Raw genomic sequence first — 112,132 nt, 5'->3', positions numbered from 1 at the left:
AGGATAAGTTGTTAGAGGAACCATCGCAGGCCCTTGTAAGTTTAAACCCTGACATAAGAGAGAACTGCTTAGTGCGTTTTAACAGTTTTCCCGCTAAGAAACACTTCAAGACTCCAACATCTATATGTGTATGGTAATTCCCAGGATGTCTTGATGTATTCTTTACCCAACCTTTTACATGTGCCTGCTGGTATATGTTGCAGGCAATATTGAAAATGGAAAATTGTAACAGGCAGAGTGATTGTTCCAATGTATAATCCATTCCATAACTGGCTTTTCAGCGACAGTAAATGGCAATCTTTCCAGTTTTTTAATGCTCAGCACCGTATTGTCTGCTCCCCTTTGTGCCAATTTGATCTGTTTATCAGTGAGATTGAATTCTGAAAACAGTGACGTAGTATTGATTAAAGGTCAAGGCACATAGCCTGAACAAAGGTTTTGCAACGTCCAGCCTAATAGCATGATAGAACGTAATTGCCACTGACCATGTTGCAACATGACCAAGTCCTGTTCCATGGGGTCTATGGAAGAAGACATTATGCTGTCCAAAGAATATATCCTAGACGACAGAGTCGTTAACCCATTGTCAACCACAGAGAGAGATTTCTCTAAATTAATACGATCAATTTCTCGTATTCGTTCTGCAGTCTCTGCTTGAGTTTTTCCATGCTTCATTGTAAGCAGTATAGATACCGGCATATATAAAATGTTTATGACGCGGTGTTCTTGGTCTTTGCAACAATTCCCTGAGATCAACGCCATCTTTAAGTAAAGATAAGTGTTGCTTTACATCCTTAAGTGTAGATCTAGGTAGCCAATCAGGGCAAAATTTACCTACACTGTATGTTGTTACTATTCCTGGTTGCTGACTTTGAACATATCTTGGTTCTGGCCTAATGAATGTGAACCCCTTTGTTTTATTCAGGAATCTATCTTGACAGTTGTTTGTGTCTGTGGGCCAGATCAACCATTTATTCCAATCTGGATCTGTTCTGTTGTGATGCAAAATAGTATGTACGTCGACCCCCCCACCCCCTCTGAAGTGTTATCACTAACAGGTGTAGGTGTAGGTATAGACGGATTGTTCAAGTCTTTTATCTTGGCTATCCCAAGACAAGACGTCTGTTGGACAGTGTCATTCAAAAACATAATTTGCTCAGGGATGATTCCCGCTCTCATAAATGAGGCCCAGAGTCTCTGGGCTTCCAGACTGAGGGGGAGAGACCTGCAGCAGGACGGCGTTCGATTGACTGAATCCAGTCAAGCGTGAACTAGAAAAAGATGAGATAAAGAATGTTGGCGGCATTTACACCGACACAAGATGTTTGGAAGAAAGAGCCAGACAACCCGTAGGATCATCAGACCACCATGAGTCAAGCCAGATTACCCCCCCACCCATAGGATCATGAGACCACCATGAACCAGACCACCCGTAGGATCCTGAGACCACCATAGCATTTGAGCAAGAAGCAACGGCTAAGACGCAGACATTCGCTGTATCAGAAGTCCACAGCGGCGGGTCGAGGAGATGCGGTCATGGAGTGACTCGCGTGTATGCTCTTCCTCAGCATTCTCTTTTTTGTGTTTTCTTTCCTTTAATTCTTCTCCTTCCTCTCTGTTTTTCTTCTTTCCCCATCCTGCCAGATTGCCCTAAATTCTTTTATTTATCAACCAAGAGGTAAGATGTTAATTAGATCTTAATTTGAGCCGGTGGTCGCAGGTGGGGCCCATCAGCACTCTCTTTTTGAGGGCCGGCACTTATTTTTCCTCATCAGACTTTGACACATAACAAGGGAGTGAAAAACACACAAGGGGAAGAAAGGGGAAGAGAAAGATGAAACAAAGTGACAAAGGGATAAAGCAGGGACCTACAGGAGTGAGATAATGGAGCCGGGAGTGTCTGGGGTGGATTAAAGAGCCACGGGGTGGAATCAAGAGTCAGATAAAGGAGCAGAGAGTGTCTGGGGGTGGAATAAAGAGTCATGAAGTGGAATCAAGATTGAGATAAAGAAGCCGGGAGTGGCTGGTGGTGGATTAAAGAGCCATGAGGAAGAATCAAGAGTGAGATAAAGGAGCCAAGAGTGTCTGGGGTGGATTAAAGAGCCATGAGGTGGAATTAAGAGTGAGATAAAGGAGCCGAGAGTGGCTGGTGGTGGATTAAAGAGCCATGAATCAAGAGTGAGATAAAGGAGCGACCCTTGACCCTGATCCAGGCACGTCGCTCCCCACGCCGCACAGCTCTACTTGTGTGTGCCAATGTCCCTGCTCCCTGATCTCGCTGCTTCCGCGAGTTCAAGTTCCTCCTCCACCCGCAGGCTCCCACCTGCGCCTCATCCCTGGTGGCCCAGTGGTGAGCCGTAAGTATCTGTGTGCTCGCTCTGTTCCTTTTTGCCTGTTATTTGTCTGCTGTTGTATTACTTTTTGCAGTATCTGTTACCCACTGCTGTATTACTACTTTGTATTCTGCTGCTGTATTATTTTGTGCCCACTGTTGTATTCCTTTTCTTTGTATTCTGTGCTTCCGTCCGTTATTCGCTCTATAGCCCTCCAGCATTCCAGCCTTCCTCTCCCCTTCCCGCTGCTGCGTCCCCTGCTCCTCCCTCCCACCTCCCCTTCTAATGGCGTCCGTACAAAAAGCGCACCAAATGCAATCCTGCCTGCACTCCTCCGTGTCTGAACCGCGCCCAGCGCCAGACCACCTGCCCCCCCCGAACGCCACTACGACGCCAGCACCCTTCACGCACTCAACGCCGGCCGATCATACACCTGCTCCCTGGCCACCCTGAAGCGCACCCAAGGACGCTTCTCCTGCCAGATCTGCAGCTTCACCAGCCTCCAAGCCGCCACCTCGCCCACCGGGGTAGGATGCCACCACCTCAGATGCATACTACTCAACACCCGCTCTGCCGGCAAGCACGCCATCGAACTCTGGAACCTACTCGACTCATCCTCCCCGGATGACGCCTTCCTGACGGAGACCTGGATGAACCCCTCCTCTGCACCCGACATCGCCATATCCATCCCGGAGGGCTACAAGATCACCCGCAGGGACCGTACCAACAGTGCAGGAGGAGGAATCACCATCAGCCACAGGAACACCCTCAGAATCTTGACCAGCACCGACGACACTCTCAGCGCGGCCGAACACCAGCACTTTAGATCCACATCGACCCCAATACCCCCCTCAGAGGAACCCTCATTTATAGACACCCCGGCCACAGTGCAGCGACTCCATCCACGGACTACATCCGCCTCGGAGACCTGAACTTCCACCTCAACATCAACTCTTCCACCCTGCTTGACAACCTCGGACTCAAACAGCTAGTCACGACTCCCACCCACTCCGCCAGACACATGCTCAACAGCATCTTTTCCGCCAGCAACTACGTCACCTTCAACCACACCACCGAACTCCACTGGACCGACCACCACTTCACCTTTGAGAAACCCACCATGCACCACCACACACTGCGGACCCCCCACTACAGCTGGAGCAAAAGTCACCGAAGACCAGCTAAGCGCCACCCTTGCCCGAAACCCACCAACTGACAGCGCCGACACCGACACTGCCGCACGCAACCTCAGGCATTGGATCGACGACTGTGCCAAGACTCTCGCCCGATAAAGAAACCCTCAAACAGACTCACCAACAGAAAAGCCATCTGGTTCACTGCCGACCTCCAGGCATCCAAGCAGACCTGTCGAAGGCTCGAGATGAAGTGGCACCACGAACAAACACCGGACAGCAATGCAGCCCAAAAGAGCGCAGACACCACCAACTCATCCAAACTGCCAAAAGGACTTCCTTCAAGGAACGCTTTACAACAACGCACACAACAGCAAAGAGCTCTTCAACATCATGAAGGAACTCTCCAACCCCAGCTCCAACTGATCCTCTCCCTCACCAAGGCCCCCACCACCGCCAAAACCATCCTCCACGAAGGAATGAAGGCTGTCGTCGAATGTATGAAGAACAGCTGTCTGAAACTGAACTTGGACAAGACGGCTGTACCCCGTCCACCTGGGACGACGCCTGATGGCCGGCCACACTGGGAGCTTCATCAACTTCCACCGACCACGCATGCAATCTGGGGTCCATCCTGGACTCATCGCTGTTAATGACCCAGCAAGTCAACACTGTATCCTCCTCCTGCTTCAACACCCTCTGCATGCTCCACAAGATCTACAGATGGATCCCCTCCGGAACCAGAAAGACAGTCACCCAGGCCCTCGTCACCAGCAGGCAGGAATACGCCAATGCCCTCTACGCAGGAACCTCGGCCAAACTCCAGAAAAGACTTCAACGCATACAGAATGCCTCTGCATTCCTCAGCCTCGACATCCCCTGCCACAGCCACATCACATCCCACCTGAGAGACCTGCACTGGCTCCCCGTCAACAAGAGGATCACCTTCAAGCTCCTCACCCATGCATACAATGCACTCCACAACACCGGACCAGCGTACCTCAACAGACGACTCAGCTTCTACACTCCGAACCGCCAGCTTAGCTCCGCTGACCTCACCCTCGCCACCATCCCTGTGTGGGTGAAATATCCCCTCCGTCCTCAGACCCCATCCGCTGAGTCAGAGACCCCTGTGTGGGTGAAATACCCCCTCCATCCTCAGACCCCGTCCACTGAGTAAGAGACCCCTGTGTGGGTGAAACATCCCCTCCGTCCTCAGACCCCATCCACTGAGTCAGAGACCCCTGTGTGGGTGAAACATCCCCTCCGTCCTCAGACCCCATCCACTGAGTGAGAGAACCCTGTGTGGGTTATACCTGATGGTCTGTGTTATGACTTTATTGTGACTACAACCTGCTTCTTTCCTTGTTTTATGAGTGAACCCTTGAAGGGGGAGGTGAACAAGAAAGCAGCAGAGAAATGCAAACCCTGATGTGGTGCAAAGCAACGGGAGAGTGTTGATTGTCAGAGGTAGTCATTGCGGCGAGGTCCGGACCGTACAATTGCTGCTGCTCGAGAGGTATCAGTCTTCTTCAAAGTGTACTTTATATTTTATTAAAAGCGCTAGCGCGCTGCTAGTGCTGCCGTTCCTAATACGTTCAGTGCCAGTTTGTGACCTGAGTTGTTTGTACTAAATAGTAAAAGGTTGTGATGCTTATTCACAGCGAAACCCTCTTCTATGCAGTCCCGGCTATGTTTTTGCTTACTGGAGTGGCATCGTTCAATAAGAATGGAAAATATCTTCAATTTGTAGCGTTCCTTAAAAAGTAAAAATTTCTTTAGTTGCAAATTGTCCTTGATTTATGTGTGGTACGACGTTCCCGTTGTGCGCTCTCCTTCATCATGTAACTAGCGTGTGTGACAGAGCTTTTTTTTTTACAAGACATGCGAATACATTGCAGGTGTCTTATTCCATTGTTGTAAAGACAGAGGCCTCATTTGTCACAAATGTCTAAGCTATTCAGCTAAGTTGTGCCAATGTAGCTTTGTTTTTAGACTGAATTATTCTATTTAGTAAACAGGTACTCTTGGTTTCTTCTAGCAAACTTAATTCAGCACAGCTCACGTGCTCAGTATCTATGTTGTAGCTCTCCTTGACAGCCACTTCTGAAAACAAATGTGTGTAGGGCCCTTCTGTTCATCTGGGCAGTGTGCGGGCTCTGCATTCACATCATAATGTTATGCAATTATTTCATAACCTGTTGCAGAGGCCTGCTTGGGAATTGTTTAGCAGTGATACGAGTGTATTTAACACCGAACCTCTCTTGTTTTGCACATACTCCGGTTCTTAGCTACATGACTGCGTTTTAGTCTAACGATTGCATTTTATTTTCCATGGGCTGTTTCTTTAGTACATTGTGGCGTCTCGAGGTCACCTAAAAGCGATCATGGGAGTTCTGTACTTCGTTTTCATGTTACACCTGACCTAGCGCTGTCATCCGTACTAGAGTGTGTACGTGCCTTGCTCTCCACATGCGGCCTAAGCAGAATATTGCTTGTAAGACCTGAACTCTTCTGTTTTTATAAATGCCAAAACAAAAACCTTTTTTGAAAAGCAGTATGAAGACGGACAAGGGAGAAGTTGTCCCTTAAAAAAAAACATGCTTGGACGAGTTACAGTTCACATTTAATGCTTCTAAAAATGATTTCTTAATTACCATGATTGATCATCTGTGTGCAATTTATATCCCATGAAGTTTTAAAACATATGCTCACAAAACGCCCTGGTGTAGCCACGCTCAGGGCGGAGCATAAGGGAAGGGGAAAAAATAATAAAATATTGAGAAATGACAAGACACAACACAAATGTAACAAACCAAGTGATAGAACAGTGAATATCACCCTGTGACTGGGAATGGTGATAAGACAAAGTGCAGTTTATGGGAAAGTGCTTTAAAACTGGTTTGTGGATACCAATAAAACCTTTATTTATAGGTTCCACAACCAGGCTTAAAAAGAATGAGGATGGGTCGTGTTAGAAGAGAAGACTAGGTTCTCAAAACATTATTAGTTTTTCCCCTTCCCTTATGCTCCGGCCTGAGTGTGGCTACACCAGGGCGTTTTGTAAGCAGACCCGATGATGAAGCATGTCACACACTTTTGTGTGTGGGTGAGGGCAGTTTTCAAAACAGATTTATTTTTTCTGTCTCGTGTTGTTACACGTGTACTCTAATCTCTCCACCCCTTCTTGTGTGTATACTTTGACTTAGGGGGTTCAGGGTGGTGGAGTTGTATAATTTCTTTCACCCTCTACCCTGTGAATAGTGAGTTTTAAAACATATGCCTTTTGTAGCAGGCCCCCTTCCAGTAACATTCATCTTAGAAAGGGGCTGTAGGTTAGTAAGTTTGCAATTCAGGGGCTATGTAGCAGCTTGAACGTCTTTCCAAAGCTTATTACTGCTTTAAAGGGCGTAGTAATTTCTGATATTTCGCTTTTTCCATGGACTTATGTGTTTGGTTTTATTTCAGGGGGAAAAATGTCTCTGTCTCTGAGAGCTGCAGTCATGCTGCTGTCTCCGGTTAGTGCCCTTCCTTCCCTTTCTGCTGCTTTGCTGCAGTTTTAAGACCTTGTTAGAGTTTCTTGTTGCTCAAATGGGGGTAATTTCTGATATTTATCTGTTTCCCTAATCTTCATTACTTGATTTTGCCCGCCGCAAGTCAGTGTCACTCATAGTCATTGAAATGTCACTCATAATTTCACTGAAATTATGAAAATGTCACACATAGCAATCTGAAACCTTGGCAGCTATGGTTTGAGGATTCGTGGCCCTGTCAAATATAAAGAATCACCCCCAGGAACAGGAACATTAGAAACGCTGCTCAGTCTCATTGCAGCAGCTGCGTCTACATTTCACACATTGAATGAAATACAAGTCCTCATTTAAATTCACTCCTGAATGTCATGTCTGTTCCTTTGCAGGCGCCAATGCTTGTTTCCCATACAAGACCCTGTCATGGACTGTGAGTGTCCACACCTCTGTGACATTTAAAAACCCAGGTCTTAACAGTCACCAAAGCTTGTTTCCCTGCTGGAGCCTGGAGGCGGTGGTACTGTCAGCGGCCACCAGAGGGCGCTCCTCGCCTGATGATGAAACCCACTGAGCTGCACATTGTATGGAAGGGAGAAGGGTTTCCTCTTCCGGGTCAGCGGTGGCAGAGACAGCACCAGCAGCAAATGCTGACATCACTTCCTGTCTGTCCTGGTGTGTGCAGCCTGCAGCAGAGGAGGAAGGAGTCCTGTCTGGTGGGCAGTTACCTCCATCTTCAGACCCCCACAGACCCCCCCCCCCCTCAGATCCCAGATCTGCCCCCCCCTCCCCAGGAGGAAGAGAGAGCCTGGACAGGTTTCTGATCAGGTAGGAGAGCTGCTAACTCACTTGGCTGCAATTTATTAACCCATTGATCAGATCTCCCCCTGGCATTTATGGTGAGGTCAGGAGAGCTCAGCTCTTTTTGGTGCCGAGGTCTGTCCAGGGGTCAGAGGAGGAGAGGCCTGTCCAGGGGTGAAGAGGAGGTGAGGCCTGTGTCCAGAGGTGCAGAGTAGGTGAGGCCTGTCCAGGGGGTGCAGAGGAGGTGAGGCCTGTCCAGGGGTGCAGAGGAGGTGAGGCCTGTCCAGGGGTGAAGATGAGGTGAGGCCTGTCCAGGGGTGCAGAGGAGGTGAGGCCTTCCCAGGGGAGCAAAGGAGGTGAGGCCTGTCCAGGGATGCAGAGGAGGTGAGGCTTGTCCAGGGGTGCAGAGGAGGTGAGGCCCGTCCAGGGGTGCAGAGGAGGTGAGGCCTGTCCAGGGGTGAAGATGAGGTGAGGCCTGTCCAGGGGTGCAGAGGAGGCGAGGCCTGTCCAGGGATGCAGAGGAGGTGAGGCCTGTCCAGGGGTGCAGAGGAGGTGAGGCCTGTCCAGGGAGGCAGAGGAGGTGAGGCCTGTCCAGGGGTGCAGTGGAGGTGAGGCCTGTCCTGGGGTGCAGAGGAGGAGAGGTCTGTCCAGGGGGGCAGAGGAGGTGAGGCCTGTCTGGGGGGGGCAGAGGAGGAGAGGCCTGTCTTGGGGTGCAGAGGAGGAGAGGCCTGTCCAGGGGTGCAGAGGAGGAGAGGCCTGTGTCCAGGGGTGCAGAGGAGGTGAGGCCTGTCCAGAGGTGTCCAGAGGTGCAGAGGAGGAGAGGCCTGTGTCCAGAGGTGCAGAGGAGGGGAGACCTGTCCAGGGACAGAGGATGCGAGGCCTGTCCAGGGGTGCAGAGGAAAAGATGCCTGTCCAGGGGTGCAGAGGAGGAAAGGCCTGTCCAGGGGTGTAGAGGAGGTGAGGCCTGTCCAGGGGGTGCAGAGGAGGTGAGGCCTGTCCAGGGGTGCAGAGGAGGTGAGGCCTGTCCAGGGGGTACCGAGGAGGTGAGGCCTGTCCAGAGGTGGAGAGGAGGTGAGGCCTGTCCAGGGGTGCAGAGGAGTTGAGGCCAGTCCAGGGGTGCAGAGGAGGTGAGGCTTGTCCAGGGGGGCAGAGGAGGTGAGGCCTGTCCAGGAGTGCAGAGGAGGTGAGGCCTGTCCAGGGGTGCAGAGGAGGAGAGGCCTGGGAGGTGTGGCCTGTCCAGGGGTGCAGAGGAGGTGAGGCCTGTCCAGGGGTGCAGAGGAGGTGAGGCCTGTCCAGAGAAGTGCAGAGGAGGCGAGGCTAGTCCAGGGGTGCAGTGGAGGTGAGGCCTGTCCAGAGGTGCATAGGTCGCGAGGCCTGTCCAGGGGTGCAGAGGATGCGAGGCCTGTCCAGGGGTGCAGAGGAGAAGATGCCTGTCCAGGGGTGCAGAGGAGGAAAGGCCTGTCCAGGGGTACAGAGGAGGAAAGGCCTGTCCAGGGGTGTAGAGGAGGTGAGGCCTCTCCAGGGATGCAGAGGAGGTGAGGCCTGTCCGGGGGGTGCAGAGGAGGTGAGGCCTGTCCAGGGGGTGCAGAGGAGGAGAGGCCTGTCCAGGGGGGCAGAGGAGGTGAGGCTTGTCCAGGGGGGCAGAGGAGGTGAGGCCTGTCCAGGGGTGAAGCAGAGGGGAGGCCTGCCCAGGGGTACAGAGGAGGAGAGGCCTGTCCAAAGGAGGGGCAGAAGTGGAGAGGCCTGTCCAGGGGCAGATGAGGAGAGGCCTGTCCAGAGGAGGGGCAGAGAAGGAGAGGCCTGTCCAGGGGCAGAGGAGGTGAGGCCTGTCCTGGGGTGCAGAGGAGGAGAGGCCTGTCCAGGGGTGCAGAGGAGGAGAGGCCTGTCCAGGGGATGCAGAGGAGTTGAGGCCTGTCCAGGGGGTGCAGAGGAGGTGAGGCCTGTCCAGGGGTGCAGAGGAGGTGAGGCCTGTCCAGAGGAGTGCAGAGGAGGCGAGGCCTGTCCAGGGGTGCAGAGGAGGGGAGGCCTGTCCAGGGGCAGAGGAGGTGAGGCCAGTCCAGGGGTGCAGTGGAGGTGAGGCCTGTCCAGGGGTGCATAGGATGGGAGGCCTGTCCAGGGGTGCAGAGGAGAAGATGCCTGTCCAGGGGTGCAGAGAAGGAAAGGGCTGTCCAGGGGTACAGAGGAGGAGAGGCCTATCCAGGGGTGTAGAGGAGGTGAGGCCTGTCGAGGAGGTGCAGAGGAGGGGAGGCATGCCCAGGGGTACAGAGGAGGAGAGGCCTGTCCAAAGGAGGGGCAGAAGTGGAGAGGCCTGTCCAGGGGCAGATGAGGAGAGGCCTGTCCAGAGGAGGGGCAGAGAAGGAGAGGCCTGTCCAGGGGCAGAGGAGGTGAGGCCTGTCCTGGGGTGCAGAGGAGGAGAGGCCTGTCCAGGGGTGCATAGGAGGAGAGGCCTGTCCAGGGGATGCAGAGGAGGTGAGGCCTGTCCAGGGGGTGCAGAGGAGGTGAGGCCTGTCCAGGGGTGCAGAGGAGGTGAGGCCTGCCCAGAGGAGTGCAGAGGAGGCGAGGCCTGTCCAGGCGTGCAGAGGAGGGGAGGCCTGTCCAGGGGCAGAGGAGGTGAGGCCAGTCCAGGGGTGCAGTGGAGGTGAGGCCTGTGCAGGGGTGCATAGGATGGGAGGCCTGTCCAGGGGTGCAGAGGAGGCGAGGCCTGTCCAGGGGTGCAGAAGAGAAGATGCCTGTCCAGGGGTGCAGAGAAGGAAAGGCCTGTCCAGGGGTACAGAGGAGGAGAGGCCTATCCAGGGGTGTAGAGGAGGTGAGGCCTGTTGAGGGGGTGCAGAGGAGGTGAGGCCTGTCCAGGGGGTGCAGAGGAGGAGAGGCCTGTCCAGAGGAGTGCAGAGGAGGCGAGGCCAGTCCATGGGTGCAGAGGAGGTGAGGCCTGTCCAGGGGTGCAGAGAACGTGATGCCAGTCCAGGGGAGCAGAGGAGGAGAGGCCTGTCCAGGGGTGCAGAGGAGCTGAGGCCTGTCCAGGGGTGCAGAGGAGGAGAGGCCTGTCAAGGGGTGCAGAGGAGGAGAGGCCTGTCCAGGGGTGCAGAGGAGGAGAGGCATGTCCAGTGGTACAGAGGAGATGAGGCCTATCCAGGGGAGCAGTGTCTCTCATCGGGTGACTGGGCATAGCACCTCGAGGCTCAGGGCGGAGTGAGAGGCACTGTATGGGATGGGATGAAGTCTGGGCTCCTCTGACCTTAATGAGAATCTGTCACCGAGAGCTCCCGAGAGAAGCACTGAGAGGCCTGTCCAGGGGTGCAGAGGAGGTGAGGCCTGTCCAGGGGTGCAGAGGAGGTGAGGCCAGTCCAGGGGTGCAGAGGAGGTAAGGCCTGTCCAGGGGTGCAGAGGATGTGAGGCCTGTCCAGGGGTCCAGAGGAGGTGAGGTCTGTCCAGGGGTGCAGAGGAGGTGAGTCCTGTCCAGGGGTGCAGAGGAGGCGAGGCCTGTCCAGGGGTGCAGATGAGGCGAGGCCTGTCCCGGGGTGCAGAGAAGGTGAGGCTTGTCCAGGGGTGCAGAGGAGGTGAGGCTTGTCCGGGGTGCAGACGAGGTGAGGCCTGTCCAGGGGGATACAGCAGAGGTGAGGCTTGTCTAAAGGGTGCAAAGGAGGTGAGGAATGTCCTTTTCAGGGGAGTTGCAAAGATGGTGATGCCTGTAAAGAGGTACAGAGGAGGTGAAGCCTCCCCAGGGGGAGGAGAGGAGGTGGCCTGTCCAGAGGGAGTAGAGGAGGTGAGGCCTGTCCAGGGTTGCAGAGGAGGAAGGGCCTGTCCAGGGGTGCAGAGGAGGTGAGGCCTGTCCAGGGGTGCAGAGGAGGTGAGGCCTGTCCAGGGGTGGAGAGGAGGAGGGGCCTGTCCAGGGGTGCAGAGGAGGTGAGGCCTGTCCAGGGGTGGAGAGGAGTAGAGGCCTGTCCATGGGGTGAAGAGGAGACGAGGCCTGCCCAGGGGTGGAGAGGAGGAGAGGTGTCCAGGGGTGAAGCAGAGGGGAGGCCTGCCCAGGGGTACAGAGGAGCAGAGACCTTTCCAGGGGTGCAGAGGAGTTGAGGCCTGTCCAGGGGTGCAGAGGAGGAGAGGCCTGTCCAGGGGGTGAAGAGGAGGTGAGGCCTGTCCAGGGTGCAGAGGAGGAGAGGCCTGTCCAGAGGTGCAGAGGAGGTGAGGCCTGTCCAGGGTGCAGAGGAGGAGAGGCCTGTCCAGAGGTGCAGAGGAGGTGAGGCCTGTCCAGGGGTGCAGAGGAGGTGAGGCCTGTCCAGGGGTGCAGAGGAGGTGAGGCCTGTCCAGGGATGCAGAGGAGGAGAGGCCTGTCCAGAGGTGCAGAGGAGGAGAGACCTGTCCAGGGACAGAGGATGCGAGGCCTGTTCAGGGTTGCAGAGGAAAATATGCCTGCCCAGGGGTGCAGAGGAGGAAAGGCCTGTCCAGGGGTCTAGAGGAGGTAAGGCCTGTCCAGGGGGTGCAGAGGAGGTGAGGCCTGTCCAGGGGTGCAGAGGAGGTGAGGCCTGTCCAGGGGGTGCAGAGGAGGTGAGGCCTGTCCAGGGGGTGCAGAGGAGGAGAGGCCTGTCCAGGGGGGCAGAGGAGGTGAGGCTTGTCCAGGGGGGCAGAGGAGGTGAGGCCTGTCCAGGAGTGCAGAGGAGGTGAGGCCTGTCCAGGGGTGCAGAGGAGGAGAGGCCTGTCCAGGGGGTGCAGAGGAGGTGAGGCCTGTCCAGGGGTGCAGAGGAGGTGAGGCCTGTCCAGGGGTGCAGAGGAGGTGTTGCCTGTCCAGGGGTGCAGAGGAGGTGAGGCCTGTCCAGGGGTGCAGAGGAGGAGAGGCCTGTCGAGGGGGTGCAGAGGAGGAGAGGCCTGTCCAGGAGTGCAGAGGAGGAGAGGCCTGTCCAGGGGATGCAGGGGAGGTGAGGCCTGTCCAGGGGTGCTGGGAGGTGGGGGTACAGAGGAGGTAAGGCCTGTCCAGGGGTGCAGAGGAGGTGAGGCCTGTCCAGAGAAGTGCAGAGGAGGCGAGGCTAGTCCAGGGGTGCAGTGGAGGTGAGGCCTGCCCAGAGGTGCATAGGTCGCGAGGCCTGTCCAGGGGTGCAGAGGATGCGAGGCCTGTCCAGGGGTGCAGAGGAGAAGATGCCTGTCCAGGGGTGCAGAGGAGGAAAGGCCTGTCCAGGGGTACAGAGGAGGAAAGGCCTGTCCAGGGGTGTAGAGGAGGTGAGGCCTCTCCAGGGATGCAGAGGAGGTGAGGCCTGTCCGGGGGGTGCAGAGGAGGTGAGGCCTGTCCAGGGGGTGCAGAGGAGGAGAGGCCTGTCCAGGGGCTGAGGAGGTGAGGCCTGTCCAGGGGTGCAGAGGAGGTGAGGCCTGTCCAGGGGTGCAGAGGAGGAGAGGCCTGTTCAGGGGGGTAGAGGAGGAAAGGCCTGTCCAGTGGTGCAGAAGAGGTGAGGCCTGTCCAGGGGTGCATAGGAAGTGAGGCCTGTCCAGGGGTGAAGCAGAGGGGAGGCCTGCCCAGGGGTACAGAGGAGGAGAGGCCTGTCCAAAGGAGGGGCTGAAGTGGAGAGGCCTGTCCAGGGGCAGATGAGGAGAGGCCTGTCCAGAGGAGGGGCAGAGAAGGAGAGGCCTGTCCAGGGGCAGAGGAGGTGAGGCCTGTCCTGGGGTGCAGAGGAGGAGAGGCCTGTCCAGGGGTGCAGAGGAGGAGAGGCCTGTCCAGGGGTGCAGAGGAGGAGAGGCCTGTCCAGGGGTGCAGAGGAGGTGAGGCCTGTCCAGGGGATGCAGAGGAGGTGAGGCCTGTCCAGGGGGTGCAGAGGAGGTGAGGCCTGTCCAGGGGTGCAGAGGAGGTGAGGCCTGTCCAGAGGAGTGCAGAGGAGGCGAGGCCAGTCCAGGGGTGCAGTGGAGGTGAGGTCTGTCCAGGGGTGCATAGGATGCGAGGCCTGTCCAGGGGTGCAGAGGAGGCGAGGCCTGTCCAGGGGTGCAGAGGAGAATATGCCTGTCCAGGAGTGCAGAGAAGGAAAGGCCTGTCCAGGGGTACAGAGGAGGAGAGGCCTATCCAGGGGTGTAGAGGAGGTGAGGCCTCTCCAGGGATGCAGAAGAGGTGAGGCCTGTCGAGGGGGTGCAGAGGAGGTGAGGCCTGTCGAGGGGGTGCAGAGGAGGAGAGGCCTGTCCAGAGGAGTGCAGAGGAGGCGAGGCCAGTCCATGGGTGCAGAGGAGGTGAGGCCTGTCCAGGGGTGCAGAGGAGGAGAGGCCTGTCCAGGGGTGCAGAGGAGGAGAGGCCTGTCCAGGGTGCAGAGGAGGAGAGGCCTGTCTGGGGTGCAGAGGAGGTGAGGCCAGTCCAGTGGTACAGAGGAGATGAGGCCTATCCAGGGGAGCAGTGTCTCTCATCGGGTGACTGGGCATAGCACCTCGAGGCTCAGGGCGGAGTGAGAGGCACTGTATGGGATGGAATGAAGTCTGGGCTCCTCTGACCTTAATGAGAATCCTTCACCGAGAGCTCCTGAGAGAAGCACCGAGAGGCCTGTCCAGGGGTGCAGAGGAGGTGAGGCCTGTCCAGGGGTGCAGAGGAGGTGAGGCCAGTCCAGGGGTGCAGAGGAGGTGAGGTCTGTCCAGGGGTGCAGAGGAGGTGAGGCCTGTCCAGGGGTGCATTGGAGGTGAGGCCTGTCCTCGGGGTACAGAGGAGGTGAGGCCTGTCCAGGGGTGCAGAGGAGGAAAGGCCTGTCCAGGGGTACAGAGGAGGAGAGGCCTGTCCAGGGGTGTAGAGGAGGTAAGGCCTCTCCAGGGGTGCAGAGGAGGTGAGGCCTGTCCAGGGGGTGCAGAGGAGGTGAGTCCTGTCTAGGGGTGCAGAGGAGGCGAGGCCTGTCCAGGGGTGCAGAGGAGGCGAGGCCTGTCCTGGGGTGCAGAGAAGGTGAGGCCTGTCCAGGGGTGCAGAGGAGGTGAGGCTTGTCCGGGGTGCAGACGAGGTGAGGCCTGTCCAGGGGGATACAGCAGAGGTGAGGCTTGTCTAAAGGGTGCAAAGGAGGTGAGGAATGTCCTTTTCAGGGGAGTTGCAAAGATGGTGATGCCTGTAAAGAGGTACAGAGGAGGTGAAGCCTCCCCAGGGGGAGGAGAGGAGGTGGCCTGTCCAGAGGGAGTAGAGGAGGTGAGGCCTGTCCAGGGGTGCAGAGGTGATGAGGCCTGCGAAGCTGATGCAGAAGAGTTGAGGCCTGTTCCGCCGGGGTGCAGAGGAGGTATGGCCTGTCCTGAGGGTTGCAGAGGAGATGCCTGTCCAGGGGGAGCAGAAGTGGTGAGGCCTGTCCCGGGTGTGCAGTGGAGGTGAGGCCCGTCCCGGGGTGCAGAGGAGGTGAGGCCTGTCCTGAGGGTTGCAGGGGAGATGCCTGTCCATGGGGAGCAGAGGAGGCGAGGACTGTCCGGGGTGTAGAGGAGGTGAAGCATGTCCTGTCCAGGGAGTTAAGCGCAGGTGAGGCCCGTCCAGGGGTGCAGAGCAGGTGAGGCCTGTGCAGGGGAGGTGAGGCCAGTCCTGATGGGGTGCAGGGGAGATGCCTGTCCGGGGTGAAGAGGAGGTGAAGCATGTCCTGTCAAGGGGGTTAAGCGCAGGTGAGGCCTGTCCAGGGGTGCAGAGGAGGTGGTACCTGTTCCTGGCTGGGGGTGCAGAGGAGGTGAGGCGTATCCGCGAGGGGTGCAGAGTGGTTCAGGCCTGTCCAGGACGATGCAGAGGAGTGGAGGCGTGTCGTCTGCTGGGATGAAACCTGTCCTGTAGGGGTAGGAGGTGAGGCCTGTCCTGTTCTCTTGGTATGAAGAATGTGGACCACCTCAGCCGCTGCTCGCACCGCCCAGAGATGCTCCTTTCCAGGCATATCATTTTATTTTAAGAGTTCATAATCCGAATTTTTGAAAAGTATCTGGAGTTACCTTAGAGCCTCAGATGGCTCCTGACAAAGGCAAACTGGCTAATTTCTCTTTCGTGAGTGCCCTGCCTTGTTTTAAGATGTTTATGTGTCGAATTCTGCTAGTTTGGGTGCTCCTTTGGTAACGCCTCCTGTCCTGGTGACGCAGAATGTCTAAAAGCTTTAATTGTGCTTCCAATTAGTAATTGGGTGCATCCCATAGGGCACACTTACATGGTTCCAGTATAGGATTCCACTAATAAGCAAAATTAAACCAATTTTGCAAAAATAGTTCCAAAAGAATAATGTTTATTCCACCAGGTGTTTAGTCTGGCCTCTCTAAGGGAGCGAGAGCTGGCTCAGTATCCTGGTCCATCAAGTCCCGTCACCCGTCCTTGTCCTCACAAGGCCTCGACTCACGTCCTGGTCCTCCCAAGGACCTGGTTCACGTCCTGGTCCTCAGAAGGCCCGGCTCATTTCCTGATCCTCACAAGGCCCCGCGGCTCACATCCTGATCCTCACAAGGCACCGGCTCACGTCCTGGTCCTCAGAAGGCCCCAGTTCACGTCTTGGTCCTCACAAGGTCCTGGCTCACGTCCTGGTCCTCACAAGGCCCTGGGTCATGTCTTGGTCCACCAGACCCTGGCTCACGTCCGGGTCTACCAGGCCCACGCTTACGTCCTGGTCCTCACAAGGCCCTGGCTCACGTCCTGGTCCACCAGGCTCCAGCTCACATCCTGTTCCACCAGGCCCCGGCTCATGTCCTGGTCCACACAAGGCCCCGTCTCACATCCTGGTCCTCACAAAGCCCTGGCTCACGTCCTGGTCCTCACAAGGCCCCGTCTCATGTCCTGGTTCACACAAGGCCCCGGCTCACGGCCTGGTCCTCACCAGGCCCTAGCTCACTTCCTGGTCCTCACAAGGCCCCGGCTCACGTCCTGGTCCTCACAAGGCCTCAGCTCACGTCCTGGTCCTCACAAGGCCCCGGCTCACGTCCTGGTCCTCACAAGGCCACAGTTTACTTCCTGGTCCTCACAAGGCCCCGGCTCACGTCCTGGTCCTCACAAGGCCCTGGCTCAAGTCCTGGTCTTCACAAGCCCCTGACTCACGTCCTGGTCCTCAACAGGCCCTGATCACATCCTCTTCCTCACTAGACTCCGGCTTATGTCCAGGTCCTCACCAGGCCAAGCCGGAGAGGGAGATCAATTGGTTGTTGGCCCACAATGCCACCTTAAACAGGAAGCAGACATATGCAAATCAGCTTTAGACTTCTTCCATTAGGGCAGTCCAGCCTGAAGATCCAATCCAGATCCTTTCTGAACCGGAACACAATCAACCCAAGACCGGTTTCAGCCTATCTGGGCGTTGACTGTAGGGTGCCGCTTATTCCAGTGGTGCAGCGAGCACGGGACCCACATCTGGGCACTGACTGCAGGGTGAGACTTCATTCCAGCGGTGCAGTGAGCACGGGACCCACACATGGGCACACCTGGCGTATTTATCAACAAGAAAAATGATGGGTGGAACGTTTGAGTTCATCTCTGCCACTGGTAATTACTCTGGGACACATCCCAGCCCAACCTTCTTGTTCTTGCGCTCCGTTACACCTCAGCATACAGCCAATCAGAGAGCTTTAGCTAACATTACTTCCATTGTTGTCTGCTTCAGTAGTCACAGAAGTTCTAACTCTAAGGATCGGCCTGTCTCTCTGCTCCTGATGTTCACCAAACTAACTGAGGCCACGGTGAACAAGCAGCTCACCAAATACCTTGAGTCCGACCAACTTTTGCACAAAGTCCATCCAGGGCTCCAAAAGAGCTAAAGCCACGTGGGATATTAGAGACATTATGTATGGGGGTAGGGAGGTGGGGCTCTGATCTGATTAGATCTATCAGAAACCTTTGACACCATCTCCCACTCCACATTACTACAGAGATTGGAGATGGTAGGTCTTTGGGGAAAGTGCCTGCTTTGTTCTTATCCTTTTTCAGATCTGACCCAAGCGGTGGCCTCAGCTAACTTCAGATCAACCCCTAAGACAATTACCCCTCCCCCGGCTGGTTTTGAGCCACAATCTTTTCAATCTATACATGGCCCACTTGGCCAGCCTGATCGAGTCATTCGACATCCCCTCTACTCGATGATACACAGATCATTAGATTCGAAGAAAATACACCTGATTGAGTCATTCGATAATCGATATCACCTCTACTCGATAATACAGAAATCATTAGATTAGAAGAAAATACGTCTGATCGAGCCATTCAATATCACCTCTACTCAAATGTACACAAACATTCAGATCGCCTGGGCACTGGGCTGGGACGCCCCCTGTCACCCGTTCTTTTTACCAGGAATGACCCCTTAGGGCCGTGAACTCCAGGAGAGGCATACCCTACCCACACTGGGCTGACACCTTTTCGAAACTGAAACCAAAAAGAAAACATGTCTTTATAAATTGACAGGTTTATAGTCACAGTGGCCAGGCCTGGATGTGCGTTGAGAGTTGTGAAGGTCAGACGACGGAACTTCAAAGTTCAATTGTTCGAAATCTTTAAAGTTAAAGGTTTTCTGGACAGGTCCGCAGTCCTCTGGAGATCTGATCTTTATTGAAGAGTAGAAAATAAAATGTCCTCTTGGAGTCAAAAATATCACCAAATAGGTATAGCCACCATTCAATCCACTCTACTCAATCACATCTACACAAGATCCGTTAATTACACATATATACCACCAAGAAACAAATTCCACATAATAGCTTTAATATAAAAAAATACAACTCATGTTATTGTGTTTTTACTTAAAAAGTAGATTATATATGTGACTCCCTATAAACAGTTCTAATTTTAATCCCCCAGTACAAAATATAATTTGGCGCACTAAAACACTTCAGATAAAAATACATGAGGTACTGGCATCAGTGCGGGTTTAATGTGCTGAGAAGTTTGATACCAAACTTCCCAGGTTTCAGTGTAGCCATTATGGTGTGGAGTTCGTAATGACAATCTCCCAGCACCATATACTCTTAATGTCAGCACTGTAATTTCAATGCCTAAGAATGGACTTGGCCACTGTAGGGGTACAGGGCTCATTCACCTGTACCCTCACCACTGGCATAGTACACCTAGCTGGAGGGGTGCAGGGCTCATTGACCTGTACCCTCACCACTGGCATAGTACACCTAGCTGGAGGGGTGCAGGGCTCATTCACCTGTACCCTGACCACTGGCATAGTACACCTAGCTGGAGGGGTGCAGGGCTCATTCACCTGTACCCTGACCACTGGCATAGTACACCTAGCTGGAGGGGTGCAGGGCTCATTCACCTGTACCCTCACCACTGGCATAGTACACCTAGCTGGAGGGGTGCAGGGCTCATTCACCTGTACCCTCACCACTGGCATAGTACACCTAGCTGGAGGGGTGCAGGGCTCATTCACCTGTACCCTCACCACTGGCATAGTACACCTAGCTGGAGGGGTGCAGGGCTCATTCACCTGTACCCTCACCACTGGCATAGTACACCTAGCTGGAGGGGTGCAGGGCTCATTCACCTGTACCCTCACCACTGGTACAGTACACCTAGCTGGAGGGGTGCAGGGCTCATTCACCTGTACCCTCACCACTGGTACAGTACACCTAGCTGGAGGGGTGCAGGGCTCATTCACCTGTACCCTCACCACTGGTACAGTACACCTAGCTGGAGGGGTGCAGGGCTCATTCACCTGTACCCTCACCACTGGCATAGTACACCTAGCTGGAGGGGTGCAGGGCTCATTCACCTGTACCCTCACCACTGGTATAGTACACCTAGCTGGAGGGGTGCAGGGCTCATTCACCTGTACCCTCACCACTGGCATAGTACACCTAGCTGGAGGGGTACAGGGCTCATTCACCTGTACCCTCACCACTGGTACAGTACACCTAGCTGGAGGGGTGCAGGGCTCATTCACCTGTACCCTCGCCACTGGCATAGTACACCTAGCTGGAGGGGTGCAGGGCTCATTCACCTGTACCCTCACCACTGGCACAGTACACCTAGCTGGAGGGGTGCAGGGCTCATTCACCTGTACCCTCACCACTGGTATAGTACACCTAGCTGGAGGGGTGCAGGGCTCATTCACCTGTACCCTCACCACTGGTATAGTACACCTAGCTGGAGGGGTGCAGGGCTCATTCACCTGTACCCTCACCACTGGTATAGTACACCTAGCTGAAGGGGTGCAGGGCTCATTCACCTGTACCCTCACCACTGGTACAGTACACCTAGCTGGAGGGGTGCAGGGCTCATTCACCTGTACCCTCACCACTGGCATAGTACACCTAGCTGGAGGGGTGCAGGGCTCATTCACCTGTACCCTCACCACTGGTACAGTACACCTATCTGGAGGGGTACAGGGCTCATTCACCTGTACCCTCACCACTGGCATAGTACACCTAGCTGGAGGGGTGCAGGGCTCATTCACCTGTACCCTCACCACTGGTACAGTACACCTAGCTGGAGGGGTGCAGGGCTCATTCACCTGTACCCTCACCACTGGTACAGTACACCTAGCTGGAGGGGTGCAGGGCTCATTCACCTGTACCCTCACCACTGGTATAGTACACCTAGCTGGAGGGGTGCAGGGCTCATTCACCTGTACCCTCACCACTGGTACAGTACACCTAGCTGGAGGGGTACAGGGCTCATTCACCTGTACCCTCACCACTGGTATAGTACACCTAGCTGGAGGGGTGCAGGGCTCATTCACCTGTACTCTCACCACTGGCACAGTACACCTAGCTGGAGGGGTGCAGGGCTCATTCACCTGTACCCTCACCACTGGCATAGTACACCTAGCTGGAGGGGTGCAGGGCTCATTCACCTGTACCCTCACCACTGGTATAGTACACCTAGCTGGAGGGGTGCAGGGCTCATTCACCTGTACCCTCACCACTGGCATAGTACACCTAGCTGGAGGGGTGCAGGGCTCATTCACCTGTACCCTCACCACTGGCATAGTACACCTAGCTGGAGGGGTGCAGGGCTCATTCACCTGTACCCTCACCACTGATACAGTACACCTAGCTGGAGGGGTGCAGGGCTCATTTACCTGTACCCTCACCACTGGTATAGTACACCTAGCTGGAGGGGTGCAGGGCTCATTCACCTGTACCCTCACCACTGGTACAGTACACCTAGCTGGAGGGGTGCAGGGCTCATTCACCTGTACCCTCACCACTGGTACAGTACACCTAGCTGGAGGGGTGCAGGGCTCATTCACCTGTACCCTCACCACTGGTATAGTACACCTAGCTGGAGGGGTGCAGGGCTCATTCACCTGTACCCTCACCACTGGTATAGTACACCTAGCTGGAGGGGTGCAGGGCTCATTCACCTGTACCCTCACCACTGGTACAGTACACCTAGCTGGAGGGGTGCAGGGCTCATTCACCTGTATCCTCACCACTGGTACAGTACACCTAGCTGGAGGGGTGCAGGGCTCATTCACCTGTACCCTCACCACTGGTACAGTACACCTAGCTGGAGGGGTGCAGGGCTCATTCACCTGTACCCTCACCACTGGTACAGTACACCTAGCTGGAGGGGTACAGGGCCCATTCACCTGTACCCTCACCACTGGTATAGTACACCTAGCTGGAGGGGTGCAGGGCCCATTCACCTGTACCCTCACCACTGGCATAGTACACCTAGCTGGAGGGGTGCAGGGCTCATTCACCTGTACCCTCACCACTGGCATAGTACACCTAGCTGGAGGGGTGCAGGGCTCATTCACCTGTACCCTCACCACTGGTATAGTACACCTAGCTGGAGGGGTGCAGGGCTCATTCACCTGTACCCTCACCACTGGTACAGTACACCTAGCTGGAGGGGTGCAGGGCTCATTCACCTGTACCCTCACCACTGGCATAGTACACCTAGCTGGAGGGGTGCAGGGCTCATTCACCTGTACCCTCACCACTGGTATAGTACACCTAGCTGGAGGGGTACAGGGCCCATTCACCTGTACCCTCACCACTGGTACAGTACACCTAGCTGGAGGGGTGCAGGGCTCATTCACCTGTACCCTCACCACTGGTACAGTACACCTAGCTGGAGGGGTGCAGGGCTCATTCACCTGTACCCTCACCACTGGCATAGTACACCTAGCTGGAGGGGTGCAGGGCTCATTCACCTGTACCCTCACCACTGGTACAGTACACCTAGCTGGAGGGGTGCAGGGCTCATTCACCTGTACCCTCACCACTGGCATAGTACACCTAGCTGGAGGGGTGCAGGGCTCATTCACCTGTACCCTCACCACTGGCATAGTACACCTAGCTGGAGGGGTGCAGGGCTCATTCACCTGTACCCTCACCACTGGTACAGTACACCTAGCTGGAGGGGTGCAGGGCTCATTCACCTGTACCCTCACCACTGGTACAGTACACCTAGCTGGAGGGGTGCAGGGCTCATTCACCTGTACCCTCACCACTGGTACAGTACACCTAGCTGGAGGGGTGCAGGGCTCATTCACCTGTACCCTCACCACTGGCATAGTACACCTAGCTGGAGGGGTGCAGGGCTCATTCACCTGTACCCTCACCACTGGTATAGTACACCTAGCTGGAGGGGTGCAGGGCTCATTCACCTGTACCCTCACCACTGGTACAGTACACCTAGCTGGAGGGGTGCAGGGCTCATTCACCTGTACCCTCACCACTGGTATAGTACACCTAGCTGGAGGGGTGCAGGGCTCATTCACCTGTACCCTCACCACTGGTATAGTACACCTAGCTGGAGGGGTGCAGGGCCCATTCACCTGTACCCTCACCACTGGTATAGTACACCTAGCTGGAGGGGTACAGGGCTCATTCACCTGTACCCTCACCACTGGCATAGTGTACCTAGCTGGAGGGGTGCAGGGCTCATTCACCTGTACCCTCACCACTGGTACAGTACACCTAGCTGGAGGGGTGCAGGGCTCATTCACCTGTACCCTCACCACTGGTACAGTACACCTAGCTGGAGGGGTGCAGGGCTCATTCACCTGTACCCTCACCACTGGTACAGTACACCTAGCTGGAGGGGTGCAGGGCTCATTCACCTGTACCCTCGCCACTGGTACAGTACACCTAGCTGGAGGGGTGCAAGGCTCATTCACCTGTACCCTCGCCACTGGTATAGTACACCTAGCTGGAGGGGTGCAGGGCTCATTCACCTGTACCCTCGCCACTGGTATAGTACACCTAGCTGGAGGGGTGCAGGGCTCATTCACCTGTACCCGCGCCACTGGTATAGTACACCTAGCTGGAGGGGTACAGGGCTCATTCACCTGTACCCTCGCCACTGGTACAGTACACCTAGCTGGAGGGGTACAGGGCTCATTCACCCGTACCCTCGCCACTGGCACAGTACACCTAGCTGGAGGGGTGCAGGGCTCATTCACCTGTACCCTCACCACTGGTATAGTACACCTAGCTGGAGGGGTGCAGGGCTCATTCACCTGTACCCTCACCACTGGTATAGTACACCTAGCTGGAGGGGTGCAGGGCTCATTCACCAGTACCCTCACCACTGGTATAGTACACCTAGCTGGAGGGGTACAGGGCCCATTCACCTGTACCCTCACCACTGGTATAGTACACCTAGCTGGAGGGGTGCAGGGCTCATTCACCTGTACCCTCACCACTGGCATAGTACACCTAGCTGGAGGGGTGCAGGGCTCATTCACCTGTACCCTCACCACTGGTACAGTACACCTAGCTGGAGGGGTGCAGGGCTCATTCACCTGTACCCTCACCACTGGCATAGTACACCTAGCTGGAGGGGTGCAGGGCTCATTCACCTGTACCCTCACCACTGGTATAGTACACCTAGCTGGAGGGGTGCAGGGCTCATTCACCTGTACCCTCACCACTGGCACAGTACACCTAGCTGGAGGGGTGCAGGGCTCATTCACCTGTACCCTCACCACTGGTATAGTACACCTAGCTGGAGGGGTGCAGGGCTCATTCACCTGTACCCTCACCACTGGTATAGTACACCTAGCTGGAGGGGTACAGGGCCCATTCACCTGTACCCTCACCACTGGTATAGTACACCTAGCTGGAGGGGTGCAGGGCTCATTCACCTGTACCCTCACCACTGGTACAGTACACCTAGCTGGAGGGGTGCAGGGCTCATTCACCTGTACCCTCACCACTGGCATAGTACACCTAGCTGGAGGGGTGCAGGGCTCATTCACCTGTACCCTCACCACTGGTACAGTACACCTAGCTGGAGGGGTGCAGGGCTCATTCACCTGTACCCTCACCACTGGTACAGTACACCTAGCTGGAGGGGTGCAGGGCTCATTCACCTGTACCCTCACCACTGGTATAGTACACCTAGCTGGAGGGGTGCAGGGCTCATTCACCTGTACCCTCACCACTGGCATAGTACACCTAGCTGGAGGGGTGCAGGGCTCATTCACCTGTACCCTCACCACTGGTAAAGTACACCTAGGTGGAGGGGTACAGGGCCCATTCACCTGTACCCTCACCACTGGTATAGTACACCTAGCTGGAGGGGTGCAGGGCTCATTCACCTGTACCCTCACCACTGGTATAGTACACCTAGCTGGAGGGGTGCAGGGCTCATTCACCTGTACCCTCACCACTGGTATAGTACACCTAGCTGGAGGGGTGCAGGGCTCATTCACCTGTACCCTCACCACTGGTACAGTACACCTAGCTGGAGGGGTGCAGGGCTCATTCACCTGTACCCTCACCACTGGCATAGTACACCTAGCTGGAGGGGTGCAGGGCTCATTCACCTGTACCCTCACCACTGGTATAGTACACCTAGCTGGAGGGGTGCAGGGCCCATTCACCTGTACCCTCACCACTGGTACAGTACACCTAGCTGGAGGGGTGCAGGGCTCATTCACCTGTACCCTCACTACTGGCATAGTACACCTAGCTGGAGGGGTGCAGGGCTCATTCACCTGTACCCTCACCACTGGCATAGTACACCTAGCGGGAGGGGTGCAGGGCTCATTCACCTGTACCCTCACCACTGGTACAGTACACCTAGCTGGAGGGGTGCAGGTCTCATTCACCTGTACCCTCACCACTGGCATAGTACACCTAGCTGGAGGGGTGCAGGGCTCATTCACCTGTACCCTCACCACTGGCATAGTACACCTAGCTGGAGGGGTGCAGGGCTCATTCACCTGTACCCTCACCACTGGTACAGTACACCTAGCTGGAGGGGTGCAGGGCTCATTCACCTGTACCCTCACCACTGGTACAGTGCACCTAGCTGGAGGGGTGCAGGGCTCATTCACCTGTACCCTCACCACTGGTACAGTACACCTAGCTGGAGGGGTGTAGGGCTCATTCACCTGTACCCTCACCACTGGCATAGTGTACCTAGCTGGAGGGGTGCAGGGCTCATTCACCTGTACCCTCACCACTGGTACAGTACACCTAGCTGGAGGGGTGCAGGGCTCATTCACCTGTACCCTCACCACTGGTACAGTACACCTAGCTGGAGGGGTGCAGGGCTCATTCACCTGTACCCTCGCCACTGGTACAGTACACCTAGCTGGAGGGGTGCAAGGCTCATTCACCTGTACCCTCGCCACTGGTATAGTACACCTAGCTGGAGGGGTGCAGGGCTCATTCACCTGTACCCTCGCCACTGGTATAGTACACCTAGCTGGAGGGGTGCAGGGCTCATTCACCTGTACCCGCGCCACTGGTATAGTACACCTAGCTGGAGGGGTACAGGGCTCATTCACCTGTACCCTCGCCACTGGTACAGTACACCTAGCTGGAGGGGTACAGGGCTCATTCACCCGTACCCTCGCCACTGGCACAGTACACCTAGCTGGAGGGGTGCAGGGCTCATTCACCTGTACCCTCACCACTGGTATAGTACACCTAGCTGGAGGGGTGCAGGGCTCATTCACCTGTACCCTCACCACTGGTATAGTACACCTAGCTGGAGGGGTGCAGGGCTCATTCACCAGTACCCTCACCACTGGTATAGTACACCTAGCTGGAGGGGTACAGGGCCCATTCACCTGTACCCTCACCACTGGTATAGTACACCTAGCTGGAGGGGTGCAGGGCTCATTCACCTGTACCCTCACCACTGGCATAGTACACCTAGCTGGAGGGGTGCAGGGCTCATTCACCTGTACCCTCACCACTGGTACAGTACACCTAGCTGGAGGGGTGCAGGGCTCATTCACCTGTACCCTCACCACTGGCATAGTACACCTAGCTGGAGGGGTGCAGGGCTCATTCACCTGTACCCTCACCACTGGTATAGTACACCTAGCTGGAGGGGTGCAGGGCTCATTCACCTGTACCCTCACCACTGGCACAGTACACCTAGCTGGAGGGGTGCAGGGCTCATTCACCTGTACCCTCACCACTGGTATAGTACACCTAGCTGGAGGGGTGCAGGGCTCATTCACCTGTACCCTCACCACTGGTATAGTACACCTAGCTGGAGGGGTACAGGGCCCATTCACCTGTACCCTCACCACTGGTATAGTACACCTAGCTGGAGGGGTGCAGGGCTCATTCACCTGTACCCTCACCACTGGTACAGTACACCTAGCTGGAGGGGTGCAGGGCTCATTCACCTGTACCCTCACCACTGGCATAGTACACCTAGCTGGAGGGGTGCAGGGCTCATTCACCTGTACCCTCACCACTGGTACAGTACACCTAGCTGGAGGGGTGCAGGGCTCATTCACCTGTACCCTCACCACTGGTACAGTACACCTAGCTGGAGGGGTGCAGGGCTCATTCACCTGTACCCTCACCACTGGTATAGTACACCTAGCTGGAGGGGTGCAGGGCTCATTCACCTGTACCCTCACCACTGGCATAGTACACCTAGCTGGAGGGGTGCAGGGCTCATTCACCTGTACCCTCACCACTGGTAAAGTACACCTAGGTGGAGGGGTACAGGGCCCATTCACCTGTACCCTCACCACTGGTATAGTACACCTAGCTGGAGGGGTGCAGGGCTCATTCACCTGTACCCTCACCACTGGTATAGTACACCTAGCTGGAGGGGTACAGGGCCCATTCACCTGTACCCTCACCACTGGTATAGTACACCTAGCTGGAGGGGTGCAGGGCTCATTCACCTGTACCCTCACCACTGGCATAGTACACCTAGCTGGAGGGGTGCAGGGCTCATTCACCTGTACCCTCACCACGGGTATAGTACACCTAGCTGGAGGGGTGCAGGGCTCATTCACCTGTACCCTCACCACTGGTACAGTACACCTAGCTGGAGGGGTGCAGGGCTCATTCACCTGTACCCTCACCACTGGCATAGTACACCTAGCTGGAGGGGTGCAGGCCTCATTCACCTGTACCCTGGCCACTGGTACAGTACACCTAGCTGGAGGGGTGCAGGGCTCATTCACCTGTACCCTCACCACTGGTACAGTACACCTAGCTGGAGGGGTACAGGGCTCATTCACCTGTACCCTCACCACTGGTACAGTACACCTAGCTGGAGGGGTGCAGGGCTCATTCACCTGTACCCTCACCACTGGTATAGTACACCTAGCTGGAGGGGTGCAGGGCTCATTCACCTGTACCCTCACCACTGGTATAGTACACCTAGCTGGAGGGGTGCAGGGCTCATTCACCTGTACCCTCGCCACTGGTATAGTACACCTAGCTGGAGGGGTACAGGGCTCATTCACCTGTACCCTCGCCACTGGTATAGTACACCTAGCTGGAGGGGTGCAGGGCTCATTCACCCGTACCCTCGCCACTGGCATAGTACACCTAGCTGGAGGGGTGCAGGGCTCATTCACCCGTACCCTCACCACTGGTATAGTACACCTAGCTGGAGGGGTGCAGGGCTCATTCACCTGTACCCTCACCACTGGCATAGTACACCTAGCTGGAGGGGTGCAGGGCTCATTCACCTGTACCCTCACCACTGGCATAGTACACCTAGCTGGAGGGGTGCAGGGTTCATTCACCTGTACCCTCACCACTGGCATAGTACACCTAGCTGGAGGGGTGCAGGGCTCATTCACCTGTACCCTCACCACTGATATAGTACACCTAGCTGGAGGGGTGCAGGGCTCATTCACCTGTACCCTCACCACTGGTATAGTACACCTAGCTGGAGGGGTACAGGGCCCATTCACCTGTACCCTCACCACTGGTATAGTACACCTAGCTGGAGGGGTGCAGGGCTCATTCACCTGTACCCTCACCACTGGTACAGTACACCTAGCTGGAGGGGTGCAGGGCTCATTCACCTGTAACCTCACCACTGGCACAGTACACCTAGCTGGAGGGGTGCAGGGCTCATTCACCTGTACCCTCACCACTGGTACAGTACACCTAGCTGGAAGGGTGCAGGGCTCATTCACCTGTACCCTCACCACTTGTACTGTACACCTAGCTGGAGGGGTCCAGGGCTCATTCACCTGTACCCTCACCACTGGTACAGTACACCTAGCTGGAGGGGTGCAGGGCTCATTCACCTGTACCCTCACCACTGGTACAGTACACCTAGCTGGAGGGGTGCAGGGCTCATTCACCTGTACCCTCACCACTGGCATAGTACACCTAGCTGGAGGGGTGCAGGGTTCATTCACCTGTACCCTCACCACTGGCATAGTACACCTAGCTGGAGGGGTGCAGGGCTCATTCACCTGTACCCTCACCACTGATATAGTACACCTAGCTGGAGGGATGCAGGGCTCATTCACCTGTACCCTCACCACTGGTATAGTACACCTAGCTGGAGGGGTACAGGGCCCATTCACCTGTACCCTCACCACTGGTATAGTACACCTAGCTGGAGGGGTGCAGGGCTCATTCACCTGTACCCTCACCACTGGTACAGTACACCTAGCTGGAGGGGTGCAGGGCTCATTCACCTGTACCCTCACCACTTGTACAGTACACCTAGCTGGAGGGGTGCAGGGCTCATTCACCTGTACCCTCACCACTGGTACAGTACACCTAGCTGGAGGGGTGCAGGGCTCATTCACCTGTACCCTCACCACTGGTACAGTACACCTAGCTGGAGGGGTGCAGGGCTCATTCACCTGTACCCTCACCACTGGTACAGTACACCTAGCTGGAGGGGTGCAGGGCTCATTCACCTGTACCCTCACCACTGGTACAGTACACCTATCTGGAGGGGTGCAGGGCTCATTCACCTGTACCCTCACCACTGGTACAGTACACCTAGCTGGAGGGGTGCAGGGCTCATTCACCTGTACCCTGGCCACTGGTACAGTACACCTATCTGGAGGGGTGCAGGGCTCATTCACCTGTACCCTCACCACTGGTATAGTACACCTAGCTGGAGGGGTGCAGGGCTCATTCACCTGTACCCTGGCCACTGGTACAGTACACCTAGCTGGAGGGGTGCAGGGCTCATTCACCTGTACCCTCACCACTGGTACAGTACACCTAGCTGGAGGGGTGCAGGGCTCATTCACCTGTACCCTCACCACTGGTACAGTACACCTAGCTGGAGGGGTGCAGGGCTCATTCACCTGTACCCTCACCACTGGCATAGTACACCTAGCTGGAGGGGTGCAGGGCTCATTCACCTGTACCCTCACCACTGGTACAGTACACCTAGCTGGAGGGGTGCAGGGCTCATTCACCTGTACCCTCACCACTGGTATAGTACACCTAGCTGGAGGGGTGCAGGGCTCATTCACCTGTACCCTCACCACTGGCATAGTACACCTAGCTGGAGGGGTGCAGGGCTCATTCACCTGTACCCTCACCACTGGTAAAGTACACCTAGGTGGAGGGGTACAGGGCCCATTCACCTGTACCCTCACCACTGGTATAGTACACCTAGCTGGAGGGGTGCAGGGCTCATTCACCTGTACCCTCACCACTGGTATAGTACACCTAGCTGGAGGGGTACAGGGCCCATTCACCTGTACCCTCACCACTGGTATAGTACACCTAGCTGGAGGGGTGCAGGGCTCATTCACCTGTACCCTCACCACTGACATAGTACACCTAGCTGGAGGGGTGCAGGGCTCATTCACCTGTACCCTCACCACGGGTATAGTACACCTAGCTGGAGGGGTGCAGGGCTCATTCACCTGTACCCTCACCACTGGTACAGTACACCTAGCTGGAGGGGTGCAGGGCTCATTCACCTGTACCCTCACCACTGGCATAGTACACCTAGCTGGAGGGGTGCAGGGCTCATTCACCTGTACCCTCGCCACTGGTATAGTACACCTAGCTGGAGGGGTGCAGGGCTCATTCACCTGTACCCTCGCCACTGGTATAGTACACCTAGCTGGAGGGGTGCAGGGCTCATTCACCTGTACCCTCGCCACTGGTATAGTACACCTAGCTGGAGGGGTGCAGGGCTCATTCACCTGTACCCTCGCCACTGGTATAGTACACCTAGCTGGAGGGGTACAGGGCTCATTCACCTGTACCCTCGCCACTGGTATAGTACACCTAGCTGGAGGGGTGCAGGGCTCATTCACCCGTACCCTCGCCACTGGCATAGTACACCTAGCTGGAGGGGTGCAGGGCTCATTCACCTGTACCCTCACCACTGGTATAGTACACCTAGCTGGAGGGGTGCAGGGCTCATTCACCTGTACCCTCACCACTGGCATAGTACACCTAGCTGGAGGGGTGCAGGGCTCATTCACCTGTACCCTCACCACTGGTATAGTACACCTAGCTGGAGGGGTGCAGGGTTCATTCACCTGTACCCTCACCACTGGCATAGTACACCTAGCTGGAGGGGTGCAGGGCTCATTCACCTGTACCCTCACCACTGATATAGTACACCTAGCTGGAGGGGTGCAGGGCTCATTCACCTGTACCCTCACCACTGGTATAGTACACCTAGCTGGAGGGGTACAGGGCCCATTCACCTGTACCCTCACCACTGGTATAGTACACCTAGCTGGAGGGGTGCAGGGCTCATTCACCTGTACCCTCACCACTGGTACAGTACACCTAGCTGGAGGGGTGCAGGGCTCATTCACCTGTAACCTCACCACTGGCATAGTACACCTAGCTGGAGGGGTGCAGGGCTCATTCACCTGTACCCTCACCACTGGTACAGTACACCTAGCTGGAGGGGTGCAGGGCTCATTCACCTGTACCCTCACCACTTGTACAGTACACCTAGCTGGAGGGGTGCAGGGCTCATTCACCTGTACCCTCACCACTGGTACAGTACACCTAGCTGGAGGGGTGCAGGGCTCATTCACCTGTACCCTCACCACTGGTACAGTACACCTAGCTGGAGGGGTGCAGGGCTCATTCACCTGTACCCTCACCACTGGTACAGTACACCTATCTGGAGGGGTGCAGGGCTCATTCACCTGTACCCTCACCACTGGCATAGTACACCTAGCTGGAGGGGTGCAGGGCTCATTCACCTGTACCCTCACCACTGGTATAGTACACCTAGCTGGAGGGGTGCAGGGCTCATTCACCTGTACCCTCACCACTGGCATAGTACACCTAGCTGGAGGGGTGCAGGGCTCATTCACCTGTACCCTCACCACTGGTACAGTACACCTAGCTGGAGGGGTGCAGGGCTCATTCACCTGTACTCTCACCACTGGTACAGTACACCTAGCTGGAGGGGTGCAGGGCTCATTCACCTGTACCCTCACCACAGGTATAGTACACCTAGCTGGAGGGGTGCAGGGCTCATTCACCTGTACCCTCACCACTGGTACAGTACACCTAGCTGGAGGGGTGCAGGGCTCATTCACCTGTACCCTGGCCACTGGTATAGTACACCTAGCTGGAGGGGTGCAGGGCTCATTCACCTGTACCCTCACCACTGGTACAGTACACCTAGCTGGAGGGGTACAGGGCTCATTCACCTGTACCCTCACCACTGGTACAGTACACCTAGCTGGAGGGGTGCAGGGCTCATTCACCTGTACCCTCACCACTGGCATAGTACACCTAGCTGGAGGGGTACAGGGCTCATTCACCTGTACCCTCACCACTGGTACAGTACACCTAGCTGGAGGGGTGCAGGGCTCATTCACCTGTACCCTCACCACTGGTATAGTACACCTAGCTGGAGGGGTGCAGGGCTCATTCACCTGTACCCTCACCACTGGCATAGTACACCTAGCTGGAGGGGTGCAGGGCTCATTCACCTGTACCCTCACCACTGGTATAGTACACCTAGCTGGAGGGGTACAGGGCTCATTCACCTGTACCCTCACCACTGGTATAGTACACCTAGCTGGAGGGGTGCAGGGCTCTTTCACCTGTACCCTCACCACTGGTATAGTACACCTAGCTGGAGGGGTGCAGGGCCCATTCACCTGTACCCTCACCACTGGTATAGTACACCTAGCTGGAGGGGTGCAGGGCTCATTTACCTGTACCCTCACCACTGGTATAGTACACCTAGCTGGAGGGGTGCAGGGCTCATTCACCTGTACCCTCACCACTGGTATAGTACACCTAGCTGGAGGGGTGCAGGGCCCATTCACCTGTACCCTCACCACTGGTATAGTACACCTAGCTGGAGGGGTGCAGGGCTCTTTCACCTGTACCCTCACCACTGGTATAGTACACCTAGCTGGAGGGGTGCAGGGCCCATTCACCTGTACCCTCACCACTGGTATAGTACACCTAGCTGGAGGGGTGCAGGGCTCATTTACCTGTACCCTCACCACTGGTATAGTACACCTAGCTGGAGGGGTGCAGGGCTCATTCACCTGTACCCTCACCACTGGCATAGTACACCTAGCTGGAGGGGTGCAGGGCTCATTCACCTGTACCCTCACCACGGGTATAGTACACCTAGCTGGAGGGGTACAGGGCTCATTCACCTGTACCCTCACCACTGGCACAGTACACCTAGCTGGAGGGGTGCAGGGCTCATTCACCTGTACCCTCACCACTGGTACAGTACACCTAGCTGGAGGGGTGCAGGGCTCATTCACCTGTACCCTCACCACTGGCATAGTACACCTAGCTGGAGGGGTGCAGGGCTCATTCACCTGTACCCTCACCACTGGTATAGTACACCTAGCTGGAGGGGTGCAGGGCTCATTCACCTGTACCCTCACCACTGGTATAGTACACCTAGCTGGAGGGGTGCAGGGCTCATTCACCTGTACCCTCACCACTGGTATAGTACACCTAGCTGGAGGGGTGCAGGGCTCATTCACCTGTACCCTCACCACTGGCATAGTACACCTAGCTGGAGGGGTGCAGGGCCTATTCACCTGTACCCTCACCACTGGTATAGTACACCTAGCTGGAGGGGTGCAGGGCTCATTCACCTGTACCCTCACCACTGGTATAGTACACCTAGCTGGAGGGGTGCAGGGCTCATTCACCTGTACCCTCACTACTGGCATAGTACACCTAGCTGGAGGGGTGCAGGGCTCATTCACCTGTACCCTCACCACTGGTATTGTACACCTAGCTGGAGGGGTGCAGGGCTCATTCACCCGTACCCTCACCACTGGTACAGTACACCTAGCTGGAGGGGTGCAGGGCTCATTCACCTGTACCCTCACCACTGGTATAGTACACCTAGCTGGAGGGGTGCAGGGCTCATTCACCTGTACCCTCACCACTGGTATAGTACACCTAGCTGGAGGGGTGCAGGGCTCATTCACCTGTACCCTCACCACTGGTATAGTACACCTAGCTGGAGGGGTGCAGGGCTCATTCACCCGTACCCTCACCACTGGTATAGTACACCTAACTGGAGGGGTGCAGGGCTCATTCACCTGTACCCTCACCACTGGTATAGTACACCTAGCTGGAGGGGTGCAGGGCTCATTCACCTGTACCCTCACCACTGGTACAGTACACCTAGCTGGAGGGGTGCAGGGCTCATTCACCTGTACCCTCACCACTTGTACAGTACACCTAGCTGGAGGGGTGCAGGGCTCATTCACCTGTACCCTCACCACTGGTACAGTACACCTAGCTGGAGGGGTGCAGGGCTCATTCACCTGTACCCTCACCACTGGTACAGTACACCTAGCTGGAGGGGTGCAGGGCTCATTCACCTGTACCCTCACCACTGGTACAGTACACCTATCTGGAGGGGTGCAGGGCTCATTCACCTGTACCCTCACCACTGGCATAGTACACCTAGCTGGAGGGGTGCAGGGCTCATTCACCTGTACCCTCACCACTGGTATAGTACACCTAGCTGGAGGGGTGCAGGGCTCATTCACCTGTACCCTCACCACTGGCATAGTACACCTAGCTGGAGGGGTGCAGGGCTCATTCACCTGTACCCTCACCACTGGTACAGTACACCTAGCTGGAGGGGTGCAGGGCTCATTCACCTGTACTCTCACCACTGGTACAGTACACCTAGCTGGAGGGGTGCAGGGCTCATTCACCTGTACCCTCACCACAGGTATAGTACACCTAGCTGGAGGGGTGCAGGGCTCATTCACCTGTACCCTCACCACTGGTACAGTACACCTAGCTGGAGGGGTGCAGGGCTCATTCACCTGTACCCTGGCCACTGGTATAGTACACCTAGCTGGAGGGGTGCAGGGCTCATTCACCTGTACCCTCACCACTGGTACAGTACACCTAGCTGGAGGGGTACAGGGCTCATTCACCTGTACCCTCACCACTGGTACAGTACACCTAGCTGGAGGGGTGCAGGGCTCATTCACCTGTACCCTCACCACTGGCATAGTACACCTAGCTGGAGGGGTACAGGGCTCATTCACCTGTACCCTCACCACTGGTACAGTACACCTAGCTGGAGGGGTGCAGGGCTCATTCACCTGTACCCTCACCACTGGTATAGTACACCTAGCTGGAGGGGTGCAGGGCTCATTCACCTGTACCCTCACCACTGGCATAGTACACCTAGCTGGAGGGGTGCAGGGCTCATTCACCTGTACCCTCACCACTGGTATAGTACACCTAGCTGGAGGGGTGCAGGGCTCTTTCACCTGTACCCTCACCACTGGTATAGTACACCTAGCTGGAGGGGTGCAGGGCCCATTCACCTGTACCCTCACCACTGGTATAGTACACCTAGCTGGAGGGGTGCAGGGCTCATTTACCTGTACCCTCACCACTGGTATAGTACACCTAGCTGGAGGGGTGCAGGGCTCATTCACCTGTACCCTCACCACTGGTATAGTACACCTAGCTGGAGGGGTGCAGGGCCCATTCACCTGTACCCTCACCACTGGTATAGTACACCTAGCTGGAGGGGTGCAGGGCTCTTTCACCTGTACCCTCACCACTGGTATAGTACACCTAGCTGGAGGGGTGCAGGGCCCATTCACCTGTACCCTCACCACTGGTATAGTACACCTAGCTGGAGGGGTGCAGGGCTCATTTACCTGTACCCTCACCACTGGTATAGTACACCTAGCTGGAGGGGTGCAGGGCTCATTCACCTGTACCCTCACCACTGGCATAGTACACCTAGCTGGAGGGGTGCAGGGCTCATTCACCTGTACCCTCACCACGGGTATAGTACACCTAGCTGGAGGGGTACAGGGCTCATTCACCTGTACCCTCACCACTGGCACAGTACACCTAGCTGGAGGGGTGCAGGGCTCATTCACCTGTACCCTCACCACTGGTACAGTACACCTAGCTGGAGGGGTGCAGGGCTCATTCACCTGTACCCTCACCACTGGCATAGTACACCTAGCTGGAGGGGTGCAGGGCTCATTCACCTGTACCCTCACCACTGGTATAGTACACCTAGCTGGAGGGGTGCAGGGCTCATTCACCTGTACCCTCACCACTGGTATAGTACACCTAGCTGGAGGGGTGCAGGGCTCATTCACCTGTACCCTCACCACTGGTATAGTACACCTAGCTGGAGGGGTGCAGGGCTCATTCACCTGTACCCTCACCACTGGCATAGTACACCTAGCTGGAGGGGTGCAGGGCCTATTCACCTGTACCCTCACCACTGGTATAGTACACCTAGCTGGAGGGGTGCAGGGCTCATTCACCTGTACCCTCACCACTGGTATAGTACACCTAGCTGGAGGGGTGCAGGGCTCATTCACCTGTACCCTCACTACTGGCATAGTACACCTAGCTGGAGGGGTGCAGGGCTCATTCACCTGTACCCTCACCACTGGTATTGTACACCTAGCTGGAGGGGTGCAGGGCTCATTCACCCGTACCCTCACCACTGGTACAGTACACCTAGCTGGAGGGGTGCAGGGCTCATTCACCTGTACCCTCACCACTGGTATAGTACACCTAGCTGGAGGGGTGCAGGGCTCATTCACCTGTACCCTCACCACTGGTATAGTACACCTAGCTGGAGGGGTGCAGGGCTCATTCACCTGTACCCTCACCACTGGTATAGTACACCTAGCTGGAGGGGTGCAGGGCTCATTCACCCGTACCCTCACCACTGGTATAGTACACCTAGCTGGAGGGGTGCAGGGCTCATTCACCTGTACCCTCACCACTGGTATTGTACACCTAGCTGGAGGGGTGCAGGGCTCATTCACCCGTACCCTCACCACTGGTACAGTACACCTAGCTGGAGGGGTGCAGGGCTCATTCACCTGTACCCTCACCACTGGTATAGTACACCTAGCTGGAGGGGTGCAGGGCTCTTTCACCTGTACCCTCACCACTGGTATAGTACACCTAGCTGGAGGGGTGCAGGGCTCATTCACCTGTACCCTCACCACTGGTATAGTACACCTAGCTGGAGGGGTGCAGGGCTCATTCACCTGTACCCTCACCACTGGTATAGTACACCTAGCTGGAGGGGTGCAGGGCTCTTTCACCTGTACCCTCACCACTGGTATAGTACACCTAGCTGGAGGGGTACAGGGCCCATTCACCTGTACCCTCACCACTGGTATAGTACACCTAGCTGGAGGGGTGCAGGGCTCATTCACCTGTACCCTCACCACTGGTATAGTACACCTAGCTGGAGGGGTGCAGGGCTCATTCACCTGTACCCTCACCACTGGCATAGTACACCTAGCTGGAGGGGTGCAGGGCTCATTCACCTGTACCCTCACTACGGGTATAGTACACCTAGCTGGAGGGGTGCAGGGCTCATTCACCTGTACCCTCACCACTGGTACAGTACACCTAGCTGGAGGGGTGCAGGGCTCATTCACCTGTACCCTCACCACTGGTACAGTACACCTAGCTGGAGGGGTGCAGGGCTCATTCACCTGTACCCTCACCACTGGCATAGTACACCTAGCTGGAGGGGTGCAGGGCTCATTCACCTGTACCCTCACCACTGGTATAGTACACCTAACTGGAGGGGTGCAGGGCTCATTCACCTGTACCCTCACCACTGGTATAGTACACCTAGCTGGAGGGGTACAGGGCTCATTCACCTGTACCCTCACCACTGGCATAGTACACCTAGCTGGAGGGGTACAGGGCCTATTCACCTGTACCCTCACCACTGGTATAGTACACCTAGCTGGAGGGGTGCAGGGCTCATTCACCTGTACCCTCACCACTGGCATAGTACACCTAGCTGGAGGGGTGCAGGGCTCATTCACCTGTACCCTCACTACTGGCATAGTACACCTAGCTGGAGGGGTGCAGGGCTCATTCACCTGTACCCTCACCACTGGTATAGTACACCTAGCTGGAGGGGTGCAGGGCTCATTCACCCGTACCCTCACCACTGGTACAGTACACCTAGCTGGAGGGGTGCAGGGCTCATTCACCTGTACCCTCACCACTGGTATAGTACACCTAGCTGGAGGGGTACAGGGCCCATTCACCTGTACCCTCACCACTGGTACAGTACACCTAGCTGGAGGGGTGCAGGGCTCATTCACCTGTACCCTCACCACTGGCATAGTACACCTAGCTGGAGGGGTACAGGGCCCATTCACCTGTACCCTCACCACTGGTATAGTACACCTAGCTGGAGGGGTACAGGGCTCATTCACCTGTACCCTCACCACTGGCATAGTACACCTAGCTGGAGGGGTGCAGGGCTCATTCACCTGTACCCTCACCACTGGTACAGTACACCTAGCTGGAGGGGTACAGGGCCCATTCACCTGTACCCTCACCACTGGTATAGTACACCTAGCTGGAGGGGTGCAGGGCTCATTCACCTGTACCCTCACCACTGGTATAGTACACCTAGCTGGAGGGGTGCAGGGCTCATTCACCTGTACCCTCACCACTGGTATAGTACACCTAGCTGGAGGGGTGCAGGGCTCATTCACCTGTACCCTCACCACTGGCATAGTACACCTAGCTGGAGGGGTGCAGGGCTCATTCACCTGTACCCTCACCACTGGCATAGTACACCTAGCTGGAGGGGTGCAGGGCTCATTCACCTGTACCCTCACCATTGGTATAGTACACCTAGCTGGAGGGATGCAGGGCTCATTCACCTGTACCCTCACCACTGGCATAGTACACCTAGCTGGAGGGGTGCAGGGCTCATTCACCTGTACCCTCACCACTGGTACAGTACACCTAGCTGGAGGGGTGCAGGGCTCATTCACCTGTACCCTCACCACTGGTACAGTACACCTAGCTGGAGGGGTGCAGGGCTCATTCACCTGTACCCTCACCACTGGCACAGTACACCTAGCTGGAGGGGTGCAGGGCTCATTCACCTGTACCCTCACCACTGGTACAGTACACCTAGCTGGAGGGGTGCAGGGCTCATTCACCTGTACCCTCACCACTGGTATAGTACACCTAGCTGGAGGGGTGCAGGGCTCATTCACCTGTACCCTCACCACTGGTATAGTACACCTAGCTGGAGCGGTGCCGGGCTCATTCACCTGTACCCTCACCACTGGCATAGTACACCTAGCTGGAGGGGTGCAGGGCTCATTCACCTGTACCCTCACCACTGGTACAGTACACCTAGCTGGAGGGGTGCAGGGCTCATTCACCTGTACCCTCACCACTGGCATAGTACACCTAGCTGGAGGGGTGCAGGGCGCATTCACCTGTACCCTCACCACTGGTACAGTACACCTAGCTGGAGGGGTGCAGGGCTCATTCACCTGTACCCTCACCACTGGTACAGTACACCTAGCTGGAGGGGTGCAGGGCTCATTCACCTGTACCCTCACCACTGGCATAGTACACCTAGCTGGAGGGGTGTAGGGCTCATTCACCTGTACCCTCACCACTGGTATAGTACACCTAGCTGGAGGGGTGCAGGGCTCATTCACCTGTACCCTCACCACTGGCATAGTACACCTAGCTGGAGGGGTGCAGGGCTCATTCACCTGTACCCTCACCACTGGTATAGTACACCTAGCTGGAGGGGTGCAGGGCTCATTCACCTGTACCCTCACCACTGGTATAGTACACCTAGCTGGAGGGGTGCAGGGCTCATTCACCTGTACCCTCACCACTGGTATAGTACACCTAGCTGGAGGGGTGCAGGGCTCATTCACCTCTACCCTCACCACTGGCATAGTACACCTAGCTGGAGGGGTGCAGGGCTCATTAACCTGTACCCTCACCACTGGTACAGTACACCTAGCTGGAGGGGTGCAGGGCTCATTCACCTCTACCCTCACCACTGGCATAGTACACCTAGCTGGAGGGGTGCAGGGCTCATTCACCTTTACCCTCACCACTGGTACAGTACACCTAGCTGGGGGGGTGCAGGGCTCATTCACCTGTACCCTCACCACTGGTATAGTACACCTAGCTGGAGGGGTGCAGGGCTCATTCACCTGTACCCTCACCACTGGTATAGTACACCTAGCTGGAGGGGTGCAGGGCTCATTCACCTGTACCCTCACCACTGGCATAGTACACCTAGCTGGAGGGGTGCAGGGCTCATTCACCTGTACCCTCACCACTGGTACAGTACACCTAGCTGGAGGGGTGCAGGGCTCATTCACCTGTACTCTCACCACTGGTACAGTACACCTAGCTGGAGGGGTGCAGGGCTCATTCACCTGTACCCTCACCACAGGTATAGTACACCTAGCTGGAGGGGTGCAGGGCTCATTCACCTGTACCCTCACCACTGGTACAGTACACCTAGCTGGAGGGGTGCAGGGCTCATTCACCTGTACCCTGGCCACTGGTATAGTACACCTAGCTGGAGGGGTGCAGGGCTCATTCACCTGTACCCTCACCACTGGTACAGTACACCTAGCTGGAGGGGTACAGGGCTCATTCACCTGTACCCTCACCACTGGTACAGTACACCTAGCTGGAGGGGTGCAGGGCTCATTCACCTGTACCCTCACCACTGGCATAGTACACCTAGCTGGAGGGGTGCAGGGCTCATTCACCTGTACCCTCACCACTGGTACAGTACACCTAGCTGGAGGGGTGCAGGGCTCATTCACCTGTACCCTCACCACTGGTATAGTACACCTAGCTGGAGGGGTGCAGGGCTCATTCACCTGTACCCTCACCACTGGCATAGTACACCTAGCTGGAGGGGTGCAGGGCTCATTCACCTGTACCCTCACCACTGGCATAGTACACCTAGCTGGAGGGGTGCAGGGCTCATTCACCTGTACCCTCACCACTGGTACAGTACACCTAGCTGGAGGGGTGCAGGGCTCATTCACCTGTACCCTCACCACTGGTATAGTACACCTAGCTGGAGGGGTGCAGGGCTCATTCACCTGTACCCTCACCACTGGCATAGTACACCTAGCTGGAGGGGTGCAGGGCTCATTCACCTGTACCCTCACCACTGGTATAGTACACCTAGCTGGAGGGGTACAGGGCTCATTCACCTGTACCCTCACCACTGGTATAGTACACCTAGCTGGAGGGGTGCAGGGCTCTTTCACCTGTACCCTCACCACTGGTATAGTACACCTAGCTGGAGGGGTACAGGGCCCATTCACCTATACCCTCACCACTGGTATAGTACACCTAGCTGGAGGGGTGCAGGGCTCATTTACCTGTACCCTCACCACTGGTATAGTACACCTAGCTGGAGGGGTGCAGGGCTCATTCACCTGTACCCTCACCACTGGTATAGTACACCTAGCTGGAGGGGTACAGGGCCCATTCACCTGTACCCTCACCACTGGTATAGTACACCTAGCTGGAGGGGTGCAGGGCTCTTTCACCTGTACCCTCACCACTGGTATAGTACACCTAGCTGGAGGGGTACAGGGCCCATTCACCTGTACCCTCACCACTGGTATAGTACACCTAGCTGGAGGGGTGCAGGGCTCATTTACCTGTACCCTCACCACTGGTATAGTACACCTAGCTGGAGGGGTCAGGGCCCATTCACCTGTACCCTCACCACTGGTATAGTACACCTAGCTGGAGGGGTGCAGGGCTCATTTACCTGTACCCTCACCACTGGTATAGTACACCTAGCTGGAGGGGTGCAGGGCTCATTCACCTGTACCCTCACCACTGGCATAGTACACCTAGCTGGAGGGGTGCAGGGCTCATTCACCTGTACCCTCACCACTGGCATAGTACACCTAGCTGGAGGGGTGCAGGGCTCATTCACCTGTACCCTCACCACTGGTATAGTACACCTAGCTGGAGGGGTGCAGGGCTCATTCACCTGTACCCTCACTACTGGCATAGTACACCTAGCTGGAGGGGTGCAGGGCTCATTCACCTGTACCCTCACCACTGGTATAGTACACCTAGCTGGAGGGGTGCAGGGCTCATTCACCTGTACCCTCACCACTGGTATAGTACACCTAGCTGGAGGGGTGCAGGGCTCATTCACCTGTACCCTCACCACTGGTATTGTACACCTAGCTGGAGGGGTGCAGGGCTCATTCACCCGTACCCTCACCACTGGTACAGTACACCTAGCTGGAGGGGTGCAGGGCTCATTCACCTGTACCCTCACCACTGGTATAGTACACCTAGCTGGAGGGGTGCAGGGCTCATTCACCTGTACCCTCACCACTGGTATAGTACACCTAGCTGGAGGGGTGCAGGGCTCTTTCACCTGTACCCTCACCACTGGTATAGTACACCTAGCTGGAGGGGTGCAGGGCTCATTCACCTGTACCCTCACCACTGGTATAGTACACCTAGCTGGAGGGGTGCAGGGCTCATTCACCTGTACCCTCACCACTGGTATAGTACACCTAGCTGGAGGGGTGCAGGGCTCATTCACCCGTACCCTCACCACTGGTACAGTACACCTAGCTGGAGGGGTGCAGGGCTCTTTCACCTGTACCCTCACCACTGGTATAGTACACCTAGCTGGAGGGGTACAGGGCCCATTCACCCGTACCCTCACCACTGGTATAGTACACCTAGCTGGAGGGGTGCAGGGCTCATTCACCTGTACCCTCACCACTGGTACAGTACACCTAGCTGGAGGGGTGCAGGGCTCATTCACCTGTACCCTCACCACTGGTATAGTACACCTAGCTGGAGGGGTGCAGGGCTCATTCACCTGTACCCTCACCACTGGCATAGTACACCTAGCTGGAGGGGTGCAGGGCTCATTCACCTGTACCCTCACCACTGGTACAGTACACCTAGCTGGAGGGGTGCAGGGCTCATTCACCTGTACTCTCACCACTGGTACAGTACACCTAGCTGGAGGGGTGCAGGGCTCATTCACCTGTACCCTCACCACAGGTATAGTACACCTAGCTGGAGGGGTGCAGGGCTCATTCACCTGTACCCTCACCACTGGTACAGTACACCTAGCTGGAGGGGTGCAGGGCTCATTCACCTGTACCCTGGCCACTGGTATAGTACACCTAGCTGGAGGGGTGCAGGGCTCATTCACCTGTACCCTCACCACTGGTACAGTACACCTAGCTGGAGGGGTACAGGGCTCATTCACCTATACCCTCACCACTGGTACAGTACACCTAGCTGGAGGGGTGCAGGGCTCATTCACCTGTACCCTCACCACTGGCATAGTACACCTAGCTGGAGGGGTGCAGGGCTCATTCACCTGTACCCTCACCACTGGTACAGTACACCTAGCTGGAGGGGTGCAGGGCTCATTCACCTGTACTCTCACCACTGGTACAGTACACCTAGCTGGAGGGGTGCAGGGCTCATTCACCTGTACCCTCACCACAGGTATAGTACACCTAGCTGGAGGGGTGCAGGGCTCATTCACCTGTACCCTCACCACTGGTACAGTACACCTAGCTGGAGGGGTGCAGGGCTCATTCACCTGTACCCTGGCCACTGGTATAGTACACCTAGCTGGAGGGGTGCAGGGCTCATTCACCTGTACCCTCACCACTGGTACAGTACACCTAGCTGGAGGGGTACAGGGCTCATTCACCTGTACCCTCACCACTGGTACAGTACACCTAGCTGGAGGGGTGCAGGGCTCATTCACCTGTACCCTCACCACTGGCATAGTACACCTAGCTGGAGGGGTGCAGGGCTCATTCACCTGTACCCTCACCACTGGTACAGTACACCTAGCTGGAGGGGTGCAGGGCTCATTCACCTGTACCCTCACCACTGGCATAGTACACCTAGCTGGAGGGGTGCAGGGCTCATTCACCTGTACCCTCACCACTGGCATAGTACACCTAGCTGGAGGGGTGCAGGGCTCATTCACCTGTACCCTCACCACTGGTATAGTACACCTAGCTGGAGGGGTACAGGGCTCATTCACCTGTACCCTCACCACTGGTATAGTACACCTAGCTGGAGGGGTGCAGGGCTCTTTCACCTGTACCCTCACCACTGGTATAGTACACCTAGCTGGAGGGGTACAGGGCCCATTCACCTGTACCCTCACCACTGGTATAGTACACCTAGCTGGAGGGGTGCAGGGCTCATTTACCTGTACCCTCACCACTGGTATAGTACACCTAGCTGGAGGGGTGCAGGGCTCATTCACCTGTACCCTCACCACTGGTATAGTACACCTAGCTGGAGGGGTACAGGGCCCATTCACCTGTACCCTCACCACTGGTATAGTACACCTAGCTGGAGGGGTGCAGGGCTCTTTCACCTGTACCCTCACCACTGGTATAGTACACCTAGCTGGAGGGGTACAGGGCCCATTCACCTGTACCCTCACCACTGGTATAGTACACCTAGCTGGAGGGGTGCAGGGCTCATTTACCTGTACCCTCACCACTGGTATAGTACACCTAGCTGGAGGGGTGCAGGGCTCATTCACCTGTACCCTCACCACTGGCATAGTACACCTAGCTGGAGGGGTGCAGGGCTCATTCACCTGTACCCTCACCACGGGTATAGTACACCTAGCTGGAGGGGTACAGGGCTCATTCACCTGTACCCTCACCACTGGTACAGTACACCTAGCTGGAGGGGTGCAGGGCTCATTCACCTGTACCCTGGCCACTGGTATAGTACACCTAGCTGGAGGGGTGCAGGGCTCATTCACCTGTACCCTCACCACTGGTACAGTACACCTAGCTGGAGGGGTGCAGGGCTCATTCACCTGTACCCTGGCCACTGGTACAGTACACCTAGCTGGAGGGGTGCAGGGCTCATTCACCTGTACCCTCACCACTGGCATAGTACACCTAGCTGGAGGGGTGCAGGGCTCATTCACCTGTACCCTCACCACTGGTACAGTACACCTAGCTGGAGGGGTGCAGGGCTCATTCACCTGTACCCTCACCACTGGTATAGTACACCTAGCTGGAGGGGTGCAGGGCTCATTCACCTGTACCCTCACCACTGGCATAGTACACCTAGCTGGAGGGGTGCAGGGCTCATTCACCTGTACCCTCACCACTGGTAAAGTACACCTAGGTGGAGGGGTACAGGGCCCATTCACCTGTACCCTCACCACTGGTATAGTACACCTAGCTGGAGGGGTGCAGGGCTCATTCACCTGTACCCTCACCACTGGTATAGTACACCTAGCTGGAGGGGTACAGGGCCCATTCACCTGTACCCTCACCACTGGTATAGTACACCTAGCTGGAGGGGTGCAGGGCTCATTCACCTGTACCCTCACCACTGGTACAGTACACCTAGCTGGAGGGGTGCAGGGCTCATTCACCTGTAACCTCACCACTGGCATAGTACACCTAGCTGGAGGGGTGCAGGGCTCATTCACCTGTACCCTCACCACTGGTACAGTACACCTAGCTGGAGGGGTGCAGGGCTCATTCACCTGTACCCTCACCACTTGTACAGTACACCTAGCTGGAGGGGTGCAGGGCTCATTCACCTGTACCCTCGCCACTGGTACAGTACACCTAGCTGGAGGGGTGCAGGGCTCATTCACCTGTACCCTCGCCACTGGCATAGTACACCTAGCTGGAGGGGTGCAGGGCTCATTCACCTGTACCCTCGCCACTGGTATAGTACACCTAGCTGGAGGGGTGCAGGGCTCATTCACCTGTACCCTCGCCACTGGCATAGTACACCTAGCTGGAGGGGTGCAGGGCTCATTCACCTGTACCCTCACCACTGGTATAGTACACCTAGCTGGAGGGGTGCAGGGCTCATTCACCTGTACCCTCACCACTGGCATAGTACACCTAGCTGGAGGGGTGCAGGGCTCATTCACCTGTACCCTCACCACTGGTATAGTACACCTAGCTGGAGGGGTGCAGGGTTCATTCACCTGTACCCTCACCACTGGCATAGTACACCTAGCTGGAGGGGTGCAGGGCTCATTCACCTGTACCCTCACCACTGATATAGTACACCTAGCTGGAGGGGTGCAGGGCTCATTCACCTGTACCCTCACCACTGGTATAGTACACCTAGCTGGAGGGGTGCAGGGCCCATTCACCTGTACCCTCACCACTGGTATAGTACACCTAGCTGGAGGGGTGCAGGGCTCATTCACCTGTACCCTCACCACTGGTACAGTACACCTAGCTGGAGGGGTGCAGGGCTCATTCACCTGTAACCTCACCACTGGCATAGTACACCTAGCTGGAGGGGTGCAGGGCTCATTCACCTGTACCCTCACCACTGGTACAGTACACCTAGCTGGAGGGGTGCAGGGCTCATTCACCTGTACCCTCACCACTGGTACAGTACACCTAGCTGGAGGGGTGCAGGGCTCATTCACCTGTACCCTCACCACTGGTACAGTACACCTATCTGGAGGGGTGCAGGGCTCATTCACCTGTACCCTCACCACTGGTATAGTACACCTAGCTGGAGGGGTGCAGGGCTCATTCACCTGTACCCTCACCACTGGTATAGTACACCTAGCTGGAGGGGTGCAGGGCTCATTCACCTGTACCCTCACCACTGGCATAGTACACCTAGCTGGAGGGGTGCAGGGCTCATTCACCTGTACCCTCACCACTGGTACAGTACACCTAGCTGGAGGGGTGCAGGGCTCATTCACCTGTACTCTCACCACTGGTACAGTACACCTAGCTGTAGGGGTGCAGGGCTCATTCACCTGTACCCTCACCACAGGTATAGTACACCTAGCTGGAGGGGTGCAGGGCTCATTCACCTGTACCCTCACCACTGGTACAGTACACCTAGCTGGAGGGGTGCAGGGCTCATTCACCTGTACCCTCACCACTGGTACAGTACACCTATCTGGAGGGGTGCAGGGCTCATTCACCTGTACCCTCACCACTGGTATAGTACACCTAGCTGGAGGGGTGCAGGGCTCATTCACCTGTACCCTCACCACTGGTATAGTACACCTAGCTGGAGGGGTGCAGGGCTCATTCACCTGTACCCTCACCACTGGCATAGTACACCTAGCTGGAGGGGTGCAGGGCTCATTCACCTGTACCCTCACCACTGGTACAGTACACCTAGCTGGAGGGGTGCAGGGCTAATTCACCTGTACTCTCACCACTGGTACAGTACACCTAGCTGGAGGGGTGCAGGGCTCATTCACCTGTACCCTCACCACAGGTATAGTACACCTAGCTGGAGGGGTGCAGGGCTCATTCACCTGTACCCTCACCACTGGTACAGTACACCTAGCTGGAGGGGTGCAGGGCTCATTCACCTGTACCCTGGCCACTGGTATAGTACACCTAGCTGGAGCGGTGCAGGGCTCATTCACCTGTACCCTCACCACTGGTACAGTACACCTAGCTGGAGGGGTACAGGGCTCATTCACCTGTACCCTCACCACTGGTACAGTACACCTAGCTGGAGGGGTGCAGGGCTCATTCACCTGTACCCTCACCACTGGCATAGTACACCTAGCTGGAGGGGTACAGGGCTCATTCACCTGTACCCTCACCACTGGTACAGTACAACTAGCTGGAGGGGTGCAGGGCTCATTCACCCGTACCCTCACCACTGGTATAGTACACCTAGCTGGAGGGGTGCAGGGCTCATTCACCTGTACCCTCACCACTGGTATAGTACACCTAGCTGGAGGGGTGCAGGGCTCATTCACCTGTACCCTCACCACTGGCATAGTACACCTAGCTGGAGGGGTGCAGGGCTCATTCACCTGTACCCTGGCCACTGGTATAGTACACCTAGCTGGAGGGGTGCAGGGCTCATTCACCTGTACCCTCACCACTGGTACAGTACACCTAGCTGGAGGGGTACAGGGCTCATTCACCTGTACCCTCACCACTGGTACAGTACACCTAGCTGGAGGGGTGCAGGGCTCATTCACCTGTACCCTCACCACTGGCATAGTACACCTAGCTGGAGGGGTGCAGGGCTCATTCACCTGTACCCTCACCACTGGTACAGTACACCTAGCTGGAGGGGTGCAGGGCTCATTCACCTGTACCCTCACCACTGGTATAGTACACCTAGCTGGAGGGGTGCAGGGCTCATTCACCTGTACCCTCACCACTGGCATAGTACACCTAGCTGGAGGGGTGCAGGGCTCATTCACCTGTACCCTCACCACTGGCATAGTACACCTAGCTGGAGGGGTGCAGGGCTCATTCACCTGTACCCTCACCACTGGTACAGTACACCTAGCTGGAGGGGTGCAGGGCTCATTCACCTGTACCCTCACCACTGGTATAGTACACCTAGCTGGAGGGGTGCAGGGCTCATTCACCTGTACCCTCACCACTGGCATAGTACACCTAGCTGGAGGGGTGCAGGGCTCATTCACCTGTACCCTCACCACTGGTATAGTACACCTAGCTGGAGGGGTACAGGGCTCATTCACCTGTACCCTCACCACTGGTATAGTACACCTAGCTGGAGGGGTGCAGGGCTCTTTCACCTGTACCCTCACCACTGGTATAGTACACCTAGCTGGAGGGGTACAGGGCCCATTCACCTATACCCTCACCACTGGTATAGTACACCTAGCTGGAGGGGTGCAGGGCTCATTTACCTGTACCCTCACCACTGGTATAGTACACCTAGCTGGAGGGGTGCAGGGCTCATTCACCTGTACCCTCACCACTGGTATAGTACACCTAGCTGGAGGGGTACAGGGCCCATTCACCTGTACCCTCACCACTGGTATAGTACACCTAGCTGGAGGGGTGCAGGGCTCTTTCACCTGTACCCTCACCACTGGTATAGTACACCTAGCTGGAGGGGTACAGGGCCCATTCACCTGTACCCTCACCACTGGTATAGTACACCTAGCTGGAGGGGTGCAGGGCTCATTTACCTGTACCCTCACCACTGGTATAGTACACCTAGCTGGAGGGGTCAGGGCCCATTCACCTGTACCCTCACCACTGGTATAGTACACCTAGCTGGAGGGGTGCAGGGCTCATTTACCTGTACCCTCACCACTGGTATAGTACACCTAGCTGGAGGGGTGCAGGGCTCATTCACCTGTACCCTCACCACTGGCATAGTACACCTAGCTGGAGGGGTGCAGGGCTCATTCACCTGTACCCTCACCACTGGCATAGTACACCTAGCTGGAGGGGTGCAGGGCTCATTCACCTGTACCCTCACCACTGGTATAGTACACCTAGCTGGAGGGGTGCAGGGCTCATTCACCTGTACCCTCACTACTGGCATAGTACACCTAGCTGGAGGGGTGCAGGGCTCATTCACCTGTACCCTCACCACTGGTATAGTACACCTAGCTGGAGGGGTGCAGGGCTCATTCACCTGTACCCTCACCACTGGTATAGTACACCTAGCTGGAGGGGTGCAGGGCTCATTCACCTGTACCCTCACCACTGGTATTGTACACCTAGCTGGAGGGGTGCAGGGCTCATTCACCCGTACCCTCACCACTGGTACAGTACACCTAGCTGGAGGGGTGCAGGGCTCATTCACCTGTACCCTCACCACTGGTATAGTACACCTAGCTGGAGGGGTGCAGGGCTCATTCACCTGTACCCTCACCACTGGTATAGTACACCTAGCTGGAGGGGTGCAGGGCTCTTTCACCTGTACCCTCACCACTGGTATAGTACACCTAGCTGGAGGGGTGCAGGGCTCATTCACCTGTACCCTCACCACTGGTATAGTACACCTAGCTGGAGGGGTGCAGGGCTCATTCACCTGTACCCTCACCACTGGTATAGTACACCTAGCTGGAGGGGTGCAGGGCTCATTCACCCGTACCCTCACCACTGGTACAGTACACCTAGCTGGAGGGGTGCAGGGCTCTTTCACCTGTACCCTCACCACTGGTATAGTACACCTAGCTGGAGGGGTACAGGGCCCATTCACCCGTACCCTCACCACTGGTATAGTACACCTAGCTGGAGGGGTGCAGGGCTCATTCACCTGTACCCTCACCACTGGTACAGTACACCTAGCTGGAGGGGTGCAGGGCTCATTCACCTGTACCCTCACCACTGGTATAGTACACCTAGCTGGAGGGGTGCAGGGCTCATTCACCTGTACCCTCACCACTGGCATAGTACACCTAGCTGGAGGGGTGCAGGGCTCATTCACCTGTACCCTCACCACTGGTACAGTACACCTAGCTGGAGGGGTGCAGGGCTCATTCACCTGTACTCTCACCACTGGTACAGTACACCTAGCTGGAGGGGTGCAGGGCTCATTCACCTGTACCCTCACCACAGGTATAGTACACCTAGCTGGAGGGGTGCAGGGCTCATTCACCTGTACCCTCACCACTGGTACAGTACACCTAGCTGGAGGGGTGCAGGGCTCATTCACCTGTACCCTGGCCACTGGTATAGTACACCTAGCTGGAGGGGTGCAGGGCTCATTCACCTGTACCCTCACCACTGGTACAGTACACCTAGCTGGAGGGGTACAGGGCTCATTCACCTATACCCTCACCACTGGTACAGTACACCTAGCTGGAGGGGTGCAGGGCTCATTCACCTGTACCCTCACCACTGGCATAGTACACCTAGCTGGAGGGGTGCAGGGCTCATTCACCTGTACCCTCACCACTGGTACAGTACACCTAGCTGGAGGGGTGCAGGGCTCATTCACCTGTACTCTCACCACTGGTACAGTACACCTAGCTGGAGGGGTGCAGGGCTCATTCACCTGTACCCTCACCACAGGTATAGTACACCTAGCTGGAGGGGTGCAGGGCTCATTCACCTGTACCCTCACCACTGGTACAGTACACCTAGCTGGAGGGGTGCAGGGCTCATTCACCTGTACCCTGGCCACTGGTATAGTACACCTAGCTGGAGGGGTGCAGGGCTCATTCACCTGTACCCTCACCACTGGTACAGTACACCTAGCTGGAGGGGTACAGGGCTCATTCACCTGTACCCTCACCACTGGTACAGTACACCTAGCTGGAGGGGTGCAGGGCTCATTCACCTGTACCCTCACCACTGGCATAGTACACCTAGCTGGAGGGGTGCAGGGCTCATTCACCTGTACCCTCACCACTGGTACAGTACACCTAGCTGGAGGGGTGCAGGGCTCATTCACCTGTACCCTCACCACTGGCATAGTACACCTAGCTGGAGGGGTGCAGGGCTCATTCACCTGTACCCTCACCACTGGCATAGTACACCTAGCTGGAGGGGTGCAGGGCTCATTCACCTGTACCCTCACCACTGGTATAGTACACCTAGCTGGAGGGGTACAGGGCTCATTCACCTGTACCCTCACCACTGGTATAGTACACCTAGCTGGAGGGGTGCAGGGCTCTTTCACCTGTACCCTCACCACTGGTATAGTACACCTAGCTGGAGGGGTACAGGGCCCATTCACCTGTACCCTCACCACTGGTATAGTACACCTAGCTGGAGGGGTGCAGGGCTCATTTACCTGTACCCTCACCACTGGTATAGTACACCTAGCTGGAGGGGTGCAGGGCTCATTCACCTGTACCCTCACCACTGGTATAGTACACCTAGCTGGAGGGGTACAGGGCCCATTCACCTGTACCCTCACCACTGGTATAGTACACCTAGCTGGAGGGGTGCAGGGCTCTTTCACCTGTACCCTCACCACTGGTATAGTACACCTAGCTGGAGGGGTACAGGGCCCATTCACCTGTACCCTCACCACTGGTATAGTACACCTAGCTGGAGGGGTGCAGGGCTCATTTACCTGTACCCTCACCACTGGTATAGTACACCTAGCTGGAGGGGTGCAGGGCTCATTCACCTGTACCCTCACCACTGGCATAGTACACCTAGCTGGAGGGGTGCAGGGCTCATTCACCTGTACCCTCACCACGGGTATAGTACACCTAGCTGGAGGGGTACAGGGCTCATTCACCTGTACCCTCACCACTGGTACAGTACACCTAGCTGGAGGGGTGCAGGGCTCATTCACCTGTACCCTGGCCACTGGTATAGTACACCTAGCTGGAGGGGTGCAGGGCTCATTCACCTGTACCCTCACCACTGGTACAGTACACCTAGCTGGAGGGGTGCAGGGCTCATTCACCTGTACCCTGGCCACTGGTACAGTACACCTAGCTGGAGGGGTGCAGGGCTCATTCACCTGTACCCTCACCACTGGCATAGTACACCTAGCTGGAGGGGTGCAGGGCTCATTCACCTGTACCCTCACCACTGGTACAGTACACCTAGCTGGAGGGGTGCAGGGCTCATTCACCTGTACCCTCACCACTGGTATAGTACACCTAGCTGGAGGGGTGCAGGGCTCATTCACCTGTACCCTCACCACTGGCATAGTACACCTAGCTGGAGGGGTGCAGGGCTCATTCACCTGTACCCTCACCACTGGTAAAGTACACCTAGGTGGAGGGGTACAGGGCCCATTCACCTGTACCCTCACCACTGGTATAGTACACCTAGCTGGAGGGGTGCAGGGCTCATTCACCTGTACCCTCACCACTGGTATAGTACACCTAGCTGGAGGGGTACAGGGCCCATTCACCTGTACCCTCACCACTGGTATAGTACACCTAGCTGGAGGGGTGCAGGGCTCATTCACCTGTACCCTCACCACTGGTACAGTACACCTAGCTGGAGGGGTGCAGGGCTCATTCACCTGTAACCTCACCACTGGCATAGTACACCTAGCTGGAGGGGTGCAGGGCTCATTCACCTGTACCCTCACCACTGGTACAGTACACCTAGCTGGAGGGGTGCAGGGCTCATTCACCTGTACCCTCACCACTTGTACAGTACACCTAGCTGGAGGGGTGCAGGGCTCATTCACCTGTACCCTCGCCACTGGTACAGTACACCTAGCTGGAGGGGTGCAGGGCTCATTCACCTGTACCCTCGCCACTGGCATAGTACACCTAGCTGGAGGGGTGCAGGGCTCATTCACCTGTACCCTCGCCACTGGTATAGTACACCTAGCTGGAGGGGTGCAGGGCTCATTCACCTGTACCCTCGCCACTGGCATAGTACACCTAGCTGGAGGGGTGCAGGGCTCATTCACCTGTACCCTCACCACTGGTATAGTACACCTAGCTGGAGGGGTGCAGGGCTCATTCACCTGTACCCTCACCACTGGCATAGTACACCTAGCTGGAGGGGTGCAGGGCTCATTCACCTGTACCCTCACCACTGGTATAGTACACCTAGCTGGAGGGGTGCAGGGTTCATTCACCTGTACCCTCACCACTGGCATAGTACACCTAGCTGGAGGGGTGCAGGGCTCATTCACCTGTACCCTCACCACTGATATAGTACACCTAGCTGGAGGGGTGCAGGGCTCATTCACCTGTACCCTCACCACTGGTATAGTACACCTAGCTGGAGGGGTGCAGGGCCCATTCACCTGTACCCTCACCACTGGTATAGTACACCTAGCTGGAGGGGTGCAGGGCTCATTCACCTGTACCCTCACCACTGGTACAGTACACCTAGCTGGAGGGGTGCAGGGCTCATTCACCTGTAACCTCACCACTGGCATAGTACACCTAGCTGGAGGGGTGCAGGGCTCATTCACCTGTACCCTCACCACTGGTACAGTACACCTAGCTGGAGGGGTGCAGGGCTCATTCACCTGTACCCTCACCACTGGTACAGTACACCTAGCTGGAGGGGTGCAGGGCTCATTCACCTGTACCCTCACCACTGGTACAGTACACCTATCTGGAGGGGTGCAGGGCTCATTCACCTGTACCCTCACCACTGGTATAGTACACCTAGCTGGAGGGGTGCAGGGCTCATTCACCTGTACCCTCACCACTGGTATAGTACACCTAGCTGGAGGGGTGCAGGGCTCATTCACCTGTACCCTCACCACTGGCATAGTACACCTAGCTGGAGGGGTGCAGGGCTCATTCACCTGTACCCTCACCACTGGTACAGTACACCTAGCTGGAGGGGTGCAGGGCTCATTCACCTGTACTCTCACCACTGGTACAGTACACCTAGCTGTAGGGGTGCAGGGCTCATTCACCTGTACCCTCACCACAGGTATAGTACACCTAGCTGGAGGGGTGCAGGGCTCATTCACCTGTACCCTCACCACTGGTACAGTACACCTAGCTGGAGGGGTGCAGGGCTCATTCACCTGTACCCTCACCACTGGTACAGTACACCTATCTGGAGGGGTGCAGGGCTCATTCACCTGTACCCTCACCACTGGTATAGTACACCTAGCTGGAGGGGTGCAGGGCTCATTCACCTGTACCCTCACCACTGGTATAGTACACCTAGCTGGAGGGGTGCAGGGCTCATTCACCTGTACCCTCACCACTGGCATAGTACACCTAGCTGGAGGGGTGCAGGGCTCATTCACCTGTACCCTCACCACTGGTACAGTACACCTAGCTGGAGGGGTGCAGGGCTAATTCACCTGTACTCTCACCACTGGTACAGTACACCTAGCTGGAGGGGTGCAGGGCTCATTCACCTGTACCCTCACCACAGGTATAGTACACCTAGCTGGAGGGGTGCAGGGCTCATTCACCTGTACCCTCACCACTGGTACAGTACACCTAGCTGGAGGGGTGCAGGGCTCATTCACCTGTACCCTGGCCACTGGTATAGTACACCTAGCTGGAGCGGTGCAGGGCTCATTCACCTGTACCCTCACCACTGGTACAGTACACCTAGCTGGAGGGGTACAGGGCTCATTCACCTGTACCCTCACCACTGGTACAGTACACCTAGCTGGAGGGGTGCAGGGCTCATTCACCTGTACCCTCACCACTGGCATAGTACACCTAGCTGGAGGGGTACAGGGCTCATTCACCTGTACCCTCACCACTGGTACAGTACAACTAGCTGGAGGGGTGCAGGGCTCATTCACCCGTACCCTCACCACTGGTATAGTACACCTAGCTGGAGGGGTGCAGGGCTCATTCACCTGTACCCTCACCACTGGCATAGTACACCTAGCTGGAGGGGTGCAGGGCTCATTCACCTGTACCCTCACCACTGGTATAGTACACCTAGCTGGAGGGGTACAGGGCTCATTCACCTGTACCCTCACCACTGGTATAGTACACCTAGCTGGAGGGGTGCAGGGCTCTTTCACCTGTACCCTCACCACTGGTATAGTACACCTAGCTGGAGGGGTACAGGGCCCATTCACCTATACCCTCACCACTGGTATAGTACACCTAGCTGGAGGGGTGCAGGGCTCATTTACCTGTACCCTCACCACTGGTATAGTACACCTAGCTGGAGGGGTGCAGGGCTCATTCACCTGTACCCTCACCACTGGTATAGTACACCTAGCTGGAGGGGTACAGGGCCCATTCACCTGTACCCTCACCACTGGTATAGTACACCTAGCTGGAGGGGTGCAGGGCTCTTTCACCTGTACCCTCACCACTGGTATAGTACACCTAGCTGGAGGGGTGCAGGGCCCATTCACCTGTACCCTCACCACTGGTATAGTACACCTAGCTGGAGGGGTGCAGGGCTCATTTACCTGTACCCTCACCACTGGTATAGTACACCTAGCTGGAGGGGTGCAGGGCTCATTCACCTGTACCCTCACCACTGGCATAGTACACCTAGCTGGAGGGGTGCAGGGCTCATTCACCTGTACCCTCACCACGGGTATAGTACACCTAGCTGGAGGGGTACAGGGCTCATTCACCTGTACCCTCACCACTGGTACAGTACACCTAGCTGGAGGGGTGCAGGGTTCATTCACCTGTACCCTCACCACTGGTACAGTACACCTAGCTGGAGGGGTGCAGGGCTCATTCACCTGTACTCTCACCACTGGCATAGTACACCTAGCTGGAGGGGTGCAGGGCTCATTCACCTGTACCCTCACCACTGGTATAGTACACCTAGCTGGAGGGGTGCAGGGCTCATTCACCTGTACCCTCACCACTGGTATAGTACACCTAGCTGGAGGGGTGCAGGGCTCATTCACCTGTACCCTCACCACTGGTATAGTACACCTAGCTGGAGGGGTGCAGGGCTCATTCACCTGTACCCTCACCACTGGCATAGTACACCTAGCTGGAGGGGTACAGGGCCTATTCACCTGTACCCTCACCACTGGTATAGTACACCTAGCTGGAGGGGTGCAGGGCTCATTCACCTGTACCCTCACCACTGGTATAGTACACCTAGCTGGAGGGGTGCAGGGCTCATTCACCTGTACCCTCACTACTGGCATAGTACACCTAGCTGGAGGGGTGCAGGGCTCATTCACCTGTACCCTCACCACTGGTATTGTACACCTAGCTGGAGGGGTGCAGGGCTCATTCACCCGTACCCTCACCACTGGTACAGTACACCTAGCTGGAGGGGTGCAGGGCTCATTCACCTGTACCCTCACCACTGGTATAGTACACCTAGCTGGAGGGGTGCAGGGCTCATTCACCTGTACCCTCACCACTGGTATAGTACACCTAGCTGGAGGGGTGCAGGGCTCATTCACCTGTACCCTCACCACTGGTATAGTACACCTAGCTGGAGGGGTGCAGGGCTCATTCACCCGTACCCTCACCACTGGTATAGTACACCTAGCTGGAGGGGTGCAGGGCTCATTCACCTGTACCCTCACCACTGGTATTGTACACCTAGCTGGAGGGGTGCAGGGCTCATTCACCCGTACCCTCACCACTGGTACAGTACACCTAGCTGGAGGGGTGCAGGGCTCATTCACCTGTACCCTCACCACTGGTATAGTACACCTAGCTGGAGGGGTGCAGGGCTCTTTCACCTGTACCCTCACCACTGGTATAGTACACCTAGCTGGAGGGGTACAGGGCCCATTCACCTGTACCCTCACCACTGGTATAGTACACCTAGCTGGAGGGGTGCAGGGCTCATTCACCTGTACCCTCACCACTGGTATAGTACACCTAGCTGGAGGGGTGCAGGGCTCATTCACCTGTACCCTCACCACTGGCATAGTACACCTAGCTGGAGGGGTGCAGGGCTCATTCACCTGTACCCTCACTACGGGTATAGTACACCTAGCTGGAGGGGTACAGGGCTCATTCACTGTTGGACTTTGGCCCTTAGGGCAGGTTCACCCCTAGACTTTTTGCTTGAAATGGTGACCTGGAGATGGTGATTTTGGGATTCTGCGCACTTTCACTGTGTCCCAGTGGAAAGTGCGTGCGCACTCTGAGTGCATGTGCTGAGCTAGGCCTGCCCGCCCATAGGAATGCATGGGGAATGTATGTGTCCCTGGTAGTTCCTGATGCGTGGGGTGTACAGGCTTGAGTCTGGTATGTGTGAACTCGTGTGAGTGAATGCTGCGCAACGGTGTATGCAGCATGTATGTGTCTAGTAGCGAAGCGCCATTTCTAGACATGGCTGTACGTGTGCTGTGAGGGTGCTGGCGTGTGATTGGCTGGAGCTGGCTGGCATGCCAGGCTCCAGGAAGTCTGGATGGGTCTGCCCGGTGGTGAGTGGGAGATTAGCATGAGTGATGTGTGGGAGGAGTGTACCTGTGTCCTGGATGGGCTGGGTTTTCCCCACACAATGCTGGCTCCGCCCCCCTGTGGTGTGTCTAATGACCCAAGCCCTGCCAGTGAATAGAGAGGGTGGTTGAGGTAAACAGAGTACTCAAGAACCAGCTGCGACTGGTTCCGCCCCCACTCTGCACCCTCAAACAAAGGAATGCACTGTATAAAAATGGGGCTGTGTCCCCACTGAAGTTGTTCTCTTCCAGGATCCTGAGGGGGCTGTTGCTGCTGCTGCTGGGCCAGAGGACCGCCACTTGGGGTGTCTCCCTGCCTGGAGACCCAGTGTGCTGGCTCTGGGCCCAGCCTTGCCCCCTGCCCCTTGAAAGGACTTTTGCTGGACTTTGGGCTGTCCTCTAGCGCTGGGAGCGCTGGAATTGCCTCTTAGCGCTTGGAAGCGCTTGCAGATCCCTCCTAGCGCCTGGGAGCGCTTTATTTCGTCCTAGCGCTGGGAGCGCTGTAGTTTGTGCCCCCCTAGCGCTTGAGAGCGCTTGATTTTGTCCAGCAGCGCCTGGGAGCGCTTCTGTAAGGCAGGTGCCCACCCTGCACTTCGCGGCTCGAGCGGCTGCCCACGCCGCATATTTGTTTGATTTATTGGATTCACGAGGGAGCCCACTCCTCGGATCCTGGGAAGCCGCCTGCCTGCCTAAAAAGCGAGCCGCCGCGCTGCCCGCGGCGACCCGGAAGCACTGGGCCGGCTGACCAATCGCAGCGCGGCCCGAGACAGGCAACCCGGAAGTCCCACCCCCCGCAGCAGAGAAGCTGCCGGCCGGGTTCCCGAGGCTCCCCGAGTGGAGAGGAGAGCCCCGGGACAAGAGGAGAGCACCACGACTCAAGACGAGTCCCGCCGGTGGAGAGAGGAGCCGGTGAGAGGAACCGCCGCCCCAGAAGCTGACCGGGGAGCGGAGAGAGCGTCTAAGAAGCAGCCGGTGAGTGCTGGTGCTTGGGAAAGGAGAGGGGGGCGTCGGGACACATTGCCGGTGTCCGCCCCGCCCCCTCTCATTAGCGCGACCTCGCTCTTTGTTCTCTGAGCCCAGAGGAGGCTCACGGGGGCCTCTGTCTTGCTTCAAGAGCCCAGAAAGGCTCATAACGGCGGCATTTGTTTGTTGGAGCCTGCGAGGCTCAGGGGCATTTTTCTTGGAGCCACGAGGTGCCCCGGGGGCACCAGTTGTTTTGCAGAGCCCAGAGAGGCTCGTGAGCCCCCCCCCCCCTTTGTGTTTTGAGCCCAGAGAGGCTCAAGAAGGGCATTTAGTGTTCGATGAGCCTAAGAGAGGCTTGAGGCACTACCAGTGTTCCGGGTCCCCCGTGAGGGACCCCCACAGCCCAGTGAGGCTGCATCTGTGATTCCTTTTGAGCCCAGAGAGGTTCTAGGGGAAATTCTATTTGCCAGAGCCTACGAGGCTCAAGTGGGTGGCCACATCCTCCTCAATTGCACCAGTTGCCCAGCACTTTGTGGGCAACTGCTACGTTTAGGACCCTGACTTTGGACACAGGGCGTCCTAGCCCCAGAGAGGCCAGTTGGCCTAGGGACAGTCACAGGTGGTGACTTACGTGAGTTTGGCGCAGTTGGTATTTGTTCTGCACCTCTGAATGTATTGATTATGCGTCATGTGCCTTACACCTCTGAATGTATTGTGATGCATCATGTGTTTTCCCTTTTACACCTCTGAATGAATGTTATGCATTGCATCATGTGTTTTCCTCTTACACCCCTACAGGTATTGTAATACATAGGTGGTTGTTTTCTCCCTAGTACAGGTGGTGCTAGTGAGGTCCTGGTTACCAGTGATTACTGGTTGTGTGCTATTTTGTGCTATATTCTATGTACTAAGTGCTATTTCTGAAAGTGCTACTTCTGATTCCTGACAGTGGTCCAGGTGGCCCTGTCTTGTAAATATCCCCTTGTAAATTCTGCCCGTGCCTCTGGCACATTGTAAAGTGTGTGTTTTATCTAATGTGTTTTGGTGTAATACAAAGGCTATTTTTATATAACCTTGTGTGGAGTTTCCTTTGTGGTGGGCCTTTGGTTGTTGTTGCTGGGGTGCGTGCGCAAATACTTAGCCTACATCGCCTCCAAGTTTAGCCTTGCTGCTCGCGCCACGTTACCTAGAGGGTGAGTAGGGGTTATCTTGGCGTGTAACTCCCTTGCCCTGACTTGGGTGTGGTGGTCTCTGACTGACTTTGGCGAAAGCCCTGGCCAGCCGGGGATCCCATTTCCAACATTCACCTGTACCCTCACCACTGGTACAGTACACCTAGCTGGAGGGGTGCAGGGCTCATTCACCTGTACCCTCACCACTGGTACAGTACACCTAGCTGGAGGGGTGCAGGGCTCATTCACCTGTACCCTCACCACTTGCATAGTACACCTAGCTGGAGGGGTGCAGGGCTCATTCACCTGTACCCTCACCACTGGTATAGTACACCTAACTGGAGGGGTGCAGGGCTCATTCACCTGTACCCTCACCACTGGTATAGTACACCTAGCTGGAGGGGTGCAGGGCTCATTCACCTGTACCCTCACCACTGGTATAGTACACCTAGCTGGAGGGGTGCAGGGCTCATTCACCTGTACCCTCACCACTGGCATAGTACACCTAGCTGGAGGGGTGCAGGGCTCATTCACCTGTACCCTCACTACTGGCATAGTACACCTAGCTGGAGGGGTGCAGGGCTCATTCACCTGTACCCTCACCACTGGTATAGTACACCTAGCTGGAGGGGTGCAGGGCTCATTCACCCGTACCCTCACCACTGGTACAGTACACCTAGCTGGAGGGGTGCAGGGCTCATTCACCTGTACCCTCACCACTGGTATAGTACACCTAGCTGGAGGGGTACAGGGCCCATTCACCTGTACCCTCACCACTGGTACAGTACACCTAGCTGGAGGGGTGCAGGGCTCATTCACCTGTACCCTCACCACTGGCATAGTACACCTAGCTGGAGGGGTGCAGGGCTCATTCACCTGTACCCTCACCACTGGTACAGTACACCTAGCTGGAGGGGTGCAGGGCCCATTCACCTGTACCCTCACCACTGGTATAGTACACCTAGCTGGAGGGGTGCAGGGCTCATTCACCTGTACCCTCACCACTGGTATAGTACACCTAGCTGGAGGGGTGCAGGGCTCATTCACCTGTACCCTCACCACTGGCATAGTACACCTAGCTGGAGGGGTGCAGGGCTCATTCACCTGTACCCTCACCATTGGTATAGTACACCTAGCTGGAGGGGTGCAGGGCTCATTCACCTGTACCCTCACCACTGGCATAGTACACCTAGCTGGAGGGGTGCAGGGCTCATTCACCTGTACCCTCACCACTGGTACAGTACACCTAGCTGGAGGGGTGCAGGGCTCATTCACCTGTACCCTCACCACTGGTACAGTACACCTAGCTGGAGGGGTGCAGGGCTCATTCACCTGTACCCTCACCACTGGCACAGTACACCTAGCTGGAGGGGTGCAGGGCTCATTCACCTGTACCCTCACCACTGGTACAGTATACCTAGCTGGAGGGGTGCAGGGCTCATTCACCTGTACCCTCACCACTGGTATAGTACACCTAGCTGGAGGGGTGCAGGGCTCATTCACCTGTACCCTCACCACTGGTACAGTACACCTAGCTGGAGGGGTGCAGGGCTCATTCACCTGTACCCTCACCACTGGTACAGTACACCTAGCTGGAGGGGTGCAGGGCTCATTCACCTGTACCCTCACCACTGGCATAGTACACCTAGCTGGAGGGGTGCAGGGCTCATTCACCTGTACCCTCACCACTGGTATAGTACACCTAGCTGGAGGGGTGCAGGGCTCATTCACCTGTACCCTCACCACTGGTATAGTACACCTAGCTGGAGGGGTACAGGGCCCATTCACCTATACCCTCACCACTGGTATAGTACACCTAGCTGGAGGGGTGCAGGGCTCATTTACCTGTACCCTCACCACTGGTATAGTACACCTAGCTGGAGGGGTGCAGGGCTCATTCACCTGTACCCTCACCACTGGTATAGTACACCTAGCTGGAGGGGTGCAGGGCCCATTCACCTGTACCCTCACCACTGGTATAGTACACCTAGCTGGAGGGGTGCAGGGCTCTTTCACCTGTACCCTCACCACTGGTATAGTACACCTAGCTGGAGGGGTGCAGGGCCCATTCACCTGTACCCTCACCACTGGTATAGTACACCTAGCTGGAGGGGTGCAGGGCTCATTTACCTGTACCCTCACCACTGGTATAGTACACCTAGCTGGAGGGGTGCAGGGCTCATTCACCTGTACCCTCACCACTGGCATAGTACACCTAGCTGGAGGGGTGCAGGGCTCATTCACCTGTACCCTCACCACGGGTATAGTACACCTAGCTGGAGGGGTGCAGGGCTCATTCACCTGTACCCTCACCACTGGTACAGTACACCTAGCTGGAGGGGTGCAGGGCTCATTCACCTGTACCCTGGCCACTGGTATAGTACACCTAGCTGGAGGGGTGCAGGGCTCATTCACCTGTACCCTCACCACTGGTACAGTACACCTAGCTGGAGGGGTACAGGGCTCATTCACCTGTACCCTCACCACTGGTACAGTACACCTAGCTGGAGGGGTGCAGGGCTCATTCACCTGTACCCTCACCACTGGCATAGTACACCTAGCTGGAGGGGTGCAGGGCTCATTCACCTGTACCCTCACCACTGGTACAGTACACCTAGCTGGAGGGGTGCAGGGCTCATTCACCTGTACCCTCACCACTGGTATAGTACACCTAGCTGGAGGGGTGCAGGGCTCATTCACCTGTACCCTCACCACTGGCATAGTACACCTAGCTGGAGGGGTGCAGGGCTCATTCACCTGTACCCTCACCACTGGTAAAGTACACCTAGGTGGAGGGGTACAGGGCCCATTAACCTGTACCCTCACCACTGGTATAGTACACCTAGCTGGAGGGGTGCAGGGCTCATTCACCTGTACCCTCACCACTGGTACAGTACACCTAGCTGGAGGGGTGCAGGGCCCATTCACCTGTACCCTCACCACTGGTATAGTACACCTAGCTGGAGGGGTGCAGGGCTCATTCACCTGTACCCTCACCACTGGCATAGTACACCTAGCTGGAGGGGTGCAGGGCTCATTCACCTGTACCCTCACCACGGGTATAGTACACCTAGCTGGAGGGGTGCAGGGCTCATTCACCTGTACCCTCACCACTGGTACAGTACACCTAGCTGGAGGGGTGCAGGGCTCATTCACCTGTACCCTCACCACTGGCATAGTACACCTAGCTGGAGGGGTGCAGGGCTCATTCACCTGTACCCTCACCACTGGTATAGTACACCTAGCTGGAGGGGTGCAGGGCTCATTCACCTGTACCCTCACCACTGGTATAGTACACCTAGCTGGAGGGGTGCAGGGCTCATTCACCTGTACCCTCACCACTGGTACAGTACACCTAGCTGGAGGGGTGCAGGGCTCATTCACCTGTACCCTCACCACTGGTATAGTACACCTAGCTGGAGGGGTGCAGGGCTCATTCACCTGTACCCTCACCACTGGTACAGTACACCTAGCTGGAGGGGTGCAGGGCTCATTCACCTGTACCCTCGCCACTGGTATAGTACACCTAGCTGGAGGGGTGCAGGGCTCATTCACCTGTACCCTCGCCACTGGTATAGTACACCTAGCTGGAGGGGTGCAGGGCTCATTCACCTGTACCCTCGCCACTGGTATAGTACACCTAGCTGGAGGGGTGCAGGGCTCATTCACCTGTACCCTCGCCACTGGTATAGTACACCTAGCTGGAGGGGTGCAGGGCTCATTCACCTGTACCCTCGCCACTGGTATAGTACACCTAGCTGGAGGGGTGCAGGGCTCATTCACCTGTACCCTCGCCACTGGTATAGTACACCTAGCTGGAGGGGTGCAGGGCTCATTCACCTGTACCCTCGCCACTGGTATAGTACACCTAGCTGGAGGGGTGCAGGGCTCATTCACCCGTACCCTCGCCACTGGCATAGTACACCTAGCTGGAGGGGTGCAGGGCTCATTCACCTGTACCCTCACCACTGGTATAGTACACCTAGCTGGAGGGGTGCAGGGCTCATTCACCTGTACCCTCACCACTGGCATAGTACACCTAGCTGGAGGGGTGCAGGGCTCATTCACCTGTACCCTCACCACTGGTATAGTACACCTAGCTGGAGGGGTGCAGGGTTCATTCACCTGTACCCTCACCACTGGCATAGTACACCTAGCTGGAGGGGTGCAGGGCTCATTCACCTGTACCCTCACCACTGGTATAGTACACCTAGCTGGAGGGGTGCAGGGCTCATTCACCTGTACCCTCACCACTGGTATAGTACACCTAGCTGGAGGGGTGCAGGGCCCATTCACCTGTACCCTCACCACTGGTATAGTACACCTAGCTGGAGGGGTGCAGGGCTCATTCACCTGTACCCTCACCACTGGTACAGTACACCTAGCTGGAGGGGTGCAGGGCTCATTCACCTGTAACCTCACCACTGGCATAGTACACCTAGCTGGAGGGGTGCAGGGCTCATTCACCTGTACCCTCACCACTGGTATAGTACACCTAGCTGGAGGGGTGCAGGGCTCATTCACCTGTACCCTCACCACTGGTATAGTACACCTAGCTGGAGGGGTGCAGGGCCCATTCACCTGTACCCTCACCACTGGTATAGTACACCTAGCTGGAGGGGTGCAGGGCTCATTCACCTGTACCCTCACCACTGGTACAGTACACCTAGCTGGAGGGGTGCAGGGCTCATTCACCTGTAACCTCACCACTGGCATAGTACACCTAGCTGGAGGGGTGCAGGGCTCATTCACCTGTACCCTCACCACTGGTACAGTACACCTAGCTGGAGGGGTGCAGGGCTCATTCACCTGTACCCTCACCACTTGTACAGTACACCTAGCTGGAGGGGTGCAGGGCTCATTCACCTGTACCCTCACCACTGGTACAGTACACCTAGCTGGAGGGGTGCAGGGCTCATTCACCTGTACCCTCACCACTGGTACAGTACACCTAGCTGGAGGGGTGCAGGGCTCATTCACCTGTACCCTCACCACTGGTACAGTACACCTATCTGGAGGGGTGCAGGGCTCATTCACCTGTACCCTCACCACTGGTATAGTACACCTAGCTGGAGGGGTGCAGGGCTCATTCACCTGTACCCTCACCACTGGTATAGTACACCTAGCTGGAGGGGTGCAGGGCTCATTCACCTGTACCCTCACCACTGGCATAGTACACCTAGCTGGAGGGGTGCAGGGCTCATTCACCTGTACCCTCACCACTGGTACAGTACACCTAGCTGGAGGGGTGCAGGGCTCATTCACCTGTACTCTCACCACTGGTACAGTACACCTAGCTGGAGGGGTGCAGGGCTCATTCACCTGTACCCTCACCACAGGTATAGTACACCTAGCTGGAGGGGTGCAGGGCTCATTCACCTGTACCCTCACCACTGGTACAGTACACCTAGCTGGAGGGGTGCAGGGCTCATTCACCTGTACCCTGGCCACTGGTATAGTACACCTAGCTGGAGGGGTGCAGGGCTCATTCACCTGTACCCTCACCACTGGTACAGTACACCTAGCTGGAGGGGTACAGGGCTCATTCACCTGTACCCTCACCACTGGTACAGTACACCTAGCTGGAGGGGTGCAGGGCTCATTCACCTGTACCCTCACCACTGGCATAGTACACCTAGCTGGAGGGGTACAGGGCTCATTCACCTGTACCCTCACCACTGGTACAGTACACCTAGCTGGAGGGGTGCAGGGCTCATTCACCTGTACCCTCACCACTGGTATAGTACACCTAGCTGGAGGGGTGCAGGGCTCATTCACCTGTACCCTCACCACTGGCATAGTACACCTAGCTGGAGGGGTGCAGGGCTCTTTCACCTGTACCCTCACCACTGGTATAGTACACCTAGCTGGAGGGGTACAGGGCCCATTCACCTGTACCCTCACCACTGGTATAGTACACCTAGCTGGAGGGGTGCAGGGCTCATTTACCTGTACCCTCACCACTGGTATAGTACACCTAGCTGGAGGGGTGCAGGGCTCATTCACCTGTACCCTCACCACTGGTATAGTACACCTAGCTGGAGGGGTGCAGGGCCCATTCACCTGTACCCTCACCACTGGTATAGTACACCTAGCTGGAGGGGTGCAGGGCTCTTTCACCTGTACCCTCACCACTGGTATAGTACACCTAGCTGGAGGGGTGCAGGGCCCATTCACCTGTACCCTCACCACTGGTATAGTACACCTAGCTGGAGGGGTGCAGGGCTCATTTACCTGTACCCTCACCACTGGTATAGTACACCTAGCTGGAGGGGTGCAGGGCTCCTTCACCTGTACCCTCACCACTGGCATAGTACACCTAGCTGGAGGGGTGCAGGGCTCATTCACCTGTACCCTCACCACGGGTATAGTACACCTAGCTGGAGGGGTGCAGGGCTCATTCACCTGTACCCTCACCACTGGTACAGTACACCTAGCTGGAGGGGTGCAGGGCTCATTCACCTGTACCCTCACCACTGGCATAGTACACCTAGCTGGAGGGGTGCAGGGCTCATTCACCTGTACCCTCACCACTGGTATAGTACACCTAGCTGGAGGGGTGCAGGGCTCATTCACCTGTACCCTCACCACTGGTATAGTACACCTAGCTGGAGGGGTGCAGGGCTCATTCACCTGTACCCTCACCACTGGTATAGTACACCTAGCTGGAGGGGTGCAGGGCTCATTCACCTGTACCCTCACCACTGGCATAGTACACCTAGCTGGAGGGGTACAGGGCCTATTCACCTGTACCCTCACCACTGGTATAGTACACCTAGCTGGAGGGGTGCAGGGCTCATTCACCTGTACCCTCACCACTGGTATAGTACACCTAGCTGGAGGGGTGCAGGGCTCATTCACCTGTACCCTCACTACTGGCATAGTACACCTAGCTGGAGGGGTGCAGGGCTCATTCACCTGTACCCTCACCACTGGTATTGTACACCTAGCTGGAGGGGTGCAGGGCTCATTCACCCGTACCCTCACCACTGGTACAGTACACCTAGCTGGAGGGGTGCAGGGCTCATTCACCTGTACCCTCACCACTGGTATAGTACACCTAGCTGGAGGGGTGCAGGGCTCATTCACCTGTACCCTCACCACTGGTATAGTACACCTAGCTGGAGGGGTGCAGGGCTCATTCACCTGTACCCTCACCACTGGTATAGTACACCTAGCTGGAGGGGTGCAGGGCTCATTCACCCGTACCCTCACCACTGGTATAGTACACCTAGCTGGAGGGGTGCAGGGCTCATTCACCTGTACCCTCACCACTGGTATTGTACACCTAGCTGGAGGGGTGCAGGGCTCATTCACCCGTACCCTCACCACTGGTACAGTACACCTAGCTGGAGGGGTGCAGGGCTCATTCACCTGTACCCTCACCACTGGTATAGTACACCTAGCTGGAGGGGTGCAGGGCTCTTTCACCTGTACCCTCACCATTGGTATAGTACACCTAGCTGGAGGGGTGCAGGGCCCATTCACCTGTACCCTCACCACTGGTATAGTACACCTAGCTGGAGGGGTGCAGGGCTCATTCACCTGTACCCTCACCACTGGTATAGTACACCTAGCTGGAGGGGTGCAGGGCTCATTCACCTGTACCCTCACCACTGGTATTGTACACCTAGCTGGAGGGGTGCAGGGCTCATTCACCCGTACCCTCACCACTGGTACAGTACACCTAGCTGGAGGGGTGCAGGGCTCATTCACCTGTACCCTCACCACTGGTATAGTACACCTAGCTGGAGGGGTGCAGGGCTCTTTCACCTGTACCCTCACCATTGGTATAGTACACCTAGCTGGAGGGGTGCAGGGCCCATTCACCTGTACCCTCACCACTGGTATAGTACACCTAGCTGGAGGGGTGCAGGGCTCATTCACCTGTACCCTCACCACTGGTATAGTACACCTAGCTGGAGGGGTGCAGGGCTCATTCACCTGTACCCTCACCACTGGCATAGTACACCTAGCTGGAGGGGTGCAGGGCTCATTCACCTGTACCCTCACTACGGGTATAGTACACCTAGCTGGAGGGGTGCAGGGCTCATTCACCTGTACCCTCACCACTGGTACAGTACACCTAGCTGGAGGGGTGCAGGGCTCATTCACCTGTACCCTCACCACTGGCATAGTACACCTAGCTGGAGGGGTGCAGGGCTCATTCACCTGTACCCTCACCACTGGTATAGTACACCTAACTGGAGGGGTGCAGGGCTCATTCACCTGTACCCTCACCACTGGTATAGTACACCTAGCTGGAGGGGTGCAGGGCTCATTCACCTGTACCCTCACCACTGGTATAGTACACCTAGCTGGAGGGGTGCAGGGCTCATTCACCTGTACCCTCACCACTGGCATAGTACACCTAGCTGGAGGGGTACAGGGCCTATTCACCTGTACCCTCACCACTGGTATAGTAGACCTAGCTGGAGGGGTGCAGGGCTCATTCACCTGTACCCTCACCACTGGCATAGTACACCTAGCTGGAGGGGTGCAGGGCTCATTCACCTGTACCCTCACTACTGGCATAGTACACCTAGCTGGAGGGGTGCAGGGCTCATTCACCTGTACCCTCACCACTGGTATAGTACACCTAGCTGGAGGGGTGCAGGGCTCATTCACCCGTACCCTCACCACTGGTACAGTACACCTAGCTGGAGGGGTGCAGGGCTCATTCACCTGTACCCTCACCACTGGTATAGTACACCTAGCTGGAGGGGTACAGGGCCCATTCACCTGTACCCTCACCACTGGTACAGTACACCTAGCTGGAGGGGTGCAGGGCTCATTCACCTGTACCCTCACCACTGGCATAGTACACCTAGCTGGAGGGGTACAGGGCCCATTCACCTGTACCCTCACCACTGGTATAGTACACCTAGCTGGAGGGGTACAGGGCTCATTCACCTGTACCCTCACCACTGGTATAGTACACCTAGCTGGAGGGGTGCAGGGCTCATTCACTGGTATAGTACACCTAGCTGGAGGGGTGCAGGGCTCATTCACCTGTACCCTCACCACTGGCATAGTACACCTAGCTGGAGGGGTGCAGGGCTCATTCACCTGTACCCTCACCACTGGCATAGTACACCTAGCTGGAGGGGTGCAGGGCTCATTCACCTGTACCCTCACCATTGGTATAGTACACCTAGCTGGAGGGGTGCAGGGCTCATTCACCTGTACCCTCACCACTGGCATAGTACACCTAGCTGGAGGGGTGCAGGGCTCATTCACCTGTACCCTCACCATTGGTATAGTACACCTAGCTGGAGGGGTGCAGGGCTCATTCACCTGTACCCTCACCACTGGCATAGTACACCTAGCTGGAGGGGTGCAGGGCTCATTCACCTGTACCCTCACCACTGGTACAGTACACCTAGCTGGAGGGGTGCAGGGCTCATTCACCTGTACCCTCACCACTGGTACAGTACACCTAGCTGGAGGGGTGCAGGGCTCATTCACCTGTACCCTCACCACTGGCACAGTACACCTAGCTGGAGGGGTGCAGGGCTCATTCACCTGTACCCTCACCACTGGTACAGTACACCTAGCTGGAGGGGTGCAGGGCTCATTCACCTGTACCCTCACCACTGGTATAGTACACCTAGCTGGAGGGGTGCAGGGCTCATTCACCTGTACCCTCACCACTGGTATAGTACACCTAGCTGGAGCGGTGCCGGGCTCATTCACCTGTACCCTCACCACTGGCATAGTACACCTAGCTGGAGGGGTGCAGGGCTCATTCACCTGTACCCTCACCACTGGTACAGTACACCTAGCTGGAGGGGTGCAGGGCTCATTCACCTGTACCCTCACCACTGGCATAGTACACCTAGCTGGAGGGGTGCAGGGCTCATTCACCTGTACCCTCACCACTGGTACAGTACACCTAGCTGGAGGGGTGCAGGGCTCATTCACCTGTACCCTCACCACTGGTACAGTACACCTAGCTGGAGGGGTGCAGGGCTCATTCACCTGTACCCTCACCACTGGCATAGTACACCTAGCTGGAGGGGTGTAGGGCTCATTCACCTGTACCCTCACCACTGGTATAGTACACCTAGCTGGAGGGGTGCAGGGCTCATTCACCTGTACCCTCACCACTGGCATAGTACACCTAGCTGGAGGGGTGCAGGGCTCATTCACCTGTACCCTCACCACTGGTATAGTACACCTAGCTGGAGGGGTGCAGGGCTCATTCACCTGTACCCTCACCACTGGCATAGTACACCTAGCTGGAGGGGTGCAGGGCTCATTCACCTGTACCCTCACCACTGGTATAGTACACCTAGCTGGAGGGGTGCAGGGCTCATTCACCTGTACCCTCACCACTGGTATAGTACACCTAGCTGGAGGGGTGCAGGGCTCATTCACCTGTACCCTCACCACTGGTATAGTACACCTAGCTGGAGGGGTGCAGGGCTCATTCACCTCTACCCTCACCACTGGCATAGTACACCTAGCTGGAGGGGTGCAGGGCTCATTAACCTGTACCCTCACCACTGGTACAGTACACCTAGCTGGAGGGGTGCAGGGCTCATTCACCTCTACCCTCACCACTGGCATAGTACACCTAGCTGGAGGGGTGCAGGGCTCATTCACCTTTACCCTCACCACTGGTACAGTACACCTAGCTGGAGGGGTGCAGGGCTCATTCACCTGTACCCTCACCACTGGTATAGTACACCTAGCTGGAGGGGTGCAGGGCTCATTCACCTGTACCCTCACCACTGGTATAGTACACCTAGCTGGAGGGGTGCAGGGCTCATTCACCTGTACCCTCACCACTGGTATAGTACACCTAGCTGGAGGGGTGCAGGGCTCATTCACCTGTACCCTCACCACTGGCATAGTACACCTAGCTGGAGGGGTGCAGGGCTCATTCACCTGTACCCTCACCACTGGCATAGTACACCTAGCTGGAGGGGTGCAGGGCTCATTCACCTGTACCCTCACCACTGGTACAGTACACCTAGCTGGAGGGGTGCAGGGCTCATTCACCTGTACCCTCACCACAGGTATAGTACACCTAGCTGGAGGGGTGCAGGGCTCATTCACCTGTACCCTCACCACTGGTACAGTACACCTAGCTGGAGGGGTGCAGGGCTCATTCACCTGTACCCTGGCCACTGGTATAGTACACCTAGCTGGAGGGGTGCAGGGCTCATTCACCTGTACCCTCACCACTGGTACAGTACACCTAGCTGGAGGGGTACAGGGCTCATTCACCTGTACCCTGGCCACTGGTACAGTACACCTAGCTGGAGGGGTGCAGGGCTCATTCACCTGTACCCTCACCACTGGCATAGTACACCTAGCTGGAGGGGTGCAGGGCTCATTCACCTGTACCCTCACCACTGGTACAGTACACCTAGCTGGAGGGGTGCAGGGCTCATTCACCTGTACCCTCACCACTGGTATAGTACACCTAGCTGGAGGGGTGCAGGGCTCATTCACCTGTACCCTCACCACTGGCATAGTACACCTAGCTGGAGGGGTGCAGGGCTCATTCACCTGTACCCTCACCACTGGTATAGTACACCTAGCTGGAGGGGTGCAGGGCCCATTCACCTGTACCCTCACCACTGGTATAGTACACCTAGCTGGAGGGGTGCAGGGCTCTTTCACCTGTACCCTCACCACTGGTATAGTACACCTAGCTGGAGGGGTACAGGGCCCATTCACCTGTACCCTCACCACTGGTATAGTACACCTAGCTGGAGGGGTACAGGGCCCATTCACCTGTACCCTCACCACTGGTATAGTACACCTAGCTGGAGGGGTGCAGGGCTCATTCACCTGTACCCTCACCACTGGTATAGTACACCTAGCTGGAGGGGTGCAGGGCCCATTCACCTGTACCCTCACCACTGGTATAGTACACCTAGCTGGAGGGGTGCAGGGCTCTTTCACCTGTACCCTCACCACTGGTATAGTACACCTAGCTGGAGGGGTGCAGGGCCCATTCACCTGTACCCTCACCACTGGTATAGTACACCTAGCTGGAGGGGTGCAGGGCTCATTTACCTGTACCCTCACCACTGGTATAGTACACCTAGCTGGAGGGGTGCAGGGCTCATTCACCTGTACCCTCACCACTGGCATAGTACACCTAGCTGGAGGGGTGCAGGGCTCATTCACCTGTACCCTCACCACGGGTATAGTACACCTAGCTGGAGGGGTACATGGCTCATTCACCTGTACCCTCACCACTGGTACAGTACACCTAGCTGGAGGGGTGCAGGGCTCATTCACCTGTACCCTCACCACTGGTACAGTACACCTAGCTGGAGGGGTGCAGGGCTCATTCACCTGTACCCTCACCACTGGCATAGTACACCTAGCTGGAGGGGTGCAGGGCTCATTCACCTGTACCCTCACCACTGGTATAGTACACCTAGCTGGAGGGGTGCAGGGCTCATTCACCTGTACCCTCACCACTGGCATAGTACACCTAGCTGGAGGGGTGCAGGGCTCATTCACCTGTACCCTCACCACTGGTATAGTACACCTAGCTGGAGGGGTGCAGGGCTCATTCACCTGTACCCTCACCACTGGCATAGTACACCTAGCTGGAGGGGTACAGGGCCTATTCACCTGTACCCTCACCACTGGTATAGTACACCTAGCTGGAGGGGTGCAGGGCTCATTCACCTGTACCCTCACCACTGGTATAGTACACCTAGCTGGAGGGGTGCAGGGCTCATTCACCTGTACCCTCACTACTGGCATAGTACACCTAGCTGGAGGGGTGCAGGGCTCATTCACCTGTACCCTCACCACTGGTATTGTACACCTAGCTGGAGGGGTGCAGGGCTCATTCACCCGTACCCTCACCACTGGTACAGTACACCTAGCTGGAGGGGTGCAGGGCTCATTCACCTGTACCCTCACCACTGGTATAGTACACCTAGCTGGAGGGGTGCAGGGCTCATTCACCTGTACCCTCACCACTGGTATAGTACACCTAGCTGGAGGGGTGCAGGGCTCATTCACCCGTACCCTCACCACTGGTATAGTACACCTAGCTGGAGGGGTGCAGGGCTCATTCACCCGTACCCTCACCACTGGTATTGTACACCTAGCTGGAGGGGTGCAGGGCTCATTCACCCGTACCCTCACCACTGGTACAGTACACCTAGCTGGAGGGGTGCAGGGCTCATTCACCCGTACCCTCACCACTGGTACAGTACACCTAGCTGGAGGGGTGCAGGGCTCTTTCACCTGTACCCTCACCACTGGTATAGTACACCTAGCTGGAGGGGTGCAGGGCTCTTTCACCTGTACCCTCACCACTGGTATAGTACACCTAGCTGGAGGGGTACAGGGCCCATTCACCTGTACCCTCACCACTGGTATAGTACACCTAGCTGGAGGGGTGCAGGGCTCATTCACCTGTACCCTCACCACTGGTATAGTACACCTAGCTGGAGGGGTGCAGGGCTCATTCACCTGTACCCTCACCACTGGCATAGTACACCTAGCTGGAGGGGTGCAGGGCTCATTCACCTGTACCCTCACTACGGGTATAGTACACCTAGCTGGAGGGGTGCAGGGCTCATTCACCTGTACCCTCACCACTGGTACAGTACACCTAGCTGGAGGGGTGCAGGGCTCATTCACCTGTACCCTCACCACTGGTACAGTACACCTAGCTGGAGGGGTGCAGGGCTCATTCACCTGTACCCTCACCACTGGCATAGTACACCTAGCTGGAGGGGTGCAGGGCTCATTCACCTGTACCCTCACCACTGGTATAGTACACCTAACTGGAGGGGTGCAGGGCTCATTCACCTGTACCCTCACCACTGGTATAGTACACCTAGCTGGAGGGGTGCAGGGCTCATTCACCTGTACCCTCACCACTGGTATAGTACACCTAGCTGGAGGGGTACAGGGCTCATTCACCTGTACCCTCACCACTGGCATAGTACACCTAGCTGGAGGGGTACAGGGCCTATTCACCTGTACCCTCACCACTGGTATAGTACACCTAGCTGGAGGGGTGCAGGGCTCATTCACCTGTACCCTCACCACTGGCATAGTACACCTAGCTGGAGGGGTGCAGGGCTCATTCACCTGTACCCTCACTACTGGCATAGTACACCTAGCTGGAGGGGTGCAGGGCTCATTCACCTGTACCCTCACCACTGGTATAGTACACCTAGCTGGAGGGGTGCAGGGCTCATTCACCCGTACCCTCACCACTGGTACAGTACACCTAGCTGGAGGGGTGCAGGGCTCATTCACCTGTACCCTCACCACTGGTATAGTACACCTAGCTGGAGGGGTACAGGGCCCATTCACCTGTACCCTCACCACTGGTACAGTACACCTAGCTGGAGGGGTGCAGGGCTCATTCACCTGTACCCTCACCACTGGCATAGTACACCTAGCTGGAGGGGTGCAGGGCTCATTCACCTGTACCCTCACCACTGGCATAGTACACCTAGCTGGAGGGGTGCAGGGCTCATTCACCTGTACCCTCACCACTGGTATAGTACACCTAGCTGGAGGGGTGCAGGGCTCATTCACCTGTACCCTCACCACTGGCATAGTACACCTAGCTGGAGGGGTGCAGGGCTCATTCACCTGTACCCTCACCACTGGTATAGTACACCTAGCTGGAGGGGTGCAGGGCTCATTCACCTGTACCCTCACCACTGGTATAGTACACCTAGCTGGAGGGGTGCAGGGCTCATTCACCTCTACCCTCACCACTGGTATAGTACACCTAGCTGGAGGGGTGCAGGGCTCATTCACCTGTACCCTCACCACTGGCTTAGTACACCTAGCTGGAGGGGTGCAGGGCTCATTCACCTCTACCCTCACCACTGGTACAGTACACCTAGCTGGAGGGGTGCAGGGCTCATTCACCTCTACCCTCACCACTGGCATAGTACACCTAGCTGGAGGGGTGCAGGGCTCATTCACCTTTACCCTCGCCACTGGTACAGTACACCTAGCTGGAGGGGTGCAGGGCTCATTCACCTGTACCCTCGCCACTGGTATAGTACACCTAGCTGGAGGGGTGCAGGGCTCATTCACCTGTACCCTCGCCACTGGTATAGTACACCTAGCTGGAGGGGTGCAGGGCTCATTCACCTGTACCCTCGCCACTGGTATAGTACACCTAGCTGGAGGGGTGCAGGGCTCATTCACCTGTACCCTCGCCACTGGTATAGTACACCTAGCTGGAGGGGTACAGGGCTCATTCACCTGTACCCTCGCCACTGGTATAGTACACCTAGCTGGAGGGGTGCAGGGCTCATTCACCCGTACCCTCGCCACTGGCATAGTACACCTAGCTGGAGGGGTGCAGGGCTCATTCACCTGTACCCTCACCACTGGTATAGTACACCTAGCTGGAGGGGTGCAGGGCTCATTCACCTGTACCCTCACCACTGGCATAGTACACCTAGCTGGAGGGGTGCAGGGCTCATTCACCTGTACCCTCACCACTGATATAGTACACCTAGCTGGAGGGGTGCAGGGCTCATTCACCTGTACCCTCACCACTGGTATAGTACACCTAGCTGGAGGGGTACAGGGCCCATTCACCTGTACCCTCACCACTGGTATAGTACACCTAGCTGGAGGGGTGCAGGGCTCATTCACCTGTACCCTCACCACTGGTACAGTACACCTAGCTGGAGGGGTGCAGGGCTCATTCACCTGTAACCTCACCACTGGCATAGTACACCTAGCTGGAGGGGTGCAGGGCTCATTCACCTGTACCCTCACCACTGGTACAGTACACCTAGCTGGAGGGGTGCAGGGCTCATTCACCTGTACCCTCACCACTTGTACAGTACACCTAGCTGGAGGGGTGCAGGGCTCATTCACCTGTACCCTCACCACTGGTACAGTACACCTAGCTGGAGGGGTGCAGGGCTCATTCACCTGTACCCTCACCACTGGTACAGTACACCTAGCTGGAGGGGTGCAGGGCTCATTCACCTGTACCCTCACCACTGGTACAGTACACCTATCTGGAGGGGTGCAGGGCTCATTCACCTGTACCCTCACCACTGGTATAGTACACCTAGCTGGAGGGGTGCAGGGCTCATTCACCTGTACCCTCACCACTGGTATAGTACACCTAGCTGGAGGGGTGCAGGGCTCATTCACCTGTACCCTCACCACTGGCATAGTACACCTAGCTGGAGGGGTGCAGGGCTCATTCACCTGTACCCTCACCACTGGTACAGTACACCTAGCTGGAGGGGTGCAGGGCTCATTCACCTGTACTCTCACCACTGGTACAGTACACCTAGCTGGAGGGGTGCAGGGCTCATTCACCTGTACCCTCACCACAGGTATAGTACACCTAGCTGGAGGGGTGCAGGGCTCATTCACCTGTACCCTCACCACTGGTACAGTACACCTAGCTGGAGGGGTGCAGGGCTCATTCACCTGTACCCTGGCCACTGGTATAGTACACCTAGCTGGAGGGGTGCAGGGCTCATTCACCTGTACCCTCACCACTGGTACAGTACACCTAGCTGGAGGGGTACAGGGCTCATTCACCTGTACCCTCACCACTGGTACAGTACACCTAGCTGGAGGGGTGCAGGGCTCATTCACCTGTACCCTCACCACTGGCACAGTACACCTAGCTGGAGGGGTACAGGGCTCATTCACCTGTACCCTCACCACTGGTACAGTACACCTAGCTGGAGGGGTGCAGGGCTCATTCACCTGTACCCTCACCACTGGTATAGTACACCTAGCTGGAGGGGTGCAGGGCTCATTCACCTGTACCCTCACCACTGGCATAGTACACCTAGCTGGAGGGGTGCAGGGCTCATTCACCTGTACCCTCACCACTGGTATAGTACACCTAGCTGGAGGGGTACAGGGCTCATTCACCTGTACCCTCACCACTGGTATAGTACACCTAGCTGGAGGGGTGCAGGGCTCTTTCACCTGTACCCTCACCACTGGTATAGTACACCTAGCTGGAGGGGTACAGGGCCCATTCACCTGTACCCTCACCACTGGTATAGTACACCTAGCTGGAGGGGTGCAGGGCTCATTTACCTGTACCCTCACCACTGGTATAGTACACCTAGCTGGAGGGGTGCAGGGCTCATTCACCTGTACCCTCACCACTGGTATAGTACACCTAGCTGGAGGGGTACAGGGCCCATTCACCTGTACCCTCACCACTGGTATAGTACACCTAGCTGGAGGGGTGCAGGGCTCTTTCACCTGTACCCTCACCACTGGTATAGTACACCTAGCTGGAGGGGTACAGGGCCCATTCACCTGTACCCTCACCACTGGTATAGTACACCTAGCTGGAGGGGTGCAGGGCTCATTTACCTGTACCCTCACCACTGGTATAGTACACCTAGCTGGAGGGGTGCAGGGCTCATTCACCTGTACCCTCACCACTGGCATAGTACACCTAGCTGGAGGGGTGCAGGGCTCATTCACCTGTACCCTCACCACGGGTATAGTACACCTAGCTGGAGGGGTACAGGGCTCATTCACCTGTACCCTCACCACTGGTACAGTACACCTAGCTGGAGGGGTGCAGGGCTCATTCACCTGTACCCTCACCACTGGTACAGTACACCTAGCTGGAGGGGTGCAGGGCTCATTCACCTGTACCCTCACCACTGGTACAGTACACCTAGCTGGAGGGGTGCAGGGCTCATTCACCTGTACCCTCACCACTGGTATAGTACACCTAGCTGGAGGGGTACAGGGCTCATTCACCTGTACCCTCACCACTGGCATAGTACACCTAGCTGGAGGGGTGCAGTGCCTATTCACCTGTACCCTCACCACTGGTATAGTACACCTAGCTGGAGGGGTGCAGGGCTCATTCACCTGTACCCTCACCACTGGTATAGTACACCTAGCTGGAGGGGTGCAGGGCTCATTCACCTGTACCCTCACTACTGGCATAGTACACCTAGCTGGAGGGGTGCAGGGCTCATTCACCTGTACCCTCACCACTGGTATTGTACACCTAGCTGGAGGGGTGCAGGGCTCATTCACCCGTACCCTCACCACTGGTACAGTACACCTAGCTGGAGGGGTGCAGGGCTCATTCACCTGTACCCTCACCACTGGTACAGTACACCTAGCTGGAGGGGTGCAGGGCTCATTCACCTGTACCCTCACCACTGGTATAGTACACCTAGCTGGAGGGGTGCAGGGCTCATTCACCTGTACCCTCACCACTGGTATAGTACACCTAGCTGGAGGGGTGCAGGGCTCATTTACCTGTACCCTCACCACTGGTATAGTACACCTAGCTGGAGGGGTGCAGGGCTCATTCACCCGTACCCTCACCACTGGTATAGTACACCTAGCTGGAGGGGTGCAGGGCTCATTCACCTGTACCCTCACCACTGGTATTGTACACCTAGCTGGAGGGGTGCAGGGCTCATTCACCCGTACCCTCACCACTGGTACAGTACACCTAGCTGGAGGGGTGCAGGGCTCATTCGCCTGTACCCTCACCACTGGTATAGTACACCTAGCTGGAGGGGTGCAGGGCTCTTTCACCTGTACCCTCACCACTGGTATAGTACACCTAGCTGGAGGGGTACAGGGCCCATTCACCTGTACCCTCACCACTGGTATAGTACACCTAGCTGGAGGGGTGCAGGGCTCATTCACCTGTACCCTCACCACTGGTATAGTACACCTAGCTGGAGGGGTGCAGGGCTCATTCACCTGTACCCTCACCACTGGCATAGTACACCTAGCTGGAGGGGTGCAGGGCTCATTCACCTGTACCCTCACTACGGGTACAGTACACCTAGCTGGAGGGGTACAGGGCTCATTCACCTGTACCCTCACCACTGGTATAGTACACCTAGCTGGAGGGGTGCAGGGCTCATTCACCTGTACCCTCACCACTGGCATAGTACACCTAGCTGGAGGGGTGTAGGGCTCATTCACCTGTACCCTCACCACTGGTATAGTACACCTAGCTGGAGGGGTGCAGGGCTCATTCACCTGTACCCTCACCACTGGTATAGTACACCTAGCTGGAGGGGTGCAGGGCTCATTCACCTGTACCCTCACCACTGGTACAGTACACCTAGCTGGAGGGGTGCAGGGCTCATTCACCTGTACCCTCACCACTGGTATAGTACACCTAGCTGGAGGGGTGCAGGGCTCATTCACCTGTACCCTCACCACTGGTATAGTACACCTAGCTGGAGCGGTGCCGGGCTCATTCACCTGTACCCTCACCACTGGCATAGTACACCTAGCTGGAGGGGTGCAGGGCTCATTCACCTGTACCCTCACCACTGGTACAGTACACCTAGCTGGAGGGGTGCAGGGCTCATTCACCTGTACCCTCACCACTGGCATAGTACACCTAGCTGGAGGGGTGCAGGGCTCATTCACCTGTACCCTCACCACTGGTACAGTACACCTAGCTGGAGGGGTGCAGGGCTCATTCACCTGTACCCTCACCACTGGTACAGTACACCTAGCTGGAGGGGTGCAGGGCTCATTCACCTGTACCCTCACCACTGGCATAGTACACCTAGCTGGAGGGGTGTAGGGCTCATTCACCTGTACCCTCACCACTGGTATAGTACACCTAGCTGGAGGGGTGCAGGGCTCATTCACCTGTACCCTCACCACTGGCATAGTACACCTAGCTGGAGGGGTGCAGGGCTCATTCACCTGTACCCTCACCACTGGTATAGTACACCTAGCTGGAGGGGTGCAGGGCTCATTCACCTGTACCCTCACCACTGGCATAGTACACCTAGCTGGAGGGGTGCAGGGCTCATTCACCTGTACCCTCACCACTGGTATAGTACACCTAGCTGGAGGGGTGCAGGGCTCATTCACCTGTACCCTCACCACTGGTATAGTACACCTAGCTGGAGGGGTGCAGGGCTCATTCACCTGTACCCTCACCACTGGTATAGTACACCTAGCTGGAGGGGTGCAGGGCTCATTCACCTCTACCCTCACCACTGGCATAGTACACCTAGCTGGAGGGGTGCAGGGCTCATTAACCTGTACCCTCACCACTGGTACAGTACACCTAGCTGGAGGGGTGCAGGGCTCATTCACCTCTACCCTCACCACTGGCATAGTACACCTAGCTGGAGGGGTGCAGGGCTCATTCACCTTTACCCTCACCACTGGTACAGTACACCTAGCTGGAGGGGTGCAGGGCTCATTCACCTGTACCCTCACCACTGGTATAGTACACCTAGCTGGAGGGGTGCAGGGCTCATTCACCTGTACCCTCACCACTGGTATAGTACACCTAGCTGGAGGGGTGCAGGGCTCATTCACCTGTACCCTCACCACTGGTATAGTACACCTAGCTGGAGGGGTGCAGGGCTCATTCACCTGTACCCTCACCACTGGCATAGTACACCTAGCTGGAGGGGTGCAGGGCTCATTCACCTGTACCCTCACCACTGGCATAGTACACCTAGCTGGAGGGGTGCAGGGCTCATTCACCTGTACCCTCACCACTGGTACAGTACACCTAGCTGGAGGGGTGCAGGGCTCATTCACCTGTACCCTCACCACAGGTATAGTACACCTAGCTGGAGGGGTGCAGGGCTCATTCACCTGTACCCTCACCACTGGTACAGTACACCTAGCTGGAGGGGTGCAGGGCTCATTCACCTGTACCCTGGCCACTGGTATAGTACACCTAGCTGGAGGGGTGCAGGGCTCATTCACCTGTACCCTCACCACTGGTACAGTACACCTAGCTGGAGGGGTACAGGGCTCATTCACCTGTACCCTGGCCACTGGTACAGTACACCTAGCTGGAGGGGTGCAGGGCTCATTCACCTGTACCCTCACCACTGGCATAGTACACCTAGCTGGAGGGGTGCAGGGCTCATTCACCTGTACCCTCACCACTGGTACAGTACACCTAGCTGGAGGGGTGCAGGGCTCATTCACCTGTACCCTCACCACTGGTATAGTACACCTAGCTGGAGGGGTGCAGGGCTCATTCACCTGTACCCTCACCACTGGCATAGTACACCTAGCTGGAGGGGTGCAGGGCTCATTCACCTGTACCCTCACCACTGGTATAGTACACCTAGCTGGAGGGGTGCAGGGCCCATTCACCTGTACCCTCACCACTGGTATAGTACACCTAGCTGGAGGGGTGCAGGGCTCTTTCACCTGTACCCTCACCACTGGTATAGTACACCTAGCTGGAGGGGTACAGGGCCCATTCACCTGTACCCTCACCACTGGTATAGTACACCTAGCTGGAGGGGTACAGGGCCCATTCACCTGTACCCTCACCACTGGTATAGTACACCTAGCTGGAGGGGTGCAGGGCTCATTCACCTGTACCCTCACCACTGGTATAGTACACCTAGCTGGAGGGGTGCAGGGCCCATTCACCTGTACCCTCACCACTGGTATAGTACACCTAGCTGGAGGGGTGCAGGGCTCTTTCACCTGTACCCTCACCACTGGTATAGTACACCTAGCTGGAGGGGTGCAGGGCCCATTCACCTGTACCCTCACCACTGGTATAGTACACCTAGCTGGAGGGGTGCAGGGCTCATTTACCTGTACCCTCACCACTGGTATAGTACACCTAGCTGGAGGGGTGCAGGGCTCATTCACCTGTACCCTCACCACTGGCATAGTACACCTAGCTGGAGGGGTGCAGGGCTCATTCACCTGTACCCTCACCACGGGTATAGTACACCTAGCTGGAGGGGTACATGGCTCATTCACCTGTACCCTCACCACTGGTACAGTACACCTAGCTGGAGGGGTGCAGGGCTCATTCACCTGTACCCTCACCACTGGTACAGTACACCTAGCTGGAGGGGTGCAGGGCTCATTCACCTGTACCCTCACCACTGGCATAGTACACCTAGCTGGAGGGGTGCAGGGCTCATTCACCTGTACCCTCACCACTGGTATAGTACACCTAGCTGGAGGGGTGCAGGGCTCATTCACCTGTACCCTCACCACTGGCATAGTACACCTAGCTGGAGGGGTGCAGGGCTCATTCACCTGTACCCTCACCACTGGTATAGTACACCTAGCTGGAGGGGTGCAGGGCTCATTCACCTGTACCCTCACCACTGGCATAGTACACCTAGCTGGAGGGGTACAGGGCCTATTCACCTGTACCCTCACCACTGGTATAGTACACCTAGCTGGAGGGGTGCAGGGCTCATTCACCTGTACCCTCACCACTGGTATAGTACACCTAGCTGGAGGGGTGCAGGGCTCATTCACCTGTACCCTCACTACTGGCATAGTACACCTAGCTGGAGGGGTGCAGGGCTCATTCACCTGTACCCTCACCACTGGTATTGTACACCTAGCTGGAGGGGTGCAGGGCTCATTCACCCGTACCCTCACCACTGGTACAGTACACCTAGCTGGAGGGGTGCAGGGCTCATTCACCTGTACCCTCACCACTGGTATAGTACACCTAGCTGGAGGGGTGCAGGGCTCATTCACCTGTACCCTCACCACTGGTATAGTACACCTAGCTGGAGGGGTGCAGGGCTCATTCACCCGTACCCTCACCACTGGTATAGTACACCTAGCTGGAGGGGTGCAGGGCTCATTCACCCGTACCCTCACCACTGGTATTGTACACCTAGCTGGAGGGGTGCAGGGCTCATTCACCCGTACCCTCACCACTGGTACAGTACACCTAGCTGGAGGGGTGCAGGGCTCATTCACCCGTACCCTCACCACTGGTACAGTACACCTAGCTGGAGGGGTGCAGGGCTCTTTCACCTGTACCCTCACCACTGGTATAGTACACCTAGCTGGAGGGGTGCAGGGCTCTTTCACCTGTACCCTCACCACTGGTATAGTACACCTAGCTGGAGGGGTACAGGGCCCATTCACCTGTACCCTCACCACTGGTATAGTACACCTAGCTGGAGGGGTGCAGGGCTCATTCACCTGTACCCTCACCACTGGTATAGTACACCTAGCTGGAGGGGTGCAGGGCTCATTCACCTGTACCCTCACCACTGGCATAGTACACCTAGCTGGAGGGGTGCAGGGCTCATTCACCTGTACCCTCACTACGGGTATAGTACACCTAGCTGGAGGGGTGCAGGGCTCATTCACCTGTACCCTCACCACTGGTACAGTACACCTAGCTGGAGGGGTGCAGGGCTCATTCACCTGTACCCTCACCACTGGTACAGTACACCTAGCTGGAGGGGTGCAGGGCTCATTCACCTGTACCCTCACCACTGGCATAGTACACCTAGCTGGAGGGGTGCAGGGCTCATTCACCTGTACCCTCACCACTGGTATAGTACACCTAACTGGAGGGGTGCAGGGCTCATTCACCTGTACCCTCACCACTGGTATAGTACACCTAGCTGGAGGGGTGCAGGGCTCATTCACCTGTACCCTCACCACTGGTATAGTACACCTAGCTGGAGGGGTACAGGGCTCATTCACCTGTACCCTCACCACTGGCATAGTACACCTAGCTGGAGGGGTACAGGGCCTATTCACCTGTACCCTCACCACTGGTATAGTACACCTAGCTGGAGGGGTGCAGGGCTCATTCACCTGTACCCTCACCACTGGCATAGTACACCTAGCTGGAGGGGTGCAGGGCTCATTCACCTGTACCCTCACTACTGGCATAGTACACCTAGCTGGAGGGGTGCAGGGCTCATTCACCTGTACCCTCACCACTGGTATAGTACACCTAGCTGGAGGGGTGCAGGGCTCATTCACCCGTACCCTCACCACTGGTACAGTACACCTAGCTGGAGGGGTGCAGGGCTCATTCACCTGTACCCTCACCACTGGTATAGTACACCTAGCTGGAGGGGTACAGGGCCCATTCACCTGTACCCTCACCACTGGTACAGTACACCTAGCTGGAGGGGTGCAGGGCTCATTCACCTGTACCCTCACCACTGGCATAGTACACCTAGCTGGAGGGGTGCAGGGCTCATTCACCTGTACCCTCACCACTGGCATAGTACACCTAGCTGGAGGGGTGCAGGGCTCATTCACCTGTACCCTCACCACTGGTATAGTACACCTAGCTGGAGGGGTGCAGGGCTCATTCACCTGTACCCTCACCACTGGCATAGTACACCTAGCTGGAGGGGTGCAGGGCTCATTCACCTGTACCCTCACCACTGGTATAGTACACCTAGCTGGAGGGGTGCAGGGCTCATTCACCTGTACCCTCACCACTGGTATAGTACACCTAGCTGGAGGGGTGCAGGGCTCATTCACCTCTACCCTCACCACTGGTATAGTACACCTAGCTGGAGGGGTGCAGGGCTCATTCACCTGTACCCTCACCACTGGCTTAGTACACCTAGCTGGAGGGGTGCAGGGCTCATTCACCTCTACCCTCACCACTGGTACAGTACACCTAGCTGGAGGGGTGCAGGGCTCATTCACCTCTACCCTCACCACTGGCATAGTACACCTAGCTGGAGGGGTGCAGGGCTCATTCACCTTTACCCTCGCCACTGGTACAGTACACCTAGCTGGAGGGGTGCAGGGCTCATTCACCTGTACCCTCGCCACTGGTATAGTACACCTAGCTGGAGGGGTGCAGGGCTCATTCACCTGTACCCTCGCCACTGGTATAGTACACCTAGCTGGAGGGGTGCAGGGCTCATTCACCTGTACCCTCGCCACTGGTATAGTACACCTAGCTGGAGGGGTGCAGGGCTCATTCACCTGTACCCTCGCCACTGGTATAGTACACCTAGCTGGAGGGGTACAGGGCTCATTCACCTGTACCCTCGCCACTGGTATAGTACACCTAGCTGGAGGGGTGCAGGGCTCATTCACCCGTACCCTCGCCACTGGCATAGTACACCTAGCTGGAGGGGTGCAGGGCTCATTCACCTGTACCCTCACCACTGGTATAGTACACCTAGCTGGAGGGGTGCAGGGCTCATTCACCTGTACCCTCACCACTGGCATAGTACACCTAGCTGGAGGGGTGCAGGGCTCATTCACCTGTACCCTCACCACTGATATAGTACACCTAGCTGGAGGGGTGCAGGGCTCATTCACCTGTACCCTCACCACTGGTATAGTACACCTAGCTGGAGGGGTACAGGGCCCATTCACCTGTACCCTCACCACTGGTATAGTACACCTAGCTGGAGGGGTGCAGGGCTCATTCACCTGTACCCTCACCACTGCTACAGTACACCTAGCTGGAGGGGTGCAGGGCTCATTCACCTGTAACCTCACCACTGGCATAGTACACCTAGCTGGAGGGGTGCAGGGCTCATTCACCTGTACCCTCACCACTGGTACAGTACACCTAGCTGGAGGGGTGCAGGGCTCATTCACCTGTACCCTCACCACTTGTACAGTACACCTAGCTGGAGGGGTGCAGGGCTCATTCACCTGTACCCTCACCACTGGTACAGTACACCTAGCTGGAGGGGTGCAGGGCTCATTCACCTGTACCCTCACCACTGGTACAGTACACCTAGCTGGAGGGGTGCAGGGCTCATTCACCTGTACCCTCACCACTGGTACAGTACACCTATCTGGAGGGGTGCAGGGCTCATTCACCTGTACCCTCACCACTGGTATAGTACACCTAGCTGGAGGGGTGCAGGGCTCATTCACCTGTACCCTCACCACTGGTATAGTACACCTAGCTGGAGGGGTGCAGGGCTCATTCACCTGTACCCTCACCACTGGCATAGTACACCTAGCTGGAGGGGTGCAGGGCTCATTCACCTGTACCCTCACCACTGGTACAGTACACCTAGCTGGAGGGGTGCAGGGCTCATTCACCTGTACTCTCACCACTGGTACAGTACACCTAGCTGGAGGGGTGCAGGGCTCATTCACCTGTACCCTCACCACAGGTATAGTACACCTAGCTGGAGGGGTGCAGGGCTCATTCACCTGTACCCTCACCACTGGTACAGTACACCTAGCTGGAGGGGTGCAGGGCTCATTCACCTGTACCCTGGCCACTGGTATAGTACACCTAGCTGGAGGGGTGCAGGGCTCATTCACCTGTACCCTCACCACTGGTACAGTACACCTAGCTGGAGGGGTACAGGGCTCATTCACCTGTACCCTCACCACTGGTACAGTACACCTAGCTGGAGGGGTGCAGGGCTCATTCACCTGTACCCTCACCACTGGCACAGTACACCTAGCTGGAGGGGTACAGGGCTCATTCACCTGTACCCTCACCACTGGTACAGTACACCTAGCTGGAGGGGTGCAGGGCTCATTCACCTGTACCCTCACCACTGGTATAGTACACCTAGCTGGAGGGGTGCAGGGCTCATTCACCTGTACCCTCACCACTGGCATAGTACACCTAGCTGGAGGGGTGCAGGGCTCATTCACCTGTACCCTCACCACTGGTATAGTACACCTAGCTGGAGGGGTACAGGGCTCATTCACCTGTACCCTCACCACTGGTATAGTACACCTAGCTGGAGGGGTGCAGGGCTCTTTCACCTGTACCCTCACCACTGGTATAGTACACCTAGCTGGAGGGGTACAGGGCCCATTCACCTGTACCCTCACCACTGGTATAGTACACCTAGCTGGAGGGGTGCAGGGCTCATTTACCTGTACCCTCACCACTGGTATAGTACACCTAGCTGGAGGGGTGCAGGGCTCATTCACCTGTACCCTCACCACTGGTATAGTACACCTAGCTGGAGGGGTACAGGGCCCATTCACCTGTACCCTCACCACTGGTATAGTACACCTAGCTGGAGGGGTGCAGGGCTCTTTCACCTGTACCCTCACCACTGGTATAGTACACCTAGCTGGAGGGGTACAGGGCCCATTCACCTGTACCCTCACCACTGGTATAGTACACCTAGCTGGAGGGGTGCAGGGCTCATTTACCTGTACCCTCACCACTGGTATAGTACACCTAGCTGGAGGGGTGCAGGGCTCATTCACCTGTACCCTCACCACTGGCATAGTACACCTAGCTGGAGGGGTGCAGGGCTCATTCACCTGTACCCTCACCACGGGTATAGTACACCTAGCTGGAGGGGTACAGGGCTCATTCACCTGTACCCTCACCACTGGTACAGTACACCTAGCTGGAGGGGTGCAGGGCTCATTCACCTGTACCCTCACCACTGGTACAGTACACCTAGCTGGAGGGGTGCAGGGCTCATTCACCTGTACCCTCACCACTGGTACAGTACACCTAGCTGGAGGGGTGCAGGGCTCATTCACCTGTACCCTCACCACTGGTATAGTACACCTAGCTGGAGGGGTACAGGGCTCATTCACCTGTACCCTCACCACTGGCATAGTACACCTAGCTGGAGGGGTGCAGTGCCTATTCACCTGTACCCTCACCACTGGTATAGTACACCTAGCTGGAGGGGTGCAGGGCTCATTCACCTGTACCCTCACCACTGGTATAGTACACCTAGCTGGAGGGGTGCAGGGCTCATTCACCTGTACCCTCACTACTGGCATAGTACACCTAGCTGGAGGGGTGCAGGGCTCATTCACCTGTACCCTCACCACTGGTATTGTACACCTAGCTGGAGGGGTGCAGGGCTCATTCACCCGTACCCTCACCACTGGTACAGTACACCTAGCTGGAGGGGTGCAGGGCTCATTCACCTGTACCCTCACCACTGGTACAGTACACCTAGCTGGAGGGGTGCAGGGCTCATTCACCTGTACCCTCACCACTGGTATAGTACACCTAGCTGGAGGGGTGCAGGGCTCATTCACCTGTACCCTCACCACTGGTATAGTACACCTAGCTGGAGGGGTGCAGGGCTCATTTACCTGTACCCTCACCACTGGTATAGTACACCTAGCTGGAGGGGTGCAGGGCTCATTCACCCGTACCCTCACCACTGGTATAGTACACCTAGCTGGAGGGGTGCAGGGCTCATTCACCTGTACCCTCACCACTGGTATTGTACACCTAGCTGGAGGGGTGCAGGGCTCATTCACCCGTACCCTCACCACTGGTACAGTACACCTAGCTGGAGGGGTGCAGGGCTCATTCACCTGTACCCTCACCACTGGTATAGTACACCTAGCTGGAGGGGTGCAGGGCTCTTTCACCTGTACCCTCACCACTGGTATAGTACACCTAGCTGGAGGGGTACAGGGCCCATTCACCTGTACCCTCACCACTGGTATAGTACACCTAGCTGGAGGGGTGCAGGGCTCATTCACCTGTACCCTCACCACTGGTATAGTACACCTAGCTGGAGGGGTGCAGGGCTCATTCACCTGTACCCTCACCACTGGCATAGTACACCTAGCTGGAGGGGTGCAGGGCTCATTCACCTGTACCCTCACTACGGGTACAGTACACCTAGCTGGAGGGGTACAGGGCTCATTCACCTGTACCCTCACCACTGGTACAGTACACCTAGCTGGAGGGGTGCAGGGCTCATTCACCTGTACTCTCACCACTGGTACAGTACACCTAGCTGGAGGGGTGCAGGGCTCATTCACCTGTACCCTCACCACTGGCATAGTACACCTAGCTGGAGGGGTGCAGGGCTCATTCACCTGTACCCTCACCACTGGTATAGTACACCTAACTGGAGGGGTGCAGGGCTCATTCACCTGTACCCTCACCACTGGTATAGTACACCTAGCTGGAGGGGTGCAGGGCTCATTCACCTGTACCCTCACCACTGGTATAGTACACCTAGCTGGAGGGGTACAGGGCTCATTCACCTGTACCCTCACCACTGGCATAGTACACCTAGCTGGAGGGGTACAGGGCCTATTCACCTGTACCCTCACCACTGGTATAGTACACCTAGCTGGAGGGGTGCAGGGCTCATTCACCTGTACCCTCACCACTGGCATAGTACACCTAGCTGGAGGGGTGCAGGGCTCATTTACCTGTACCCTCACCACTGGTATAGTACACCTAGCTGGAGGGGTGCAGGGCTCATTCACATGTACCCTCACCACTGGTATAGTACACCTAGCTGGAGGGGTACAGGGCCCATTCACCTGTACCCTCACCACTGGTATAGTACACCTAGCTGGAGGGGTGCAGGGCTCTTTCACCTGTACCCTCACCACTGGTATAGTACACCTAGCTGGAGGGGTACAGGGCCCATTCACCTGTACCCTCACCACTGGTATAGTACACCTAGCTGGAGGGGTGCAGGGCTCATTTACCTGTACCCTCACCACTGGTATAGTACACCTAGCTGGAGGGGTGCAGGGCTCATTCACCTGTACCCTCACCACTGGCATAGTACACCTAGCTGGAGGGGTGCAGGGCTCATTCACCTGTACCCTCACCACGGGTATAGTACACCTAGCTGGAGGGGTACAGGGCTCATTCACCTGTACCCTCACCACTGGTACAGTACACCTAGCTGGAGGGGTGCAGGGCTCATTCACCTGTACCCTCACCACTGGTACAGTACACCTAGCTGGAGGGGTGCAGGGCTCATTCACCTGTACCCTCACCACTGGTACAGTACACCTAGCTGGAGGGGTGCAGGGCTCATTCACCTGTACCCTCACCACTGGTATAGTACACCTAGCTGGAGGGGTACAGGGCTCATTCACCTGTACCCTCACCACTGGCATAGTACACCTAGCTGGAGGGGTGCAGTGCCTATTCACCTGTACCCTCACCACTGGTATAGTACACCTAGCTGGAGGGGTGCAGGGCTCATTCACCTGTACCCTCACCACTGGTATAGTACACCTAGCTGGAGGGGTGCAGGGCTCATTCACCTGTACCCTCACTACTGGCATAGTACACCTAGCTGGAGGGGTGCAGGGCTCATTCACCTGTACCCTCACCACTGGTATTGTACACCTAGCTGGAGGGGTGCAGGGCTCATTCACCCGTACCCTCACCACTGGTACAGTACACCTAGCTGGAGGGGTGCAGGGCTCATTCACCTGTACCCTCACCACTGGTACAGTACACCTAGCTGGAGGGGTGCAGGGCTCATTCACCTGTACCCTCACCACTGGTATAGTACACCTAGCTGGAGGGGTGCAGGGCTCATTCACCTGTACCCTCACCACTGGTATAGTACACCTAGCTGGAGGGGTGCAGGGCTCATTTACCTGTACCCTCACCACTGGTATAGTACACCTAGCTGGAGGGGTGCAGGGCTCATTCACCCGTACCCTCACCACTGGTATAGTACACCTAGCTGGAGGGGTGCAGGGCTCATTCACCTGTACCCTCACCACTGGTATTGTACACCTAGCTGGAGGGGTGCAGGGCTCATTCACCCGTACCCTCACCACTGGTACAGTACACCTAGCTGGAGGGGTGCAGGGCTCATTCACCTGTACCCTCACCACTGGTATAGTACACCTAGCTGGAGGGGTGCAGGGCTCTTTCACCTGTACCCTCACCACTGGTATAGTACACCTAGCTGGAGGGGTACAGGGCCCATTCACCTGTACCCTCACCACTGGTATAGTACACCTAGCTGGAGGGGTGCAGGGCTCATTCACCTGTACCCTCACCACTGGTATAGTACACCTAGCTGGAGGGGTGCAGGGCTCATTCACCTGTACCCTCACCACTGGCATAGTACACCTAGCTGGAGGGGTGCAGGGCTCATTCACCTGTACCCTCACTACGGGTACAGTACACCTAGCTGGAGGGGTACAGGGCTCATTCACCTGTACCCTCACCACTGGTACAGTACACCTAGCTGGAGGGGTGCAGGGCTCATTCACCTGTACTCTCACCACTGGTACAGTACACCTAGCTGGAGGGGTGCAGGGCTCATTCACCTGTACCCTCACCACTGGCATAGTACACCTAGCTGGAGGGGTACAGGGCCTATTCACCTGTACCCTCACCACTGGTATAGTACACCTAGCTGGAGGGGTGCAGGGCTCATTCACCTGTACCCTCACCACTGGCATAGTACACCTAGCTGGAGGGGTGCAGGGCTCATTCACCTGTACCCTCACTACTGGCATAGTACACCTAGCTGGAGGGGTGCAGGGCTCATTCACCTGTACCCTCACCACTGGTATAGTACACCTAGCTGGAGGGGTGCAGGGCTCATTCACCCGTACCCTCACCACTGGTATAGTACACCTAGCTGGAGGGGTACAGGGCCCATTCACCTGTACCCTCACCACTGGTACAGTACACCTAGCTGGAGGGGTGCAGGGCTCATTCACCTGTACCCTCACCACTGGCATAGTACACCTAGCTGGAGGGGTACAGGGCCCATTCACCTGTACCCTCACCACAGGTATAGTACACCTAGCTGGAGGGGTACAGGGCTCATTCACCTGTACCCTCACCACTGGCATAGTACACCTAGCTGGAGGGGTGCAGGGCTCATTCACCTGTACCCTCACTACTGGCATAGTACACCTAGCTGGAGGGGTGCAGGGCTCATTCACCTGTACCCTCACCACTGGTATAGTACACCTAGCTGGAGGGGTGCAGGGCTCATTCACCCGTACCCTCACCACTGGTACAGTACACCTAGCTGGAGGGGTGCAGGGCTCATTCACCTGTACCCTCACCACTGGTATAGTACACCTAGCTGGAGGGGTGCAGGGCCCATTCACCTGTACCCTCACCACTGGTACAGTACACCTAGCTGGAGGGGTGCAGGGCTCATTCACCTGTACCCTCACCACTGGCATAGTACACCTAGCTGGAGGGGTACAGGGCCCATTCACCTGTACCCTCACCACAGGTATAGTACACCTAGCTGGAGGGGTACAGGGCTCATTCACCTGTACCCTCACCACTGGCATAGTACACCTAGCTGGAGGGGTGCAGGGCTCATTCACCTGTACCCTCACCACTGGTACAGTACACCTAGCTGGAGGGGTACAGGGCCCATTCACCTGTACCCTCACCACTGGTATAGTACACCTAGCTGGAGGGGTGCAGGGCTCATTCACCTGTACCCTCACCACTGGTATAGTACACCTAGCTGGAGGGGTGCAGGACTCATTCACCTGTACCCTCACCACTGGTATAGTACACCTAGCTGGAGGGGTGCAGGGCTCATTCACCTGTACCCTCACCACTGGCATAGTACACCTAGCTGGAGGGGTGCAGGGCTCATTCACCTGTACCCTCACCACTGGCATAGTACACCTAGCTGGAGGGGTGCAGGGCTCATTCACCTGTACCCTCACCATTGGTATAGTACACCTAGCTGGAGGGGTGCAGGGCTCATTCACCTGTACCCTCACCACTGGCATAGTACACCTAGCTGGAGGGGTGCAGGGCTCATTCACCTGTACCCTCACCACTGGTACAGTACACCTAGCTGGAGGGGTGCAGGGCTCATTCACCTGTACCCTCACCACTGGTACAGTACACCTAGCTGGAGGGGTGCAGGGCTCATTCACCTGTACCCTCACCACTGGTATAGTACACCTAGCTGGAGGGGTGCAGGGCTCATTCACCTGTACCCTCACCACTGGTATAGTACACCTAGCTGGAGCGGTGCCGGGCTCATTCACCTGTACCCTCACCACTGGCATAGTACACCTAGCTGGAGGGGTGCAGGGCTCATTCACCTGTACCCTCACCACTGGTACAGTACACCTAGCTGGAGGGGTGCAGGGCTCATTCACCTGTACCCTCACCACTGGCATAGTACACCTAGCTGGAGGGGTGCAGGGCTCATTCACCTGTACCCTCACCACTGGTACAGTACACCTAGCTGGAGGGGTGCAGGGCTCATTCACCTGTACCCTCACCACTGGCATAGTACACCTAGCTGGAGGGGTGTAGGGCTCATTCACCTGTACCCTCACCACTGGTATAGTACACCTAGCTGGAGGGGTGCAGGGCTCATTCACCTGTACCCTCACCACTGGTATAGTACACCTAGCTGGAGGGGTGCAGGGCTCATTCACCTGTACCCTCACCACTGGCATAGTACACCTAGCTGGAGGGGTGCAGGGCTCATTCACCTGTACCCTCACCACTGGCAGAGTACACCTAGCTGGAGGGGTGCAGGGCTCATTCACCTGTACCCTCACCATTGGTATAGTACACCTAGCTGGAGGGGTGCAGGGCTCATTCACCTGTACCCTCACCACTGGCATAGTACACCTAGCTGGAGGGGTGCAGGGCTCATTCACCTGTACCCTCACCACTGGTACAGTACACCTAGCTGGAGGGGTGCAGGGCTCATTCACCTGTACCCTCACCACTGGTACAGTACACCTAGCTGGAGGGGTGCAGGGCTCATTCACCTGTACCCTCACCACTGGTACAGTACACCTAGCTGGAGGGGTGCAGGGCTCATTCACCTGTGCCCTCACCACTGGTATAGTACACCTAGCTGGAGGGGTGCAGGGCTCATTCACCTGTACCCTCACCACTGGTATAGTACACCTAGCTGGAGCGGTGCCGGGCTCATTCACCTGTATCCTCACCACTGGCATAGTACACCTAGCTGGAGGGGTGCAGGGCTCATTCACCTGTACCCTCACCACTGGTACAGTACACCTAGCTGGAGGGGTGCAGGGCTCATTCACCTGTACCCTCACCACTGGCATAGTACACCTAGCTGGAGGGGTGCAGGGCTCATTCACCTGTACCCTCACCACTGGTACAGTACACCTAGCTGGAGGGGTGCAGGGCTCATTCACCTGTACCCTCACCACTGGTACAGTACACCTAGCTGGAGGGGTGCAGGGCTCATTCACCTGTACCCTCACCACTGGTACAGTACACCTAGCTGGAGGGGTGCAGGGCTCATTCACCTGTACCCTCACCACTGGCATAGTACACCTAGCTGGAGGGGTGTAGGGCTCATTCACCTGTACCCTCACCACTGGTATAGTACACCTAGCTGGAGGGGTGCAGGGCTCATTCACCTGTACCCTCACCACTGGCATAGTACACCTAGCTGGAGGGGTGCAGGGCTCATTCACCTGTACCCTCACCACTGGTATAGTACACCTAGCTGGAGGGGTGCAGGGCTCATTCACCTGTACCCTCACCACTGGCATAGTACACCTAGCTGGAGGGGTGCAGGGCTCATTCACCTGTACCCTCACCACTGGTATAGTACACCTAGCTGGAGGGGTGCAGGGCTCATTCACCTGTACCCTCACCACTGGCATAGTACACCTAGCTGGAGGGGTGCAGGGCTCATTAACCTGTACCCTCACCACTGGTACAGTACACCTAGCTGGAGGGGTGCAGGGCTCATTCACCTCTACCCTCACCACTGGCATAGTACACCTAGCTGGAGGGGTGCAGGGCTCATTCACCTTTACCCTCACCACTGGTACAGTACACCTAGCTGGAGGGGTGCAGGGCTCATTCACCTGTACCCTCACCACTGGCATAGTACACCTAGCTGGAGGGGTGCAGGGCTCATTCACCTGTACCCTCACCACTGGTATAGTACACCTAGCTGGAGGGGTGCAGGGCTCATTCACCTGTACCCTCACCACTGGTACAGTACACCTAGCTGGAGGGGTGCAGGGCTCATTCACATGTACCCTCACCACTGGTACAGTACACCTAGCTGGAGGGGTGCAGGGCTCATTCACCTGTACCCTCACCACTGGTACAGTACACCTAGCTGGAGGGGTGCAGGGCTCATTCACCTGTACCCTCACCACTGGTATAGTACACCTAGCTGGAGGGGTGCAGGGCTCATTCACCTGTACCCTCACCACTGGTATAGTACACCTAGCTGGAGGGGTGCAGGGCTCATTCACCTGTACCCTCACCACTGGTACAGTACAACTGGCTGGAGGGGTGCAGGGCTCATTCACCTGTACCCTCACCACTGGCATAGTACACCTAGCTGGAGGGGTGCAGGGCTCATTCACCTGTACCCTCACCACTGGTATAGTACACCTAGCTGGAGGGGTGCAGGGCTCATTCACCTGTACCCTCACCACTGGTATAGTACACCTAGCTGGAGGGGTGCAGGGCTCATTCACCTGTACCCTCACCACTGGTATAGTACACCTAGCTGGAGGGGTGGCTGATCTAGGCCAGGGCAGTGTTTTGTAGGCATGGCTCACAGGGATGTGTGCCATGTTGACTCTTCACTTTGTTCTGCATCAAAACACGCAGCCTGCAAAGGCAGTGTGTGTATGTCTAGAGGTACCGGGCCTCTAAGGGTGGCACAATAAGTGCTGCAGCCCTTTGAGGCCTTCTCTGGTCACAGTGCCTTGGGTACCTGTGGTACCATTTACCAGGGGCTGACATGTGGCCAGAGATGCCAATTGGGTTAGTTTTGGGGAAAGAACACAGGCCCTGGGAACCTGATTGGCAGGGTACCAGGGCACATCAAGTCAAATTGCATCAGTGGTCTGGAAAAAAGTGGGGGGGTTACTATAACAGAAACCCCCTTTCCTACAGGTAGTCTTTGAACAAAATGTGGAGATGCATACCATGCGTTCTAACTTGTCATTTGCTGGTCTATTTTCCAGAAGGGTCTCTCTTGGACTCCACCAAGCACGTTTCATCGTATTTTCAGCAACTTGTTTGGGTATGCGCGTTCCTTTAATTTGTGCACAAGAATTTCTGCATTCATGAAATAATCACTTTTACCTGAGCAATTCCCTCTTATTCGGAGAAATTGGCCCTAAGGCAACTTGTCACGTAAACTGCGTAGATGATGAATAGTGTAATGCAGGGCATTGTTCCTAACCCTTGATTTGGTAAACAATGTAGTTCATAATCGGCCATTGTGGCCAAAGACTGCTACATCTAAAGATTTGATAGATGACTGGCTACTGGACACACAGAATTGTATATCTACTAATCTGGCATTCAACCATTCAATAAACACATTTAAAATATCATCTTGTCCATCCCAAATGCAAAAAATGTGATCAATAAACCGAAACCATTTGTGGATATGATGCACAAATGGATTGCTATCATAGGTAAATTTCTCCTGAAATTTGGCCATGAATAACACGGCCAGCTCTGGGGCAAAGGGACAGACCATCGCTGTCCCTTTGATTTCCTCTCCATGGGCAGCTCGCTGGTGTGACAGTGTCTCCATGAAGACACATTGAGATGTCTGCCCCAGAAGTCATGGCGGAAGGTCGAGTAGTCGCGGGGGAAGGATCTCCTTCTTGGGTCTGAGGTGCTGGTGTTATCGCAGAAGTGCAACAACGGTAGAGTCAGCAGTGGTTGTCTGCATCTTCCCCTCTGCGGTCTCCGAATCAGCTTTTTTTATTTAGCAGTTGACACTGGCAAGTGAGACACAACCTCTACACAGACTTGCTCCGTCAGGGAGACTGGGGGACCCCGGGCACTTCACAGGACTTCTCGGCACTCTGCCACATTTCCTCTGTTCCTTCGGGGCCGTCCCTCACAACGTGCTCTGCTGCTGGTCCTCCTCAAAGGGCAGGGAGACTTCTTCCAGACAAGGCTCTCTCCTCCTCCCTCTCATCAGACAGGCAGCTCACACGGCCACTGCTCAGGCAATAGTTTCATCCCGGAAGACTTGCAGAAACCAGGCAATGTGCCCTCGCCTACGGGGGAGTCACTATCAGTGATACTTATCTTGAAACAGCAGCTCTTCGTGTCGGGCAGTAAAGCAACTTGAGTTACAACAAAGCCCATATGATTGCGACCCACTTTTCTGTAGTATTTTCAGACCCTGAATGCTTATTCCTTGTCTGGGTTTACTGGTTTCCCTGGTTGCATTTCATCATCCATTTTCTTCTGCTGCACAAACAAGGACTTTGTGCAGGGTGATTGCTGCTCACAGCAGGTAGTGATGATGATGCCTCCATGTGGGAATACTTACAACATGAGCACAGTAAGTGTGAACCTTCTAAAAGGCGGTCCTGACTCCATCCCTCCACCCTTGTGTCCGAAGTTACACCCTTCTCGTCTGGATTGCTGACAATATTGCCCATCTTGTGCCATGTTAGATGGTGGTCAATCGAACATGGATGTAACTGGTAACAATATACTTACACATTTGAAACAATATAGAGCCCTGCTACCTTATATTATAAATACACGTCTCGAAATTCAAACGGGGATGCCAATGCGAGGTCTGGTCATGACACGTGAATGGAACTTTACCCAATGCCCTGTATGCATCGCAGCCGCCCTCTGACAAGTAAAGTGACCAGTTCAGCTGGTGACCTCTAAGAACATGGTACACTGCTACCACTACTCACTGTACATAGCCAGGGACACAGACCGTAGTCTTTGCCCCACCAACAGAGTGGTTGTAGTGTCCGTCAATGTCCCCAGAGCCAGGCTCTGGGTCTTCGGGTCAATTTTGGGCCTATTCATGCAGTGCAATCAAAGTATCTTCTGCCTGCTGAGGCCAAAATGAAATCAGGATACCAGAGTCACTTGCAGTTCCGTCTCTCAAGGCAAGGGTGCACTGGCTTTGGCCGAGGTGGGGGAAAGGGTTACCAAGCAGGGCTTAGCCAGTCTATATTGGTGTCTTCCCCTAATATAATTAGCCTCTGATATTTCATTTATTTATGTTAACCTTCATTTATAAAATTACAAAAAAATGCAGCAGAACTTTGAACTGTATGAGGGTCCTACCAATCAGGGAGGAGTGGGAGGAATTGTAATATAATATACACATCTAAAATGAAAAGAAAATGCAAGTTAAACTATTCTGTATGAAGTGGTCGATTGCGTAGTGTTACAATTTCTGATGCCTTCATCTCAAACTGAAGGGTCGCTAATTTGAATCCTGGTTGGTGCACTAGGGAATAGTGACTTGTATATTTACAGTGCTATGACAGCCCTGCCTGTGAGAGACAGCACTTTGAATAGGAAAGCCAATAGTTTAAAGAAAGAATTAAACAAAATATAAAATACGCTACACAAATTATAGGATGGGCTGGAGAGAGTATAAGATCAGTTGCGCTTTATTTGCAAAAAGGTAGAACGTGTAAATGCTTACTGTGCTATCAGATGTTACATTTTTAGTATCTGCAATCATACTGTAGCTAGTGTTGACCTTTTTTTAGGTTGCATGCAGCCTACATAGAGAAAATGGCCCTGCCAGGGCGCTCTCCGCTGCGCCTAACCAATCACAAAGCGTTGTGATTGGATTAGGGGAGAAGGAAGAAGGAGGCTGCCTAAAAGGGCGCCAGGACTCCGGAGCAAGCAGGAGCTGAGGCGGAGGCGCGTGATGCGGTCCCGGAGGAAGCAGGTATGTTTTTTTATTTTATATAGATAAGATACTGATAGATTACCCCCCGGCGTGAACTCACCCGCTTTGCCGGCCGCGACTGTTTACATGACCGCATGGGATCCGATTAAATGTTCCCACCATAAATGCTTCATCTTCCTAAAATTATGGAACCCTATCATTGAAAACAATTAGGCTATAGATCAACAGCAGGGGTCCTCTTTGATTGACAGTGCATGGTAGCACTGTTTGCATAAATTTGCGTATTAATATGTCAAGGTTCTTACGTATAGTGTCACCATCGTTTCTCAGGCTGACAAAACCAAAAGCGTTCTCTGTTAACAAGCAAGATGCTATCACGGTTTTCCAGCGTACCTTATCCTCCGACGCATTTTGTAGAGAAGGCTTGTGCAGTGGCGTAACGAAAGTTGAAGGGGCAAGGTTCACAGAGGGGCCCCCCTCCAGGTTTAATCTGGAGCTCTCCGGCGTGAGTACAGTACTGAGGGGGCTGCGGGGGATGTGGGGGCCTGTGTTATGTCCCTGGGCTTGTGTCTTTGCTAACTATTCAGGAACTTTCATAACTGTATAGCCACGTAACAGTTGAGCTGAAAAAGACACTGGAATAAAAAGAAGATGGCGTTTTCCCAAGTGGAGTATTGGTTAATAAAGATAGTCTGTGAGACTCAAACACGGTGCACATAAAGCCGCCCACCCAGGGTAGACGATACGGTTGTATCAATGTCTAGTGCAGTTATCTGCATCAACAACGTTCTTTACTAAGCTCTCAACTGTGGATAACCGTTAGCATCCTAAATCCCGCAGTCTCTGCACTGTAAAACCGAGCAAAACAAATCAAACTTGAATACAATATACATAGCATGTGCATATTTACTGATCTGTTGTGTCCTGCAAACGCTGTTCCATTCTGATGACAGGCTTTTCAGGAGTCATAGGAGGGATGAGTGCTGAAGTGCCTGGCCTGGCCTGCAAGAACTCTCTGCCTGTTTTCTGCTTCCCGCCGATCTGCTTGTGTTCCTGCTTGGAAATCGGCATCTCTCCTGACACAATATATTATCTGCCGTTTCAAAGATGCTGCCGTGTTTATGTTGATAATATCTTAATAGCCTCCCCTGCTTGGGAATACGATCTAAATGACCCGTCCTCCAGTCCACCCTGCCAGGGCCGTATCTGTGGACCACGGATTGTCTTCCCTGCAGTGTCGTCGACCAGATGCCAGACAAGCAGGAGGCATCTCACACTCTCACTGCCTGTTATGTGTGGCTCAGTCCTTAATCTTTACGATAGTGAACTTTATTTATTCTTTTCCTGCTAACAAGCTGTGTGGCTAAACTCTCATTCACAGAGGCTGCAGAGGCACCAGACGTCCTCTGCGGGGCTTCCCGAAGAGGAACACATAACCATGGGGTCAGGCCACTTTTATCTTGGCTGTTTCCAGGTGTAGTCGCAGCAGGAAATGTACGAAAGCAGTGGGAATCGTGAAGGTTAGTCATGAATACGAGTGTTTTCACTCCCCATCTCGTGCAAAGTGCCAGTGGGTGGGTCAGTTCAAGACTTAGGGCCAGATGTAGGTAATCCAGATTTACCGATTCTAAAATACCGAATTTTACCGATTCGGAATTTTAGAATCGGTAAATGGGATGTTGGTATTCATTTGGTAAGTATTACCGGATCGGTAAGATTCGGTAAATACAATACTGATTCGGTAAAAGGGGGAACACATTGAAGGGTGGCAGGGTGTCACTTTGACATCCTGTTGCACCCCTGAATAGTGTATGGGTGCATATGTGGCACACATACATGCCCTAAGGGCATTTATGTCTGCCACATGGCACTGTAATAATTTGCAAAAAATTGCTTCTTTTGGGTTTTTGATATTTACTACCAACTTGTAGTTGGTGGTAAATAACAAATCCTAAAATGGGAAAAGCACTCATTTGAGCGCTCCCTACATTAAGGTTTCGGTAATTTACCAAATCGGTATTTAAGAATTCGGTAATTCACCGATTCCTTAAATTACCGATTCGGTAAATTATCGAATCCTTAAATTAGGCCCCTACATCTGAAAAGCCTAATACCGGTCGGTAACGGACGAAATTCTGTAATTTCGGCCATTACCGACCATTAGGCTACCTACATCTGGCCCTTTTTTTTTAACCTAGCTACCTCATTACTCTTGGCATTCGCCCTTCTTTCAACAGACATGTATTGGAGCTGGCTGCGTGCTTAAAAGAATCACACCACAGGCTGCGTACGTACATAAGAATCATAAGTGTTTGTTTTATTAAACATCATTTTCATCTGCTATTGTGTTGTACACAATGTGAAGAGTTCATTTTTTTTTAATCGGGGCTGCATTGTAACAGGCGTTACCAAACCAGAAACAACCTTTGTCTGCAATTGTTTAAGCAGTTCTTAGTTCATTAATTATTAACTTCTTTCGAGTGGTTGATGTATTCAACTTTGGTCTGTGAAATATAAAACGTGTGTTTGTAACTGCCTCGCAATGACGTCGGGAATAACACCAATTCATCAGAAAAACTATTCATTCATTGGCTACGATTTTGTTTCCTCACACCGAGGCTCATCTAAAAGGTGAGTGAATGGAAACTGTCAGGCCTCGTTTTTTTTAAATCATGTTTTTAAAATATTTTCTTTTGTTTGATATGGCTCTGTCTTTGAATTTGCACCCATGCTTGTCTATGCACGCAGGAAGCCATGAAAATGGACTCTACGGGTATCACTTGTTGTGATGTAGTATGTGGGATCTGTCTCTGTGTAGCGTGTGGTAGTGGCAGAAGACCTTATCCTAATGTAGGGTGGGTGTGGTCTGTCCGTGTTTTGGTGCAGGGCATCAGTAGGAATGACGAATATGAGGCAGGAGTCCGAATAGTGGGATTACACTCTCAAATTTGCTTGAAAATGCACCATTTGCACCCTACGTGGGTGGTTCAGTCTCACTCGGTCGCCACAGTGAAGTACAACAATTGTTTTATGCCTCACCACTTTCAAATGTCACCTGCCGCCACTGAGAGAAAGCCCAGGTACCTCTAGTTTTGAAAAGCGTCCTGCACGGGATGTTCAGATTCAGTGGTTGAATTAAACCTTGGAACAGCACTTGTAGTGTTGACTTCTGGAGACTTGTCGTGTGTGCTGAATGCGGTAGAGCTGTCTCAATGCTCTACAGACTCTACAAATCCAGACTCTCCTTCATATCAGAGCTCGAGCTCTGTGGCATGACCAGTAGAACTGCAATAAAGAAGATGACCTAGACCAGTCCTACCTCGCCCGACCTTTGAACTGATCATTGAGGAAAGAAGACCTTGCCTGGAAAGCAGATCTACACAAGGCACAGCTAATAGAAGACCTTGCGTGGGAGAAAGATCTGCACAAGGCACAGCTGATAGATGACCAGCCAGGAAGGAAGATCTGCACAAGGCTCAGCTGACAGAAGCCCTGCCTGGAAGGAAGATCCGCATAAGGCACAGCTGACAGAAGACCCTGCCTGGGAGAAAGATCTGCACGAGACTCAGCTGACAGAAGCCCCTGCCAGGAAGGAAGATCTGCATAAGGCACAGCTGACAGAAGTCCTGCCTGAGAGGAAGATATGCACAAGGTGCAGCTGACAGAAGACCCTGCCTGGAAGGAAGATCTGCACAAGGTGCAGCTGACACAAGCCCCTGCCTGGAAGTAAGATCTGCACAAGGCACAGCGGACAGAAGTCCTGCCTGGAAGGAAGATCTGCACAAGGTGCAGCTGACAGATGTCCTGCCTGGAAGGAAGATCTGCACAAGGTGCAGCTGACAGATGTCCTGCCTGGAAGGAAGATTCGCACAAGGTGCAGCTGACAGAAGCCCCTGCCTGGGAGAAAGATCTGCACGAGACTCAGCTGACAGAAGCCCCTGCCAGGAAGGAAGATCTGCATAAGGCACAGCTGACAGAAGTCCTGCCTGAGAGGAAGATCTGCACAAGGTGCAGCTGACACAAGCCCCTGCCTGGAAGGAAGATCTGCACAAGGAGCAGCTGACAGAAGCCCTGCCTGGAAGGAAGATCTGCACAGGACGCAGCTGACAGAAGCCCCTACATCAAAAGAAGATCCGCACAAGGCACACCTGACAGAAGTCCTGCTTGGAAGGAAGATCTGTACAAGGTGCAGCTGACGGAAGTCCTGCCTGGAAGGAAGATTCGCACAAGGCGCAGCTGACAGAACCCCCTGCCTGGAAGGAAGATCCGCACAAGGCGCAGCTGACAGAAGTGCGGCCTCGGAGGAAGATCTGCACAAGGCGCAGCTGACAGAAGTCCTGCCTGGAAGGAAGATCTGTACAAGGTGCAGCTGACAGAACCCCCTGCCTGGAAGGAAGATTTGCACAAGGTGCAGCTGAGAGAAGCCCCTGCCTGGAAGGAAGATCCGCACAAGGCGCAGCTGACAGAAGTGCGGCCTGGGAGGAAGATCTGCACAAGGCACAGCTGATTGAAGTCCACCCTGAAAGGAAGATCCGCACAAGGCGCAGCTGACAGAAGTCTGGCCAGGGAGGAAGATCTGCACAAGGCACAGCTGACAGAAGTCTGGCCTGGGAGAAAGATATGCACAAGGCGCAGCTGACAGAAGCCCCTGCCTGGAAGGAAGATCTGCACAAGACGCGGCTGACAGAAGTTCTGCCTAGAAAGGAAATCTGCACAAGGGGCAGCTGACAGAAGGGCTGCCTGGAAAGGAAGATCTGCACAAGGCGCTGCTGACAGAAGTTCTTCCTGGCGGTGACCTCAAAGCAGTGAGAGACCCACAAACCACAAGATCCTTCGAGCCCAGCTAGCCACACTGGGCGCAATGTACATCAAAGGCCTGATTTAGATTTCAGCGGATGGTTTATTCCATCACAAATGTGACAGGTATCCTGCCCGCCCCATTAAAAATGCATTACATCCTGTGGCAATCATAATAAAGCAGACAGGATATATGTCACGTTTTTATAATGCCTTGGAGTAGTTCGCAGAGTTTTACTCTTGCAGAACTCCACGAAACTCCACACTCTGCGGACTTCCGCAAGTGGCAGAGTTTGTTAAATTGCGCTTCTCTCACTGATCTTTAGTGCCAGGAGTTTGTCCCGCATTGTAAAATCAGCATGAACGGCACTACGCGTCACGCCAGAGGGCGCTGCTGCTTTCTGCAGCTCGAATTAACATTCTAATTGAGTGGCCGCTTCATCAACGAGAATAGCAGATTTTACATGTGAGAAGTTGGCCTGATAGGTGATGTTTCCAATTCTGGAACCACCTATTATCAGACCAAACAATCCCTTATGGTGTCTGGTTGCAAGTCAACCTTATTAGACAAGCTATCCTAGGGGTAGCATGGACTAAGCAGCCTAAAGGCTTAACTTAAGAGGTCGTGTTAAGCGAGCTGTTTTACCACATACAATCCTGTAATATCAAATGAAAGGACACCACACAAGTATATATTATAAAAATATATGTATTTATTACTAAAAACAATCCCCAGTATTCTTTATGAATAAAGGGGCACAAGCGTTAAATCAAAAGCACTGTTTAAACATACAAGTTGCACAATTATGGATGAGGGCGGGTGGCCACTCAAACCATATACTAAACAAGTGGTATAAGAGATGCCACTCGAGCAGTGGTTAGGCCTAGGGCCTAGGGAATCGCTGGGAGCAGTCAGGACAAGCAATGCTGAAGTCGGGAATGGCCCTCGGGATTCGGGAGATGTGCGGAAAGCGCACACATGCACCAATGTTAACCAATGGTGCGTAAAAGTCATAAAGTTAAAGTTTAAGGACACTTACGCTGGACCTAGAGGAACAAAACTTAACACACAGACCCTAGAGATGTGCACCAGTGTGGGAACACCGGCGGAGCAAAGTTACCTCACCCACAGGAAGTGGGTGCACAGGGTCGAAGTGGCGTCGGGTTTTGACACGCAGGCTCTTGGTGCTTGGAGCTGAAAGGGCTGCAGGCGGGTTAAAGATGAAGTGTCCGGTGGAGTCCAAGGGTGGACTCAAGTCGAAGAGTACCTGAAAGCAGAGGGGACAGAGTCTGGGTCACTCAGCAGTGACCAGGGTGGAACCAGGACGGAACCAGGCAATGTCGGGCGCAATCAGGTGGTCGTCGAGGAGCTTCTCTCCACTGTCACGTGGGCTCTGGGGCATCTGCGACGTCCAGGAGCAGGTCACGATCTGTCCCACGCAGGCTCTCACCGTCGGTGCAGTCGGCTTCAAGTTTGGAGCAAACAAGCCTTGGCAAGAGCAATCCACGCGGGATCGGAAGATTGCTTCTCACTCGGACCAGGAAGGTCAGAGTCGGGGCTCCTTTTCAGGGGAGCTGGTGTGGATCTGGAGCAACCAGATTCACGAGTCTTCTTTGTAGTTTCGTCGGCACAGGGACCACTAGCCGGCTGGCAAGTGACCGGGTCAACGCGTTGAGCCAAATGGAGCAGAAGGGCCCCACGCAGCACTCGTCGAGTGTGGAGGGCTGAACTTCGGCTCAGGAGTAGCTATGGGTGGGGGCTTCTCAAACCCCGGTGCACAGCTTCGAGGGTCACTCGTGGGCTGCACGGTCAGCGTCTCGTGGTCAATTCAAGATGGCGTGCCCCACGCTTCCGGTCACCTCCACGGGTCTCAGCTCTGCAGGGACTGTGGATCGGGCTGTTGGAAGGCAGGCAAGCTTGATCTCGTCGATCTCAGTCGCTCGAGTTCCGGCGGGAACTGCAACTAAGTAGACGTCGAGGGCTGGATGGTGCCTGCTGCTGCAGGGTGGTCACTCCTTGACCACAAGGGAGATTCTTCGGGCTTCCACGTTGAGATGGAGGTCCAAGGGTCCAGAGTTTCGTTTCTAATGTTTCTTCCAAAAAATCTGATGTGCATTGGCACTGCTCCCCCTCTTATTCCAATCTGGGGGGCGTGATTACCTGCTAGGTCCCCTCCTATGGGTGGGACCCAGGAAGTGGGTGGATACACCCCCTTCCTTTGATCCAGGCCGCCCTGGCACGAGGGCTGGAGTGCCCCAGAACCGGTTTGGCCGGATTATGCAAGGGGCAGCCTTGTGCGCCCCAGGCAGTGTCTGGTTTCTTTCAAACCTCCCTGCTACAATCCACTATCTCCTGTCTGGAGGGCGGTGACACCCTCCTGTGACAGGAAACCCTTTGTCCAGGACCCAATTGGTTGAGTTTCGGTCAACTGCAGGGGTCCAGACATTTGTCTGTGGCAGAGGCATCCATTTTGTGGATCTTAAGGTCTTTGGAGAAATTAACCGCATTTAAGTGAAGTAACATGTCTTACCCCTCTAGAGGGGTGGAATGCTATCCCCGTCGCCAGAACTGGCGAGGGGATAGTATTCCAAATCGTATGACACCTTACACGACATGTTTTGATAAAGCCAAACCAAAGTTGCTATTTAACCGTGAGGATTATAAGGCACTTAAGAGTATATGGTATGGCATTATCCTGAAACAGCTTAGGGAGTTGTTCCCGACAGCTGCAGACAGGCTCAGCTCATGCTAGAGCTCCATCTCACATAAAACCACGCACCCTGCCTCCAGGATTGATGAGGCCTTCCATAGGAGTGGCTCACAGGTTTACATGTGTCCAGATATAGGTTTAGATATAGGTATACTATACCTAAGCAAGGGGTGATTACACCACCTTACCCCAGCTGAGTGATCAGCCAGTTGTGTCAATTTAAGAACCAGCCAGGGGTGGCAAAAGATATGCTGCAGCCCCTGGTAGGCCTTGGTGGCCCCTATGCCCTGGGCACCTATTGTGCATTATACAGGGGCTGACAAGGAGTCCATTTCCAATTGGTATGTGCCTATAGCACATGTATCATTAATTTAGTGAGAGAACAGCAGGCTGGGGGTCTGATCAGCAGGCCCACAGCCTCAGTAGTCGAAAACCAGTGAAGCAAAAAGCAAAAATTTGGGGTGACCATAGGATAGCAGACCCTACTCTCCTACATTACACTCAAGTGGTCGCGACCTCCCGCAATGAGCAATCTCGCCAGGAGGACGTCTAGCGCATTATATTTTCTCACAAGCGCTCGCCACCTTACCGTTGGTGAACCGCTTGAGACATAAAACACAGTTCTGCATCACTTTGTGGAGGTTTTTGGAACTCCGCACCTGTGGCTAAAACATCGCAAGCTCCCCCGGCAGAGCGGAATTCTTCCACCACCCCTAGTTTTGAGGCAATAATCTGTTGGACAAACTCCTAACTAGGCCCTATGTCTGCAATAAGTGTTGTAGAAGAAGTGAGATCCATGGCCTTGTGACTATCAGGCCATTATCTGACTTCTGATGAACCCCACAGAGTGAGTGGGCAGCCACCGGGCAGTAGGGGCGCGAAGGACAGGAAATTAGTAAACTTGAATATTAGAATTATGGAAAGATAGAAATGCTGCATCACCTGTGGATAACTGACACCTCCTCCCGATCTTCCAAATGCCCATCCAGTCAAAAAGTGGCATCCAGGGCCCCAAACTGACATCATGCCAGATGACATGTAATGGTGGAAAAAGGGGAAAAAAAGAGTAATATGCACACATCTGCTGCGGGGATATGTCAGGTAAATTATTGGTTGTGATGGATTCTCTATAAGTACAAAATGACTGATATTGTTGAATATTAAATTATATGAATCAACGTTTGTTTGCCTTATCTGCGCTTATAATGCATAGGATGGGCTTTACAGTGAACTCCTCACTCTGATTTACACAAAAGCCCCGGAAGGAGCTGCAACTTACAGAACTTTATCTACTTTAGGAAGAACTAAAGACTTGCTTTTTAAAGTTGTTTTTCGGGCCAGAACCGGGTGCTGTAAGCTGCACTAGTTTCAGGGAGATGGACAGTTGTTATGGCGATAGGAAGCCCCCCTCAACTCACAATATTGTTCGTCTTCCAGGTACAAAGAAACCAGAAATGCTTGAACCAAGGGAGCTGTTGAAAGTGTCAAAGGTGACTTATGAACAGCGAGGTAAAGACAGGAGTTGGTATTTGAGATGATCTTAATTGAATAGGAAAGGAACGAGAAGAAGTGTGTGACTGGAGTTACTTTTGTTGTATACTTCGTAAAGAGTTACTGGAAATGTTGCAGCCCAACCTGATCTATCGCTTTTTCTCAAATCTATTGTTGTTTAAATTAAATCTTGACCATATGCGTCTGTCTTAAGCTATACCTCTAAGCACTTGGGTGTTCCGTGAGCGCCCTTACTTTGCTAAGTTACTCTGTGAACACTTGTAAATCACCTCTTTTCAGACATTAATAAGATATCACCTGATCAACAGAACTTTTAGTTAAATATCTGTGTATGATGAAATATTTGGTGCTAAGTTTCAAAGGCTGTAAAGAAGAAGGGGGATATATACTAAGATTTTGCGCTATATTTGCATCACAAAAGTGGCACAAAACAGTGCAAAATCAGTTTTTCCTAATTTACTTTCAAGCAAATAATGTAAAAGTAATGTGAAGTATTGCATAGCACTGCGTCGCATTACTTTGTGCCATGGGGGCCTGCCACGGGTGGTGCATGGGTGTTCCCGTGCAACCACCCAAGGCTTCTCACGCTAAACCCAATTTACCAAATACAGTAGATTGGGTTTAGCGTGAGAAAACTGCACCCTTTTAAACTAGGTGCAAGGAAAGAGAAAAGCTTTCATTTCTCCTTCCTTTTCTGACTTTGCATGCTTGCTGCAATGTGCAACATGCATACAAAGTGGGAAAAGCTTTCCCTCGTGCCTAGGCATAGTAGTTAGTACAGGAAGGGTGTCCTTCCTGTACAAAACCTATGCTGAATTCACACACACACACACCCTAGCGCTCTGGTGCTAAGGTGTGTGCATGGCACAGGGCTGCTGTAATCAGTGCCAGCGCAAGGGGAAGGGAAGGATAGAGCCATATCTTTGAAAATATGGTGCTCTCCTGCTCCCTCCCTGTCGCGCAACGCAGTGCAGCCTCAAGCTGCATTGCGTGGAAATTTGGTAAATCTCCCCCGAAATGTCTTTTAAAACCAATTAAACATTGTGAATTCTCATTCCATTATGTTTCAATTTATTAATGTTAAATATCTTTACATCCAACAGAAAACAAGCCTCGAATGTAGGAAATCACCATCTATAATGAAGATAATGCTGTAAATCTTCAATATTAGCAGAAATAATGAGCTACAGTGGTCAGGAAAACATCAGCGCAGTCAGCGACAGAGGAACCTGCACACAAACTAACAGATCCCGGATGAAGCATCAAGGGCAGTTCAGTGATTGCCAGAGGCTGAGCTGTGCATCTCCACGCCACAAGATGAAGAAATGACCTTCGGAAAATTAAGGCAACAACAATAACAAACCACCTCCTGTATAAACAAGTGTCCAATACCAACTTTGATCATGGGATTTGTATGGTGTGATTACCGCAGTGCTGTTTTCTAAAATGACGACAAGCCATCATTCAGTGCTCTAGGTGAATTGTAAACTCTTTCTGGCCAGACCACAGTAACCAGAGAAGAGCACAACAGAGCGGAGCCGGACAACTGACGGGTAAAAAGGACTTCTTCTATCTACAATACAATAGACTGCCCCAATTTGCGTGCATAGCCATAATCCAATCTAAAGGCACAATCACCTACAAAGACACCTTATAGTGTGGCAAATATTTGGTGGCAATTGCAATGTATTGTTAAAAAAGAAATCAAACGTGCAAAATACTGCACACAGTGATGGGCCATGTTGGCCCATCAGGAAATGCAGTCATGGGATGTAGGCAAATATATACCCGACCCGCAGACACTAACCAAGAAAGAAGAATCACACACATGCAGCAAAAGCTTTAGTTTGTCATCACCACTCAAGCTTCATCAGCACACGAACACAGGGCAAAAACCATTCAAGTGCAGTGAATGTGTCAAGAGCTTTAGTGGGTTATCAGAACTACAAATACACCAGCGAATACACACAGGGGAAAAAACATTCAAGTGCAGTGAATGTGCAAAGTGCTTTAGTCACTTATCAAATCTTCAAATTCATCAGCGAATACACACAGGGGAAAAACCATTCAAGTGCAGTGAATGTGTGAAATGCTTTAATAGGTTATCAAACCTACAAAGACACCAGCAAATACACACAGGGGAAAGAACATTCAAGTGCAGTGAATGTGCAAAGTGCTTTAGTCACTTATCAAATCTTCAAACTCATCAGCGAACACACACAGGGGAAAAACCATTCAAGTGCAGTGAATGTGTGAAGAGCTTTAGTGGGTTATCACACCTACGAAGACACCAGCAAATACACACAGGGGAAAAACCATTCAAGTGCAGTGAATGTGTGAAGAGCTTTAGTAGGTTATCAAGCCTCCAAACACATCAGCGAATACACACAGGGGAAAAACCATTCAAGTGCAGTGAATGTGTGAAGAGCTTTAGTGGGTTATCACACCTATGAAGACACCAGCAAATACACACAGGGGAAAAACCATTCAAGTGCAGTGAATGTGTGAAGAGCTTTAGTGGGTTATCAGAACTACGAAGACACCAGCAAATACACACAGGGGAAAAACCATTCAAGTGCAGTGAATGTGTGAAGAGCTTTAGTCGATTACATCACTTACAAAGACATCAGCGAACACACACTGAGGAAAAACCATACCAGTGCAGTGAATGTGGGAAGAGCTGTAGTCGATTAGACAACCTACAAAAACATCAGCGAACACACACAGGGGAAAACCCATACCAGTGCAGTGAATGTCCAAAGTGCTTTAGTCAGTTAATGCGCCTTCAAACGCATACTCAAACACACACAAGGGAAAAAACATTCAAGGGCAGTAAATGTGCAAAGTGATTTAGTCAGTTATCAAACCTCCAAACACATCAGCGAATACACACAGGGGAAAAACCATATGGTTGCTGTGAATGTTGGAAGAGCTTTAGTCTGTTTTCAAACCTACGAAGACATCAACAAACACACACAGGGAAAAAAGCCACTCAAGTGCAGTGAATGTGGAAAGAGCTTTAGTCAATTATCAGAGCTACAAAGTCATCAGCGAACACACACAGGGGGAAAATATATAAGGGCACTGAAAGAGTGAAGGGCTTTTGTCAATTTTCGATCCCACACAGCCCTCAGTCAATACACTCCTTCATTTAACTCACATGGAAATAATCCTAGAGATGCAGAGACTCCGGAGAGATCTTAAAAACATCAAAAATAATATTAACCCCTGTGAGGACATAGACAAGAGCAGAACAGTGCAGTTATTGTGAGAGGAATGAATTACGGAAAAAGATAAAATTCAAATTATGTGGGACATTGAAATACCAGATGATAGAAGACCGGACTAGCAGTAAAGAAGAAAAACAGATAATAGTATTTGCAGAATTATAGAAGTGTTTGTTTCCAGTGATTGTTCACTTCCGTACACATAGCAAATCGACATGATGCACCAGGATACACAGTGGGAGACTAGCACAATGTGGATTAAAAGAAAAGAAACATTCTTGATTTTTATTTGGTGAAGAAGAAATACAAAGAAAAACATTCAATCGCACCTGACCACACTACCTATAAAAGCAACACTGAACAATACTGGGACTAACAACGGTACTTTCAGCTAACTTGTCAGATTTTTGATAAAACCTACAAACCCAGCACACCCAGAGTGGATATGTTGTCACGGCTCTGGAGATTGGAAACTTCATTGGTAAAATGTATGTATTACTATTAACAAATGCCACTGCAGTATATGTAATGAACTAAAGCGAAGCACAGGTGTTCAAGAAATAACCTATTTTTAGATATGAAAAAGTATATACCTTGTTTTTAAGCGACATTTGCTGCATCTTTTACATATTGTGTTTGGTTAATGGATCAGCTTGTGCCTCGGACCTTATAACGAAGTGTGACCTGTGGCTCCTCTCCAACTTGACTCTCCCTATTCATTTTGTGCCTTGCCAAACTCTTCTTTTTACCAGGATTGAGCCACTGTAAGCAGTAGACTCTGTTTGAAGAATGTGGTGAACTAGTGAAATCCCACATCAAAGGCATATATGGACTAGGACAATCAGTTGCACTCCCAGCAACTCGTCTTTCACACTGATTGTCCCTTGTCCTCAAATGTTCGGAAGGATTTGTCGTATGAATGCCAGAAGTGGCAGTGACATTCATGAAGCTGAAGGTAACAGGAATGTGTGGGAGATAGAGAGGGGGAGAGATAAAGAGAGCGAGAGAGACAAAGAAAGGGGGAGAAAAAGAGATATGGAAGGAGGGGGAACAGCAGGTGATTTGTATTCACCTAAAAATAAGCAGCTGATCGAGGAAGCCTGGGAGGCCTAGTCTGCAGTCCCCTGATGTGGATCCTCAGTGCCGGGCCCCTCCAGTTGCTTCCCCCGCTGGCGCCCCTTGGCAAAGAGCACAATGGCGAGAAGAGGAAGTGAGAGGACCCACAGGCGTCGGCAGCAGTCGTGCACCCAGCACAACAAGAAGTCTATGTACAACCGGGCAAGTGGACAGCCCGCGTGGAAACAGTCTGTAGGCCGCAAACAGGGGAGGAGATGTACTCCAGCCAGGAGCAAAAGCAGACCTCAGGGAGAGCGCTAGCAGTACTCTCTGTGACCAGTCCCAGTTTGTGGGTCCGCGTCCATGCAGGGAGACAAGCGTGGGGCCCGGGTCACATTCAGCACAACACGTGTCCTCAATAACGGCCGTCCGGCTGTGCGTGCATCTAGTCCACCATCAGACCACAGAGCCTGCTCACCGCACCTACAGCCCCAGTCCAGCTGGCGGGCCCCTCCCCTCCCCTCGTCCAGGGTCAAAGGGGTTTTTCAGCACGTTGTAGAGTGGCTCCAGCCACACAGCCTTGGGAGCACCAACAGCAGCCCGAGGGCGGACACCGCAGCCACTCCCAGTGATGCAGCCAACAAGCAGCGCGGCTGCCACACATCCGGCCGGCCAGCGGTTGAGGCCCAGGGCACAGCACCCTCGTAGAAGGCAGACGCAGAGGCCGCACAGCAAGGCACCCCACGCCGCTCCAACCTCTCCAGAAAGACTCACAAGCAGGGCAGTCGGCACTCCGCAAATCAGAAGGCCCTCATGTGGAAGCTGGGGCCCTCTGCCTCCGCTGTGACAATGTGAGTCCGGGCGCATGTTCTCGGTTGCCTTCACGGCAGGCAGTGATGGCAGCTGGCAACGTCCAAAAATGGAGATTTCACCCGTACCGGGGATTTGCAGCCCCGTCGTTACAGGTAGGAGACCCGAGTGGATTCCGCAAGCTGGCAGACAGCTACTGCAGCAGGGAGACTCCCAGGGTCAACGGGGATATCAGGATGACTCAAGTCCCGACTGGGAGCTCTGCTACAGTACGACCGCATGTTCAGCGACAAGCCACGCCCCCATGGGGTCCTTCACCTTATCCCCTCAGGTAATGGGTTGGATAATCCCTTGGGGGGAGTCTTGGCTCTAGACCTACACACACTTTAGGTACACTTAGAGTAGTGTTCACATAGTAGGAGTATGCTAGTTTACTGCCTTTTTATATGCGTGCATGTTGGACCTGCGATGGGCAAGCCCAGCACAAAGGGGGTAGCTTGGCTCAAGTGACAAGGCAAGTGAAGGCTGTAGTGTTAAGCCGGCTCTGACCCAATAATAACTCCTTGTACAGCCACACCAAGAAGAAGGACACCACACCACTGCTGTAGAAAAATACGATTCCTTTATATAAAAGTTCTTTGTTGTAAATAGGGTTGACTGGGAAAGCACATATACATTTCTTTTGGTCATACAGTTCTGGTAATAAATAGTATTAATAAATAGAATAACTTCAGGAATGAGTATCACAATAAATATCACATTAAATATCAGAATAAATATCAGAATAAATATTGGTTCATTTAAATAAACAACCACATGTTTCTTCTGGTATCGCTGCCACCAATTAAATACTTTAGAATCATTACATCTGCAATACGTTTCAAATGGGAAAGATAACTCTTACAGTTTATGCTGTTTTCAATTACCAGGTATACGGCTTCTCTGAGCACAAAATAAGGTTTGGGACTCTTTAATAATCACTCAAGGCGTATGCGCGTATATCTAGAAGGCAAGGAAACACAGTAAATACATCATTTGCACTCGGCGGTCCCGGGATAGGATCTCTGCTTGGCCGGTGAAGTCTATGAGCGCCTACGGGCTTTAGCACCACTTGAGCACAGGCGGCACCAGTT

The 112,132-nt window shown here is 55.0% G+C and overlaps 1 pseudogene across 1 annotated transcript; it reads left to right on the top strand.

Annotated features, from left to right (window-relative positions):
* The first annotated feature begins 7,767 nt into the window (after window positions 1-7,767).
* Window positions 7,768-109,718, top strand: LOC144805608 (uncharacterized; annotated as a pseudogene). Its single transcript, XR_013605556.1, has 3 exons — window positions 7,768-7,821; window positions 96,741-96,925; window positions 107,010-109,718. The product of XR_013605556.1 is annotated as an uncharacterized LOC144805608 (transcript).
* Window positions 109,719-112,132: the final 2,414 nt, after the last annotated feature.

Source organism: Lissotriton helveticus, assembly GCF_964261635.1.
Source record: "Lissotriton helveticus chromosome 1_1 unlocalized genomic scaffold, aLisHel1.1 SUPER_1_unloc_16, whole genome shotgun sequence".
Taxonomy (NCBI): Eukaryota; Metazoa; Chordata; class Amphibia; order Caudata; family Salamandridae; genus Lissotriton; species Lissotriton helveticus.
Note: the sequence above shows the minus strand (reverse complement) of the source record. Positions and strands in the feature narration are given on the sequence as shown.